This window comes from Fundulus heteroclitus, chromosome 18 (genome assembly GCF_011125445.2).
Source record: "Fundulus heteroclitus isolate FHET01 chromosome 18, MU-UCD_Fhet_4.1, whole genome shotgun sequence".
Lineage (NCBI taxonomy): Eukaryota > Metazoa > Chordata > Actinopteri > Cyprinodontiformes > Fundulidae > Fundulus > Fundulus heteroclitus.
The window spans coordinates 13,814,708-13,938,233 of NC_046378.1; the positions used below are offsets into that span (position 1 = coordinate 13,814,708).

The window sequence follows — 123,526 nt, forward strand, 5'->3', positions numbered from 1 at the left end:
TAGTCAGAGGAGACAGTTATATTTTGTCAGGTCTAAAGGTTTTCATAAATTATCCTCAAATGTTCAGAATAGTCACTGACCTCTAGTGAAATAGTTTCTCTATAGAATTGGATAAAATATGGAACTGTGTCTTGTAATGTGTGCGCCGCCTTGTCAAATGTTAGCAGGGCTAGAATCTCTGAATTCATTGGGCTCCATATCATTTACTCTCCTACTACATCCTAAAACCCTGAAAGTCTAAACTTTTAAAAAGGAACATTAGCCAGTCATTAAAAAAAAAGGGTAAAATGAGATTAAAGCGAGGCAGATGACACCATGATAACCAAAGCTCGGGGTTTCGTGGAGCAATGAGCCATCTTCAGTTTTTGAACGTGTTCCTGTGGCTTATTATCCAAGCGGTTTCAGGGCTCTCCGTCCGACCCACTGGGTCGAGTTAGACAATGTCCTCATCATCATTTTTGACCCACATGATCATTAAATCTCCTTTTCGATCTGCTTATTCTGTATGTCTGTCAAGACAGCTTCCTCCATTGAGATTCCAACTACCTTTACTCAATGGTTTCTGCTTCTGTTCAGCTGCAGTCGATTAGTTTCGCCATTCAGCTAACAACATTCACACAGCAACTACAAAATACTGTTTTTTGTGTGTTTGTTATAGTATAAGAGCACATCTTCATAAATTACCATATCACCAAAATGTCCATTTATTGTAGTACTGCGGTGATTCAGTTCAGAAAGTAAAACACACATTCAATAGATACATTGTACAATGAGATATATTGCAAACATTTATTTCTGCTTATTTTAATGATCATGGAAACACCAAATAGCTTCTAAAAAAAAAAAACTGGTTTATAAAAACAGGATTTTCAATACAGAAATATCGTCTTTCTGCGTCAACGCGTGAAATCCTGCATCACTGCAGAGCAGCATGGAGCTGATAAGGTGCTCAGGAAGCAGAGCTCGCCTTAATAAGGGGCTTCAGATGGTTTGCTTTGAATGTTTGACAATCAAGTATGGCATTTGCTGGGCAACCAAGCACAGTGATCATTTCACCATTAACCATTAAGGTTCTTTTAACGGGGCAGGAAAGTGGTAAACCCTGATGGAAAATAAAACCAGCGTCTCCATAGAGCTCATCTGTCTATGTCAAGAGAGGGAAGCAGGTAGGGCTCCCGGATGAGGAGAGGACGTTAGACCGGACTAGCAGTCCTTTTTTCCTCCTTCACCAGAGTACGACACGCCCATCTCTGGTTCTGGAGAGGCTTAATACTTGAACGGGCTTTCCTTTTGTCCTTTTATCCCTGCTGCTGGATAACCTTTAATTTTACCACATCTCGTCCTTCCTCTCAATTTTCCATTTATATGCCTGGGTACAGAAACCTGTGAACAGCCACAGTTTACATTGGCAAGAGGTGGGTGTCTGTATCAGCCCGCTGGAAATGAAGTCAGCCATCTTCCCTATGATTGAGTCGGCCATAAAAATAAGATTTCTGTATTTGAAATATAGTCATTTTACACACAGTGTGTAAAATGACTATGGATGAATGTCAAAGTTTGAGCCTAATTAGTGAAACAAATAAACTTTTGAATGCTATCCCAGTTGATTGAGATGATTTTTCTTAGTAATCCAGTTTATTCTTGGTGCCTGAATAGCATCAAAACAAGTGTTTTATTGTTTGAATTACATTTCATGAATCCTACATCTGCCTCAATACCACAATTTATTGTTTTGTCACTTTGCCTTTTTTTTTTACTAAGAGCTGAATTTTTTTTTTTTTTCATCACGGCGAACCACTCAACTTTGCATCTATTGCAATAAAATTTGTGGCGTTTCAGTCAAACCACGGGCAGAAAGAATGTATAGGCCGCGGTTCACTTCACACATGTTTACAGTACTCCACCACACTTTTACTCCGAGGGGCCCCGCTGAGCGAAGGAGGCCGAGACAGAAACTCAAAAGCAGTCTGATCAGAAGCCATATTGGCACCGCTTGTTTCCCAAACTGACCTCGAGTGTGTAGGCCCTTGGCAGGGGGATAGACAGGCAACTGTGAGACTCAGGAAAGGAAGAGCGGCCAACTGGAGTGCTAACAGAGCAGCATTGTGAACTGCGGCTGGCTCGGGCCTCAGCGGAGGCAGAGGCAACCGGCCGGGGGTGGCCTCTTTCCTGGGCCCCAGCAGGACCCCTCGGCACAGCAGCGTCACTGGAAGTGGGTCAGCGATAAACACGAGGCCACAGTGAAGCTTGTGTACAGTTAGCAGAAAGGACGACAAGCCCTAGAAACAGGAAAAGGCGTCTTCAAAATACGAATGCTAAAAAGCTTCAAAAGCGGCGGCAGTAATTTGTGCTTCCCAGAGGGGGGCAGTGTTCTCTTTCAAGGCCCATTAGCATCCTCCTCAGCCTTCTCAGCATCCATTTTGCATCTAATTCCTCGCAAGCACTTAGGCTGCAAAATGATTTCCTGCGACACGCAAGCCCGAGAGGAACCAGCTATCTTGTTACTGATGTGGGCGCTTTTATAGACAAAACAGGGGAAGACTACAACAGAGCAGTAAAAAAGAAGCCGTTTTAAAAAAAAAAGAATGCGAGGAATGGTGGCAGTAAAACTGGAAACACTGGAGATGCCACCATGTTTGGGAGATTGTTCTTGGCAGTGGGAACGAGCAAAGTAAAAAAGAAAAAAAGACAATTGATGTAGCAGAAGTGGGAGATACTGGAACTTGGTCATAGTTTTGCATATTTTGGGACTGGTGGCTTAGAGCTGAGGGACACGTCTCACTGACTGCAGCAAAGAATACCCCCACGAACAAAAAAAAATTTGATTTTACGTGGACAGCGAGGTTATGCTTTACATCTGTGCTGGCACCTTGTCAGAACATCATGTGTCTGAGCCGTTCTGTTTGCTCTGAAACCGAGCACGCCTGCTGTTTATCCTCCCACACGCTGCCGCAGCAGGGAATCCAGTCCGTTTAAAACCCAGCAGAGTTTACAGAATAATAAAAGAGGAACCTCTTTGAGCCCAGATCTGGTTTACTTTGGGGAATAAATGCAGGGAGAGGACTGATGTGGAGACAAAACAGACCACACCATCTTGGGATCTTGGTAAATGCTTTATATGCAACTGTGTTTTTGATCTTTGCACAAACACCATATAGAAAACAGTTATGGTAACATTGCCCCCCCCCCCCCCGCCCTCCCTCCTTAACATTTAACACGCATCTGAGCTGTAAGGCAGACATGGCACAGTAAACTACAGCTTTACAAACATTCCCCTCACATCCCACCTCTCCTTACACAACACTTCCCTCCACATTAGCTTCAAGCACACACACACACACACACACACACACACACACACACACACACACACACACACTTCCATCCGTCGCAATCAGCCTCTCCACTTCTTCACAGTTCAGCTTAATTACACTATTTCAGCATTTAAAAGGTTCTCAATAATTTTTTTTTATTTAAAATAGCTATCACCATTTATGTTGCAATATTTGGAAAGTGATACATTTGTATTTACATAAGCTTACTGAGCAAATACATTTTGTGTACATATCGTATGTATTGTTGTATCTAGGCTTGTCTATGGGTACAATCGCATAACCTTTGCCTGCAAGCTGAATCCTCGTGGTGTCTGCGCGTTCACAAACGCACCAGAGTCCATCTCGTACCGCTCCGGCTTCAACCGTTTGTGACAGAACCAAAAGCGGTTCGGGCCAATCACGTTGCAGTATTGAGGTTTAGGGCGGGACATAGCGCTGAGACGAAAGCAAGAGCGGTCGGACCAAAATAAACACGGCAGCGCAGGAGGACGCGCGTAACAGCAAGAAGTGCCTGGACTAGCTTACCTTGTTGTGGTCTTGCATGACGTCTGCGGCTTATATTTTAATTTGATACCGTGATTGGCTAAAACCAACCTGTGGTAGGCGGGCACTAGGTGTTGCTTTGTCCAATCAGCTTCCCCAAACGGATTCAGACCCAGAGTGATAATGTGCAGAACGGAGAGTGCTACACATTATCAGTCTGGCTGGCCAGGTTAACAGTAACTTCCCAAAGTATTAATACGCCTTCAATTTGTTTTTGTTTCTTCACATTTTTGTGAATCACACTTTTCAACACATTTCCTTGGGGCTATTTTGAGCATATTAGTGAAGAGGAAGAAAAATGACATGGTTTTAAGAATGTTTTGCATAAAAATAAAAGCGCAGCATCCATTGGCTTCGTTAGCTCCCTTTACTTCCGACACCCCTATCTGAAATCCACTGCAAGCGATTGTCCCCTAATTCGTGAACAGAATCCATCTGTGTGTAATTTAATCCATGTATCAATCCAGCTGTTTCTGTGAAGGCCTCGGAGGTTTTTAGCAAACAAAAAGCAATATGAAGACCAAGGAACGAAGCAGGCAGGCCAGAGAAAAAGCTACGGCACAACCACCTGATGCAACAGGCTAGACAAGCAGCCAGGGTGGCCATAGTAACTCTGGAGGAGCTACAGAAAGCCACAGCTCAGGCAGGAGAACCTATGACTATTAGTGGTTCCCACCCATCATGGACAAGGGGAAAGGAGAAAGCCATTGTTGAACGAATTGTTTTGCAGGAAATCTTTTAACAGCACTAGTAGTTGCTCATGCAACATATCTGGCCTTCAAGTAACAAGGGCAAGGCTGCTCAATGCTTGATAGACAGGCATAGGAAGCCTCATTTGAGGTTCGCCACAAGCAACGCATTGCAAGCGTTGTGGAAGAAGGCGCTCTCCTAAGACACGACCAAAATGTAGCTTTGTTGCCTGCATTCAAAACGGTATATGGTTGCACGTAGTGCTGAATCAGGGAATAAAAAAATGCACCTTTTTGAAAACCATGTTTCCTTTTTCTTCAACTTTACCAACATGCACTTCCTTATAAAGGTGTACCTTTTAAAAAAATCCCCCAAAATACACTAAAATTTATGTTTAAGTGACTGTAGAAGAAAGATTAGGAGGGGTTGTAATACTTTTACAAGGCCTTGCATGTGCTGATTAAAGCCATGTGACTCGAATGGCACTCGTTCTGTTCAGTGAAGTCCTGCCGGACAAGAAAGCGCCGCGGTCCTGGAGTGGAGATGCAGAGCAGCGGAGATATCTGTGCCACTCGCTGTCACTCCCTTCAAGGTGTCGCGATAACTCGAGGCGATCTGCGGAGCCTGAAGTGACCGGGCGCGATGTGACGCGATCGCAGGGAGACAGACTCATACATTCTGCAGCGGCCGGGAGGCGTGGAGCCGTTCACATGAATGGCTGCGGTTTAGCGTACCGACCACGTCAGCGTTTGGGCCCGCTCCGACTCATGCGGTTACTTGAATATTGTGTCATTTATTGATTAAAAAAAGAAAAGCTGGCAAATGGTCACAGTACCATGCCTGATTTAAAAAAAAAAAAAAAAAACGTTTTCAGACATAAAACCAAAAAAAAAAATGGCCGCCACCATTTGATACGCTTATTCCTCATGTCTTCCTACTCTCTCACATCCAGGCGCTTGCATCTTCATGCATGTGCATACAGAAAAGAGACGTAAGCGTTTACACCTACACGCACAAAGAAAAGCATATAAGCACTGTGAGATGACGGGGAAAGTGAGGCACATGATCTGACAGGCAAAACGCAGCCTGGATTTTGGTATACATAAAACAAACGTCGGACGTAAGACGATTAAGGTGTCTGAGAGATGCTCCGGCTTCCAGCCCAGTGAGAACGTCTAAAGTGTAACCCGCTCCCCATCATCTCTTACTGCTTCATCTCTCACTACCAATGAAATGGAGACATAAGTTGTAGTTCTCTCTTAGTCATGCTTTGTCATCACTGTCTGGGGATCTCCTAAGGAAGCCTTAGTGAAAGCCAACCCCCCCCCATCCCCACTTGCTGTGATGAAGCAGAGATTTAACAGATAAAGAATCATCAGCAGTCCTAAACTCTGGGCTTGAACCTGGGACAGGCCACCTGCGATCTTGTGTTTGGTCCCTACATGGCAAGAAGAACAAAAGGTCAGTATGGCATTGGCTAAAGATGGCATTTGTTTCGTTTTGTGGATTAAAAAAAAAAAGCACCACAGGCAGTCTTTGAGAGGTGCAGAATATCAGGAGCTGAAAGGGAGACCATGAATACCATTTTTGTGGATTATTACATGTGGGGCTTCGAACCCTCCAGAGGGTCGAGTACTTTAATGTCTATAAGCTCTTTATCAAATCTGTTTCATCTACCTTTCCTTCAGTCAATTTTTAGGCTACTTCATCGTCCTGGCCGTGTTGGTTCATATAGTGGATATATTTTTTTTTCTTTACCAAATTCAAAATAGAAAGAGACGGCAGGGGAAAGTGAATAAGAGAAGTTACTCTGTCCATCCAAGTCACCCCTCAATTTGTTAGAACAGAGATCAGGAACGCGAGCGTCTTCGACTTCAACCGTCGTCCGGGGTCGAGTCGTCAGGCGTGGACGAGTCCTCGGCAAAGTCGTCTGTTGAGCCGCTCTTGTGAATGCGCCCCTCGCTACTCATGCTTTGGAAAGTCTTGCGGAAAGCCTCCATCATGGAGTGCGCCAGCTTCTTGGCCTCCAGCTTGCTCTCACACTCCACGGCGTGGCAGTCCATCTGGAAGGACAGGTCGTCGTTGATCTCCCGGTAGATCCAGGCGAACACGTTGGGCCTCACGCTGTGGTCCGCCGTGCAGTAGGCGATGCGCGCCACCTGGTAGGCGTCCACGGTTAACGAGACCTCGCCGCGCTCATCCAGGTGGTGCAGTCGCACCTGGAAGGGACGGATTTCCAGCAGGGAGTTGCTCGGGGGGGCGGAGCCCTGCTGCTGGGCCACGGCGCGGCGCTCCACCAGACTCACTACCGCCGACTCCGTACAGCCCGACAAGAACTGAGTCCCAGAAATGGTCATCTTGCCCAGGTAGGTCACCTGCAACAAATCAGACACACAGATACGCTCTGGTTATTTAGCACTCTACAACATTTAACAAAAATAAATCTACAATAGGCTTTTAATGAATTGTGTCATTTGACTCAGGTATAAAATGCAAGTTTTAAAAAAAAAAAAAAAAAAAGGTGGGCAAAGACTGAGCATTTTAGGACCACCACAAAGGTGGTATATAAAACTATATTTTTTTAGTAAACAGGGGTTTCCCAGAAAAAGGATTTACCTGGTGCTTTACCAAATGCTACACGTTCATAGGGATGTTTCATGGGTAGTTTAGGTCAGAAGTCCTCATTTAGCCAAAAGCCAGAATAAATAAATAAAAAAGAAGCACAGCTGCATGTCCTTTGCTCTATTGGCTTGTAGCAGCAAGGCACTGGTGCCTGGAGGTTCTCCAAGTGCGTCCACGGGTTCTCTCCTGGTTCCCACTTCCACCAACAAGCGTGTGAGGTTACCAGGTCTCTGTAATTTCCACTTAGACATGAGTGCATGCAGGGATAATCGTTTGTCTGGGTGTTGCCCTGTGATGGACTGGTGACCGGTCAATGCTGTTTGTCTTGTCGCCCCCCCATGCAAGGACGAAGCAGGTATAGAAATTAGACTGATGGTTTTCAACAGTCACCTCAGTGCACCCTCATTACACCTACAAACGCTGTTCCTGTAAATGTTTGCTTCTGCCTCCTCTGTCATCTGAATTTCTGCAGATTGCAGCGCAGTCAGGCAATCCACGTAAACATCATATCTCTGCAAACAGATGTCTTAACAATTAAAACTCAATGTTAATGAATGCTCTTCCAATGTCAATTAGCCTGTCTGACCACTAATTGGTATTTCTAAGCAGTGCTCCAAATGGGAGAAAAACAAAACACTTCTAGCAAGACTTAGAAAACACCAGGGAGACATACTGAAAAGACCCAATGTTTAGAAATCAACCTGGATGCCACTGCCACATGTCAAAAAATATCAGTATAACAAGCTACGTGAAGAAGAACAAATCTGTTATTCATGTGTTCAACTACTTCATTGTTTCATGTTTTTTTCAGAAATTAAGCAGGTTAAAAGCAAACCTATTTTGGGGTGTTAAATATGGCGCTCACGTTTTAACTGGCTGTTGTTTCTATGAGCTTATGACGAAGCTTCATGCCGGGCCAGCAGTAAAAAATAGGTGCATGGCTTTTGGTGGCACAAGTCAAAGTTTTGGCAGTAAAAGTTGAAAGATGCACCAGACTTTGACTTTGAATTCGAAAGTTACTGATGTAAGCAAAACTTTTTTTTTTATCAATAAATTGTTAGAAGAGATAAAAACAGTTAGTGATAAATTGAACAGAAAATGATCTGTAGATAAAGATGTTTATAAACAAGGACTATTTAAAACAAGAAATGTAACAGTTTTTATTAATCAGAATATTCCTATTCAAAAGAATAGATTTTAATTGAGTTGAACATCAATCCTTGTTGAACATAAAGTGCAACCAACATACAAGTGTATGTATTAAACAGTTTCACCGGTACTTAAATGCTATGGGGAGATTCCTGAAAGTTTCTGGTAAAAAAGTATTGATTATATAAACTCTAAAACAAGTAATAAAATTACATTATCTAACTACTGCAACTCTCTTCCATGTGGAGGCAAACCCACTCTAAACATTTTACCGACACCTAAAAGACAGGTCTTATCCATTAATTGTTACATAGCCAAACATTGCGTTTATTATAATTGCGGTCATACGCGGTTAATTGTCCGGCTCTTCTTTGATGGATTATTAACAGTGTTTAAATACATCAGCCATCGACAGACAAGGTGACTTGCGCCCGTATGTTGTTGGTCAGAAGCTGAACATTTGGAGAATGGTGTCATCAGGGTAAAAGATACTCACAAATAAGAGGAAATTAAATGTCCAAAGAGAGCAATGACAGAGACAAAATCACCTTTGGATCAACTAACCATAAAACAAAGGTCATTACATTTTCCTGTACGTGCTGTAGAAGGGATGGAAGTCAGCCTTTTCTAATAGTGATTGCGTACATTAAAAGAGAAAAAGACAAACTATGCCATGTTACACAGAATACCTTAGTAATAACCCTGCACAACAGGAGCGTGACAGACTTAGACGGATAAGAAGAAAGAGTTAGAGAAAAAAAGTGTAGCTGGAGTTTTCTTTGGGAGCGAGGCCAATTTGAAAGCTGCAAAGGAATAATGGCTGACTTATGCACTTCTCTGCGTTCTGTTCTTTATGGTTTAAAAAAAAAAAAAAAACATACACAGAGGAGGAGCCTTTAAACAGTTTTTACCCCCGTCTGTGTTTATTCTGGGCCAGGGAGACACTTCTGAACTCTCTTTGAGTTCATTACAGTTGGCTTCCAGCCCACGTTTGACACATGGCTGCAGACAACATGAGTACAATGGTAAAAGTGAACTACTAAGATATGCATCGTTTTTATAAACATTTACAGAGCATTTGGCCTGCATGCATGGCTTAACGCACAGCGGCAAAAGGCAGCGAGTCTGATCTTGATGAAATCTCTGAAGAACTTTGTGTGAACCAGCAAAAAGTCTTTAATATGCTTATATTGTCTAACTCAGATAATCAATAAAATGCTACCAAGACAGGACAGTTTCAGCCCAATATGGAAAAGCAGCTTTAGTTTGGTGTCATCCATCACTTCACACACAGTCTCTGCTCAGTCTACATCCCCTCGTGCTCCACTAGGTTTTTCTGACTGAATGAAACCTTTCAAGTTGCCGTCAACTAGCCAGTCGTGCCGTCTCTTGGTAAGGTTTGCAGTTCTGAGTAGCAGTTAGGTGCAATATTTACCATCAGGCTTCAAAGATGTAAAAGCACCCGAGTTAAGATAAATGTAGTCACATAAAAGTTTCCTAGTGTGTGTCTTGCAGAAGTATTTGCGCTCCGTGAACTTTTTCTAATGGTGCAACCACGAAGTTCAACATGTTAGACCCGTAGTAGCGAATCCGCGGCTCGCAGGCCCCAAGCGGCGCTTCTGTTCGTTCTGCGCGCCTCACCACGACTTGGGTATCAGTCACATAAAATACAAATAAAATCCAACAAAGTGTGTAGTTGTCATGTGACAAAATGTAAAAAAAAAAAGTTTTTACTACAAACGAGTAATGACTGATTGATGTAATAAGTTTAAAAATTAAACAATGAGGTATAATTAGAACAAAAGTATTAACTTGGCTCTACCCAAGAAACATCTCTCCTCTTTATACATTCTTCTTACTCTGATCATTCTCAGTAATTTCCTCTTTGAATGTTATCAAAGCAGATGTGCAATGAAGAAGTTTTACCACATGCTGTAACAAGTGGATCCATTTGTGGGCCAACCACGTGGCAGTTTCATTTCAGTATTTGGCAGATCTATATTATTTAGGATATCTTCACCCTTTTTAAGTAACAGGGGGAAAAAAAATAAAGAATCTTTCCTAAATGTAATTTTTAATTCTCTCAACCAAATATTACAAAAACAGACTAATAATCCTTTTAACAGATGAGTCTCCTAGATCACTAGATTGCAGCACCAAGTTTCTATTTCACGCAACAGAAGCTGAAGACCCAGACAGTAGAGCAGCTGTCTCCTCATGCCTCATTTTCATTGGAGGTGAACAACTATACAGTCATTACGCAGAGTACAAACTGTCAACAGCAGGAATGTCAGTGTAAAAAGAAATTACAACCCGTTTAAATCCCAGGGTTTTACATGTTTTGTACAATCTGTTAATCATTTGTTTAAAAAAAGTTTTGTTCTTTTTTTGTTTTTTGAGAACGTTCTCCCCCCTTTCAACCAGGAAAATACTAATTTGTGTTGAACTGTGATGACATTATTTATTTGCATGTTTCTTTGTTTTTCTTGAAAAGCCCAGATGGAGCACATCATGCTCAGATAGACTCAACTTTGCATCTTGCAAACATTTTTTGAATGGATCTCTTTAAATCAGAGGAGCAAAAACGCACATGTCGCTGCTTCTTGCAAAAGCTTTGTTAGCGCCGTATCATTGGAGTATTAATGATTCCAGATGCATTTCAAAACCACCGAGTGAAAACAGAAGTTGCTAAAATTTTGTTTTCCTTATTTGTTCCACAACTTTTGAATATGATTCAAGATATCCTATTTAGACACGTCTCTGTTCATATTTCCAATGGTCCTCCTAACCCTGCTCCAACAGAAATGTGCAATTCTTTTCTTTGGTTGCTTATTGGCAATGTATTGTGTTGGATTATATTTGGTACAACTGTAACTGTATTAAGTTTGCCTAATTTATTTGTCTCGGCATTGCTCTTTTAACTTTTCTGACAATGCTTTAATTGTAGATATCTGTTTTGTTTTTTTGGAAGTACATTCAGTTTTTCACTAACTTTTCAGCTGAGGCCATTTAAGGCAAATGGGTTTAATGCCAGTATTCCCAGTGACAACTTCTATCTGACCACCCAACAAGTGTGAAGAAGGAAGAACTTGATAAAGGGGAAGGGAAAGTAGAGGAGTCATCATGAAAGGGGAAAGAAGGAAGAGAGATTAGGGAACAACGCAGTCTGAGGTGGAAAGCAGATATTGTAGTGCTATGATCCATATTTAATGAGAAGCACTCACAAGTGAAAATAAACCAATGGATGAGCCAGTCTTACTCTGGTGTGTATAAGCAAATAAGGGGAGCAGAGGGGGGTTAGTTACCAAACAAACAAACAAAACTTGGTCAAATCCTAAGATGGAAAAAAAACAACTTCCATTGCTCAGTCAGAACAATAAAGGCTGAGAGAAACTCATTTACACTTATCAACTTGTTTTTTTTTCCCCAAAGTTAGATGTTACATTCACTTTTCTAAAGAAAACTGACAATAAATGTGAAACTGGTTGCAGATGACAACAGGTTTGGCTGTGAAGTGTCTGTGAAATTACCCAAATGATGTAAACAGGATTATTTTTTTACATAACATAATAAACTGAAATCCCACTGCAGCAAATTGAGCAATATTTAGCATTACTAGAAAACTGGTCTGTATGAAAAGCCCCCTCACCCCACTAAAAGGAAACGATTCTCTGATACACCTAGAGACAAACCCAAGTCTTTTTTTTTTAAACAAGGAATCATCTTAAAAATAACCTCTCTGAAAAGTAGCGCAAGCAGAAATTCATTCCGCTTTCGTTTGTGAACCTTAAGAAAAACTCTCAGTTCGAGGAGGAACGTGGAAGACCGATTTTAAATTAAAAGCACACATTTTTATCCAACATGTGACCCAAGCTGCAGCGCTGGTGAAAACCCTAACAGAGGCACGCAGCGGGTCTGTGCACAATCTGTCTGGAGGCGAACTGAAGATGTGAATCTGAGGCCAATTAAGAGTTTTTCTTTAACTCCTACAGCGAGTCTGAGGTTGTGTGGGAGAATCGTGTCGGTTTTCTAAGAATCACCTCTTACATTCACTATAAAGAGGTGAGTCTGCACAATGACAGAAATGAACAAATAACTAGTGTTTTCAGATTTTTTGGCAGCGAGCGACGACCTCAGGTACAGAGGACAACTGATCTTATTTAATGACCTCGGAGCCAAAACGGCAGATGCTCAGCAGAGGATAATTCATGAAGCAAAGCAGTCCAGCTCTGGCAGGAAGCTCATCAGCGTCTGGACAAAAAAATCTATACATCAATCCATCCATCAGCAGCCGGGACACATCTGCAGCCCTTGACTCTGTCAAGTCTGTTCACCAGTTGTCTCTGTGCTGTCAGGCAGGCAGCTTAAATCAATGCACCGAGCCACAGAACCCCCCCCCCCCCCCCTTTGTTTTAAACTTTCCATCTGTTTCTGCTCCACTCCAGCCTTTCCCTCCTTTACCCCCCATCCTCTTTCTTTTGCACCCCCTACTGTAGCGCACTTTCATCGACACCCTACCTTCTAAAGCTACTCCATCAGAACCAAGGTGCTGATTTGAAGTGAAACGCTGCGGACAAAGAAATAAAGATCAGTTACAGAAGCGGAGCCCTTGGGACCATCAAAAAGAAAGAACGCCAAAAAAAAAAAAAAAAACACTGACAGAAAGAGGGGGGGGCAGAAAAAAAAATTGCAAAAACAAAGACAACGTTCCAGTAAATTTTTACAAAGCACACGATGGAATGCCGGTCTAGACGAGACACGAAACGGCTCTGCAAACCCGCTTTGTTGACGAGACACGAAAAGAGAGAAAAGCAGCGCAAAATGTTTGTGAGAGTAACAAAGGAGGAGGAGGAGGAGGAGGAGGATGGTTAAGCATTAGCATGTGTGGTGAAACATGTGGCCACTATTACAGTCTCTGGTTTTCCTTTTCTGTTCTCGCAACAGAGGGAAGAGCTGGGAAGGCACCTGCAAGACGCAACGCAGGGGATCAACGTCAGCATTCACACGAACGTTTGTTGTGGAGAGTTTAGCTCATAATTATTCGTACTTAAAGCGATTTTTGAATTACACCAACACGTTTCTTCTGTCTGGAAATATTATTAATGTTTTGGAGTGAGCCGGCCAGAGAACAGACTCGACTCTGACGGGGGGAATCTGTGAAGGGAGCTAAATGTTAGCGGGATGAGAGGAGGTCTTCCAACCTTAAAACTTTAAACTCATCAATGATTAATCCTCAAAATACCAGTGGAAAAATAACAAAATTAGTTTGACTGCTGCCAATCCAGTTTTCCACTGATTTTTGAGAAGAGCATACATTTTCCAAAATATAATTTCCTTACCAAAATGTAAATAAAGACGATTTTTCTTTTCTTAATCTAATTTCTATTCCTTTTATATTGTCTTATTATCTTTTGAGCAATCACCATCCAATGTGCTCTCAGAAAACTTCTTGGCTTAATACATCAGAGCTCTGATTACCCCATATATTTCTAACAGAGCACTTCGCTCTCAGACTGCAGGTCTGCTGGTGGTTCCTAGAGTCTCTAAAAGTAGAATGGGAGGCAGATCCTTCAGCTATCATGCTCCTCTCCTGTGGAACCAACTCCCAGTATTGGTCAGTGAGGCAGACACCCTGTCTACTTTTAAGAATAATCTTAAAACTTTCCTTTTTGACAAAGCTTATAACTAGAGTGGCTCATGTTAGAGTGACCCTGAGCTACCTCTATAGTTATGCTGCTATAGGCTTAGGCTGCTGGAGGACATCAGGGCCTATTTCCCTCACTCTGCTAGGTTCTTCTACTGTTCTTCAATTTGCATTGTTTAGTTTTATTACAAATTTTAACTTTTTGCTCTGTCATTTTTCTCTTCATAGTAGGTACACCCGGTCTGACGTTCTGTTAGTTGTGACACCATCCAGGGGAGACAGATCATCCGCTACTACCATATAACGTAGAGAGTACTCAATGCGTGCTGCTGAGCTTTTTGTGTGTCTTTTTCAAAAAATGTCTTTTTTAGAATTTTTGCTTTATCTTCTGTTTTCATAGCTTATACAAACTGATGTAAGTAATTGCATGTTATGACAACCTCCAAACAGTATATCATAGGGGAGGGGGACAGAACATATTTGACATACTGTCAAACGTGCAAACATGTAAGGCAGCAATTTAACAGTTTCAGACCTTATTGCAATGATGAAGCAGTCATAACTTGGCCTTTTGGTAAGTCTGTATTGAATGTAGTTTGCTGCATCTGACAGACTCTTTGACTTTCTCATTCCAGTTGCCGTAAGTGGTGAGAAACTTATTTAAGCCACCTAATAATGATGCATTTAACACCAAATCAGGATTAATTTTTGCCACCTTTTCAGGTGACCTAAAGAAGTGCACAACAACCTTCCACTAGAGCTCTCTCCATGTCTTTGAATTGGACTCCATATGTAGTGCTCATTGTCGTCCCATTCCGGATCAGATATCAGAATATTTGTTTCAGATTCCCATTTTATGGGGATTTATGTATTATTTACACTCCTAGTTGAGAACGCTTGATAAAAGTGACTTATAGGTTTCAAAATTATCTTACCTAGTTGTACATTTATCAAGGGTTCTTCAACTGGCGAGGGGTGCAGTACTTTGCTCCATTCTTTATGCTTTGTCAAAAAGCTCATAAGTCTTAGATATCTGGGGAAAAAAATTCTGCAACTGGAATTCATTCCTTAGCTGTTCAAATGATTTGAAACATCCATCTATGATTATATGATGTAGTATTTTGCTGAATACTAAAACCCCTGTTGGCTACAGATGGAGCAACTCCTTGCAATAAAACAACACTTGAATTTCTCTTTGCAATCTGCAAGTTTGTTCATTTGTTACCAAATTTAAATCAAAGCCCTGTTCCACACAGTCATGCTTAGGGGACATACAGGGGACGTTTGAAAAAGGCAGGGAGCCCAGGGACTTTTTTCAGAACTAAGCCATTGTGCATCAAAAAAAAAAAGTCAGGATCCAGGAACTGAGGACCTTAAGTCTGCCTTGAGCTTTCAGCAAAAGTAAAGTTTGAAGCTTGATTCTTGGGTGCTCTCCTAGCCAAATAAATTTGAAAAAAAGCTTATGTAATTGGTCAAACATAGAACCAGGCACATTCACGGGTAGTAGCTGGAAAAGTCACGGTATAAAAGCCACTGTGTGGAACCAAGGGAGCATTCTGGGGCTAAGGGTCTCTGCTCAGGGGCTGTGAGGATTTGAACCTGGGAACCATGCTCTGATCTCTAGGTCACCACCCCCCACATGAATTAACTATGGCTGCTACAATCAAATCCACGCCACACTTTTCAGTTTTTTTTTTATTTGTAAAAAATGTTTTAAATCATGTAAAATTTTATTTGTAATTCACAATTATAAACCACCTTGTGCTGGTCTGTCACATACGATTGCAGTGAAATATATTTATGTTTGTTTGTAATGTGAAAAATGTAGAAAGGTTCAAGGGGTATGAATACTTTTGCAAGCCACTGTAGCTGTTTTTGTGCCAGGGGTCAAAGCAGACTTTGATATAAAGGAGGAGCTGCTGTCTTTGCAATTTATGCATAGAACAACCAAAAGTGAAGAATCTGGCCTGCCGTTTAAGAAGCTGAGTGGGCTTGCCACAGATGGAGCACCAGCGATGGACGGTGCCCAAAAGGGATCGACGCCATTAATGATGAATGAAATCAGCCGCCTTCGCCTGGTGATTTAGTTATTTGTCACTGCCTCGTGCATCAACAGTCTATGTGCTCATTCCCTGAAGATGACCAGTGTAATGAAAACTGTTCTCTATTGTAAACTTCATTAAAAGCAGAGGGCTAAACAGCCGTCAATTCAGGGAGCTGCTCTTAGAACTGGAGTCAGAACATGGAGACCTGCTGTATTATTGTGAAGTACGATGGCTGCTGAGTCGTGCAAACATGCTTGAACTATTCCATTGTCTGAGGGAAGAAGTTGAACAGTTCATGGAGATGAAGGTGAAACCTGCGGTGGTGCTCTGTGATCTGCCCTTCATGGTGGACATGACATGGCAGATGTCACAGCTGAACATCAACCTGCAAAGTCCCAACCAGCTTCTAATAAGTTCTCTGCTCTCACATGTTAAGACATTTGAAAGAAAGTCAGGACTATGGGGGGAAAAAACCACCTGGAAAGACACTACACTTTTCAGGGTTTCCCCCAGCGTACTATAATCCTGGCGAGCCGCCAAGCTTCACTCTATTTTAAATGTGTTGATGTTTAAGAGCGACATAAAACGGCGAGTAAAGTTTCTGTCGGAGAGAAAACTTCACGATGGACATACCAAACACGCCAACTGTTATTAGTTCGACGCACACCAAGTTGTGACCCTCCTTTGTACAAACGGTAGGTCGGTGTTGAGGATTTTCCAAACCCGAGGAGACGTGCTCTCAAGTTTGTATCTCTGTTTGGGACAACATATCGCTGTGAGCAGTTCTTCTCTGAACAGACTCTGGCAAAAAGTTCCCCCGCTCAAGACTTAATGACCCCATTCTGGAAAATCAGCTGCGAGTGGCATTAACATGTCTCCCAGCAGACATCGGACGCCTAGCGAAGGAGAAGCAGTTTCAGCCATCACATTTTTTAATGTTTTAATGTAGCAACTGTCAAACAGGACACCATGATGCTTCTTTTATGGCTTTCAAAACACTATCTGTTTATATCAGAAAAAATATTTTTTTGTTGATCTAAAACTGAAAAAACAAAACAAAATCATTTGTAATTTGTACAAATGATTTGTAATCAACTGTACATGCCTCAATTTATTTTGGGTGGTATTTTATAACACTGTTTTCTATTACATTTGTGTTCTTTGAAAACTTTAACAAACAAAAAAGAAATGTCTACAAAAATAAATATACAGCAACTAAAAATATTGGTTTATGAATGTGTAATTGTTGCATTATTAGGCTTTACTGTGTGAGTGGGGCCCTCAGATGACTTTTTGAAAATTGAAACAGCCCCTGAGAGAGGAAAGGCTCCCCACTCCTGTGACTGTGCAAAGATATGCCTTTGCACAGTCACAGAGAGTCAAGGGGAATATTACAGGAGTAGCATTAGAAATCTTGATATGTTTTTAATCCACCTTTTATGAAATCAGAAAATGAAGTACTGTTTATAGGTGACGCATTTAATCTTCATTTTCAAATTATGGGTCTCTGTCCTAAATCCCATGGTAATACAAGAGGTGTGTGATCAGAAATTGTAACTTGTAAAATGTCAATATCATCTATTCTGTGCTCATCTACTTTAGGAGTAAAGAAAAAATTTATTCCATAATAGGATTAATGTCTAGGTGAAGAAAATGTGAGTGGTGTGTGTGTGGGGGGGGGGGGGGGGGGCACTCTGCTCTGCGATTTGTGATATTAGCCAGCTTTTTACACAATGTTTTCTAATTTTTTGTGAAACATTTATTAAGATGACCTGAGCTGTTTTCATACCAGATTGAAGAGTGATGGCAGAACAGATGACCAAGGTGACAGAGAGAGATAACACAAAGAAAGGCAGAGAACCAGTAACAGACCAAGAAACTTATGGCTGGACTTGTTGGATCACTTGCTGTATTTTTCCCAGCCAAATCATAGTGCACAAAACTTACCTTGTAAATAAATACACCTGGAAAACTTATAATTTTTTTTATATTATAAAACATATTGAATTAGAAAAAAATGACATGAGTGAGCTTTGTATTAAATGTCGAAGTGACGTGGAACAGAAAAGGTTCAGAGTAGCTAAATACAAAGTAAACAGGAAAGTTACGCAAATCACAGTAAAAGGATTGCAATCTATTTCTATCATAGGAACAATTATTCTGAATCATTTTTCGAAAAAAGGAAATGATTCAATAAATTGGCAGAGAGCTTAACCACCCTAATGATAGACCCAAAGTTTTCCTGGGCCCTGGCAAAGCTGTCATCTGGCCTGTTCTCAATTATGCTGCTGCCCAAATAACATCCTAAGCTTCAATGAACGTAGCAAACATGTAGCTTGCTAAATATTCATTGGCTAATTCCTGTTTTTGATATGAGGGACAGTGCTTGGTCCCTCAATAGAATGTGTTGATTGTGGTATAGAAGTACCTCCGTGATGCTCGGGGCCATGTAGTACGATACTTTAGCACCTTGGTAGGGTCTCCCATGCCAAGTTAGCCTTGGGAGTAAAGTAATTTGGTCTGTTCTCTTTGTAGTAAACTGGATTATCCTAGTTTCCAAGTGGAAAAACAACACTCAACAGGAAGAATAGGAAGCCTCCTCCAAATGGTCACCATCATCTTTGGGTGGAGAACTCCAGGTCTAGTGCATTGTGAACAAGCTGGGAGGCATCATAATGCGGCTTAAGGGACACCTATGCACTAAACGGCTGTTTTTTTGTCTCTAGACGATGTCCTGGAAGGGGTGTTATTTAGGGATACTGTTGTTTGTCTTGGGTACTTCAATGCCTATATGACGAATAAAGGAGCAACCTAGACAATAATGACTGAGAGAAGAGTCTTCATGTTATGCATCAGTCAAAAAGTTGCCAGGGTGGACCTTCTAAAAGAATAATTGAAAAAAATAAGATGGAAATAAGAGGTAAACAGCTAGCTCTCTTTATAAACACTTTGACCCAGCGAGCATTCATTCTTTAAATGAGCAACTGCTGTGAATTAACTTCCATTTAGGGGGTTGTTTAACTTCCCAAGCAACTGACTTGCATAGTAACGCGTGGGAAAGCAGTACTAATGTTGCAATAAAAAAGCAGCCAAAATAGCTATTTGCTTGAAACTCAGACTGCTGGCCAAGCAGAAAACATTTTAGTCCGGGGCAACCCTCGTGTTCACCATTAATTCAGTCGACTCTGCGACAAACAATCACATTTGCGGCTGCACTCAGCCATAGGCAGAATCTTAAAAAGTTGGCTCTCTTTTCAAAGGCCGGTTAAAATATACCAAAAAACAATAAACCTAAAAAGTTTCAGCATGTAAAGGGTGTGACCTCATAAAGCCAAATTACACATTCTATAAATGTGTAGCAGAGCTGCGTATTCAAAGGATTCAGTAATGAAAGTAGAGGTTTCAGGCATTTTTCTCTGCGTAGTTCAGGGTTATGTTGGAGACAATGAAAACCAAAGCCCACCAGCAGCGGTCTACATGGACAACTATGGACTTTCTCTGCCTTTTAAGTGGCAAATAAAGTGTTGTTTTTTTAGGTTAAAATACTGACATGTTATCAGCAAAGTCAGTTTGCTGAAACCTCAGTAAATCAGTAAACATCAGTAAACTCCACTCTTAAACTAGTCGCAATTCATGTTCGTAACACACACCCTATTCACAGTAGTGACAAGCAAACAAAGCCCCATTTCCATTGATCCCAGGCGAAAAAAAGCGGACGATCCACTGCTCTAAACTCCTCACGCTTTGGTCACACAGAAGAAAAATGCTCTGGTAAATGGAACAAATAAATCTGGAATTTGACTCTTTTTATGAGTCACTGGACTAATATGCAACAATGAATGGAAACATCTACTCTCCAAACAGCTTGGAACAAACTGAGAGGTAGTAAGGGAAGCTTTTTCTTTGGAGACAGATGGGGAGAAACAAAGTGATACACACACGCACACACAGGGAGACAGGAAAAACATCCGAGCCTCGGCCAGGGAGCCGGTGGGAAGAGACGGGAACATCCTGGCCCACTCAGACGCTGTGTGTCCGTCTAGGTCTAGGCTAGGGTAGGGGTGTATTTGTCTGCACAAAAGGCATGCCTGCATGTGCATGAGAGGTGTAGCGGTGCGGCAGCTGCTGCCGTTGGAGCAACAGCTGGTTCAGCTATTAATGCAGAAAGGAAACAAACAGATGAGAGGAAAGCCGGCGGTGGAGGAGCAAGCACAAAAGAGGGCTCAGTGAAGAGATACCTGTCCCCACAGAGGAGCCGTGGGGACCTGAACACAGATGCAGTAGATAAGATGAGGAAAATAAGGAAGAAGCCGTTGAGGAAAGACGTCAGCCACGTCAGGTCTGGTCTGAGAACAGGCCTTTTTGTCGTGATACAAAGTGCAGGAGCTCAGGAACATGTTGTGGCTTCAGATAGTTCAGTTCAAGGGCAAACAGACGGCGCAGACAAAACACAAAGTCCGTACCGGCTCCCACAACCTTCTATACCATTTGGATTTAATACAAACTCAGTGGAACATTTTTTAGAGAACAAAAGAATGAAGCACCTCAATTGACAAAAGATCAGAATAAGTAATTATTTCAGTCAGCGAGCACACATATATTTTAATGTCCAACTAAGGATATGTACAGGTGAATCTCACTAAAATAGAATTCAGTTAGTATAGTTAGTTTACTTCAGTAATTCAATTCAAGTAGTGGAACCCTGGAAATCCAACACACAGATATGTTTCAAGCGTTTTGTTTCTGTCAATGTTGATTATGGCTTACAGCTTATGAAAACTTTACATTTTGTTTCTCTGAAAGTTTGAACATTAATTCCCACTAAAAAGGGCTCTTAAACACAGAAATGTCAATGTACTTACAGCCTTTTGCTCTGCTGAAATGGTCTGGAAGCCCAGGTTGCTTTGATAAGCAGCATTCGTCTGTGTTGTTGTGTGTATTGTCTCTCCTCTCCTTCTTAATGCTTCATGATTCTCTGTAAAATTTACATCTGCAAGTTTGCAGAACAATCAAGCACTGAGATACTATGATCTCAAGTATGAATATTTCTGGCAGAGTGGGCTGTTGCCAAGACCTGTTGGAAAATGACATCAGCGCCTCCATAAAGTTTCTGAGCAGAAGGACGCATGAGGGGCTCTAAAACTTCCTGGTAGCTAGCTGCAGCGCCTTTGGACTAGGGTTTCTGTGCGTTTCCACTCTTCCTGTAGCCTCCTGGACATTTATTTCCAAATGGAATGCAAACTTTCAAAAAAAAAAAAAAGAGGACTTTGGACCATTGAGCAGAGCAACAGTGCAGTGTTTTGGTTTGGTTTTTTCAACCCAGGAAAGATGGTTTTGATATAACTGGTTCCGGAGTGGATAATCCCAACGGATGCAAGTCTTGTATATGCTCCTTAAGCTCCGACCCCAGCCACAATCTACATCTTGTGAATTTCCCCCAAAGGCCTGAATATGCTTTCCTTCACAAACATCTAAAGGTTTTTCTTGTTTTGTTTTTTCTTGCATTTAATTTTCTATTATTATGTCGGGATACAGCCCTCTGAACAGCTAGCTTCTTTAAGCAATGGTATTTTGTGGCTTACCCTCCTAACGGGTGTCAATGATAGTCTGCCGGACATCTGTCAAGTCACTGGTGTTTCCCGTGATTGTGTTGGACGCATCGTATTTCTGTATTAAAAATCCTTTTTTCATGGGTGTCGAGTAAAAATTTTTATTTTAAGCCATCATCAATATTAACAGAAATGAATCCTTGAAATATATCATTGTGTGTAAAGCTTCTATGGATGCTGAATTTATTGAAAATGTATTCAATTTATTCAAATCCAGCTGTAAATATTATGCTTACAGTATATTTAGTGAGACTGTAAACCTCAAAAACCTTTTGCTCTTTAAATGTTTGAGCTAAAATACTTCATATTTAGACATTAAAATGTAATCCAAGCACCATTTAACTGGGCTCAGACATACTGCATCACGCATGCTGTCAGAACTGAAGGTTAACTAAGCCACTTTTCCTGAATTGGCCCCCTGTGCCTGGATTCCCTCAATAGGAATCCAATGTTTGGGAAAGCAACATTCCTCAGGATCTTGCTAACATTCCTTTTAAAACGTACTGAACCAGCAACCCCGCATCTGGCTTTGCTTGTCATGGCATTTAGAGATGGATGAGGTCCTTATTTTTTATTTTAAATAGAGCCGTTTGCATTAGCTGGTTTACCTTGGAACACGAAGGTGCTCTGTGCGCCGCCGCAGACAGAGTTTGAGTGTTTCTGTATCCAAACAGGCTCCTGTTTGGTGTACATGAAAGATGCTTTTACAGTCAAACCACCTTCCTAAAAGACCCTTAAAGCTGCATAGTGCACGTTTTGAAGTTAAAAATCTATTTTCGTTTCCATTCATACCCTTACAATTGCCTAATGTGTAAAAGGAGTTATGCTCTATTTACCGCAGTTGCCTCAACGGGCTGGATTGGTCCGTTCGTGAGACAGTGAGTCGGGCCAAATCACTGGTCGTTCTCATGACGTTCTGCCTGCTCTCGTTCACCTGGCTACTTCGTTGAATCTGCGCTGTAATCTATGTGTTCGCGAGAGAACACGGGTTAACTTCAATATTTATAGATATCACGCCTCTAAACAAAAGTTGCAGCACAGATGCTTTTCCTCTTCTCCCATGCATGTGCACAACACGGGTGTCTTTTCAACTTATCGCCAGAGGGGGCAGACGTCCACAAAAATGCTGGAATTTACACTATGCTCCTTTAAGCATCCCGAAGATGGGGAAATTTATTTAAGCACTCTATCTTGTAATAAATAGCTACACAGTATTTGATTTGCTATGTAGATTTCACAGCACAGAGGCAAATTTGTTGTTACCCTTCCACAATAAACACAACTACGTCTCCAAATCTTAACCACAAATGACACAATGCTTTTAATATTTATGTCCACTCAATGGTTAACAAAATGTAGGAACTTCCTGCAGCAACTCAACAAATGCCAACCTTCCATTCCATTATTACGTCTGTCCTGTCCTCATCCATCACTGTGTGGTTTGAGTCATCCACAAAAATAGGACGGTTCTGAAATGCAATGAACAATTAAGCCTGCAGTGAAGATCATAAGGGCGGGACTTCCCTCCATACAGGTCTTCTATCAGAAAAAGAGCAGCTAACTGTAGGCCCCACACATCCTGGACACAAACTATTACGTTTTTTATGTTCAGGTCAGCACTGCAGAGCACTATTTGCTAAAGCCAGCTGCCACAGAGACAGTTTCTTCCCCCAGGCTGTATCTCAAAAGAACGTTCCCAGATCCCAACCATGTTTATTTGCACCAATCCAACCAAGTTCAATTCATATTTACCTTTTTGCATACAACATTGTGCTTAAATGCCTTCATTGACTACAAAGTGGAATCAAAATAAAATCCCTTGTATGAAACAACTCAGTGATCAAACCTGATTCTGATTAACACAGGTCACAGGAATATGAAGCACTACACCTGGAACTACACCTGGAATTTCCAGATTTAGCGCCCATGAAGGCCACTGGAAACACTACACTGTTGCAAAATTAAACAGTCTCCCTCTATGTTTTGGAATCTGATAGCCGACTGAGAAGTCATGGAGTTACTTGTAAAGACAAGACCACATTCACCCCTGTAGATTAAATCCTACATCAGAGAATCAAAAATATGTCTGATCAGGTAAGTGTCATACCTGTTTTGTTTTGTTGCCATTGTAACCTAGAATGGGTCATGTGACCCATTCAGCAACAGATCCGACTCTCTTCAGTTTCATAGTCGAGTTTTTGAGAAGGGCAGTCCGCACAGAGCATCTATATGCACGCAAGTGCTGTATATTGACATGAAAAATAATTTTATATATCTCAAATGAATCTTAATACTTGGGTCAAACAGTGCTGCTTTAAAGATAGCTTTGTAGCCTTTACCTCTGACAAGGATTTCTATCATGTTTCTAAGTTTCTCAGACAGCTCTTTCCTTTGCTCTACATCATCCGTGATTCCAAAATTACCCAGAAGCATGTTGCAGTTAAATAGGCAAAATGACAGCCATGGTTCTAAATAAGGTTAAACGGTTTGAATGCAATGACTGATAGATTACCGGATTTGTTGGTACTTTCAAATTTGCCTCACACTAACCCGGGCTTACTGTGGACAATCTATTGGAATTAACTCACCTATCAGATGACAGGAATTATTGTTCAACACGTTTGTCCATGTCAACATGCTTCAAAACAGTTCCTCACTCAAACCCCATCACAGCAAAGTTTACAATAAGACAACAATGATTCTGTAGGATAATGCAAGCACCCTTTTGGTCTGTTAAGAAGATCAAACCTTCATCTCACCAAGATTTGGATCCAATATATTTTGAACAGGTTTTTTTTCCCAGACCTGATGAAAATATAGCCATGTGCACCAACTTTGCTCATATTTAAAGAACTGATTGCATTTGGACAGTGGTAGAAAAAAAAAAAAAAAAAAAAAAAAAAAAAAAAAAAAAAAAAAAAAAAAGCTTGGAAATCACCCACAGGTTAAGGTTGCAAGTTTGATTTTCCATAAAATACTTGTTAGAAACAATCTGTTACAGGTTAACATAAGGAAGCTGCCTTTTTTGTAAGTAAAACAAGTCAATAGCAGAACAAAAATATCTATTCCACTTTAAAAAGCATCAGGATTCGTTTTTGCCATCATTACTAGTCTAAACTAATAATGGCTTGCAGGATCAGAACTGACTCATTCAAGGTTTGTATGTAAAATCTATCTGTAGATGCCAGAATCGGATGCTAAATGATCCAAAGTAACTCAGCAGCCACTAGTGTGTTGAGGCCAACTCGGAAAGATAAAATCTCATGCAGTTGGAATTTCCTGAATTTTACAAGAATATAGCTGCCTTAAAAGCTCCCGATTTGGTGTCACTCGCTCAAGAATACTGAGGTTGAATCACACATTGAGTATTTGAGAGTTTTGTAAAGTCCTGAAATCCATCTCAGTCTTGGCTCTACTGCTGACAAGTTGCAGTACCGACAAGAAAAACAGGGTACTTAACATGAGCCAGAGTCAGGACTCTTTCCTAATCCCTAAACGCTCCAGTTTCCTTACAAACAAGCTTTGTTGATTCTTTCTGCAATACTTACCTTCTCTGTAGCCATGATCAGCTACTTCTAACTCAGCTTGAAGGTGTGTAAAAAAAAAAAAAAAAAAAAACATCTGCCTTCTTATCCACTGACAAAATAATCCAGAGATGTCTGCACAGTATTAAGGTTGTGAATATCAGCTAGACCCTAACTTATCAATTATTTATCCCTTTTTTTATCTCCATCTGCATCCAATAAAAAAAAAAAAAAGACCATACTCTAGGGGAATGGAAACCCTTGGTCATCTCAACCTACGTGGTTTACTAATCATCTAAAAGTTGTTGCTTTTTACTCCGTTCCTCCTCACTGAACGAAGTGGTACGTCCAGCAACTGCAACAGACTTGAGAATAAAAAGCCCAGAGAGACTGAAAGCCTCAAAGATTAGAAAGCGTGGCAGGGCCAGTCTGTGCAGTACGGGCTACAGGAGTGAATGAATCACAGTCAGTGATGTGGTATCACTGGAAATGAGCTGCATCAAGACCACCAATGGTGTTAAGGCACAACTGAATTTCGTTTTTTAATAGTGGTAGCTGTAGGACAGCGTGTCTACGGATAATGAAATAAGAATCTTAGAGACAGTTATACTTTCTTTCCAGTGGCCATATAGAGTAACTGAATAAGGCTTGAGCCCATATTTTCATTTATAATCTTATATTTTTACATTTTATATTGCACACTTAATGTGTCAATTCAAAGCCTAGTGAAGTGCAAGAGAGAAAATAAGGGGTCCAAAATAAGAAGGGACCTTTTATCCGTTCTGGAAGTTAGCCATGGTGGGTAGATCCGCTGTGAGCACAAAAGGAGGGAGTGGAGAAACTGGGAAGTGAAAGAAAGAGGACGTGAAAACACTCGATTATGATAAAAGCTATCCTATTATGCTGCAGCACATAAAAGGCGATAAGAGGAGGGCAGCAAGTATTCCGGAAGGGAACGGTGCCCTCTTGCTTTGTTTGCTCTCCTGCCACAAAGGACAGCCACGTCTCTTTTGAGTCGTAACGGTGGAAGCAGAGGAGCAGGTGGGCAGATAATCAAACAGACAGGTAGGATCTCAGACGGGCACTTACAAGACAACAGACCCAGACAACGAGGCACGCAGGCCTGCTTGCATGGTAGTTACACGCATGTAGGAGAAGCGTGTGTGTGTGTGTTGTTGTTGTTGTGTGTACCCGCGCATGTGTGGCCGGTATTCCACTGAAAAGACGTAGTGGTATCCAAGGCAACGTGGCTCTGGCTTTTTCAATGCTGTTGGAAGGGGGGCGCGAGTAGGAAGAGGAGCAGCTAGCGAGTGAATGCTGGGATTCACACTGTACAGAGAGAGACACCGAGTCTACAAGGGGAATATTCACATGGGTGATAGACATTTTCTTCAGACAGATATATTAATATTTGTCTTCCATTATAGCCGTGACTGATTTAGTCTGTGCATCATCACACAGGCGTTCAGGAAACTTACTCCCATGTTTCAAGTGTATCTTATGGAATGTACTGTACAAATATCTTGTGGGGGAGAAAAAAAGTATAATTTCATTTTAAAACACCGGGAATAAAATCTAATGATAGAAAATACCTATTTATCATAAAACAGGAAGGTAATGAGACTGTAGACAGTAACTCTGTAAAACTATATTACACAAATACATATATTGCCTCAACTTGTATATGAACTTAAGTGGTACCCCGTTCAATATGACGCTGGTCCACCCTTTGCAGCTTTAACTCTTCTCTGGAGGCGACCTACAAGGTGTTGGAGTGGGTTTATGGGAATGTTTAACCATTCTTTCTGAAGTGCATTTGTGACATCATGGAGTGATGTTGGAATATGAATGCCTGGCTCTCAGTCTCCACTCAAAATTACCCCAAATTATTCTGTATTGGTTAATGTCAGGACTTTGTGCAAGCTAGTCAAGGTCATCCACACCACCTCTCTCTCATTCATGTTTTTATGGACCTTGCTGGACCATGTTGGAAGAAAAAGGGGCCGTCTCCAAACTGTTCCCACAAAGTTGGGAACATGGAGATGTCTAAAATCTCTCGGTTGCACTTGGTGATGAATGGCTTGGATGCAGCTGCTTTACCATGGACACTTTTTTCATGAAGCTCTCTGTTCGTGAGCTAATCTCTCGAAACCTCTGCAGAAACCTCTGTGCACTATGTACCTCAGCATCAACCGCCCGGCTCCATCACTTTACGTGGCCTACCACTTAGTGGCTGAGATGTTGTCGTTGCCAGGTGCTTTCACTTTGTCATACCATTTAGTTAACTGTGGAATATTTAGGAGTAGGGCTGGACGATATGGAAAAAAAGCATATCGATAAAATAAAAATCGAATTGATCGATATCGATAATTATCAACAAGTTCAAAACATATATTTTAAGTGCAGTCCTGGCCTTATTATATTGTTGTTTAGCGACTTATTTTTAGATACATAACACACAAACACTGAAGTCAAACTCAACCCCTTTTTCAACCAACTTTTTACCAAAACTAAAGTTTAAAAAAAAAAGAAAACAACATGTGCTCTGTGAAGTCTTTGAAGGGGGCGGAGCTTGGTCATGGAGCATTTCTGGGTCTGCGTTTGTGATTGGTTGGGAGGATGTAATGACTGTAACATTAACCTACATGGCTAGAATGCAAAAGGAAGACTGAACTATCTACTAATCTATTATCTCGATCAGCACTTGTAATATGAAAGAGATTCTAGAGTTCAGGCCACGGTTATACTCCAAAATCAGATTTCTTTTTGAAAAATCTGATTTCACTTTTAGCTTCCTAGTATATCAGATGTACTAGACCGTCTATGGACACACTGCCTTAAAAAAGTTTTTTCAGAGTTTGACAAATTACAACTATAAACTCTAGTGTATTTATAGAGATTTTATCTGACAGACCAACACAAAGTAATACAAATAAAGATCTGATAAGTGTGAGGCACGATTGTATTAAGCCCCCAATGAGTCAGTACTTTGTAGAACCATATTGCAATTACAGCTGCACATAATTTTGGGTATTTCTCAACCAGCTTTGCACAGCTAAAGGCTGGTTCGCACAGCAAGATTTTAAATAAAATAGTCGGCCAATTTTCCAAGTCTGAGAGACGCCAATGTAAGATATATAGACTGATTGCTTGTACCGGATTTTGTCTAGCGGTATCAGAGGAAAGGGGGTGTAAAATATTGTATCCTGTTCCACAATTATTTACTACTTTGTTTTATTCGCATAAAACACACCAAGGTTCATGCTTGTAGCGTAACAAAAAGTGAAAAAGTTGAAGTGGTATGAATACTTTTGAAATATACTGTGTGCTTAGCCACAATGTATCTGGCCTGACGATTTCACACGCAGGAAGTGCAACAGAAAAAGTGAAAGAAAAGGGGCCACAAGGAAATTCTGGCGACCAGTGCTTGATTTTTCAGCAGATAACAATCCTGAAGACTAACCAATGCCGGGTGTCTCATGTCTCCCTCTGAGCCAGACTACACTTCTTTGCTCTTCTAACAGAAAGGTCAAACTAGGAGTTGCATTAAAACGTCAGGATGTTTCTGTAAAGAGCCAAAGAGGGGCTTCTGGCCCCCATCTTTTCTTTTTTGTTTCATAGCCACCCGTGCGTGCTCAACTCTTTATCCTGTACAGTGATCCATCAAACACAAACATCAACAAGCATAGGGACTGTGTGTTCCACATTTATGTTTCCTGGCAATAATACCAGCAGGGGTTTTATTTTGGTAAAGCCTCCAAATACAAAAAGGTTTATTTTAGTTATGGGAGAAGTTGGGAAAAGCCTCCCTTTTCAACACCCTTACTAATGACACAGCACATTTGGATCACAAAGACAAGGAAAACAAAATTCCCTCGCTGTTGCAGCCACCCCAAAGGCAGGCAAAGACACAAAGACGTTTGGTAATGTGTTAAGAAGTTTTATTTCAATCTGTACCTGTTTGCTTCCTGTTTTGAAACCATGGGGGGAAAAAAAGGAGAGGGCTTTAAATGAAACGGCTTATTGGATCTAACTCTGCAGGGAGACTAAACACAAGCACGTAAGGCTTACCCGGACTTCTAATACACAGAGTCAGACAAACGAGTGCTGTGGAATCAACAATAGGGAAATTATTTAACTTCTGTGAGAAAAAGAAAAACATTTGGATTAAGGCGCTGCATTAATGCTATGAAGTATTCCGGATCAGGGATGGATTTGAGGATTACCAGGCTCATGTGATCCTACCTTGTATCCAGCGTGGCTCCTGCTCTTTGCATGCGGCGTGGCAGAGCAGAGCTCGATGGCCTCGGGCTCATGAAAGATCACTGTAGGCAGCGGCTCCTTCCTCAGCGTCAGCACGTTTAGCTTCGTCTTCAGCATTGTCTGAAAGTGCTGATGGGGAGAGGAAGATGAAAGCGGTGAGCTTTGCGCAGACGTTTAGTGAAACAGCTTCAAGCAGAATTCACTTTACAAACAGAGATTCAGGATAAACGCCGCCGCAGGCAGCCAAGTTTTACTCGGTCAACGCATGGCCAAGATCAACTCCAATAACATCCAAGACTTATAAACATTAGGATCCTTTGTTCAAATACCCAGTCTGAAATCTACTCCTTACATGCTAATAAGTGAAAACTAAAGATGAAGCCCTGAACTGAGCTGGTGTGAGAAGTTTAATATGTTCCGCATGAAACGTGAGGAACGGATGAAGGGATAGCTGGCCCCTCACCCTCCCACTCGACATCAAAATAACTGAGGCTGTTGAATCGAATACTGCACTTGATTGCCAATGTTTTCTGAAGCCGAGCAGAACCGAACGCGGCATGTGGTTCTGTGAACTGCAACACCATGGAGCTCTGAGGCTTTCTCGGACGAGTCAAAAGCAAACCGAGTATTTCCTGAAGCAACCCAAGCTGTGACTCCTGGCAGCAGCCACAGCTTGTCCGTAGCCGTGAAACATGCCTGCCACGGGCGATTCCTGCAGCTCCTGCAATCAACGGCGCAGGAGTTGTAGAAGCAGTTTATTAAAAACCCGCAGTTACTGCAAATCAGCTCGCAACAACTCAAATCAACTCTAATGAGATGTGTTCAGATGTTCCAATCAATGCCTGCAACGGGTTTGGGGAAGAGTTATTGTTATTCAGTGCTCTGGAAAAACTACTTGAGTTCTTATTTTGATATCAAACAAAGTTAACCAAAGTCAAATGGTGGGTTTTTTAACAGAAAATCCCAAACCAACATGCCTCTGTGAAAAAAAGCATGCAATGCTGAATATATATTTAGGAAAAATATGTTGCCAAAATATCGTAAAGAGGAGACTTTGCACAGAATGCAGTTCAAAGCCTCCAGCTGATCCAAAATGCTGCAGCAAGAGTTCTGATGAAAATCAACAAGAGGGATCATATTTCTCCTATTTTAGCTTCCCTTTATTGGCCTCCTGGTAAATCAAGAATATAACTTCTCAAATTCTCCTTCTAACGTATAAAGTCCTTAATAATCAAGCTCCATCATATATCAGAGCTCTGATTACCCTGTATGTTCCTAACAGAGCACTTCGCTCTCAGACTGCAGGTCTGCTGGTGGTTCCTAGAGTCTCTAAAAGTAGAATGGGAGGCAGATCCTTTAGCTATCAGGCTCCTCTCCTGTAGAACCAACTCCCAGTTTTGGTCCGTGAGGCAGACACCGTGTCTACTTTTAAGACTAGGCTCAAAAGTTTCCTTTTTGACTAAGCTTATAGTTAGCTCAGCATAAGCTAAGCCATTCTATCTCTATAGTTGTGCTGCTATAGGCTTAGGCTGCTGGAGGACATCAAGATCTATTTCTCTCACTCTCCTGAGTTCTCCTACTGTTCTCCAATTGCATTATTTGTTCTTTCAAATTTTAAGTTTATGTTCTCTGTCTTTTTTTCAATTCATAGTAGGCACACCTATCTTGGCGTTCTATTAGCTGTGACACCATACAGGAGAGGCAGATCATTCGCTATTCCCATAAAACATATAAAGGATTCCGGGATCAATGTGTGCTTCTGTTTTGTTGTTTGTGTCTCTGCTCTGTCTTCTCTAACCCCCTGTTGGTCGAAGCAGATGGCCATTCACTCTGAGCCTGGTCCTGCTTGAGGCTTCTTCCAGTTAAAGGGGAGTTTTCCTCTCCACCATTACTTCATACATGCTCAGTATGAGGGATTGCTGCAAAGCCATCAACAATGCAGACGACTCTCCCTGTGGCTCTACGCATTTTCAGGAGGAGTGAATGCTGCTTGTCAAGATTCAACGCAAACTGCTTGGTTTATCAGCAGGATTTATGGGAAACCATTTGAGCAATCTGTCTGTATGATTTGATTGACTTTGTAAGGTGCCTTGAAATAGCATGTTGTGCATTGGTGCTATATAAATAAAATTGAATTGAATTAAGTTTTTTTTCTGAGTTTTCTAACAGTATGTTTTTAAGATTTTCCCCTCCCTTTTTATCCATCCCAGCATGTGATGGCAAGATAAATGTAGGTCCATCTCCAGCCATGTTTCTTTCTTACTGTTCCAGTTGTTTCAGATTCTTTGATGATTACCCTGACGGTAGGTGTAGGTGAGCAGTTTCTAGCTATTCACTTATGAAGATTAACACATCTGCTTTATTTGAATGGAATTATCTCTTGTCTTTTAAAAGGTAAATCTTTTCTGAAAACTGAGATTAAGAGACTGCAATAAGAGATTAATTCAATCAGAAGCTTTTGGACATAATGTACCAAAGGTACTTATTATTGTAGAGGGCGCTACAATTAATTATATAATCCATGTCCTGAAAAAGTTATGAAACCACTGACAACAGTTTAACAAATTAAAGAAATTGGCAATGAATGAATCATATTTCAACTCAAAGTGTTAAAAAAAATTTTTTTACATGATATTAAGAGTATTCTTTAAATTTTGACAAGAATTAGTGTTTCTAGTCTAAGCAGAAGCGTCTTTCTCCTTCCCCGTCTATTCAGATATGCTGATTGAGGCATTTCAGGTGACTCACACAAATCAAAACTGATCCGCTCTGCTTCACACACAGCCTCCGAAGAATAGAAATTCCAAAGTATAGATGATTAAGTCAAGCTACTTGCTTTAAGGCCACTGTGGGTTGGAACTTGCTAATGCTTACTGAGATACAACTAATTGAAAGCTCATCATTAATTCTGCATCACTGAGACATCCACACCCCACTGGCCTCTAGGATCTGATGGCACATTAACTGAACGCTGATATTTGATAAAGGCAAATACCAGGCCAATTTATTCACACCGCCATTGTACCAGCATAGATTTTAACAGTCAACATGGTAAAGCTCATGCGGACAGAAAAAAGTGAGGGAAATGTGGGTAAACTGCAACGAGTATCATAGCAACATTTTTGTCTCGTTATTTCATAGTCTAATCTTTTCTGGGCCCAGTAGTGCGTTCGACACGTGTTCGGAGGCCTTAGTCTTTAAGGGATCGAGTCCTGGTCTGTGGATCTTTGCCGCTTCCCACCACTCTCTCAACACCATTTCTTGTCAGCTGACAGTCAAATAAAGGCCTCTAGTGCCAAAACAAAATAAAAACTGTATGTTTTCTTAATATATTGCAGCCCTAATATACCCTTTTTTTTGGAAACATGAGATTATGCAACAAATCTTTGAAAACTCTACCACTGTGTCCCCTGTCGGTTTCAATCTATGTGTTGCTGTGTCTTCACAACCTACATACCCACAATCAAACCATTTCACACCCATGTCCCTAATTATTGCTCATCAGTTGGTCTGGATGAGATAAATTACCCATGATCAAACCAAAAGTACTTTATATGATTATTGGAGTCATGTAGCAACATTGTTTTACAGTCAACCATAGCAAACTGTGTCAAAACATCAGCTTACCAAGCAGGTATCAAACATTCCCCAAGGAGGTTCAAATTGACTAAATGTCCGGTGACATAACACTCATTTTCGTAAACTACAAAATACAACAAAAAGACCAAAACTGCTAAAATAAAGAATGCTGCAGAAGTGAAATGACTACCACCCCTCTTTTCTCCTCGTTACTGGTCTCTTCCAAGCCAATATTTGTCCGTGGCATTGAATACTGCTCTAAGTAAACCAAATGGAAGGGACAATAGAGTGAAATACAATATTATACTGTATACTTGTAAATTATTTGAGAGTTTAAAGTTGTAAATCTAGCCTTTTTACCCTCTCAAATTGTCCAGAGCTATATAATTGATCTCTCTGTGTTGTGCTGGATCTTTAAACACATAGCTGACAAAGTTATAGAGTGTCTCTCGCCACCTGAAAAGGAGAGGATGAAAAAGCAAGACAGACTTGTGAAAGTAAAAGCCACATGCGTGTTAGGGCTCAACGAACTCCGAGTCAGCACTTTACTCCTGCAGTCGGGCCTGGTAGGAAGTCATGGAGGGGGGCTTTCAAGGGCTGCTTGGAGGGGGTTGTAGACAAGTGGCAAAAGCTTGGTGAGGTTTCGCTCGAGTAGTTTTACTGGAATTCTAGTCAAAATATTTTTATTCCATTCAAATGTTTTTTTACTTATTTTACTTTAGTCCCCAAAGTCTCCTCATCAGGTTACTTTCCAGTTAATCATATTTCTGACTTTTAGTTGGCAAGGGTTCTCATCTCCCCTGTCAGACCGGTGTGGGTTAGGTGGGGCTGGTTTGAACTGCTGCAAGACGAGAGGCTTTTGACACATAAAATCTTCTGCTGTTATAAGACCACAACAAATTTCCAAACAAAAGCGCTCTTTCAGGAATATGAAAAACAGCCTTGTGAAAATACTGACACCCGAGCAATCGCTAAGGAAGCCAGCCTCAGCACATACCATTTGAATGTTGGGTTTCAGTGAAATCCTCTGCATAATGAAAAACCTTTTCTTTTTTTTTCCCCCTTTAAATCAGAGCAAATGAGAGCTCATCGCACCTTGGTGCAGCTGTGTTTTAGTTCTTTGCTGAAAGGGTCATAAATTACTGAAGGATATAAGATGAAAAAAAAACTAAATTACTAAAACTAAATCAAAACAGATCAGAGATATATAATGAGTGTTCTTTTATTGGTAGCAAAGAAAATGATCACTGTGCACTGGAGAGATGTAAAACCACCAACTATAGGTCAATGGGCCCAGAGACTGAAACATGTTTACATAATGGAGCGAATGACTGCAAGCCTGCAGCTAACTAATGACACTTTTATACAAAGGTGAACTTGTATTTTAGAATATCTGGATGTCTGATGGAGAGGATGATCGGATGAGATATTACTGAAAGGAGAGGTCTAATGGAATTCCTCTATGGGAAGAGATCCTGCTTGGCCACAGATTACAGATTGTGGATGTTGTCTGCTCTGCCTGCTGTCATAATTCTGAAGACGTTTGGTATTCTGTGTTTGTCATGATGTCTACTATTTGAGTTTCTGTCTGGAGATGTTATGTAAAATGACTAAAACGGTTAAATAAAAAGTCAAAAAAATAAATTAAATAAAAGCTAAAAAACTAATTCAACACTGAACAGCATAGACATGGTTTGATAAGTCACACCTAGCTTCAACACCTAGTATCTTTGTGAGGTTCAAGGTTAACAAGATGAAATCCCTAAATAAAAACTTTAGGGATAAAAATGCTCCGGGTCCTATAGTAGAAACATAGCTAAAGCTTTTATAAGTTATGGTTTCAAAACCTACGGTTCATAGTCCTTTCAATAAAATGGCAAAAAAACAAAACAAAAAAAAAAAAAAACATCTGTGTGATTAGAGTCCCCCCTCCCCAACCTGTTGCTGTGCACTTGTGGAGAGGCTTCTACACTTCGTCTTCAGTTACAAGAAAAGGAAGTTCAAAGAAGTGTCAATGATTACTCGTTATGAACATACAGTTTTATAGCTACAGTTTGAAAGCTTCTACTCTTAGTATTTCTTTAGAGCTAATTTTAGATTAGTTTGTTCTTTTTTTCTTCTTTCATTGCTAATAATTAGGTGTAACTGTCTGTGTGTTTGCCACTGCCACGCCCGAATTTCCCCACAGCAGGACAATAAAGGCATTCTTACTTACTTACTTCCTTTGTGCCTAAACGGCAGATGCTACCGGAGTGGAATGTCCAACAAATTTATTAGGTTATTAACATTTGAATTGATAGTTTTTCTCTTTTAAATTAAGTTAATTAGATCATCATATTTATATATTCCATTTCAAGGTTTTGTTTAAATATTGAGATATTGAGCTTGAAACCTTGGTGTTCTCGCTGTAGGTTATCATACAACAAGAACTTCATGACCAATTCAAAAGTATGTGGATGTAATAATGCAAGGCGTCTGAGTAAGGTTTTGATAAATCAGAAGTATGACGGTGAGTTGCGGAGAAGTTTCTGTAAAAAGAAAGATGGAATACAGCCTGAGAGGGGCAGAGCAAGTGATCCGTCAGAGTGGCTTTAGTTATTTTATGACTTTAAGTGCTCACTTAATGAGCATTTACCTTTTGGCGATCTTCCAGTTACACATTTGCAAAAAAAGATGACGGTTAAAATACCGCTTGGTCAGTATTAAATCTGACATCCCTGATTGATTTTTTTACCCTGGTATGCATCTTAATATTGCTGAAAAGCACAAGCATCAGACGTAAAAGTGCATTAACGTCCCAAGGTCTGTAAAGTAAAACCAACTGTAAATCTGACAACGAAAAAAGGCTAATCTGACAAAGCAAGCTAACAACGGCATCCGTGAGAAATCAAAGCCTCCGAGTATTTTTGTGAAGTTTGCCTCCTGTAGTGATGAGCTTAACAGGTCACAGATGGTAAATTAAACTCCAGGCCCCCTGAGGCTGCGTTCAAGCAGGAAAGAGGTTCTCAGGTCAATACCATGGGATGGTACTCAATAAGAGGGCGAAAAACAGGTATACCATGATACCTTAGGGTTATAGAGATGGGATTGTGACAAAAGTGTAGGACACAGCTGGAAATGATGTTAAGAAGTCAACGAGACAAATGTCTGTGCCTAAAAGCATGACATTGAAAAAATAACCCCTCCAAAAAGAAAAAACACAAACAGCTACTGGTTCTTCCCAAAACCTCAAAGACCAATAAGTCATGTTCCACAGACTTAAAGACCGAGAATGTTAATAATCAATATCAGGCTGTGTCACATGCTTTAGCACTAAGCCCAAACACATGTGAAAAGGGTTAGAAAGCAGAGAGAGAGAAGCGTGGCAGCCGTTGCATCTGTGTGGCTTGTTCGAAATCATCAAGACAACGCAACATTGTTGACTTTTGAGAAGCCATACGGTGTGCACATTTTTTCTAATTCAGTCAAGATTTAGGAAGGTGTGACATTAAACTCATGTTGATGTCCCTGAACAAAGAAATGCACATGGTGCTGAATTCTCTGGATGCTGCTCAAGTGCTTTGATAAAAACAGCCAGTAATTGGATACTAGGTGAAATAGAGGAGTTATGTTTTGTCACAAAACAAGACGTGGCTATACACTAGAGGATTAACTAAACGTTTGAAACCAGCCATGGGTCGCAAAGAGATTCTCAAAGCGAAGTACCACGGTTACACTGCATTTACACTAGGTCTGGTTTAAATGATTAATTCAAATGTACAATTTTTTAAGATTTGATTTGTGGAGGGAAAAAATTAAATCTGGATTTTTTTTTTGCAAATGCACTCATTGGGCATCCATGAAGACAAAATAGCATGCTATGATGAAAACATGTAAATATATAGGAATATGTTGTAAAGAGGAAACTTTTTTTTCCATAATGCAAGGCACTTTATTAATTTACTTATTTTTCAAGTTAGTTACACATTGTGTAAAACCACTAGCAGCAAACATTTTGTCATGTTTTCCTTTTTTACAATGGCAGGGCCGCCATCTTTTTACAAGCATGTTTCACAGCTTGTATTTAAGCTGCACTTTGAATCCAGGTCAACTCCCAGACAAAATGCTTGACAAACAAGCCAGTTTTTTAAATAATTTCTTTAATTTATTTTGTGAAATGAAAAGGAGAAAAAAAATATTTGGTATAATAAAATCTGAGATTTTGTTTTAAAGCCATATCGCCCAGCCCTAATTTACACCAAGATTTAAATCAAAAATGTTATTTTGATCAAGACACATACGGAAGCAAAAATCTAGGATAAAAACCCATTAAATTTTGAATTCTTATTGCACAGAACACCATTCTGTTCTCATTTTGCTCTTTACAGACTTGGTAACAATGAGAGCATGAAAAACTTATATTACCAACTTAGTCAGGCTATCTGCTCCGGTAGCCAAGCTTCACTCAGTCGCTTCTCCTTTAGTTTCCACTCTAAGACTGTCTCTTTTTCATAACCAAAATATTTCTAAACAGCTAAATTTGCTCATTTTGGAAGAGAAAGAAACACGTAGAAGCCTTCTTTCAGCCACCTACCAGGCAGTGTGCAGCAACAAGTAGAGGGAAAACTGTGTTAACTTAACAACTAGAGAAAATTCTGGTTGCTCTGGTCATTTCTCTGCCATCTCAACAAGATGACTTCAAACTGTAGGAACGGCACGATGGAAAATGTGAGTAACCGTTCAAAATCTCGGCATACCTTGACACCGTCTGGATCCACTGCTGCCTCTTGAAGTTTCTCAATGTTCGGCTGTTTTGCTGGTGCATTGCAACACGCCTATTTACAAAACCACCAGTTGTTGATCGGGGGGGGAATAACATAAACCCCATGGCAGGAATGTAACCCGTCAGCCATGTTATGCAACGTAGATTAAAACCTTCCCCAAATGTGCCACAAGGAGCCAAACATCCCACACTGTTCGCAAAATCGGTTTAAGGAATGAGGATGAAATATATTTGTGTCACAAAGTGGCTTTGCGAGTTGGGTAAACAGGATGGGAGCTAAAAGTAATACTTGAAATGGGTCATTCATGAAGCTGCTCCTCCACATGGGGTCAACCACCACACCTCGTATTTCTAAACAATGACTTGACTTTACTTTGAGACTTGAACCTTACATTACTGTGGGCCGGTGTTTACAACCTTCCCCTCTGTTCCTCTGACAGTTTATGAGGAGAAATGCAACTGATTAAGCTCAGCTCTGTGTGGTACTGTGTGGGGGGGGTTCTTACGCACAACTACAAAGCAAAGCAGGGAGACGCTCAGTGATTGGACGCTGCGCTCGCTGGGGAAGCTCTGTGAGAAGTAGCAGGTATTAAAGCAGCGCGACCGCAGACCCTGAGGGTGAGCTACAAACTTCAGTAGCTCTTTGACTTAAACAATAAAGCCAAACTGCCTGAATAAATTCAAAGCCTCCTATGGCATAAACCAGGTCCCACAGATAAGCTTAAATGCTCTGCTCAATCATCTACTCCCAGAGAGAAAACTGGTCAGGTCTCTTCAAGTCGGCTCGTCCAGCCGCATCAGATGTCCGAACTTTGTAGACTTGATAAATAAATTTAAACTACACATATTTTAGAGGGAAAAAAATGTATGTACAACATTACCTTTACTGCATTTGTTATATAAAATGAAGACATTTATAATTTTTTTTTGTTTTAATAATAAAAATATATATTTTTAGTTTGGGTAATAATAATTCTGCAGCAAACTATATAAATTGCTTTGGATAAAGACTAACGACAAACATGTTTAAGATACACAATATAAGGTTTTCAAGAAGTTTAAGATTTTTACTAAATCTTTACAGAAACTAAGAATCCGTTAACTTAAAAGAAAAATTAAATGTTTTGCCAATTAAAACTGAGTTTTAAGGAATCGAAAGTCAAGATAGAATAATTCAGGCCACATGTTCTCAAGCATTACGTGTTTTAAGCAGGACCACATATATAAAAGGTATTAACTAATGCCAAAATAGCACTGAAAAGAATGATCCTGGTATTTGTGTATGTGTGTGTATTTATAAATAAGGGTTAAGGTTCACTATTCAGCAGAAATATATAGATAAAGTTTGATCAGTCCAAGTATGTTAAATCTTGGACAAGAGTTGACAAAATGATATTTCATGTTAAATTTTTCCTTTCGTTTTGTTTTGCCAACAAATCTTTCCAATTATTTCAGGAATTCAGCAATTCTTTGGGAGTGTCAAAAAATTAAATGTAACAGTAAACTAAATGAACTCCTCTGGAACGTTATTGTAAAGATATCACAAGACATCAAATACTTTTTAGGTTGATGCACCGTCTATTTACGTGGTTTTAGCAGCAATTTTTTTTTTATTAGAAACTTTATTTGGTTTTCACAAAATGAGTTAGGCTATAAGAAATAACTTTTTTAAAAGAATCAGCCATCAGTGTAGAATAATTTAGAAGTTCTGACTCCAAGTAATGCTGTTTTAAGTAGACCCATACCTAAAGTGGCCCAAAAGTAGCATTACCAACTCCCATTTTTAATTTTCACAGATTGAGTAAAGGTTTCAACATCACAAACTCTGTCTTCTAATGAATCTCTCTCTTATATAGAATCATCCAGTAACAAGTATTTTAGATTGTGAGCATAAGATAATCAAATTACTTACAAATTACCAAAGAGTTAGCCCTTCACTAAAGCCCTGAGTCCCATGCTAACTTGTTTACAGCCCAAGAAAAACTTTACATTTCTATTTTATAGTGGTTTCACAAACACAATGGCTGTTTAGCAAAACGAAAATTATGCTTTAAATTATCTGTCGTAAGTGGAAAAGGAAAAAAGGTTGAGACGTTACCAAATAACGGATCATTTTGAGCTCTTTTAATGTTTCTTATAGGAAGGTTGCATCTGGAGCACAGACCGTTTTGTTTCCCCGACATAGTTTCTAGCCGCTTAAAGCGGAAATACATGACGCTGATGTGGGGCGCACGTGCACACTCATGTCAGCTTTTCACATTCAGAATAACTTGATCCTGACAAGCCTTTACAAGCATGATGATCGGATTGTTAATCGGCATAAACCACCTCTCTCATTGAGCCCACCCCATCATCTGATCACAATATTAAGATTGGCATCTTTACATGACACGTTTTCATTCCGATCGCCCCTTTATTTCGATTACTTAGGTCAGCGTAAATGTAGCTATCGTTTGTTGAGACATACTTCCTTTTGATGAGAAATAGTGTAAGACACTTTAATATCACCGTATATTTTACCATTAGATCTTGTCAAGCCCCTGCTTGGGACTTTTCCAGAGTTTGGGCTCGTGTTTCAACTTATATGAACTACCATTTACAGGGTGACAAATGAAAAGCATCCTTCAGACATCCTTTATCACTTTTAATGGCTCTACTTCTGAGTCCTTGCCTACTGTTGTTGACCTTTGCAATTAGGTAAATCTGTGTAGTCATGTTTGTGTACGATGCGTGCACTTCCAGTAAAACTACCACACCGGCTGTGCTAGCCTGACGGTCTCTCTCTAGCAACATTTGTTGTGTAGCAGCAGAACTGCAAACCCTGAGACTTGAAGCTTGTGTGTATAAATGTAAACTCTGTAACAATTTGATAACAGTTAAACGTTGTGAAAATGTAGATATCCCTGATCCCTCATTTGTCTGAGGCATATTCTGCACCTTTATATGAAAACGATATGCCAAGAATCAACGATAAATGTAGTTTTTAAACTTGCGATACCAGAATATTTTAATGCTGAAAATCAACAATGTTCTGTTAAAATTCAAATCTTCCCTGAAAGCAAATCAGTGAGTTTGTTCAAGGTTTCGTTGTTGCAGTTTTAATACATATATGTCATTCAAAATTAATATGTTATGATAACTAGACATAGCAATGGGTGCACATTTAAAGTAAAAAAAAAATACATAATTAAACAAGGAGCAAGAACAAAAAGAAATGTCATTCTGATTCAGATGCATTTTTAAAATAAGATGAATGACATCCAGAATCAGGAAGTCAAGCTTCCTGATTCTGGATGTCATTGGACAGAAAGAGCCAAAAAGACACCTGGTAAAAATAAATAAAGAAGAAGAGGATGTGTGCTGACTGAAAAGAAAGGAGCTGAGGGAAATGTCCCAGTCTGATTGTGAATTTCTTTTCTCATCAAGACCATCACCAGCATAGCTGTGCCTTCAAAGAAACCTCACACAGACGCGGGAACAAAGGCAAACAAAGATGGCCACTCACAGGAGCCGCTTTTGACCGTGTTTGACCTCAACCGGCCATTTCTGCACCGTCAGGTCAAACCTCTTCCTCTGCCCTGTCCTGTTTGTCACATTTAGGTGTCAAAAGTTCAGGCCGTGGCTGGGGAAGAGTTGCTGAAATCGGAAAAGGAGCACATCTGGCACCCCAATAAGGAAGCGTGCCGGCACGTCTGCATGAACACGTAGCTTCTAACTAAGATACCGGCACACAAGTGCCTCTTTCCCAGACCGCTGATGCTTGTTGAGCAATTTGTTGGTGATCTGGAATGGACTCTGTGTGGGGAGGAAGCATCCCCCCCCCCCCCCCGAAACTGACTGAGGGATGTGGTCAGAAGAGGAAGCGCGCGCAGACAGGCGCAGAGAAAAACTGGGAGGCATGATGCAGCACAAGCACAAAGACACAATAATTCTCTGCACTCCATAACCTGCATCTCCTCACCCCCACATCTCCATCTAGCTCTTTTTACCCTCTTTTTTTTTTTTTTCTTTTCACCCACCAGAGTGTGAGACAAAAATGCAGTGAGACATCAGGTGTTGCTATGGCAACAGAGGACAGCGCGAAAGAGAATAACATGGATTGTGTAATATACACACAAAGACAGATACAGACTGAGCAATTCTGCTGTGATTCAGAGACTACCTTTTGGGAGGGGGGCGGGGGGGGGGGGGGGGGGAATTTATTGACCAAAACTATTCTGTTCTATTCAGTTTTATTTATATAGCGCCAATTCACAACACATGTCCTCTCAAGGCACTTTACAAGCAGAGCTAACCTGGTGGTAACACTTTAATAAATTGTCTTCTTCGTTTAAAACATTCTCCAAAACCTACTGATCGGCTGAAACGCTTCATATTAATGCTTGAGACTAGTGACAGGAAGAAGAGAAATGTAGGCAGCCCTTTGGAGGCTTTCAGCCACAGCTGGCCTTCAGGAAGCAGAGCTGGTGAGAGCCAAAGACCGCTTATCACATTTTTTTAAGACATCGTATCTCTTTTCTTAAGGTTTCCCAGTCACAATTACAGCTCGGATGGTAAACAAGGTGCTACTATCACTCCAGCATGGTGTGGCTTCATGAAGCAGAGGCTCTGCTAGAGACCGTACAGATTCCTCATGGTAGGGCTGTACCAGTTTGCCAAAACTAGAAATTTGCGATATATTTCAACCATAATTGCGATTGCGATTTAATTTTGCATTAACCACAGAGTATTATTATTGAAGAGAACAGCTTGTTGAACATAAAGTGCAACCAACAAACAAGTCTATGTATTAAACGGTTTGACCAGTCCTTAATGCTATGGGGAGATTGCTGAAAGTTTCTGATTAAAAAGGTATGGATTATATAAACTCTAGAATAAAATGACATTATCTCACTGCTGCAATTCTCTTCTTTTCCATGTGGCGGCAAACCCACTTTAAACATTTTGCCGACACCAAAATAACCTGTCTTATCCACTAATTGTTACATAACCAAAAATTATGGACCTCAGCGATTTGGAAGTTGCGATTATGTTGCAAATGCGATGATTTGTTCTGCCCTACCTGATGGCCTCTTCAAGGTTACTTCTCCCCCTTCAAAAGAGCTCTCCGCATCGACTCTTCGGCCTTTCTCACTAGTCAGGGAGCGGGCCTGGAGAACTAGCTCAACTTTACCTTTATAAGTTACTTTTGTTGCCGTTTAGTTATACAGAGCCATTGCAAAATATGTACACAACCTACATATGCTTATCCTTATGAACTTTTGCAGATGCCAGTGTCTCTGGTTTCTCTCTAAAGTTGCAAGCATGCTCCTTTCAAATGATTAAGCAGAGTAACAAAATGCCATGCCTTTCAAAGCTTAATACAATATGCTTTGTGTGGTTTTGCTTTTGTCTATGTTTTGTTTTTGTATCAATAGACATCGTCAAGCATGTTTAGGCTTAAATAATTCCCTGCAATTTCTGTTTAGTGGTTATGGGCGAACTTCCTGAAAATAAACACAAAGTGCTCTAACAATGCAACTTCTGTAATTGGTATAACACAAGTTACCTTAGGTAAAATAATTGTACCACCTAACAATAAACAGGACCACCTACGGGTGGGCAATACGGATATATTGTGGTATTATTGTGATAACGACAAAAGTGATGCTCAAAGACTATTTACAGCTTCTTGCTGTCTTTTTTTTTAAGTCACTGTGACTGCACGGCACATTGATTAAAGCTCCTTATACACAAATACTGTGCTTAAAAACATATTTAATAATATAACATATTGAAACAAAATTCAAAACACGCTTCATCAGAACACCAGCTACATAATGTGATTAGTTTTATCACTAAACCCTACACAATAATAAATTAATTCAATTTTTGAATTTATTGATATTTCTTACTGCTTTCAAGGAACTAAGAGTCCAAAAAAAAAAAATAAAGATTACAATACTGACGATTTTGGGGTTTTCAGACACCACAAATTGGAATTTTATTGTCATAAAAACGCCAATTTCTTATCATGATAAGAAATTATTCAGCAAAAGTAACAATCTAGTCAATACTTCCAGTTTCCAACCACAATACATCAAATTCCTTTCTCAGTCGTTTTCCCCCACAATACCAATAAATGGTACAATTACTGCCAATCCCTCCTGATCAATCGTGAACCAGTTATCAAGAGAAACTAAAGTTTTTAATGTTTTTTAAGCCAACATATGTCATCATACTGTACCTGTGAGTTTAAATATTTTTAATGAGACGCAAAGAAAGTGCTACCCCGTCTTTCTACAGCACTGCAGGACCATTTACAAACAAAGATACAGCAAAGAAATATAATAAAATAAAATAAGCTACAAACAACGCGTCTATTAAAGCATCCACACAGACCTTTCTAGAATAATCTGTCAGGTTTGCCTGGGATCCAGTTGGTCACATTTAGAAGAAACTAGTCAGACACTTTTTTTTTTTCGGGTAAGTGCGCTACCAATAATTTAATCAAGAAAAACAAATCCATCTTCCCAAACAAACGGTTCTGAGTTGTTTTCTGCCGCCTTCCTCTCTCTCTATTGGTCTGCTTTAAATTAAATTGCTCTTATAGGAGTTGACTTGTATTCTGTGCAGCTGCTGTAAGACCCAGATGTGAGGACACCGCATAGATTGCTATTAAAATTAGGCCTTTTTATTGTATTTTATGCCACCTTCCTCTCTATTTTTATAACATTACTCATTCTAACATCTTAAAAATGTACAATAATCCTCAAAAAGCACTTGCTGACAAGTTCAAGGCCACGTCTAAAAAAAAAATTAAAAATTATGGGTCGTTTTCTTTCTACCAACCTGTTTGTCTTGCGATTATGAGTTACTCAATACTCAGATGCTTGAAATAGGTCTGTCGTGTAACACAATGTGGGAAAAAGTGGAAAAAAAAGGGGGGCGAGTTGTTTTTCTGCTGTACCTACTGCGGCCATGTTTTATTGTAATGAAGGCCTGGTTAAATACAGGATGGTTTATTTGCTCTCATAAAGCAACAAGGTGACACGGCTAGAAAACTAATCTGAGAGTGGGGGAGTTAGTTAATTAAACGCCCTCCATAAAAAAAAATAATAATAATAAAAAATAAAAAAATAAAAGCTCCATAACCGTTCTAGATGATGGAGTTCTTTCAGCCACGTTCTGGAACGCGGTTGCTAGGCGACGTGTTAGCCTATCCTAGCAGTTCCAACCGGAACGTTTTTCGGGGTTGTTGTTTTTTTTTTTTTACCGTGAAGGAAGCGCGGATTGCCGTCTAACGGGGACCAGTTTGCCTCTGCTGTTAAACCCGCAGCCGAGGGCAAAAGGGGAAACGAGCAGGAAACCCTTTGGCTGCTGGTCGGTCCATCCTCCTGACGCCTGGGCAAAGGAGGCGGAATTGTGCAAGTTCACTTGGCGAGGAAGGCACTCCGCAGGCCGACATCTGGAGAGCATTACGTCTGCAGCGGAGACGCGAAGCCGAGGGGTCGGTGCACGGATTTTTTTTTTACCCCTGAGTGATAAACTACGTGTCATCGCTGGACCCCTTCTCCCTCTCGCGCTTTCGGCGATTTGACTCTTGAGACAGAAAGGCAAAACTCGAGTTTTAAGCATCCTGGCGCGGGCAAACGCGAAGAGAAGGCCTTAAGTTCCAGCTACAAAAAAAAAAAAAAAAAAAAACAGCCAAGGAGAACAAAGAAAGGCGGCTGAAAGATAACTTTAGAATGCAAGCGTTTGCCTTTATGAGCTTAAATAGCCTCCAGCTGTGGATTAGCAGAGGAATGCAGCGCAGGAGGCAAGATAGTTTGATGCACTCCTGCTTACGTAACGTGGACGGGTCCGTTCAGACGCGCAGATGTGGAGATATTCAGAGGTTTGGTTTAAACGCGGACTTTAGGACAAGAATCTAAATAGGAAACTTGCGCTCTCCCGACCATCTGTAGCTGCGGGGGAAAAATGCAGCTCCACGCTGGAGCCTCGCGGCGCGGCGCTGAGTAGCTGTTACCGCGGCTCTATTTACTCCTGCCCCGCCGATGAGAGCCAGGCGGCCCCCGAAAATGCCCGCTCCTACCTGCAGCCGCTCCGACGCAGGTTGCCACATATTAGCAGGGTCGCTGGTTCTCCGTCTTTACTCTGTGGGTGTTCTCCTTCTGCAGTCCAGTTCACATCAGTCGGCTTTGGCAGCTCCCCTCTCTGTCCCCCCTCGCTGTGGTCTGCTCGGTAATGAAGGATGTCTTGCTCCGCCTGGATGCAGTTGACACACTCGCCAGCAGGTGGCGGTGCCCGCTGGTCCTTGTCGGTTTGGTGCTGCCTTCAGGTACCGTGGAAAATCGAGCTCCCGACAGCGTGTTTCTTACGATGATTTTACATAGTTTATACAGATATGGCTGATTCACAATAAAGTCTTTCTAAACAAAAACAAAAAAAAAAAAACAGCATTCACGTCCAGTTAGATGGAATCCAGTTGAGTCTAAAGTCAGTCTAGCTCAGTTTAGTTTATTTCAGCGCAGTCAAATTCAGATTTTCTCAGGTTCAAGTTAAATCCACTTTAAAGTCAGACAAACTTTTGAGTGAAGCTTAAAACTAAACTGTGGTGCTTGCATGTCCTTATCCTTCCACTGCCCAATTACACACTATTTGTAAATCAAATGACACAATGTGAGTCAACTTGCAAATGCAAGGGACTGAATTCTCAAGTGCAAGGATATAGCAGAAAGAACGCCAAACTAAAAACCAAAAGTAATTTAGAAAGCTCCAAGAACTATTGATAAACACCGCTGTGGTGGAAAAAAAATAATAATAATTCACTCAGAATTAGTACATGGACATAGAAGATGGACATTATGCACATCCTTTCATGTGTTAAGTTTAAACAGGTGAACAAGAACTGTCTCTGTTTCAGGGAAATTTCCACCGCACACGTGTCACACAATTTTGTGTGAAGGTGCCTGTAGGATTATCACATTTATTAAACAAGCCTGCAGATAAGCCAGAGTCATATTCTCACAAAAACTGATTTAAAAATAGTGATAGAGGGGACAAAAAATGTTTTTATTGGTTCTCTGTGTGCTTAAGCTTGTTTTATTATATTTTCTGGACATCTGTTCATTTATTCTTCATTTGATTCAACTACCAGACCCTCAAGGAACTTCTGTGGCTATATTTCCATAAAATTTTTACTTTTGAGATTTTTTTCCCAATCCATGATTAAAATCCAGTGGAGGAATTCTGAAAATTCAGTGCAATAAAAAAAAAAGTATTTGATGACATTAATTCAAATTGAAAAACGAAGGTTATGTTCATAGATTCTGATCTATGATCTTAAAAATCATGTTTATCTGAGTGTGGATACTGTCATTCTAAAGCCATTGTATGAAATAATATTTCTATAAAAGGCAATTCTGTCACTGAAAAGACTTTCAAGCCAAATATGATTTGGGAGCGACGCCGCATGTTGTTTCTGATGAAGAATGTGCTGTAAAGAAACATCTACAGCCGACCGCGCTTGAAGCCAAACGGCCTAACGCTCCGTAGCATTCAGAGGGCAAAGGTCAAGCGCATTTCTCTGAAACCAGACCAAAAGCAAAAGGTGAGAGCGAGGAACATCTGTTCCTCCTGGAATGTGTGTGTGTACATGTTTCCATACAAAATATACCAAGGTGTGCTCAGAGACGCGACAGTCACAGTCTGTATTTAGCAGTGTTTACATGTGGGAACATCTGGACAAGGCCTGAGGTCAGCCGGGGTGTTTGCATCACTAGCACCCCGTAAAAGGCCTTTCCCACGGCTCACGCTCCAGTTTGGCGACTACAGCTCTGGATTAGGAAAATAAATGTTAGGAGAGTAGGATTTATGTTCGCAAAAAACAGAGATCAATGCGGGCTGTGGCATGCTACTCTTCAAGGTACAGCTAAACATATACAGTGTTGTTTATTATGAATTAAAGCTTCCCTCCCAAAATATGCTGACTCAATATCAAGTGTTGCATTTATTTTTACTTTGCGGTTGTTATTGAGCTGCCTCACATTGTTTATTCTTTTCTCCAAAAAAAATCTATTAAAAACCCTTTTAAATGCTGATTTACACAAACATTAAAACCAAGTATGGTTAAAAAGAATTAAAAATTAATTAAAAAATAGAATAAAAAAAAAGTCCCATTGGCAGGTTCCAGTTCTACAATGACAATAAATTCACACAGGACACAATGACATAAGATTATGAGCACTTTATTGTATACATAATTCAACATAGATAATTGGTAATCAGGTCAAAACTGTGTTTGAAGTGAGAAAAATAAATAGTAGGATTCGCGGCACTCATTGGTACACTGTCCGACCTTGAGGGGAACGACATAGCTGCACAGACAGAAAGCTTTCCACCGGCAGAAACACACAAGCACAAAAAGTATGTTCTGGAATAGATACCATCGTTGTCAGTCTCCTCCTCCTCCTCCTCCTCCTCCTCCTCGCTCTCCTCCACAGTGGTGTCAGAGAGCCCAATCTCACAAAGAAACGTGCATCAAGAAGCTTTTCAGCGCTGTCGGTACCAGAGGTGAGTTTGTTAGCAGGTACATTTAGTGAAACCAGCTATCTTTTTTGTGCAGTGAGAAATATATCCACCTATTATCCTATACATCACTGAAATACACAGAGTAGGTTTGTAGGGTAGTTCTAGTAGACCCATTTACTTTACTATTCATACACCACTGAGAAACTTGTATTGAACAGGACGAATAGAAAAAGAAAAAACTTGTGACTAGTATTTTATACATGATCGGATTTCGTCTACTAACCACAGCATACCTAAAGAAAACATTTGGCACAGTCTCGACAGAGAATAATACGTCTGCCTCTACAGAGCCGTCCACAGCTATTGCCACTCCTCTCGAAGACATTGACAAGGCCTTGACACATATTCACCTTTTCTTTTAGTAGCATAATCTCACGCTGATGATTTTTTGAAAAATCCAACCTTTAATTATAGTACATCTATTCAATGGGGTTTGGTGGGATCCAAGTCTTAGCCGATTTTGAAAATGGGAACGACGGGAAAACATACCATTCAGGATAAGCAGTTATGAGCTGATCTCTAAAGGTAGGAAATGGCTAACATATTTGGTACCTGGCACTCTAAGCAGCAGGATAAGGGAGGTGAAAAACTCTTCAAAGCTCACAGATAGAGAACTGTAGGAAAGAGTTGCATCTTGTGATCCCCGGATTTCCATTCGGCATTATCCAAATACTAATTGGTTGTTTCAGAGGAATTACAGGGTAAAAAAAGAACTTTTCCGTGTTACGTACACAGACAGAAATGTGGGAAATGAGATGAACACCACTAAGACTTGAAGTAGAATAGATTGATCAGATGAGACTAAGGTTGAGCTTTAACACAACAAATACTCTAGCTGGCTCTAGCGTAAAAAAATATATAAATGTGTGGGAAAAGTCTCCCATCCTCACTGTTTAGTATGGGGGAGGTTCTCTTCCAATGGCCTCCTTAAGGTACATGGCATTTGTCAAATATGAGGAGACGTAGATAAAAAAAATAAAATAAAACTTCTACAAAAATGAAACCAGATCATTGGGTCTTTTAACAGCATAATGATCCAAAACACAAGGTCAGATCGACCTAGAAATGGTTCGGCAGACACAATAACAACCTTCTTCCACAGTTCCCAGGCATAAAACCCAAAGTCCAGGGTGATGGGAAGAAAAGAGCGCATAAAAGAAGACCCAGGACTCTAGTCTACACAATCATGGAGAGATTTCGCAGCGATTAGTGTACAAGGTTCTCTCTCTCTCTCTCTCTCTCTCTCTCTCTCTGTGCCTCAACCCTGTGAAATGTTTAAGGAGAAGATTTGGTGCTGTTCTCTCTGCAAACGGGTGATTTGCAAAGTTTCGACACCACAACGGATTTTGCTGTAACAATTATCTAATTAAAGTACTGAAATTGAAGGTTGGACTTTTCAAAGCTTGTCAGTGTTATTTGGTCATATTCAATAAATTAAAACACATGTCATGAAGAGGCTGGTTTGTCAGATTAAAAGTACCTTCTGAAGATAAAACGCTTAAAGCAAGTCTTAAGCATACTTTTCAAGTGCACATTTCTGTCTCTTATTGGTCTGACGTACTATTCTAATTTTAAAAGTCACGTTTTCATTAACTACAAGTGGAAACTCATCCTAGTAAACAGAATTAAAGGCTTTTAAACATCCATCTGTGTGTAATTTAATAAATGAATTAATTTAATGTCATTCACTTTTAGTGATTTGAGTTACTCAAATAAATACATTTTTTAAAAACATTCTAATTTATTGAATAGAGCTGTGTTATGGTACTGCAAAATGCATTCATTCAAAACAAAAACAAAAAAAAAATAATTCATTTAAAAGGTGCTAAATCAATCTTTCACGCTGGTGCCAATAACTGTGGGAGGCAGCGTAGAGATCAGAGCAACAACCAGTTACAAAGGGTTTAAAAATGTTGCAAGGAGAACATCAAATTTTATCATGCACAAAGTAAGGCAACCTACTGCAAGTGTTTTCAATTTTTTAACTGAAAGAAAACATGAAGTGTGGCTAATTCTAAAACACTTTGAAGAACTGCGGTCGATGCCGTCTACTGCATTTATGAGTTGGGCCTCGCCTACAGATTGATCGAACGTCTGGTTCAGACTACGTAAAACCAACTATTTATTGTGCAGCAGAGGTTACTGCAAATGCTGCGTATTGTCTGCAACTTAAAAGTATTGCAAAGTATGCTACTACAAAGCCTTATCCTCAGGAAAATAGATATGGTATCAAACTCCAGATTTGTTACTTTTTAGCTACACCATGTTTCTTTTACTTCTTTACATTCAAATATGAGTTGCTGTTACATTTGTATTAAGAAACGTTTTCATTCTAATGGACGTGTAACGTTTTGTAATCTGTGTATGCAAATTAGCGTGTGATGGTTTTGACATGGCAGAGTTTTACAAATCCTTTGTCTTAATGAGGGTAACCAAAGGTTTGTCGTCTGGGCTGTAGTCCTCGTAGGCGATGGGGGTGGCGTCGTACATGGCAGGCCGAGACTTCTTCCCAAATCTAACAAGAAAGCATACAATGGTTAATGTTTAGAGGATGAAAAAAAAAAAGGTTTACCTGGAAAAGAAAAAAAAATCCTTCTGTGATTCCCTGATTAAGGTTTGGAGAGTAAAACAAGTGATGAAAAAAGAGAGAATGTAGCATATTTAGAATAGTTGAAAGAGTTGTAATATAAAACTGCATGGCTTTCCAATTAAAACCTAACTACCGTTTTTCATTATGCATGCACACACACAAACACGTATCGACACATGGACTGTAATGGCACCCAATTAAAGATTTAATGTGAAATTGGCCCATTCTTAGCCGCTAAAGCAGCTTGGCAGGGCTGTCCACAAGCTGTTTAGGGGAATACTTGACCAATCTTCATGACTATTTATGAGGTCAGACACTGATGTTGGACCAGAGGGCAAGGCCTGCAGTCACCGAAATAAATCTTCCCAAAGGAGATCTGTCAGTTTGAGGTCAGAGTTCTGCGCAGACAGTCAAGTTTCTCAACACAGAACCCACTCATCCACGTCCCAACAGACTGTGCTTTGTGCACTAGTGTCCAGTCGCGTTGGAGCAGGAAGGGAACGCTCCCCAAACTGTTCCAACAGAGTCAGGAGCATGAAACTGTCCTAAATGTATTTAAATCCTGCAGCATCAAGAGTCCCGTTCACTGTTCTGACTTTGCTTTGACCACAAACAAATGTATAATGTTCCGGTCATATAGCTAAGCAACCCTTCCTGAAGAGATGTTTACATTCCCACTATCATTTGCACAGCTATTCCATACTCTTGGTAATAGTATTTTGCTGTTTTTATGCACAAACTGTTATTTAATATAAATTCAACAAAAAAGTGGGACAAACTGTGTCTTTGAAGCAGAATGCTAGTAATAAACATTTAATTTGAAGCTGATAGCAGTTTACTGTTAGGTGCAGACACAACACTATTTTAGTATATGAGGAGTCTTTTCTTACCGAAATGATTCACAGGTTAGAGGTGAGAGGATTAGTGCAAAAAACTTTCTTCTAAAAATTAATCAGGTGCTGAAATTAATTTACCAAAAGCAGAAAACTAAAATTATCAAAAAAAAATATTTGTCAAAACCACCTAGATAGATTGCAAAAACAAAAAAAAAACAACATGAAACCTGAAAGGGGATGTGATTTATCACTTCTAAGTGTTCGTTCAGAGTCATTATATACGGCAGCTTCCTCGTACCTGGCGTGGCGGATGGAGGCGATGGCGTTGCTGAACTCGCTGTCGATGCTACGGCAGTTGTAGAACTCCTGGTAGGCGTGGCGCGACGATCCCTGGTACTCGATGCGGCTGATGCGGCAGATGCCCACGATGAGGATGATGAGCATGAGGACAAACGCCACGCACAGAGCCCCGATGATGATGTAGAGCGAGTGGCGGGGCATGTTGGTCAGGGTCTCCTCGGTGTGTGCTGGTTTCCACTGCAGGTCTGAAACGCACAGAGGAAGGTATGGGAGTCTCCGCGTGGCGCTTTGATTGATAGCCTAAAAGACTCCTTCTGACAGGCCGACTTACGGATCTCACAGCTGGGGCCGACCCACCCAAGCGGGCAGTGGCAGGTGTATCCGTTTGATTGGTCGATGCAGGTGCCGCCGTGGTGACAAGGGTTGCTCTCGCACTCATTGATGTCGACCTCGCACTCTTCCCCTGAGCAGACAGGTAAGGTTACAGTCACTAGTGAGTAAAACAGCAAAGCCAAGGAGGGTGCAGGGAAGTCTGCTGCCCTGCCTACCAATACTGTGGCTGTCAGACATCTTGTCCGTTCCAAGTTTTGAAAGGATTCATTGTTATATTCAGACTCGCAGTTAAAGATTTAATGCGATCTGGGATTCTTCTACTGAGTGTTGTGAGCAGCTAGTCTGGTGATTTACAGGATGATCATTCTTGGAGAGAAAAAAAAAAAGCCTCTCCCCTGATGCTCTAGATGCCCACAACAAAAGTGTGTGCCCTGTCATTTTAAATATCAGTTTCATGATCACCGTTATTCATTATTATTATTATAACGAGGAGATTACGTCGTTCAGAGTTCAGATTTCTTATATTTTGACCCGGTAGAAAAACGTGAAACCGGCCCGGTAGAAAACTAAAACAACTACGTCTCCCTACCAGACCAGGTTTAGTGTGGGGGAAGAACTGCGTCTCCCTGCAGTACTCCAGCACATTTAAGAGGGCCCTGCAGAGGACAGCAAGAGGAGCCAAAAAGATCAATGGGGATCCCTACCGTCTGTCTAGGAGCAGCTTCAGAGCTGTATAAAAAACATTGCTGTAAATATTGCTAGGGATTTCTCCCACTCTTCATGTGCACGGTCTGAGTTGCTGTAATCAGGCAAACTGGGCCACACCATCAAAGCAGAACTAACAGGCTGCTACACAGCTTTGGAAAATCCTGAACCGCTCTAAGGACTGTGCCCTTTACATTATTATCGCAGTTTTATCTGTTTTTTTTTTTTTTTTGTTTGTTTGTTTGATTATGTTTCACAATGATATAAATCCTAGAGAAATGTAAACAAGAAAGAAGCAGTGAAAAGTTTTTCTATTTTTGTCAACTATCCACCCAGATTATCATAATCTTTTATTTCTGTCATGTGGATATTAAATCCATTTGGTGGTCATTGCTGGTTTATCCACTTTTACTTTGATCATTTGCGGTCTAACTTTGAATGTCGTGGCTCTCTTGGAGGTCATTGTGTAATCTGGTTTAATTATTTTGGGTTTATTTTAAATCTACTGTAAATTACAATAGGTATTCTTGCACAAATGCCCTTGCACAATGAATTCTGCACATACAGATGGTTTTAAAAAAATACTCACCTGTACACTGTGACTTCTCCTGCATTGTCCACATTTAAATTGTTTACTTTTGAAACACTGCTGCACCTTATACTGTAATTTAATTTTTACTGCAATCTACAAGCTGTATGCAACGAAATTTCGTTCTGTACGCACTCTGTGCATACAAAATGACAAATAAAGTTGTCTAAGTCTGTTTCCTTTAAGGTTGTTTTGTTTCGATTTTGTCATTTTATCTTTCCTTCCATCATTTTGTTTCAAGATAGATCTCAAGGTTTTTAGAGCTGAATTGCAATTTCTGTAGCCTGTCCGTTCCCTTAGATTATTTTGTTTCTTTTACCGTCAGCTTCGGTTGTTTTATGTCTATTTGTGTCCTTTCTGTTCCTCTGCGGTCTCTTTCTTTCTCCTTCTGTTCTGCATTTCATTTCGATTCTGTATCCCTGTTTCATGTACACTCTGTATCCTTCTGCCTCATCAGACCCTTCAGCGTGGGCCTCATAAGCCGATCTGTAATCCACCCAGAACACCAGCGCTTACCTACGTATCCGGGGGGACACGCACAAGAAGCATTAAGTACGCTGCTCTCACAGCGGCCTCCGTTCTGGCAGCGTATGTTCACACAGGGGTCCTTGTAGATCTCGCAGTGCCTGCCTGCAAAGACACGGGGCAAAAGCAAAAATTCATTAGGCCGTATTTGAAAGTGTTGACGTTGACGTACGGCGTGTACATACCTTCAAACTGTGGCGTGCAGACACACTCGTAGGCATTAATGAGATCCCTACAGGTGGCGTAGTTCTGGCAGGGCGCAGATAGACACTCATTGTACTCCTCCTCACAGTACAAGCCATGGTAGCCTAAAAAAAAAAGACATCAAGTTCTGTTATTGGAGTCTTGAAAAGCGTGCAATCATGCCATGTTGATGTTGTCTTCCAGAGGAGAGCGAGGGAAGGAGGGCAAAGCTGTGAAGTGCAAATTCAGTTTTTTTTTTTTAATTTTCACTTCATTCAAGGTGTTCATAAATGAATCTCGTTAGCAGCTCAAATGTGTAAAAGCAGCATGTCTCCTGTCATTTACGATTCACACCAGGAGCTTCCCAGCGCTGTCATAACACTCATTTGCTGGAGAAAACAGCTCACGGCATCACATTAACAGCCTTCATCCATGTTTCTTTTGCCTAGCAACAATTCTTTTATTCTGACCGCCATCACACCACTGATAGCTTTATAGGACCCTTACAGTATGAAAAATGTTGTTAACAGTATTCAAGCAAAGCTGTTCCACCACACTGTTGGAACAAGATTGGGATATGTATTGCTGTTTTACATGCAGTGCACTGTGTCATCCATAGGATGGCAGCTGTGTGCTGAGCCTGCAACAACTATAAAAACAGCACCCAAAATAATCATAGGCAACCACATTTTTATTTTTAATATTAAAAAGTGGGACATGAACTTTGCATACTGTCCTCATGTTTAGCCCGATTGTGTTTTTCTGTTTATGTGAAAGAAATTAAAGCTGGGAGAGAAGTGAAGTATGGGAAAAAGAGAAATAAAAAGCTAAGATACATACAGTGCTTTGCAAAATTATTTATACCTTCTAGTCTTTTTGACATTTTGTCAGAAATGTGTATTTTCAGGAGTGAATGCTGCTTGTCGGGACTTTGATGCAATCAACTGGGTTCCCTTATATAGGAAATTTTTGACCAATCTGTATAATCTGATTGAATTGGACTTTGTAAAGTGCCTTGAGATGACATGTTTCATGAATTGGTGCTATATAAATAAAATTGAATTGAACTGAATTGAATTTTTTTGGGATTTAATGGAGACCAACACAAAGCAGCACCTTATTTTGAAGTAGATTGGAAAAGCTAAACAGTTTTCAAAACTTAATTCACAAGTGATAGTTTGAAAACTGTTGCGTGAAAAAGTATTCTTCCCAACTCTTTGCTGATATTTCTAAATAAAATTCAGTGAAACCGATTGCTTTTCAAAAGTCCACGCTATTAATAAATCTGGTCTACCTGATATAGTTTAACCTCAGTGTAAATCCAGCTGTTCTGTGAAGGCCTCAGAGATTTCTTAGAGAACATTTGTGATGAAAACAGTATCATAAAAACTACGGAACACACCAAAGAGGTCGGAGATAAGGCTGTAAAGCAGGGTTAGGTTATAAAACACTGTCACAATATCTCATAGAGTAATGGTCAACCCATCAGCTGTGATTAGTGTTACACAACTGTAAACCTACTAAGACATGGCTGTCCAGCTAAGATGACAGGGCAGCCAAGGAGATCATTAGCCAGAGGTCCAAGGTGACTCTGGAGGAGCTGCAAAGATCTACACCTCAAGTTAGAGAACCTGTTGACGTCCTGCTGTCTGAAAACCTTTTCTCAGTGGAGACAGTTGTGGAAGGGGAGAAAACGGGAGCTAAACGCAGAGCAGTCCTGGAAGAAACCCTTTTGGTGGAGTTTTACCAGCTCTAAACTTACAGCTGGAGCCACAATACAACAGCTTTGATTAGACACTATTCACTTGTTGGAATGGCCTAGTCAAAGTTCAGATCTAAATCCAATTGTGAATCTGCAAAGTTGTCACAGTCCTACCCCAAAAGACCCAAAAGCTGAAAATAAATTCATACTGCAAGTCTTAGATTTTTATTCGTAAAAACATAAATGGATCCATTTATGTTTTTCCTCCTACAGCTTTACATCGGTTCATGTTGGTCTGTTACATAAAAAAAAATCCCCCAAAAGGTGTTAAGGATTTTTTTTTTTTTTTTGGTTGTAAAACGGCGAAATGAAAAATTTCAAGGTTTCCAAATTCTTTCGCACGGTACAGTAACAACCAATTTTCATGGCGTCCCCTTTCTCAGCTGCGTCCCGCTGGCCGGCTGAAGGTTCAGCACAGCCTCCTTGGGCCTCGGCTACCGTGTGTTTGAGGGATGGAGGAGACGCGGACTTAATGAGAAGCACAGACAGAGCCTCTTGAGCCTCCTCTGTGAAATGCCAGTGAAATGTCAAGTGCCTTTCCAGGACTCGGTCTGTTGTCTGCGCGCAGGCTGGCGGTTGCGGCAGCCTCCCGTGTCAGCTGGATTACACGAGCTGGAAGAACATTATCAGCGCCCCGGCAGCTCTCTCTCTCTCTCTCTCTCTCTCTGAAAACAGCCGGCGAGCATTAGCAGACCTCCACACACACGAAGACCCACAAGGCGCACTTGCATTCTCACATACCAGCTGATGTCCCCGTGAGCTGGAGAGACGACTTTACCTCATGTTGTGTGTGTTCATCGGAGACGACCGGGACGATAATTACAAACCATCAATTTCAGCAGTCTCATTAAAGACGGCCTTGATTGAACGGCAGCATCTTCCCGCTCAGCGAAGCCACGTACGCACGCACGGACACGCACACGCACACACACACATAAAGTCAGGCACCTCACCATGGCAACCAGACAAAAAGAGGATGAGAGGGAAATGAGGTGAGGTAAACAGAGGGAAGATGAAGGAGAGAAAGGACAAAGGGACAAGTGGAACAGAAAAATTAAGGAATGGGGGGAAAAACTAAATAGAAAAATGGGGGGTGAGATATCAGAGCAGTTGTAGAGAAGCAGATGCTTGCTCTGCTTATGGACTCAGAAGGATCCCACTGTGCTGAATTTAAAAGACATCATTAAAGGTTAGTGAAAGCGTAACAATTCGCCAGTTTCCTTGAAAAGCCTTTCTTCAGGAGACTGCTGAATTATGAAAGAATTACAAAAAAATAAATAAATGAATGAATGAATGAAACTCAAGGGACACCTTTAACTCTGGTGTATCATACACAACCGGTTTGTTCGGCTTTCCAGCCACAGGAACAACAAAAGGAAGCATCTGTATTTACGGCGAGAGTAAATACGAGCCAGAGAATGAAATCCTGACTGCTGTATACTCTCCACTGACAGCTTGTATAAACTGAGAACACTCAGGGCAAAAGTGTCAAATTATGTTTATAGGCCACTGAGAAAGCCATCCATCTCACCATCCCCCGGCAAGGTAATTGCAAGATGGTTGATAATGATAAGTCATCATTCCGCCCAATTTATTTGATCACACAGGCATCGGTGGCACAAATTATGCCAGCTAAAAATACCTCATCTCCGAGCCAGGCAGTAATTTCTCCTGCCGAGGCTGAGCCGCTGCTACCAACCAGCATCTCTTAATACGCCGAAGGCCTTTATCAGCTGCTTTTTAAACTATATATAGCACGACGATGGAGACCAGTTCAAGGGTTTGGAAGTTACTATGAATAAAACAGCGGATTTAAGGGAGACGGTGTAAAGCTAATTACTACTAATGTATGTGATGCCAGGTCTCAGAAAAAGGAGCTAGTAGAAATACTACATTAAAAATATCCTATACATGAAAACGAATGAGGGTGATCTAATCCTAATAGTGCTGTGTAAAACTAATTACCTCCTTATATATTTTTGCTGCTTTTGCTTTTTTTTTATCCAACTTAAATATTTCATTATTAAATGTTTTAATAATCAGACAAAGACAAGCTGAATAAATGCCAATTGGGGCATTTATGGAGATGTAAACTACATCCTGGACCTGTTTGGTCCCATGTTAAAAAGTCTTATTCTTAAATCACGTATTTACGGTGAGTAACTAGATGAAAACCGGATTCAGTTTTGCAAGCTTCACCTGATTGCTGTCGGACCTGTAGAATCAAGACATGACCTAAATAGAGAACGTGAAGTCAGCTAAAAGACATCAAACAGCAAAACATCACGAGACGCGAAGTCACGGACATCTACAAGCCCAGGAAAGAGAGAGAGAGGCTTTCTTGGGGTTTGAGCCTCCAGTGAAGCCCACTGAGAGACATTATCCACAAATGGAGAAAACATGGGAGAGTGGTGAAGCTCCCCATGAGAGCTTTACACCAAGAGTACATCAAGACTCACCCAGGAGGTCACACAAAACAGAAAATAACATTTTGAAGCTGCGCAGGCCTCAATCCACTCAGTTCAGGTTAATGATTTAACAATAAGAAAGAGACGGGGCACAAACTGCATCTATGCTAGGGTACCAAGACCAAAACCACCATTGACTGAAGATAACAGAATTGCTCTTCTGACATTTGCCAAAGAAAAAAAAACAACCTTTGGATGATCTTGAACACTTTTCAGAGAAGACTTTCCAGAAGGTCAAGTGAGCTTGTGATATGGAGCTGGGCAATGATCCAGCCGACACCAGCAAACCAAGTTCTGAATGAATTACAGAAAACAAAACGTCGGTTTCTGAGGAGCCCAGCCAGTCTTGGAAAGAAAAGTCGTATTTAATATAGCTTTAACCCTCTAATGTGGATAAATGAAAATGAAAAGAATGTTGCTGAAATTCCTCCACAGCGACTTTAAAGATTATCGATTATCAGAACAGCTTGATTACAGTTGTTGCTGACTGTGACACAGACCATTCTCACACATTGACAGGTTGGTTTCTAAAACTTTTTTCCCCATAACAAATCAAATAATTATTTGTATTCAATCTGACAAAAATTGTTTGATGAGGCTAAATATTCTGCAAGGTTTAGATACTTTTTATGAAACTCGGACAGGAGAAACAGAAAACACAAGAACCGCTAAGAGGCTTTTTTCAGCTGAGTCACAACCAGGCCTGATCGCCCTGTTTGCTGGCGGCGGACACTACGTGTTTGTCTGATTCTGGGAGAAATTCCTGCACCAACTTTCTTTTGCTTTTCTTCGTTTATTGTTGGAATCCAAATTGGGAATGGCTCAGCTTACATTTCCCTATAAGCTGAGCGGTGAAACAAGTTTCTGATGAAAGGTAGTTCAGAAACTGAATTCCTGATCCTCCATTTCACTTTCCCCTCTTAAATTGATGTCAGGTATTAGAACATAAAATAAAGCTTCAAGGCTCTTTTTTAAGCTCCAGAGAGACTGATGAACTTTTGATCAAAGTTAATCAGCTTAGATAAGATTTGAATCACTCGTTTCTTCCCTTTTTCCCTGCCACAGGACAGGATGACTTGTCTGTCGTGTTTGTTTTACCTCGTTTTAGGAGACCTTGGTTTAATTAGAAAAAAAGTCTTGATTGAAGGGTGATGAGTTTAATCGTGCTAAATAAACAGATTTAGCTTAAAATCTGCAAAGATTATTCACGGAGGAGAAAAGGTTCAGCTCTCAGGCAGTTTTAGAAAGATCATAAAGATTAGGAGAACGATTTGCGTAGATTAAAGTAGTGTGGGTACTTGGGGACAACGATTTTAGGGTTTCTGCACAGTATCCCAGGACAGCTTTAAAATGCTTATTCTGTTAGTTTCTGAATATTTTTAGTTTCTGAGATTTTTAGAGCAGATCTGAGTAGAATGACTGACAGCCTTTCATTAAATCCTTCATCCCAGGTTCAAACTTGGTGGTAAAAATCCTGCTGCTCTGATTGCCTTTATTTGTATTTTACAGTTGCCGGCTTACGGAAGAACTGATTGAATATTTTGGAGGAAGGTTTTTATTGAAAAGTGAAAACACATGTGGTTTAGCTGGAGATGAAACAACAGTTTGCCTCCAAACTGCGGTTACATAGAATCACATATAGAGCTGCGGTCTCATACTGTCTCCAACCGTTGTTCACACTGCAGCTTAAGAATAAAACTTATATTTGGTTGTTCAAAAATGTCTCATATTTCAGAGTCAATAGAGAACAGATTAGTTGGGCAAAGTGTTGTTGTGATCCTTAACAGAATTTAGTTTCAACTCAAAAGAATTAAAACATTTTTCATGCACTGGTATCACAAACCAAGCACCCTATCAGATGTTAGGGTTTTTCACAGATAAGATTAAATCTGCTCATTTTAGTTGTTTCAGTCAGGATCTTTATTAATCAGCCCAAACAGTGTCCCCTCTAACGATCCTTACAGGGCAATAATATCACCTTTAGCACCAGAGGGCATCAGGAAGCTGAAACCCATCATCTCTGCAGCTTACCTGGAACACACAGACACCTGTAGCTGTTGCCCACACTGCGGCAGACTCCGTGGGCGCAGGGGTTCAGGGTGCAGAAGTCCACCAGCTGGGCACACGTGGGGCCGGTGAAGCCCGCTGTGCAGCTGCAGCCAAATCCCAGGGGTCCGGGGCCCTGGGCGTAGCACGTCCCGTTATTATGACAGGGGCTGGAGGCACACGGGTCCACCTTCTGCTCACATGTAGCGCCTTGGTAGCCTATGAGACGTTAGACGGGGTGAAAGGAAGTCAAAAGTGGTTCCTTGGTGTGCACAGCTCAGAGATTGCGGAAATCCCGTCCGAAATGAAGGAGTGATGTGAATATGTGCCAGGGCAGACTAGAAAACCGAGCTGCGCATGCAGAACGATTGTTTTGTCTGTTCAGTATGAGGAGTTTCTGTAGACACGGTACTGTGCAAATGTTCCTCTATTTGGATATGGGCTGCTATTCATGTCTCTTCATTATTTATGCTCGTGCCCTGTCAGGTAATTGCACCTGACAGGGCACGCTTAGAGACGCATCATCATTTAGTTGATGACAAGTCTCCAGATGGGAGCTCTTTGGGAATCATCTTGTGGGCGCTAAAATACTTGTTTATGCCTGTCAAACTGGGCCTTCATTGGTAGTTTACAATTGACTGTGGATTATTATATTCTTATTGTAATAAAATAAAAAAAAAGATCCCATTTAAATTCGACTGTGTTGTATGGCATTAAACTGCTGTCATAATACTTTTCTACACATAACACAAGGGACTGAGCTATAAAAAAGTGAACAGTTAGGATGAAAGCTCCATCTTTGTCAAAATTTGCAAAGCTCATTATTTCTGCTTTGCATTGTTTTACGTTTGGTTTTAGACATTTTGTTACACTCCTCTTTAGAAATTAACTTCAGTTATGTCGCTGCTAAACGTGGAATCTCAACAACAAATGCTTTCATTCATTTGCGATCCTCTACACCTAATCAACAACTCAAATTTTCTTTTATTGTCCGTAGTCTTTGCTGCCCGTTAGAAAGAGTTTTGGGGGCGTGCGTCTGTTAGAAAGTGTCTCTCCTCTCAAGACCCTTTCTCTCATTTCCTAAAAAAATCTGGATTCCTCTTCTCTATCATCTGAGTCTCTGCTTCTAAAATTAACCTCTCCCCCTCATCTGTTTTCACCTCTCTTTCAGGAGCTGCCATTGTCGTGCGGAGAGGATAGTGCATATGCGGTGTGATGTATTGTGTGTGTGGGTCCTCTGATTTACAGAAACGCAGCAGTAAATCCCCTGCGCTGACTGCGGAGAGCGTGCTCCATTGAACTAATGAAGAGATCTCTCACAAGCATCCATTGATCCGCAGCACAATATTTCACTTTGTGTAGAGAACGTTTATCATTTAGCAGCAGGACATGATGAATGTGCAGCAGCTCTTCTTTTTTTTTTTTTTTTACTCTCACGATCGCTGGCAAGATTTTATAGCTTAAATTATCCCCCTGTGTTTGTTAATGTGCTGCTAAATTAATGAATTGCTAGTTTTTCCATCAGGGTTTCTGTTCCCTAGGTTTGCTTTTAACATCTCTGCCTTGTCACTGAACTTCAGCTAATTTGGCAAAGACGGAAAATTGCCTTTTCGTTCTTCTCAGCTCGACGCGCGCGCACACACACACACACACACACACACACACACACACAGACTCCCAGTAAACAGAAGGAAGCCTATTTATTGTTGCTTCTGGCTGTAAAACCTGCCACAGAGTTAGGTTTTAAATTTAGCCATGCAGTTTGCTCTGTTTCTAAACTAGAGCCAAATGAAAGACACAATATTCACAGTTTCATACTAAAAATGGCTTATAAAGATGTTGTAGCGAGTACTTGCTTTTAAATGGGTGCATTTAAATGACAATTTAAATGGTTTGACTCAATATTTAACTCGGGGTCTGGGTATAAGGGCTGAAAAATAGACAAAGGGCTGTATTAATAAAACGGTTTGCTGTTCTTTCTGCAGACGTTGTCAGTTCAGGAGAAACATCTAAACATCCCAAGCTGTGTTTGAAAATCTACATTCATTCGTTAAATCTACCGCATCCTCCCAGAGCAGCATTTCTGGCTTTGTGTCAGAGACATAAAAGAGGAAAGAGTGCATTACTGTAACATGTCCAAACTGTCCCACATTATTTGTTTAACTAGAGTTTGTAAAAGTAGAAGAAAACGTGACCCGCATCATGAATAATCCAAATACACAGCCCGAAAGTACGGTGCTGTCCATGGTACTTAAGCTGGAGCCAATTTGTGTCTCGTGCTGAAGTTACATTTTTCACTTTATTCTTCAGTTGATAACCTATAACTCTAGACGTCGTTTGTAGAGACTTAAGACCCCAACTACTGCTTGTTGAAGTACGCAAACCAGGCTAGCAAGCCAGTTAAAGCATAGGGGGTGGGAGGGGGTGGGGGGGGGGGGGGCTCAATTCCCTTTACCCTAACGCTGTCTGACTACCACTTTACAGCTTATAACAATTCAAGCATCCTTCTTTTTCTGGCTTTTCCCTTTCAGGGGTCGCCAAAGTGAGTCACTGCTCTAGTCAGATGAGACCAACACTAACATTACATGTACAAACATGACAAGGCAAATCTGAAGGAAAATCTGTTAAAGGCAACAAAAGTTACAGGGGTAAAGGTTTGCCAACCAGAACTGCAATTGATTGGTTCAGATCAGTGGTCTCAAAGTCAAATCCTGGAGGGCAAGTGTTAAGCAACTTTTAAATGTGTCCTTTGGCCTACACACCTGAATACAATGAGAGGATATTGGTGTTGAGTGTGTTGAAACAGAGACGTGTCTAAAAGTCGCAGGACAACGTCCCTCGAGAACTGGAGTTTGAGACGGCTGCTTTAGATCAAAGTATATCATGAGTTAGAATTGCCCTGTCAAAGTCCAGACCTAAGTCCAATTAATAGTCTGTGGCAAAAGTTGAAAATTGTTGTAAATGTCAAAACATTTTGTCATTTCCTTCCTCTTTTAAACTGGATTGTACTTTGTGTTTGTCCATCATTTAAGATTCCAATAAAATACATTGGAGTCTGTGTTTGTAACTAGCTTTGTTTTTTGTTAGATACTTAGATGTATAGATACTTTTGCAAAACTTTGTTTCTCCCCTTGAGATTTTAAGCTTTTTTTGCATTTAAATGATCCAGGTCAGAGTTACTAATGTAAATCACAAGAAAGTCTAAAAAAAAAAATGGTTAAGTAGTGGATTAAAAAACAGAAAGTGTCTCTTTGGATATAGAACAACGTAGAAATGTATTAGTAACAATAATATTTAACCTTTGTCGAAAAAACAGGGCAACATATTAAAATGAGGCCTCAATAATTTTTTTATCATAGTTTGCGAAAAACAGATATTTTCTGAACAAGTGTGCTAAACCTTTTCTTAGCCATGACAGTAGTAATTTTGGTTGGTGTCTTCTCAGTGTTTACTTGACAGGGGTTATGAAAATTTCTTGTTTGCTTATTGTAAAAAAGACACAGCCAAAAAAAAAAAAAGAAGAAGAAAATAAAAATGAAAATACGATCGCCGCAGGGCGATTCCACTGCGGGAGATAAAAATGCAGCTCCTGCTGGCATCACTGCCAAAGTGATCACAGAGCTGATGCATCTCTGATGACAGCTATTATGGAGTTGTCATGGCTTTATTGCTCGTGTGTGTGTGTGTGTGTGTGTGTGTGTGTGTGTGTGTGTGTGTGTGTGTGTGTGTGTGTGTGTGTGTGTGTGTGTGTGTGTGTGTGTGTGTGTGTGTGTGTGTGTGTGTGCAGAAACACTGAAGCATAATTTGGAGGTGATTCACATTCATGGAGGCAGAACACTCAGCTTGGCACCGATGGAAAACATTTCAACATTCATTTGTCGGGTCGAATGTGCATGTATTTATTCACCAGTAGAGGACAAAACTATTAAATTCTCTTGGACTGCATCATCTTTTTTTTTTTTTACTAATCTACCAATCTAATCTTCTAAAGCTCACACTACACATGATCTATAACTTGCAGAGACTACAGTGCAGTACAGTGAAAAAGTATTCACCCCCTTGGCATTCTTCATGTTCTGTTGCTTCGCTAAAACTGATTGAGAGTTTGCACCATTTCATTGACAAAACATGCCTCCAAATTCGAAGATGTGTTGTTGTTGTTTTTTAATATAACAAAAAAAAAACACTTCAGTGAAACTTCTCTATGAGCTCGCCACATCTTGCCACTGGGGTTTGTGCAAAAACTGCTCCTGCTCCAACATGTTAGATGGTTTTCACATGTGAACATTATTTGTTTAACTATTATTTGAGCTTCAAGTCTAACCACAGATTCTCAATTGTATTGAGGTCTGGACTTTGACCAGGCCATCCCAACAGATTTAAAGGTTTCCTCTTAAACTAGTCAAGTGTTGCTCTATCAGTATGCTTTTGATCATTGTCCTGCTGGAAGTTGAACCTCCGTCCCAGTCTCAGATTACAGGCAGACAGACGGGTTTTGCTTAATATTTTCCTTGTATTTAACACCATCCATTTTTCCCTCAACCTGGACTAGGTTCCCAGTCTCTGCTGCTGAAAAAAACACCACCATGTTTCACTGTGGGGATGGTGTTGTTGGAGTGATGGGATGTGCTGTGTTTGCGCCAGACATAGGGTTTTCCTTGGAGGCCAAAAAGTTACATTTTAGTCTCATCTGACCAGAGCGCTTCTTCCATATATTTAGAGAGTCACCCTCATGCCTTTGGCAGATTAAAATCATGCCTTTTTATTTTTAACACTGTTTTTTTTTTTCTGGCCCCTCATCCATAAAGCCAAACTCTATCGAGTGCACAGATGATTGTGGTCCCATGGAAAATTACTCCAGTCTCTGCTGTGGAGCTCTGCACCTCCTCTAGGGTAACCTTTGGTCTCTGTGCTGCCTCTCTGATTAATGCCCTCCCTGCCCAGTCTGTGAGTTCTGGTGGGTGGTCCTCTCTTGGCAGGTTTGTCGTGGTACCACGAGCTTTCCATTTGAAGATGGTGGGTCTGATGAAGCTCCGGGGAATCATCAAAGATTTGGGTATTTCTTTATAGCCCTGACTTCTTAAAACTTCCCTGACTTGTTTGGAGAGCTCCTCGGTATCTACATGGTGTGATGCCTTCTGCTTAGCAGTGCCTTAGCCTCTAGTGCCTTTCAGGAAAAGTGTGTTGATACCGACACATCATGTAACATCATTGTAGATTGCACACAGGTGGACTTTATTTAACCGATTTTGTGACTTTTTAAAGTAATTGGTTGCACCAGAACTTTTTAGGGGCTAAAAAGTTCTGGTGAACTAAAAAGTTCACATTTGCACATGACAATTTTTCAAGGTTTTTTATTCTTCTTTCTTCCTCAACTTAAACTACTTTGTGCAGCTCCATCGTGTAAAATTAGGTTAAGAACATAGAAAACACAGCTTGGAATGAAACAAAATAAGTAAAAAGCCAAAGGGAGGTGAATACTTCTGCAAGGCACTGTAGCTGATAAAGACTAAATTCACAAACAGTGGATCATAGATTCCCTTCATCATTGGGGACATTGGTATTTGGCCGCTTTAGTCTAATAATACCTCCAGGTGTTCCAATTAAACTGGCCAATACTGAACTGACTGGTGTTTTTTTTTTAAGTGGGACAACTAAAAGAACTTGCCCAACTCTGGTAGTTTTCCACTCCTGCTGTTGCTTATTTATGTGCCCACTTTCATTGTTGTCTGCTGCATTTTAATGCGAACACAGTCACGTGCACATGACTTAAATTAACTGCAAACCCATGTGCTCCAGTTGGGAGGGGGGAAAAATGCAAAAGTTTTGCGGTCACACATTTCCCCAGAGTGGCTGATGCAGGTCGCTCAGCCTATGAAGACTAATTAGAGAGGAGGAGGAAAGTTTAAATTAAGCATCAGAATGGCACAGATACTTTTAAACATGCAGCAGACACTCAACGTGGCAAAAATACAGCTGCTATTTTAAAATGCACAAACGTATCTAAAGGTCTTTGCTTCCACTTCTTCGCACAGCTGTTAAAAAAAAAGGTTCATATCTAGGCACACAAACCGCATATTCCTGGCAGAGAATCCCATGCTTCCTGGTTTATTTACAACAGACCCACACCAAACATCGGCTGCAGAATAATTGGCTTGTTACCTTCGGGACAGTAGCACCTGGGTCCTGCCAAGCTGCTGAAGCAGGTGGCTCCATTCTTACAAGGCTGGGAGAGACAGTGGTCAACCAGCATCTGGCAGCGCTCGCCTTCATAACCTGGTAAACACATGGCGTCTCTTAAGACTGTTTGGTGTCTTTAAACAATAAAACAAAAAAAGAGAACTGACATGAGCCTATTTTGGTTGGTTGTGGGGATGCAAAGGTTGCTCAGAGGGTCCAGTGTTTGTCTGGAGTGATTTGATGATTTGGCACACAAAAAAGTCCAGTTTCTGCTGCTATAGGCTGCTTATTATTATTATTATTATTATTATTATTATTATTATTATTATTATTATTATTATTATTATTATCTGTTTGTTGGTTGTTTTTTGTTGTTTTTAGGTCTGTGAGCATACCTTTGTAAAGGCGCTAACCCACATAATTTGGGCAGAATTTGCCTCGACTTGTGACTGGCTGGTCAGAAACTCAAAATTCATTGTGTGTCATCTCAGTCAAAACAGCATACACCGTATCTAGGTAGTTATGCTAACACCCGCCAGTGTGAAAGTTAGTTACTCTGTGGCAAGAAGACTAAAGGTTGGCTATTTTCATTATTAGTAAAGTGTTTAAAATCCAGCCAGGTGAAGCTCAAAGGTTGTCTGAAAGAAGCATTTCCCCCCCCCCCACAGGGAAACATGTCAGCTGAACCTTCATGACCACCATGGCTATCACCTACTTTTCACTAAACTTCAAAGGGTGCTGATCATTATGCTCTTTTGCACTTTGCAGTTCTGCTTATTTCATACCAGCTTTAAGCGGGTACAAAAAGGAGTCGTATTGGGCGTGAACTCATTTCCGTTTTGGGGATGTTTCCTTGAATTACTGAAGGAAGGATTTGACCCAGAGTTGACCTCAGCAGATTGCAAGAAAGCTGGACGTGTTGCACCAAAGTTGCTCTCAATTAGTCTTCTGAGCTTTTGAAATCTGTCTGTTGGGGAACCTGCTGCATTTTGGAAATGTTGGCAGAGTCAGAGTTAAGGCCTGATTTCTCTAGGAATAACCATAGAAGGTGCTGTTTAAAGTTATCAGTGCTAATCGCTGCTAAAATTATTTGCTAAAACCAAGTAAAAATGTCACTTCCCTTTGTTCTACGTTCTTGTTTTACTCAAGCTGCTCTCTCAAACAAATGCTGCAACATCACCTCTGCTTGTAAAATAACCCTTCACACTAAAAGGCTAAAAACATATTTGAATACTACAATGTATGGGTCTTAAAGAGAAATGGGCATCAGCTGAACCCAGTCATAGCACGACAAAGCTTTATATAAACCAGATTTATGATATCCATCACAAAACGCTGATTGGCGTGTCTTGAGCCTCTGTTATAGAAGTCGTTGTTTTCCTTGGGAAGTGAGATAGATGACTGCTAAATGCGGTGAACCAAGTATAAATAATCACAAGAGGTTAAAAAGAAGATAAAATGAGATTTTTTTCTTTTTTGTTCCCATAAATGTCTGCAGTTAATTTTTTCTATTAAGTAACCAACGCGTGAGATTTGCCTTCAGTCACACCAGTTATTGCTGAAATGGCTGAAAGAATGAACTCTAGCTTACTTCATGACACTTTGCAATAATTTGCAGGCAGGAATATAAATAGATATTTAAAAGTCCTCTTTTGGCTCATTGCAGCAACCACCCTTACCTATGAAGATATTCTTAATTATTCAGTTCATACAACTATTTGCTTACAGCCTTGATTGTTCATCCACTGTCCAAACCTTATCCTTGTTATAGCTTAAGCTCAATAGTATTTTATTCTCCAGTTTATTTTCCCTAATCTTGGTCTGGGAACTAGAAAATCTAGGGTTGAATTGAAAATGCAAAGAAAAAGAAAAAAGAAAAAAAAGTTTGAACATTTGAAAGGTTAGGAAACTAAAATAAAGTTAGGAAACTTTATTTTACACTGGAAGACAAAAACGAGTGATTTAGCAATTTAACATTGCTGATTGGTTTTCAGAATTGTCCTGAAAATGAAATTGGACTCCGGTGCTAGCTATTGAAAAAGCTTGTAGAAATAGACATTGTCGAGGCTTCTTTCCAATGTAAACAATCTTAATTTGTTCAGCCCAGCATCCTGTTCTTTTTTATCTTATGTAACACATTGAGAGAGAATTATATTTTACCTGCTGTTGCATTGAAGAACATTATAAATCTTTGTCTGAATGTTTTCTAATGAGCCACAATTAAACGTAAATACATCTTTGTGCTGTCAGTAAAGTATCTTGCACCTCTGAAATCAGCAGATCCCGCTGCACACACCCTGAATCACCCTAGAACATTTTTATTGATGCATCTTGAGATTACCAAACGCTCTGGGCATATTTCGTCAATTTTTCAAACTTGTTAGCACATTGTGCGATCACCAATGATTCTGTTTTGAAGTCCACCCAAATTCCCCCACGAAAATATCTATCAGGACGAAAAGTTCACCACCTTCTCTGATTTCTGAAGCCAAATTCAGAGACCGAGAAACCACAGTCTCAGACCTGAGGGAAAAAAAAAACTGCTAAACTCATGTGAAATGCATGAAGGTGTTCAAACAAACCTGGCTGGCAGGTACACGTGAAGTTTTGTCCCTCGCCACCTTGTCTAACGTCAGCGCAGGTGCCGTTGTTCCGGCAAGGCCGGTGGTGGCAGGCGTCGAGCTCTTCACAGAAAATCCCCGTGTAGCCGTCTTCACACTCGCAGAAGAAGGTGCTCTGCAGGCGGCAGCCACGCGGCGTTTTAATGAGTTAAAGTGCAGCAACGACAGAGAAGAAAAGAACACAGCAAAGTGAATTCATGAGTTTGAAGACTGTAAAATGATTCAGTGACAAAAAAAAAAAAAACACTTCAGAAGCTGGAAAGCAGTCTGACTTTCTCAACTGAGGTGGGTGTTACAGTGAAAAAGCAGATAAAAAAAAAAAAGAGTGAATCTGTTACGAGATGACAGCACCGGTGCAGCAGCAATGTAAGCTTCAGGGGGGTTCTTGCTTCTTTAAGGGAGGTAAACTTATCAGTAAACTTTCCAGAGCACTTAAATTAATTCACATTTTGTCGTATTATAACCCGCAGCCCCGCCTGCGTTTTATTGGTGTTTGATGTGGCTAACCGACGCAAGATGGCTCACAACTGTGAAGTGAAAAGAAAAGGGCACGTATATATTTTTGAAATGTCTCTTTAGAAATTACTTTAAAAAAGTTTTTGCATACAATTTCTATTTGGTATTTATGCCTAAATAAGGTTGTCATGATACTAAGAAAAATACTTGAGACTCAATATCCATTTTTGATACTGAGACAGCATTTATTTATTTTTTGAAGGACTTTTTAGGCATCGACTACATCGAGATATTGATTATTTTTGCCATCCCTCGGTCTAAGCTCCCTGCAACCACAAGTATTTTGAAGTATGTCTGTATCAGCTCTGATTTTTTTTCAAAATCAGATAAGAGAGCAGACATTTTCAAATAATATCATTGCCAATGGGATTCAGATCTGGACTTTGATTTGTCCAGGGTCTCCAACTCCACTTCTCGAGAACTCATGTCTTACGTCATCCTGTTACGCAGAAGCCTGGAAAATAACCATTCATGTTCTTCAAGTGAGTTGAAACAGGGATGTGTCTAAACCTTGCAGGACAGTTGTTCTCGAGGACTGGCCACGGTTTTTCTGGCACACGAACATGCTTTGATGGAAGCCTTTCCATTGTGGTTGTATAGAAAGAGCCCGTGTCCTGCTGTCTCAGTCTTAACTTCCAGCCACTTACAGGTTTTCTTCAGTGACCGTCCTGCATTTAGATCCATTCACCTCCCTATCAACTCTGACCATCTTCCTTGTCCCTGCTGAAGAAAAGTATCCCCACAGCATTACGCTGCCACCATCATGTTTCAAGGAGAGGATGCTGGAGTCAGGGTGATGTGGAGGGGTAGATTTCAGCTACACATAGCAGGTAGGCTAAAAAAAGTTTTGATCTGACTAAAAGCACCTTCTTCCACCTCCTTGTTGTCTCTACTTGGCTTGAGGCAAATTGTAATCTTGACTTTTGGCAGTCTCCCTCGACAGCCAGATGCATGGAGCGCATAACATCAAACTAATACAGCTAATGGATTAAAAGCTTGAGATGATGATTTATAACCTAATATTGGTTTAAACTTCTCTCTGACATGTATGCTGTGTTCCCTGGTCTTCATGGTGCTGTTTATTCTCTAATGTTCTCTACCAAAATCCCTGAGACCTTCACAGAACAAATGGATTCACACTCAGATTAAGTACCACAAAGTTGGACTCCATGTACGTTTTAGGTGACTTCTAAAAATAACTGGTTGCACTCGATTGGCACAGGATGTATCAGTACTTTCGCAAGGGCCTGTATTCTTACTGCTATGTGTGTAAATTATAAATGATTGCCATCCTTTTGAATAAAAAATGTTTCCACCAGCACTCCTGGGATTGGTTCAGTCAGTATTCACCATCGGTCCAAAAGATGAAAATGCAACAGGACTGAGCAAAATAAAACATTTTGTTCTGTTTCATCTTGAGTAAAAACTAAAAGATGTTGGCAAATACTAATATCATTTTACAGCTTTGGATGTGGTAGTCAGCTGTAGAGTTAAACTATTCTTAAAAAATCTTGGCACATACTGTATCAAAAATATTTAATATATTTTTCAGACATGCTTTTTTTTAATCACTGCATATCTTTACAAGCGCTTGGGTCCTACAGCACTTATTATTCAAGCCAAGTTGGTGATTAAGCAGAATTCCTTTCCTCTAGCTTGCATTTTTTACAATGCAACATGGAAATACGGGCATCCTCATATAAACTTGCTTTGCTTACTAAGGGAGATCAATGACAAACACTTGGCAAATTCCCTAAATGCTGAGTAAACTTGTTTCAGTGTTTACTTCATGGTCAGTCCATTGACTACTACAATCGCTTGAGCCATCCACAGCGGAGGGCTTCCCAGGTATTTCGTTAAAATACTACGAACAGTGAGAACGTGGTGTGCTTCAACTCATCCACCAAGAGCAGGGAGAACAGGCTGCTGAGAGAACAGAGTGATTCTCTTCATGAGACGTAACAAAATTATCAGCCCAGGGAATGAGCACTTCGACCGGACCGGCGACCGTTGCGATTTCTGGGAATTCTCACCTCAGAGGGCTGCGTGACGCATTTTCCTTTCCCCGAACACTGAGGGTCACTGAAGCTGCTGCCGGGCTCCACGCAGCTGCTGGCCTTCACCGTTAGGTTGAGACGCAGGGTGACCTCCGGAGCCGTGGGAGCTCCAACCCGGATCACACCTGGACCACACAGGGGGGGGAAAATGGGCTTTATTCGCATGCTGTCACGTTACAGTCGTAAACTGTGATGTTTTTTGTCAGGATTTTGAATGACAGAAAAGTTGTGTATAGTGGTAAAGTGGAAGGAAAATGCTAGATTCTTTTTACCCTTCCTTAACAATATTACTCTGATACCCTAACATAAAATCTAGAATGGTCTTTGACTAGGCCAATCTAAAGAGCATGCATTTTTTTTTTAATCTAGAGTTGTTCATCGCAATCTCAGTTTATGCAACACTGGAATAGCAAAGGGGTGCAAAATTATAATGTATTCCTAATGTGCCGTATTCATTCGCTGCCTAGCCATAAAACATATATTCGGCCAGCTGGATGGATCTGAGCTTCTACTAATGCCCACACATGATGATTATTTGTACTGGCTGAGAAACTAAAGCTAGAGGAGAGTGGTGGGAACACAGTGTAATGGTAAAATAAAATAAAATAAAACTCAGACAAATGAGGGTTAGTTCTAATGTAAATCGTCATTGCAATTTTCAGCCATGGTAAAAAAAAATTAAATATGTCCTATAATTCAGCTAGCCTTATCTAAGCTATTTGATTGTAGCTCTGTGTGACTAAGATTGTTGTTGTGCAGGAAGGTGAGCCACTGCACGACTGTCCGGTGGTCAAGCTTCACTCTTCTCCCCATAAACTCATACCAGCTTCACAGTAATCTTATTTATGACAAGCATTCCTACAGCATAATGAACACAATGAGTATCCCTGACCTCTATCTACTCATTAGGTGACTTCTGAAGTTTACTTGTTGAGCTTGATTTTATTTATGGGGCAACAGAGCATTAGTAGCTGCATACAAATGAAACACTTTTCTGATCTTCATTTGCATAAAATTGTGCAACTCATGTATCCTTTCTTTTCCACTGCACTGTGACCGTCTGAAATTTTTTTATATTTTTTTTGCTTTCTAGCCATAGGGGCGTATTTTATCCCACTTGGCTGTCCTTTTAGCACATTAGGAACATAACCTATCATGACAAAGATCGTGTTCCCTTTACACTTTTACAGACGGGCTACAGTTGCCATCAAAAGATGAGCGGATGCAGACAGATCTTTGCAATGTTCTTCTGCGATGCATCTTTCTCTCTTTCTCTCTCTGTCTCTCTCTCTCTCTCTTGATCTATAAACTTCAAACATCTCTTTGATTGTGTGCTCAATCAAAGCTGACAGCTTCACCGCTGCTGGGATAAAAATAGCTCCATAGTAAATATCAGGTGCTGCTTTATAGAATCAGACCTGAGCCAATGAACTGGAAGTCCACCGCTGATGGAAGCAGTGACGTCAGCTCGCCTGACCAATGGGAACGCTGACAGCTCTGTGCTCTGTGCCCGCTCCTCTGTCATCCGCTGACTTAATGATCATTAACCGTAATGACAATGAAAGTTGGACCTGCAGAGTCATTGCAGCTTTATGCTGTGAAAGCACGGGCTCAGAATAATCGTACTTTCGTCCAAGGCACAGACTTTGACGTATCCTCGCGTGCAAAGCCCCGTCCAGACCCCCATTAAGGCAGCAGAAATGGGTGCAAATGATTATTTTGAGAGCATTAGTCATACGCGATTAAGCCTGGCGTCTGCAAAAACAAAAATCACATAAGCCAATTGTGTCTCACAATTTGACCTTTCGTCTCTCCTCCTGCTCCTTTGTCTCCCTGTCCTTCCCTATAATCCCTTTCTGGCTTGTCGTCTCTTCTTTGCTCCCCTTCCTTATCTGAATCCCTCTCTGTAGCCCTCCGTTGCTCTCCCCCCCCCGATTTAACTCCACAATTTGGCTTCCTCAGTGAAGCAGAAGAGACGACTGCCACAGAGGTAGCAGACGTGAAGGTCAGCTCCCAGACAGGAAGTATGTGGAAAAGCGTCATGTATGTAGAGCTCTTAAATTACCCCCCCTCACAACTCTCACTACAGCTCTACAGCAACCTAAGCATCCAAATACAGTCTGAAACGATAAAGACAGCTGAAATGTAAACATAAAGGTTATCTTAGTCTGATATGATGACTCATCGATGCAAAGATTTGTTTTTCTCCTCCCTGGCATCTAGAGAACCAACACTGCTAGTGCGGTTTGTGTAAAATTTATTTTAAAAAGTGAGAGTAATTAAAGAAAATGTTTTTTTGTTTTTTTCTTTGGAGCGACGGGGGGCTGCACCTGGTTAGATCAATTTTGGCCGAATGTTTTGGATGATTGTCCTCCTTAATGACTCAGTTGGATCCATAAACTTTTGTAATGGCGTGAACTCTATCAAAGTTCCCAGAGTATTCATAGAAACAAACCTGCAGCATCACAGATCTTCCACTTAACACGCTGAATTAATTGGCTTTGCCACAAATGCATCCTTCGTTTCAAGTCAAAAGATTAACATATTTTCAGACTGCAAACATTTCCATAAACAAGGAACCTCTACATTTCTGTCTGCTTAATAATAATGATCAGACACATCGACCAACAGGTGTGATTGTTTCTGCCACTCTACCACATGGTGGTCGTTGTCATTTCAAGGGAAGAGAGACTCACTAAGGAAGTAGTTCTGTCCCAGGGGCAGCAAACGGTCTGGCACCACCAGGCCATCGGCGGCCTGCAGAAACCATATGGTGGTACCGTTCAGAATAGAGGAGCGGAGAAAGCCCTCTTCACTCACACGCCACAGCACTGGAGCTCCACTGGCATTCACCAGCACCCTGGTGAGAGAAAACAAAGGAAGGAGGGAAACAAAGCATGAAGGACATTAACAGGAAACCAGAGAGTTCAATGAGTATGGTCTCTGGCACCTGCTAGGCCCAAAACACAAGGTTGTGTTCATATATTTATTTCAACTTGTGACTTTTCGGCTGTGTTCTGTAGTACACTCAAAATAGTTATTAAACCCCTCTTTTAGTCAAAATAATGATAATTTTCTAAATGTTCTGATGGACTTTACATTCTCTTTTAATTGTGTGGAGAAATCGACTAAGAACTGCAAGCAGAATACCTACAGAACCTTTTTGTTTGTGGACAGGTGTAATGCCAGTTCGCAGCAGGCGAGGCGCTCCGCCTCTCACGTCAGACGCAAACTGTATGAAAACTGCTAGTTGTGTTTTCATTGTGCTTTTCTATGCTTTTTACAAACTTCTCTAGTTACTATGGTACCACTCTTGGGACCCATAACAAATTGTGGGGGCTCGTCTGGGATCTGCCTCCAACAAAACTATAGAGGAGTGCCGATCCAGTGTTACCACAACGAGAGGTGCCGTGACGACAGCAGATGGAGGTCAAAAAGGGGAATCAGAGGAGAAGAAAATCATATTGCTTTTGAAACAGACTCTTTCATCACGTCAACAGCACACAAACAGCTGGTGTGGTGCATCAAAAACGCTCAGAAAGTGAAGTCGTGTTAGCTAAAGAGATTACAGGCAACAGTCGAGCAGCAGGAAGTTTGGAGGATATAGTTAATGCATATAGATGCATTATACTATGTCCTTAATCACATGCATTCAAGTTGATAAAAATTAGAATAGGCCCTTATCATCCACAGGGGAACCCAGCTGTAGGGTTCAACCAAACACTGTTGCAAATGTTCAGAACCCTCAGAGAGAAAGAGAAAGTCCTCCTGCCCCATGTCATTCATGCATACAATTGCACCAAACATGAGTCAACCGGGTTCTCTCCATACTACCTGCTACATGGTCATCACCCACATCTTCTTTTTAATCTATTCTTCGGTTTGTTGAGGCGAAGAGTCAGAGACAGTGAAGGAATTGCAGCAAAATGGGCAGAGAGGATGACTGAAGCATACAAGGTGGCTAGTGCCAACAGCCACCAGTCAAGGGGAAGCACTGTTATGGCCAAAAAAGCAGAGATGTGAATTTACAGCCAGGGAAGCAGATCATAGTTCAAAACCTTCCTGAAAGAGGAGGACCAGGTAAAGTGAAACCTTACTGGAAGAAAACCATCTACATAGTAAGAGAACAGATTGGAGACAACCCTGTCTATAAGACGAGCAAAGAAGCCACCCTGTGCACACTCTTTGTCTGAATCTGTTAATCCAGGTAAATGACTTACCTGTGGAAACAGCAGCAGGCCACCCTACTTTCAAGTTGAAAACGGGAAAGGAAAATCCAGCTAGATCAGTTAACCCTGTGAATTAGACCCATAGTGGTGAAATAAGTGGCTCAGATGAAGAAGGGGTCTCACATCATTGGTTTTGGATGCCACAAGGATCCCGGAGGGAAAGAAGTGCAACTCATCACTCAGCGACATCCCATGTGCCTCAGAATCAACCAGAGCAAACTAGAGGAACCACTTCAAAAACTGAATGTAGTGGAGGAAGAACGGGGACGACAAGGTGAAAATATGTTACATATGTGGGAATCAGAGGTGCCCCATGACCAACACTAGCAAATATGCGGGGTGGCACAGTTAAGACTGATTAACACCCAACCTAAGAAAGCCCACCAGAGAGAAGCAACCTTGGCAGATGATGACTTATGCTTCCCATGGGCAGCCGACGTGTCAGCCACGATTTGTTAATGCAATAACCTTTTAGTCTTAACATTACCAATATTTTACTGCATTTCTACTGTTCATGTACATCACAACATTATGGATTTTCTCTGAAAACGGCACGATCCAAAACAGGTTTCAGAGTGCAACGTTTTGAAACCATCCGGCTTCCTTTGCCATGTACACAAGAAAAACAGAATCGGCCTGTTTGGGGAAGCCCTGGCACGTGTAGCATGACTTAGTGGAGACAGCTTTTTAGGCAGGAAGTGCTTGTAAGTTGCTGACCTTCAAAGAACATACCGCCAACTAGTGGCTTGGCAAGGAAATTACACGGTTAACACTTGTAGTAGAAACGCTGTGTGCAGAGATCGTGATGACATTTCTGTCACATAGATTTGTTAACAGAAACAAAAAAACAATCCTGTTGATATGGATCGTTTGTCATGTTATTAGGGGCTTAATTATAGCATTTAGTTTTCATTGGGATGAGTCTGTCAGCATCCTTCATCTATTTCCAAAGTATTTTGATCAAAATTAGCTGCTACTTACAACTGCTCATGATTTAATCTGCCCTAGTTGTATCTTAAGAAAAATAACTTAACAACATGGTGCTGCCACTACCATATTTCACTGTAATGTAATAATGTATAATATAATTTATACTAATATAATGCACATTTTGGTGATAATGCTGTTTTGTGTTATAAACTTACCTTTTGGAATTGTGGCCCCAAGATAAAGTTTGGCTTCATCAGATCATTGCACAATCTCCCAGAAGGTTTTGTGAGAATTTAATAAGGCCTGGATGTTTTCTTTGCAAACATATGCAAACATATTCCTTGTTCCAGACAAATGAAGACCACAGTGGATGGCTATCACATGTGGTCACAAATGAAGTCACAAATTTCTGAATCTATACTTTCAGGCTGTTGGCAGCTGTTAGCAGTCCTGTTTTTACATTGGTTATAATCTAAACTTTATTTACAGTATTTAACTGATGTCGAAGACTAAATGCAAGAATGTAAGATTATAAGATTGGTTTGTAAGATATTAAAAGATTTGTTTATATTTCAGTTTAATAATACAGGATACAAACAGTATATCACAATAACAGTGGAAGCAGTCCTACTTTTGAATTGATGTATTATGATTGCTACATCATAAAAGCCTGGTATCCTAACAGGGGTGTGTAGACTTTTAATCTAAATGATGTTTTACAACTTAAAACCTCTAAAATAAAGATAATATTATACAGAGAACTTTGGGGGTTAGTATTCTGTTATCAGACCCTTGGACGTGAGGAGGAGGCCGCAGATAAAAACAAAACACTAAACTGAACCAGCTGCTTGCTGAAAAGGGAGGAAAGATGAGGGCAAAGCTGAACTAAGCTGGATCTCCTCACAGAAAGCCCTCATGAGAGACAGACAGGGGAGCAGAGCGTAATCTGTCAGCTGCAGTTGTAAGAAAGATGCTCCACAGCTCAAGTGAAGCCGCTCGGCGTTAGATGGCGTCGAGAAGCTCTCTAACCTCCCTCCTACACTGAATTAATCTTTCCCATATTAAGCAAAACAACTAAAACAATGTGCGATTATCCTCTTAGCCCTCCGTGTTGTGCAGTTGGTCTAATGAGTGTTTACAGCTGATAAGGGCTGTAATTATTATCACCTCGACAGTGATTTCCCTACAACGTGATGCAGCTGAAAGTGCTGTGCAGAGGAAATGGGGATTAGAAATAGGAGATATGCGATGCACTAAATGAAATCTGGCATCAGAAAGTGATGAAACGACGTTTAATAATTTGTCATTAAAGCAATTAGCCGAGTTAAAAAAGCAAGCCTGATAGATATAGTCCAGAATATATTACAACACACAGTTAACTTCAAAATTAAACTTCAAAATGAAAGTTAAGACCATATGTGGACTGATGCAATAGTTGGCCAAAAATGCTGCAGTGGAGGTGGAGCTGCCTGAAACTGAGGCAATGTGACTGAAATAATGAAATTGTGGTTTGGTCACTTAAAGCTGAAATGCTTTTTTCTCCGCTGGGATCCTGAGCTCAGTAGCAAGGACACCACATGGAGCTCAGATTATCTGGGGATCTATGGCTCCCTAAGGTTTAACAGGAGTCATCTTTTTTTTAGGAATGGCTCCGTAATAAAAAGTATAAGACTGTTAAATGAATAAAATCACTGCAAAAATTGAGGTATTTGAATAGACCGGCTCTCAGGTTTAACATATACTACAGTTCTTTATCATCTTAGGATAAATCACCACTTAATTTTTCCAACAGTTTAAACCACTTTCATTGATGCCTTAGTGAAACAGTACAAGACGTATCAATTTTTCTGATGTAAACCAACACTCTCCCAGACAAATGTCTTTCAAATGATGATGTCCTTTATTAAAGGAAAACGAGTTTGTCCAAACCTTGCCCCACTTGTTAGATCAGAATTAAACTGTAAACACATTTAATCATTTTCACTTCATAGCCAAACCCAGGTCTAATTAACCACTATTCACGCATTTATAAGCTCCAGAACTGACTATTGCAACGCACTCTATGTCCGTGTCTCCAAGTCATCAATCAGCTGTCTACAGCTGGTTCAAATTCGCTGCCTGCTTTTTAACCAACATTCCCTGATGACAGCACATCAACCAGTCCTTTTTTCTCTCCACTGACTCCCAGTTTCTTTGAGGATTGATTTTAAAATGTTGCTATTTGTTTTTAAAGCCCATGATGCTGTTGCCCCTCCATACCTGTCTGAACTCGTGTGCGTTCATAAGCCAACCAGGGCCTTAAGGTCAACAAACCAGCTTTTTGGAAGTATCTAGAGCTAGGTAAAAACACTTCTCAGTCACTGGACCCAGGTTCAGGCTCTTGCCCCCTGACATTCGTACCACTACTGACTTTGTAGTTTTTAAGGCCAGGATTGATACCCATTTATTCAGACTGGCTTTAAACATTCAGTAGCATCGTGCCATATTTTGTATTTTATTTTATACTTACTTTTTAAGTTTTAATTCTGATTCTGTAATGTAGATTTTATGCACTTTAGTCACCTAAACGGCTAAATAAAAAAAAATTGGTTGATTGATTGATTGATTGATTGATTGATTGATTGATTGATTGATTGATTGATTGATTGATTGATTGATTGATTGATTGATTGATTGATTGATTGATTGATTGATTGATTGATTGATGAGTTGGGAATTTCTTTAAGTAAGACAATCAGGCATGGTGGTGGTAGTGTGACGGTCTGGGGATGACTTGCTGCTTCATGATTCAGACGACTTGCTGTTACTGACGGAAACATGAACTCGTTTCTCAACCAGAAAACCCTGCATAAGGATGTCCGGCCATCATGTGACCTTTAGACCACTTGAGTCATTCAATGGGACAATGATTAAAAGCTTACCTGTAGGTTTACGAGTTGTTTTCATGTCCGGACCTAAATACAATTGACACGATATGACCTTAAATTGGCAGTTCAGACCCTCCAATGAGGCTTAATTGAAATAACGCTGCATAGAAAAGTGGGTCTGAACTCCTCCACAGTGATACGAAAGCTTTAGTTCCCTGAACATTAACATTTTATGGCAGCAGGGGTGGCAGAAACCAGTTATCTTTAGGGGTTAAGGGGGAAATTACTGTTTCACACAATGCCAGGTTGCTTTGGACAGCTTTTTTTTTACTGTAATAAGTAAAATCACCATTGGGAAACGTCATTTTGTGTTTATCTTTGCCTGAAAAAACATTTGTGTGGCGATTTCAATCATTTTAGTGGCACCAAGCAAAACAGAACAGTAACCACAGGACTGTAACAACCACTCTGTTTTTGCTCAGCCTAAGTGGATGATATTGGTTCGTTGGCGTCTCCTTCACGACCAGCGTCTTGGTATGCATTCAGGTGTTTTTTGTGCAAATAAAAAAGCACAAAAACAAAGCAGCAGAGGTTGATTGCCTCCCAGCTCGCAGCCTTTAGTCCAGGACCGTTAGCTGAGCTCTGCGCTGTGCCTCTCATGTATAATGAGAACATCAAGGGCATCCAGCAATCACCTTGACCATTCCTTCTGCATAATTCATTGACCACCTCCTTTTTACTGGGCAGTTGTTATTCTGCTTTTAGACAATTGCAGTATTTTATAAATTGAGCGCACCTGCGCAAACGTGATGCAGTTGGGTCACGGGGATTCAAATGAAAGGGTATTAGGGACACAATCTTCTTGGTGAAAAATGTTTCCTGCAGACGTTCCTGCATGGTAAGTATGCAGAAAAACACAATATGCACAACATGCTCTATTTTTATTTCTTCTGTGGGATAATTATGCACACTTTGTGTTTTTGAATCCAGAAAGCCAGGTACATTTTAATCGGAAGCACCTTTTTTGGGGGGGTTTTAGCAGAGCTAGTGGATTTATGGGTTACATAGCGACGGCCAAAGAATGTAGCTAATCTTTAAAAGCCGGAGCAATCGGTCCTTGAGAAACTATTTTTGGCTCCATAGCGACAGGTTGATGGGGCTTGTCGCCAGACGGCAATGTAACCTGGAGCTGATGTCAACCTTAAATTAAAAAGAAGGATGGATTTTCTTGGCTTATAGCGACTCTGTATTTTAGAGGGCAGCAGCCAGTCCTCAAAGCTTCATGACGTCGCTCTTACTTCACAGCGGTCTCTTCAGGCACCTCCAGAGACAGAGTCAGGGTTCCTGATGTCAGCTCACACAGCTCCGGGCTCACACAGTGCAGACCCTCAGTGACCTGAAGCACAAACCACCAACACACAAGTATAAGTTTGACTTTTTCAGAATGTTCAAGATGTAAAAAAGAGAACACCATGTTTAGGTGGTAGTGTGTTATGATAGAATCCTGAATACAGCTGTCTGCCAAAGAATCCTGACAAACAATATGTTGGTGAAGATTCTCAGTCATCCAGGTCATGGTCATTCCAAAAAAGAGTAAAAAACAAAGCAACTGGACTTGTTTTCCGTAGTTGAAGACGTTTCGCTTCCTCTTCAGGAGTAATGTGGAGTACCAAGCTTTATACTACTGTCCAAACCTCAATCCTCACCCTCATACGGGTGATCAAAACATCGCTCCTTTAACCAAGCCAGTAACAACCCTAACGACTCCTCGTTACAGAGGAGTGGACCAGTTTCGGTTCAATCTGCTGCCTTAATGTCTTAAACGACCGCCCATTACTAAGGGGGTGGACCTGTTTCTGTTGTATTTGCATGTTATCTAAGCCATTACAAGGCCTTTGTTTGGGCAGTAGTATAAAGCTTGGTACTCCACATTACTCCAGACTTTTTGAATTGAGAAAGCTTCCTGGAGAGGAAGCGAAACGTCTTCAACTACGGAAAACAAGTCCAGTTGCTTTATTTTTTACTTTTTTTGGAATCCTGACGGACAATGTGCAGCCATCAGTTTGTGAACTTGAGATAAAGTAAATGCACCCCTACATGGTTAAAAAGTACAATTGTCTAGTGTCCTAGTCAAAGTCTGCTTGATTAAAACGAATTGCGATGCTGTGGCATGATGACCCTAAACAGACCAAATTAAAAAGGATTCTGCAAAGAAGATTGGGACCAAGTGCCTCCACAGCGATGTGAAAGACCCATCGCCATTTTATCCACTTGATAGTTTAGGGTACAATACATTTTTCATGTAGGGCCAGGTTTATTTTTAGACAATTTTTTTTTAACTATTTCCCCCTCAGGCAAAGGAAAAAAAATGCTTTTTCATTGGACGTCTACTGGAGTCGAGGTTCAGTGGAGGCGTTCTTACCCTGTCAGCGTCCCATTGCACCACCAGCAGCCTCTGCCCGGGTTTGGGCCGCCACGGCTGCAGGGTGGGAGGCGCCGGCGTGGCGGTGACAGGGACCGTGGTCGGCTGCTGGTGCACAGTGGGGCCCGTCGTGGTGGAGGTCACCGGCGTGGCCAGCTCGGGAGCGGAGGGGGTGGCCGGGCCCCAGTCGGCTGCGGGCAGCAGGTCCAGCGAGATCTGATCGCACCTCTCTCCCTCGTAGCCTTCGGTGCACTCGCACGAGTAGGCCGGCTCGCCCTCCTCCCCGCCTTCGCTCCGGCTGCAGTTTCCATGGAGACAAGGGCTGCTGGCACAGGGGTCTGTGAAAAACTGAGATAATGGAGAGAATAAACAACAAAAACACATCACAGAGAACACAGCGGAGTCAAAGTCGGAGGAAGAAACAGGAGGAAAACATAATTATCTGGCTGGGCTCGTCACTGCTGTTCTCAGCTCGGCTTCGGCTCCTTGTTTGACAGATTTTTACTGCGAAGGCAGAAAATATCAAGAAACAGTCTGGTTTCACTTCAGATGTGTCAATAATAGTAACCGTGTCTTGTGTATGTGTAATTCTAATAGTATATGTGTTTACTGGCTTAATCGAGTCCATACTGTTGGTGTTTAGGTTGTTCTTTTCTCTCATTTGTAATTAATTACTTTTCAGGAGATATTGTTTCGAGCTGTAATCTGTTTCTGAACTGAAGTCGTTGTTCACTGCCATTGCTTTTGGATATTAACAGAAATATATTTCCTATAACTATGTAATTTGTTCCCCCTGTTCCAGTTTTTTCTTCTTTCCTGGATCACGTCCCGCAGTTACCCGTTGCTCTTGTCAAGCCTGGACTTTGTTTCTGTGCTAGTGGATGTATTTTGATTGGTTCTTAAAACTGCGTTATCTTTTGTTGAAGACTTTACCTTCAAATGTTTCTGCATGACTGATTTAGATCCTTCTACCAAAAAAGATTTTTTTTTGTTTTGTTCTTTATATAAAAAAGTTCCCACCAGGAGAGAGAAGACATTTACATTTTACATAGAATTTCATCTGCCTATCTCATTTATTATGCTAACTCTTGGTATTTTTTTGTGTTTTGTTGCCCCCGACCTGGACTTTAAATGGATAGATGAGAGATTGTACCATTTCAGACCATTACGACAACTTTGAAGATGTACTTTTCTTTTTTTTTTACTGTGGATCATGCGGCAACTAGGATAAAATAACAGAAAAGTTCAGCATGCAAAACTGTTCATCCCCACTAAAGTCAGTACTTTGTGTAGCCACCTTGTAACAGCAGTAAGTAGCTTTGGGTCAATCTCCATGTGCTTGCCACATCTGGCCTCTGGGATTTCTGCCCATTCCTCAAGGGTATACACTGCTAAAAGGGAACTAAAAGTAAGTAAAATTGTCTTAAAATTAGTGTATTAGTCCTTGATTTGAGTAGGTAAATAAGATGATCTGCCAGCGGAATAACATTTTTGCAATTAAAATAGGAACAACTCATCTTTATCATCTTATTTCAAATTTATTATAGCTAATTATCTTATTTTAGGGGTAAAATACTCATTCCATTGGCAGATAATCTTATTTACCTGGTCAAATCAAGGACTAATACACTCAAATACACTCACCAAAGATAGCATTTTCCACATTGGCCAAAAAGTTCCATTTTAGTCTCATCTGACTAGAGCACCTTACTCCATACATTAGGAGAGTCACCCAGGTACCCAGTTTGCCGTTTTGGCAAACTCAAAACGTGTTATTTTCACTGAAAGCATCATTTGGCCCAAGATTATGAAAAAGTAGAAATCTTGGAGTTAAGGAACAGAAACACCTTTATATGAGGAAATAGTTGTAAACACGGTTTACGCCGTATAACAGAGCTTATAAATCCCTCCATAGGGTTCCAGTTTGTCAAGTCTCCAAGCGGACAACATTTGTCCCGCCTTTGTCCTCCTGACTGGGTAAATCACCTTGCAGATCTTTGGTAGTGCTTCTCCAGTCTTGAATGGCTTGCTGTACCAGTGTTGATCCTTCAGGAGCAAAAGCACTAAAAGGCGTAACATTCAGCTCCACAAACACCTCTAAATTTAATAACTGTGTATTCTATATTTCTGCTTCTGTGATTGTATGACAATCAGAATGAGCAATGCGATGCCTTTGTCAAAACTATAAATATAATATTCCAGCTGGATATAAAACCCTTTTCTGTTTTAAATAAAACCTGAATAAATCATGTTCTGAACTTTTTATTTGCTGTGAAATTATTCCTCAATAAGTTATCCTACCATGACAATCTCAATACTTAATCTACACACTGTGCTTGTGTTTTCTTACTGTCACCATGTAGCAGTAAGAAGAACGCTCCCTGACAGCCTCCTTCATGCCGGTTTCCCCCATAAATAATGACTTACATTTAGAGGAAACCTTCTGGCACCTATGCTGAAAATGAGAGATGATTAAACTCTAGGTTTAAATCTATAGGTTTAAGCATATCTGTTATCCTGTTGCTTCCTCCTAATTGATCCGTACGTTTTCAGAGCAGCGGAGAAGCAAGCCCCAGAAATCTGAAACGCCAGCTGTCCAATTCCAATGAAACAATGTGAGTACGGACAGAAAAAAAAACACAAAAGCCTCGACTGCAGAGGGAGAACAAAGACTTTGTAATGACTCTCTTAGTGGATCCCCCTTTGCTGCGTGCAGATGTGCGCCTGTGAACGCGCCCTTGTGAGAGAAACAGTGAGTGGCAGAGCAACAGAGACTGATTAACAGTCTGTTCTCGCCACGGCCAAAGTCACAGCTCATTAGTGCTAATCTCTCTGTGACGCTTCCACTCTTTGCTCCTCTGACTTTTTTTTTTTGTTATGTTTTGGAAGTCCACTCTCACGCTCGCACAGTTTGATGCTCTTATCTCTGCTCGCAGTCTGAATTCATCAACCTTTAGGGGGAAACGACGACGCCTTTTCAGGGTTAGAGGGAGTTCTGGAGTCCGACACGTGACTTTTTTCTTGTGTCACTCCAGATTGGTCTCCAAGCCAAAGAGCCCATGTGCTCCAAGAACAAGACCTAAAGATCAATACCAGGAAAAATTAAATATTGTCTAAAACTTAGAATTCAGCATCTTTACAGCTTGAGTGAACTTCTAATATATCCAGACCCATTTTACTGGGGCATATACCCCAAAAGTACATGTCCTGTACCCACAAAAAATGACCAACAAACTAACGAAACTCATGAACAGCAACTTTCCTGAATGTCCACATTAAAAAATTACAAGAAAGTCAAGCACCTGAGAGGTAAAATACGAGGGAAAGACAAAAGAATGAAGTATTCTTAAATTTTTGTAGACAACACGACATCTTGAAGCCAGTTTGTTTTAAAAACGGACTCTAAAACCTCGGAAGATCCCAGCAAACTTGCTTAAGAAAGTCCAAGAGTAGAGGTTTTCATATTTCCATGACTACGTTGGTGTATAGCCGTGCGGGAGGGACTGGGAGTAAAAAAGCAGCCCTGCAGTTTCTCCAGAACAGGCCCACTAACAGCGCCTGTCTCCAGAAGTCAGAGGACGAGAGCCAAGGTACAACAACCTCCAAAGGTCACCAGTCCATCGCTGGACAAAACATAACCGAGAACGATGCAGGCGTACACTCAGACTTCACAATGGCCAATTAGCCTTCACCTACAGCGCCTTGTGCAAAAGTTGAACCTGTCACAAAGCAGCGGCAGAGAGCGGCTGTGTTTCACCCGGCGGCTTGATAAAACCAACTGTTCCCAGTTAATCAGGGGAATCAGGATGCTTTTAAAACACCACTGACCATTTGAAATAAGGTGAAACCTTGACATTTCCCACAGACTCCAACAACCTGCGACGGATGCAGTACGTGCTCATATTGACGGCGTGTTGTAAAATCAAATTTTGACACACATCCATATCCTTTAAAGTCAGAGGAAACGTGCCGGTAAACTATAAATGTCACTTTATACCTATTTCACCCAGGGGTATGAATAATCATGGGCTTAACTTAATATTTAGCAGCATGAGTGTACAACTATATGCCACACGCAATATACACTTCATTTTCTATAAATATTCATGCATTTAGGTTTGCTTCTCTGCGTCATTCCGGCGGTTTGTTGTTGTTGTTCTTGTTCATTATGCCCCAGGCTCTGGCAAAACATGTGAATCGATTCTTTCTAAGCAGCCGATGATAACCACTTCATCTATATCCCCACAAGCACCGACACACAGAACAAAGAGATCCTCCGAGGCCAAATTAATTGCTTCGCAAGGTGATGTGATCCTCTCTTTAATTTGAGACGGTCGCCCCCGAGGAGGAGGGATCAATACAGCCGGGCAGAGGAAAGCAGCAACACTACTTACCTTCTTTTAAAGAGGGGGGGGGGGGGGAGGCTCTTGCTCCTGCAGATTTACCAGACGCACACAGACATGTTCTGGCAGTGGGACATGCTGGCACTCGCGCACACTTGTCATAAATTTCTTCTTCACGGCATATTTACAGAGGCTAAATGCTGCTGCTGTGTTCCAGCTTCTGTTTAACAGAGATACTCACAAGTGGCTGGCTGAGTAACACTTCTGCTGGACTGTACAAGATTCTTTTCTTTCAAATTTTTGCTTTTTTTTTTATTGATCTATATTTAAAGCTGAACTGAACTGTGGGTTACAACGGTGCTGCTTTATCTGAGTGCAACATGTCCCACCTTGCACCCTCTAATAACCTGCAAAGATGTACATATGATAAAACGATGAACAAAATCTATTGCCGTTTTCAATCTGCCCGATTTTTGTCATATGGAGCCAGTTCACTCTATTCTTACATTTGTTTGGTAACATTTAGCATGACAGCGTCCAGCGATTCTGAGAAGTGCCTCAACACTGTCTCATCCCCAATGGTTTGGTCCAAATCACATAAAAGTTCTAAATAATAATAATAATATTAATAACTTCTCGCCCATTGACAGCTGGAGATAGGCACCAGCATCCCTTGCCACCCCACAGGGGATAGACGTGTTGGAAAATGGATGGATGGATGATAATAACTTGCAGTTCCTGTCTTGAAAGGTAACTTATAAAATTGTTACACAAAAGAGCAAAATCTGCACAGAGAACATAAAGCAGAAAACATCTGCAGCAGCAAAGATTAGAGGATTATGGCTTACCGGAGATCAGCGTCGACTGTTACGCTCTGTGCACCTACCAGGTTAATCATGTGGGTTTTTTTTAAATGTGGGTTTTTTTCATGGTCCGTGGAGGACTTTTCTCACATCAATCAATCAATCAATCAATCAATCAATTTTATTAGTCAACTGCAATTTGCATTACAATCGAAATTTCAGTTCCAGTACAACCGTCCATCACATACACTTAACAAACATTTTGGGGGAACGATTGACTGAGGCCTTGCGTTGCCAGGAACACACACAGTCGGCCGCTGCTACATGAGCGCTAGCCGTGAGGTGCGTTCCCCAAACTGCCCCAGACCCCGCTTTACACGGGGTCCCTAGGCGCTGCCTTGAGATCTGTTGAAAAAAGATTTACACTGGGCTAGTGGAGGAGAGAAAAAAGACAGGTGCTGCACAATTTGTGTTTCCACACAAAATGTGAAGCATCCGACAAAAAAACCTCATTTGCACAAAAAGCACAATCAATGACGAGACACATATATGCAGAAGGTAAACATTTGAGTTCTGGTCGGGTAAGTCATCTGTATTTGTGAGCATATGTGTGTCTGGGTGCATGTTGTGTGGAAATCTGTATGTCCATGAAGGCCGTCCTCCGGCAGGCAAGTGTCCTTGATGGAAAGTCTTATCACTCTGCCGCTCCGGCTTGACTCCTCCACAGATGTCCGCAGGAATGTGGGGTAGCAGGGAATTTGTGCGATGTCGCCATAACAACCAGGGAGAATTTGATAGCGGGGAGTCCGATTTGAAGAAAACAGAATTTGTTATGAGAACAAGCTGACACCAACTTTTCTGTCAGCCTTAGAGTCTTTTCGCCGCTGGCTCCAGGATCCAATATTCCAATAATCCAATCGATGGGCTAGTAACGTTCACACTTCCAGGTTTTATCCCATCTCACCTCTGTACCACAACCGCGGTCAGCTTATCAAGCCGTCCGTTTTGTTCATTCAACGACCTCGTGATCGCGTCGACTGCCACTGGCAGTCTCATCAGGGCCATATTTACCGCCAGCAGCTTTTGAAGGTGTTGATACATTAAATATCCTCCAAAGCCAAAAATGAGGAATCCAAGTATCATAAATCCGAATAAGTAGACATCTTCGACGTCCTCAACAGAAAGAATTGAGAGGCACACCGTGGACCATTTCTGCCACGGGTCCAAGATGTATCCCGCAAAAAAAGTTCCGTCGGGACAGGCACGCTCCCCGGTCCTTTGCTTTCCAGTTGAAAAAATTTGATCAATAGCGTTGAGAGACCAGCTGACGAGATCCATAATTGCCTTAGAGCTTTCGGTTGCTATGAAGAAATGGCACAAATGCCAACATGTCTGGTAAAGAGAGTCCACCTGAATGCAACCCAGTCTCAGAATAAATGCAGCTCCTCAGTGACGGCCAAACTTTTCGGCTATTGGGCCGAAATTGTTAAATCGAAAGCACACGGGGGCCAAAACATTAACACAAATAAATAACATAACCAAAAATACTGACACTGCCCAACAAAATATGATAATTTTAAGAAAAGATATTAAACTTCATATAGCCTCTTTTATCAAATTAATTCCAATCAGATTTTAATGCACCAAAGTCTGCATTTAAGTAAACGTCGCCCTTTTTACTATTAAATTTAAGTGAATGTAAAAAAGTGTGCTTGTGTTCTACCAAACATTCAATTAAACATTCAACTGTAAGATCTTCACTTGTCTATAATATATTTACTCTATCCATCCATCAATTTTCTGACCCGCTTTATCCCTCATGGGGTCACGGGGGTTGCTGGTGCCTATCTCCAGGCGTTCAATGGGCAAGAGGCGGGGTACACCCTGGACAGGTCGCCAGTCTGTAGCAGATATATTTACTCTAATTAAAAATAAAAAGTTTCCATATGCAAGAAGCCACTGATGCTGGTTGGGCAAATTTTTCTTGAAATTCAGTAGGAGGGCCACACAAAATCAGCGCAGGGGCCACAAATGGCCCCCGGGCCACACCTTGGACACCACTTCCGTAGCGGTTTGTCAGAGAACATTAAAGACCGTCGAAGACAGCAGACAGGTCAGGGATAATGTTGTGGAGAAGTTTGACGCAGGGTCAGGTTACGAAACAACATCCTGTTATGGTTTGTTGTTTAAATTGGGAAATTTTTTGCTAAAAGTTAAAGCTAGTCTAATTAGAAATAGGCTGTGTGGAGGTATTGCTGCAGCAGCTCTTCCTTTGGTACTAGATGTGTCTCTACACTTAGCCAGGTTAAGACACCCACAGAATAACATTTGCAAAAAAACAGAAAATGTCACCATGTCAAGACGTTCCTTCAGTTGATGTCACATGAGGAGACACCCCCCCCCCCCCATCAGGGGTAGTGTCTAAGTTAGAAAAGGAGGTGAGACCATGACTTGAGGCTCCTCCTCTTCAGGAGGCTGCCCGCGTTGTAAGAGCCTCAGCGCTGAAACCTGTAATCATTTCTCTGCCACATTTAGACTAAAGTGTTAAAGTCTAACTCTGAATTTTAATCATCTTTAGAGTGTGTTTTATTTTGGCGAACCTCTTAGAGGAAGTAACAGATCGGAGGGAGCTAAGATGTTTCAGCAGCGATTGGGTGTGGTACAGGGACAACTCCAAGCTTTGAGCATCTACCTGGGCTCTGTTCAAACCCATCGTCCAAGAATGAAAAACATTTGATACAACTGTAAACCTACCGAGACACAACCGTCCACCTAAACTGACAGCTTGGAACCGGAGAACATTATTCAGGGAAGCAACCAAGATGCTCATGGTAACTCTGGGGGGGCAGGAAGCAGGAAAATCTGTTGGCGCGACATCAATTAATCAGAAGCAAGCAAGGAAGCCTTCACAAACAAAACCATGAGAGTTTGCAGTGAAAGGTGGTTCTACAAAGTATTGACTTAGGGGAACTAGGAACAAATTCGTGCTACACTTTTTAGACTTTTATTTGCAAAAGAAAAAGTCATCATTAAAACCATAATTTTTCCCTTCATCTTCGCAGTTAAAAAGGTTCTTTGTGTTGGTGTATTCAGAGAAATGCCAACAGAATACTTTGACATTTGTAGTTGTAATGATGAGACAGATTTTGAAAATGTTCAAGGCATATAAACCCTTTTGCAAGCAAACGTAGGTGTAATACTCATCAGCATTTACCCCGGCTGTGCTCAGCTGTTTGAAGCACCAAGGACAGCCTGTCGACAGAAGCCGGACAACTAAAGAGTCACACACCTTTGATGAGGAGTTTATATTAAAAACGTGTCCTCCTGAACACATTTCCCAGTAAATCTGAAGCTCTCCTCAACCTTCTGACTGAATGAACCACAAGGAGCCATTTTCCACACAGATTACCTAATCGAACTAAATTTTAATGCTGCATCTCCAGCTTTGCCACCTTGTGTTCAGTATTTGAGCTGAGTTTGTTCAGCAGCCTCCTTCTGTTGGACTAAATCTGCCAAATATTAAAACATGTATTTGTTGTTCAAATATGAATTTAGGTGTATTTTTTCCCAAGTTAAAAACTTAAAAGAAACTTTTTGCCAGGAGACAGTGGGTATAAAAATGTAGACTTTCCAATTTAACATGTGCTGCACTTACAAGAATGGACTCTAGCCTCAGTTCAGCTACAACTCCCTCCAATGTCAGCATTTTGTCAGATAAATCATACAAATTCCCATCAATTTCCCATCAGTAATGAGAAATGGTGTGTACTTTTCTGCCATGGCCCAAAGCAGCCAATTTAATGTGTGAAAAGTATTCTAGAAACACTGATCGTTTGTTTACCTTCAAGTGCAGATGTTCTGAATAAAGTAATGAGACTACCGAATCCATCTTCTCTGCTATTAACTAGATGTTGCTTCTGTTTTCTTTGTGAGAAACCAAAGGAGTATCAACCCATGGCTATCTGATCCAGACACAGATGGATTTGGGTCTCAGGGTATGCCAACGTTTTATAAAGTTATGGGTGTAAAGTCTCTTCAGTGAGAAAGCACCGATATTGATCTTTCAATAGCGATGTAGCACTGCATGTCCCACACCTGTTGCTGTGCTCTGCCAGTCAGCTGGCTGAAAGAAAGGTCAAAAGTGCTTTTAGTTTGCTTACAAGACGCCCAACTTCAGCTGTATGGAGATACTTCTGGCCGTTAGAGACACGGAGAGCCGAGATGTGGAAATTCAGAGATGAAATCTAGAGTTGATCAGCTATGAGCCGCACGTCTCCCTGCCTGAATGCTAGCGACCTGAGCAGAATGTCTCAACTAATCCAGCAGCTAATATCTGGTTTTTTTTTTTTTATTTAGTCTATATGCCAAAATAAGGGTTAAACTTTAAAATAAATTTTAGATTAGACTAGTTCGTTATTTTTTTCTTCATTGCTAATAATTGTGTTTAACTGTCTGTGTCTTGCCACTGTCATACCCAAATTTCCCCATTATGGGACAATAAAGAAGTTTTATCTTATCTTAAACATAAAACAACTTAAAATCACAACCTGTTCCACAGTTATTCTACAATATTGGCCAGAATGCTAACACATTACGAGTAAACACCAAAAACTCGTCCCTGTGCTCGCATTTGAAGGCCCCTCTTATTACCGCCACCCTGTGGTGACAGCCGTGAATTACAATAAAATAGGGACAAAAACATAATCAAATATTTATTTTTTCCAATCTTTTCTGTCTATCCTTGATCAGAATCAAAAGAACAATAAGCAAATGTGCAGAACCTTTTTATAGCGGTAAAATAATACAAATGATATATGTTTTCATTTTAGCAACAGTAGGAATGAATGTTGCTATTCTGTAAAAAAAAAAAATACAAATACAAAAATAAAAATCCAGATAAAATGTATATGTTTGTTTTAAATGTTTTTGTTGATACAGGGATACAGTGCAATAACAATGTTTTTACTTAATGTTATCATACTGAAGGGGAATATACTCGTCCGTGTCTGATCCTAGCCAATCCATTTTAACATGACGATAATTAAATTAAATGTTGAATCTAATTACAGAAGAGGAATCTACATCAGCGAATAGACAATTTTATGGACCTCCCACTGCTGTAATGGTCTTCTTCAAATACTGCTTAAAAGAATTTGAAATGTGACATTTTCTCTTTTTAACAAATCTCAGCCTCAGAACCCCTGCGACCTTTGGGGATTATCAGGACTGCTCCGTTTCGCCGCTCCGGCAGCCGTTTTGCTGCTGAAAGCGTGACTCATTGGAGTTAGATAAGACAGCAGGGGGTCGCTCTAATGGCCATCTCGTTCAGCTAATTACATGAAGACTCAGCTGAAACACGCGCACAAAAACACACAAAGATGTGCGAGGTTGAGGGAGAAGACACGGAATCTAATCTTTTTTGCAGTTTTCTTTGGGGAGGTGGGGGCTGAAATTATAATCTTTGAAGGCTTTTATTAGTAGCTACCAATCGTTATCATCCACTGTGGCATAAAATAGTTCTACACCTCCTTTATCAACAATAAATATGAATTTACATCACAGGAGTGCTTGATGTTCCTGGTTAGAGGATCTGTTTTCAGTCCCATGAGGAACCTGAGCAGCAGCTTCATGTGACTAGTCTACACGAGTCTTGTCTTTCATGTTTTACTGATGAGCAGTGTTGTTAAATATTGATAGGCCTGATCTAGATACGTCTGCTTTTTCAGGCTGGACTAGTGCTTTTTTTTTCCTGTTTTTTTTTTTTTGTTTGTTTTCCAGGCAGTTGCTGCTTGCTGAATTCAGAAAGCAGAAACTGGAGCACCGCTGTGCATTGTGTGATCTCAGAGGAGCAGAGCAAATATCAGGAAACATGAAGCAGCGGAGAAAATACAACCGTGCAGCCAGCGCACAAGTTATGTACCCAACACACACAAAACAACGACTGACAGCCGGGGAATAACGCCGCATCGCCACATTCTGGGAATTACTACCTCCACCGTGCGAGCGCAACAACCACGGAACAAATACGGAGTAATTACATAATCAATCACACAGCAATTAGCTGAATGAACCAAATTAAACTTTCATATAGCCAACAGTGATTCTCATCTCCAACGTGCGGCGCATAATGAGCAGCAGCAATTCAGCTGAAACAAGATATTTAATTCATGATGGGTGACAAAATAACGCTTGGAAATCATTCTTCAAAAGAGTCATTGGTCCCTTTTTTTTTAATTTTCCCTCCTGTCACTGCTTATGAGGTTTGTTCCCTTGCTTGGATTGGACAAGATAATCTTCACTGTTAGAAGATCGCCTCAACAAAAGCACTGAACGCTGCAGCCAGCATGTCATTTTTTAATTTGAGTCGAATCTGAACCACGCGCCTAATGTTTGAGAAAGGAGTTTGTCCTGTAACCAGTGGGTTGCCGGTTTAAAACCTTGCTCCGTCATCCTAACCTGGCTATATACCTTTAACCTAAACTCAATTCACACCTCAGTCCTAAACCTAGCCGTTAGCAGAATACAAAGTGAGGACCAGCACAATGTCCTCACTTTGTGTTATAACTCTTCAACAGTATACATGGAATAAAATGTTAAATGCAGTGATTTGAGCCTCTGATTTAACACATGCATATGTTATAGATGTGCAAGGATTTCACACACCCATCAGTCAGAAAACAACTCAGCATGAAACCCCCTAACAAGTCCGCTTATCACTTCATGGAGACGTTTAACTACGCCTTCTCAAATAATCCCAGGAGGAAATTTGCACACTTTTTCACTTTCATGAAAACTAAACCGTTGTTTCTTAGTTAAACATGTCAAGCTTCATTGTTTTCCGCCATATTTCTTTTTAAGTATGTTATCGGCAGAAGAAAAACTGGAGCAAAGACAAACCTTCCTACTTTCCAAACAATACGATGTGGAAAACAGGCCAGCTCTCGGGGCGGTGATGCCCGTTTCCAATAAGATGCCCACAATGATGCTAATGGTGTTACCTATTAACAATCAGCGCACAACAAAGCCCTTTTGTGAGAATGTCACGGCTCTAAATAGAAGGAGATGGCTAAAGATAGAAGTTTCCTCTGATCAGAGAAAAAAACAACATCACCATTGTTTTGTTGAGCTTAAATGGACCAGAAAGCTTAAATGATGTCCTGGTTTGCTTTTTTTCAGCCTCAACCAGTCGTATTGCTGCTTAAACAGAACCTTTACAAAGTCAGATCCTCAGCTTTAACAACAGGAACCGTCAATGCAGCAACTTTGCAGCATTGATCTCCTCGTGTAAACCCGGTTTTCCTCTTCTTAGCAGAAGAAGATGTGCAGCAGTGCATATCTCCATTTATATGTGTTTAAACTCGCTGAGATTGCACGAGTCAGAAGCCCCAGCCAATCATTTCATCTTGTTAGGCATTTTGGATGTGATGTGAAACTCAGATTCAGAGTAAATGCTCCCAGCTCTGCTCCGTGAAATGATTAAAACCTTAAACACAGCGGGCAGCTAAAGAAAGGAGACGAATCTGAATCGTTTTTTTTTTTTTTTGTATCTCAAAATGGCTCCAGTGTTCCCTCCTGTCCATGAAACAGCTCCTTTGAATCTTTGCCTCCATGAGATCCCACTATTATCAAATTAGCTTTGCTATATATATATATATATATATATATATACATCAAGTGTATATTTACATTTTAGAGAATCACATAAAAACTAAAAATAATTTCAAAGGGCCTATTTTTTCATGCAGCAATGACAGGTTATTAGGTGCATTTCAGCTGGATAAACTGAAAACATGTACAATTAAAGTGTATTTGCTAAATAGTTCAAGGTAAAGTATATATGAATTTATACATAACAGAACATTTAACCTAACACAGCTAATATGTTATCTAAATACTTTCCAGTCGGTTCTTTTTCTACTGTGACTGCCTGAATGTGGCAACGGATCCCCTAGAGTCCTAAAAATAGAGCATTTGGAGGAATTCAGATAGAGACGCTCAAAGTGTTGTTGCACTGATAGGAATGCAGTAAATTAATTGGATGGATGGATGGATGGATGGATGGATGGATGGATGGATGGATGGATGGATGGATGGATGGATGGATGGATGGATGGATGGATGGATGGATGGATGGATGGATGGATGGATGGATGGATGGATGGATGGATGGATGGATGCTCAGCACTGGAAGCTTAAAGAAGAGTTGAATAAATTTCTTTCTTCATGGTTTGAAACCAAACTCCAAAGACAAAAGTCCAAATCAAAGGTCTTGGTCCTGAACAACTGCTACGACTAATTCAGATTTAATGTTCAAAACGATTTACTAAAACCTTTTGTGGTTTTATAGCGCCTCTTTATATGGAAGATGGTGCTTGGTTCCAGGACTGGTAACAAGGATTTGGAACAATTTTTGGAGAGGAATTTTAAGCAGGAGAGCAGCGCGTGTGAAATTTGGCCCCAGGCAGGATGAATGAACATAGTGTACTTAAGATGTTGAACCGGGGCCTCAATTAACCTGCCGACTCTTGTGATCTAAGGGGACATGTGTGTTTTTTTGGTAAAACTTGGCTGTGCTGTTCTGCGGTTATTCAAGTTGTCAAAAGTCAACTTTTTCCTATGTTAATATATTAATTATTTCATCATCAATTATCGTTTGCTTTAGCTGGAGATTGGGACAGTTTCTTAATCCTTTAAAGCCCGATACAGGTAATAGTGAGGAAACTTCACATTTTCTAAAAAAGAATATCTTTTTCGGTTGCTTCAAAAACTAAAAATAAAACGTCAGGCTTTCAACTTTTCTTTGTATCATAATCGATACATTTGACCAAAAAATACATTTCATCATGTTTTCTGCATTTTTATATAGTGTGTGTAAACTATATTCATTTTATGTTGTAAATTTTATGTTCCACCAAATACTGACCTTGTTGAAGAGGTAGACGTCTCAGATATATTTGTATCAAAAATGATACATTTGGAGTTACAGGGTTACATGTTTGCCAGAAGAGGAAATTAATCTGAGACCACATGAAAAAAAGGTGAGTAGGAGGAGCAGCAATAGATAAAATAAGAACCGTTTTGCACATCAAAGCATTAAAACATTTTTAGTACTAAAAAGCATTTTATTTTAGAGATAAAAAAAATAAAAAAAACTGCACAAAATTTGGAAGACATTCTCTCTAAAGTGGACTGCAAATTATACTCTGCAAAGCTGTAAGGAGGAGAATCAAGGTCCGGCACCTTTATAAAACATCTGGTCCCAAATCGTCATCAGGCCCCATGAAAACCGCAAGTTTAAAGAGTTTACATGACCTGCTGAAATGTGAAAAAGTTGTGGTCATATGGTGCGACATGACGACACCAATGAGATGATAAACTGGCATGACTGATCCTGGAGCCCTGAGCCTCCCGTGTGTCACAGAAACCCTCCAGGCGGCGAAGGAAAAGGCACCGATCTGTCACAGATAGGTGGAATGGTTGAATATTTATATATATATATATATATATATATATATATATATATATATATATATATATATATACATATATATATATATATATATATATATACATATATATATATATATACATATATATATATATATATATATATATATATATATATATATATATATCTCCAGATTGTGGGGCACAATCTCCAGATTGTGCCCCACCTCTCACACCAGCATCTCCTCCATTACGAACCAGTTTTTCATTATTACTGTTCTTTATACGTCATAGACCTATACGTCAAACCTGAAAAGCTCTTTGAATTGTGGAGCATAGAGCCAAAAACGAGCAACGAAGAGGGATGCAGCCGTTCATACTCGTAGTCGAATGTAATTCTGTCTACTCAGCAGATCTCCTGATGAAACTTAAAAAAGAATCAGGTTTAAAAACAATCACAAACACACTTCTAAAGGAAAGCTTTAATGCTCAAACAAGTTGACAAAGCCATTAACACTTTTTAAAAAGTTGTCAATTTATGGACGTCACACCAAGCCTCAGAGAAAGAGAACATCATGAACTTCTTTGCTAAGAAGCAACACATGGCTGGCACAAAGCCACGCTCCATCTCTTTACTGACAAGTGGCATAGCAGCATAACATCACCTACAGCTGTACAAAACTTGTGCTATTTAATGTGGCCGTTGTCTACATTATGTCACTCCTATTTACTGGAGCAACCCAGGGAAGTATCTAAAAATAATAATTCTTCAAAACCACAAGGCCTGCAGAGCCCTTCAGGAATATCTTCCCAGTCCTTTTTGGGGTGAAATCATTACAGGTAAACTACTGATTATTATAGTTGACGGAGATAAAGGTAAAGGTGGGTCAGGTGAAAGGTAATGAGAAACCGGGCGGAGTTAAGCAGGTGTGTGCTATAGGAAATCAAACCCAAAACAGAAAACTAAACAATGCACAAGCTAACAAGAATCGAGACAAAACAGAACCTGAGGCAGGAGACAAGGACCAATTGATCAAAACATAAAACCAAGACAGAACCCAGAATATTACAGAAGTAGTTGATTAAGCTGATAATTCTAGACTATAAATATGTATTATTAATATTATTATTATTACAACTGTAAAATAGTCTCTTTTTATTGTTTTATGGTTTTCATTAGCTGTATTGCATCATTATTTGTTCATTACATGCATACATACACACGTGCATGCACATACAAACAATCTCTAAAGAAAGTCCCGAAAAAGGAAAATTCTAAAATTTTGTCTTCTATAGTACATTTTTTAACCTGCTATCTTTAAATAACTACAAATTAAATGGACTATGCGAAGTTTTTACCCTAATCAGCTTGTCATATCGGCCCAAGCCGTTTCACCATCAATAACTACAGACGACGCCGAGGCCAGAGCTGTTTTCTTCCTCTCCCAGTCGGCCTTTAATGTTATCTATTTCTGAACTTCAAAGTGTCCGCCATCCCTCCCTGTCTCGCTAACTCCCCCGTGGTTCTTCTGGCCTCGTGGCTTCAAAGAGCAGCCCGCGCTTTTAAAAAACCTGGATCCGTGAGGTCCCCACGAACACGGTCAAGCACCTTGATCAATTTCAATCTGTCCTTGATGCATGAGGAGATGCAAATGCAGCGTCGGAGCGAAGATGGAAAGGGGGGGACGAGCTAACGAGGTAAAAACCGTCTCATGAATTTTAATCCAAAGAATATATTTTACATCACAACAAACTTTATTTTCTTCACCGCATAAGCGCCGTCGGTCGCTCTCCTCTGCACACCTGTCAGTCAGCAGGACGATGCTTACTGCTGGTCCTCTGTGGAAATTACATTCAATAAGCTGCCATGATAAACTGGCATCACCCCTGAAAATGTAATCGCTGCTCAACTTTGCCCTTCTGCCATAACAGAGCGATTGATGAGGATTAATGCAACAAAATGAGACCAATAGAGCTGTGAGGAGAAAGGGGAATGCTAAGTGGCAGCGGCGCTGCAAAGCTGTGGAGGGACTTCATGGCGTCTCAGGGGGACAGAGTTGTCTGCCTCCTTACTCAATAGGGCGAGAAATAAAATGGATCAAGAGGCTTTTTGTGAAATCATCTGAAGATCCTCTCGCAGCAGATGCTTTTTGTTTGAGGTTACATTTCCCACATGCGTGCAGCCCTTTTTCTGCATTATACACTTGATATGAAAGTCTGCGTGAAAGCTGCACCCTCCAGTGAAAAGGCTTCGCAGCTGTGACTTTAAAATCAGCTCAGTGTCAGTTTGAGACTACAACATTTTCTAGTGGAACAAAACTAGAACGATCTACAATCAGACACTAACGCAGAGTGAAATGCTTTTTTCTTCTTCTTCTTTCCTGGGCCGAGATTAGAGGCTCCTCAAACTTTTATGCGCCACCGAACCCAGGGAACTCCATCGAATCAGAGAAATTTAACACAAGTCTCTCCTAGCTGTCTATCCTTTCCCTCTTGTTGTGTGATGAGTTTGGCAACACCCATACCTACTGTCTGTCAGTGTGACCTGACACGCTCCATCCATCCATCCATCCATCCATCCATCCATCCATCCATCCATCCATCCAACCATCCATCCATTGTCTAAGCACACCTGCAAACTGCATGCGGAAAGAACTCAGGCTGATTATCTAAAAATAAGGAGTAAAATCAAAACAAAAATGAAGAGTTTGCATTCAGACATCATCAATAAATAACTCTTGGCAGTTGTTGAACTATTTTCTGAGAGATTGCTTGCTTGCAAAATTATAAAAAAGACATTTGTGTTGTCATATCGGAGCCTGAAAATAACAAAAACATGAGCCCGGAGTCATCCGAGGGGTTAATTTACCTACATGTGTACATTTCACAGGTACTTAACAGGAAGGCAACTGATCAAAGATGCTTGAAATCTGTTTTTAAAACCATCCATGGCCAAATACCATCTGTTGTGCAACACAATGCCTTAAAACTGTCTTATTTTTCAGCTCATGCTCCAAAAACTGCACCAGGCAAAGCCCCAGATGATTGAACTTTGATTCTTGACACCAACAGTCACATGAACGCTGCACAGGCGTAGCTGGTCATTTAGCGAGTTATTTAGCTAATGCGTTTTATTAGCCCAAGAGTGATGGTAAAATGGGTTATATGTAACTATTTGTGAATTGATTTTGCATCCCTGAAGGTGTTTGCTGTGATGCAAATGTGAGTTTTATTTTCATTGCATTCTTTCCTCGGGTGACGTTGTGGAAAAACACAACAGAGATCATAAAATCAACAAAAGGAGATGTGCCTTGAGTCGCTGTCTTCTTGTTTAGCTTGTTAGTACCAAACTAGAGCATGCAAACATCACCACTCTGCATCGAGATACAGGAAACTGCAGCTCAGAACAGAAAAACAAAGGATTTTAAAGCGAGCGCTTTAGCTGCAGTGAAGAATGCTTCACAACATCCCAGACTAAACTAGTGTGTGATTGTGCCACCAGTGCAGAGCTTATCACCTGCATGCAGGCAGCAATAAAGGTGTCTGTCCAAGAAAACACCAGCAACTGAAATTTAAGGATTAATAAATTGAATCTAAAGGTGCATGGTAATTTCTGAATGATGCGCTTTCTGATCGTTTGGGACGTATGGAAAACCTTTTGTTCAGGAGAATAAAAGGAGAAGCATCCTGTTTTAATTTAATGGGGAGGTGCCTCTCATCCAAGTGGGGTAAAATGGTCCTGCGAATGAAACGTCCTCCAACAATCTAGCTCTGTCTGGAGATGACCCGTCCATCTTCGACCACGGTGAAGTGACATTTCAAACTTTAGTAAGCCCCCCAGATATTGAGGTCATTACGAACCTGTGACATTAGGAGCAGACCCAAACAAAAATGCAGGATTTCCTCCAGAAGACGATATCCGGCACGTTAGTTACACTGCAAATACCGACTCGTCGCTTGAATCGTCTGTAAGCTTAAATTTGGTCATTTTAACGTTGCTTGCGTTTCATGTGACGACGTCTCCTGTTGTCATGTGATGTTTCTTTTTGGGCGGGTCTCTGATGTGTTGTTTTTCTCTGCTCCTTAAAGCTCATTTTGTCCATGAATAGTGCTACAAATCTGAACTCTGCCTTGCCTCGGCTTTTGGCTCAACTGCAGAAGGATTCCGTCATTTAAAGACACTTGCGAGATTTGGTGTCCCTGCGCATCCCCAGTCAGCCACGCGTTGACTGGGGATGCGCTTTAATATCAAACTGTGCGTTATCAGCTGCTTTCCCAGCCTTTTCTCGCTCTGCTACCTACTCCGAGCTCCCAAACCAGATTCCATCTCCTCCTTGCAGCACACACGACCTGAATGTGAACAGAAAACCCACCTCCTGCCTTTTAGGCAGCCTGTTTGTATGGCAGACTGTTTCATCATTAGCCATTTGTAAAAAAAATAGCTAATACTGACTGTGATTTGACCGAGGTTATGAGGCACTCTATACCACCAAATCAGCTTTTTTAGATCTGGACTTGAATAGAGCCCAGATTTTTAAGCGCACGATATAACCACACATAAACCTGCTCCTCTCTCTGGCCACAGCTGCTCCAGATGGATGTCATTTCATGCTGCGATGTACAAACTCACTGCTCACCCTGACCTACATACACAGCGCACTCGGTATTAAAAAAGTGACACCTACCACTGACATGATTAAACCGGTTCTGGCTTGAAAAGCCTTTCCTTTCTCTCTTTTTGTTTTTTTTCTGGAGCTGAATCAAGCAGAAAGAGGCTTCAGGCGCCTCTTGTTCTGATTTTCAGGTCACGTCTTTTTGTTTCAAGCAGGTATGCGGCGTGCGTTAAAATAACTAAAATCCCTTTTCTTTCCAGTCAGGGTAAAATTGGATCTGGAGCTCGAATCCTGGCGCCAAAAGGGAATGACTCACTTGGGAATCGGAGGAGGAAGGTTTTGATCTTGTAGTGACGATTTAAACCTGAATGTTCTCACGCTAATTGTTTTTTTGTTGTTGTTTTTTTTTAAAGCACAAACATGTTAGGTGGCGTTACGTCCCCTCCACCTGTTGATCTTTTCCCCGTGCTCTCCTGTAATCACTGCTCTGTTGCCGTAGAAACCCAAGATGAGCGAGTGAGGAAACGGCGCCGTAGAAACTGGGCCTCGCTGTGGGAGGCCACCCCGGACATGTATCATCACTGTGCTCCCACCAGCCCCGTCGTCTGAAGGGGAAAGAAATGTTTTGGAGCATCTGACAGGGAACTGAAAAGCACGCCTACAAGACGAGTTCGAATGATGACAGAGGAGGAGAGGAGAGTGGCAGGAAGGAAGCTCTGAGCTGACAGGACCTATAAAGGTTTATTTCCCTTTATATAGATGCAGCTTCTGGATCGGAGTGGACAGGAAACAGCTAATGGGCAGGATGGTGTCATCTGGGCTGAAATGAAAAGCCAGCCTGGTGTTATTTCTCAAACTGCATCTGCAATCACTGAGCTGATTAGTTGCTACATATTATTAAAATGTTAGAAAAATTAAAACTAAAGTTAAAAACAACAATAACAATAATAATAAACAAACTGCAGATGGATGGATCCGTCCCACCCCGCCTCAGCGCCACCGGTAGAAAAGCTGAACGCACAGCGGTTCTCACGGGATAATCAACGCAGAATGGGAGGCCAAACGGCAACCACTGAGGGACTTTCAAAGAAGTGTACAGCAAAATGTTCTTCCGCGTAACACTGTATTTAGTTTTATCAACATTAAGTTCAATGTTCACAAAGGCTGCATTACAGCAGCTGAACTGATTCCAACAGAATGAAACACAGGGCGAAACAAAACCAATGGTGATTGGTTAGTGCAGCAAATCACACATTTTTTAGCTTTTTACCCATAAATCTACAATGTGTGAATCTTCTGATCCCAACTTTTGGTAGAGTATAAGAAAAATTGTAATAAGCCCACTAAACGGGGCTGTCATGATGGCACAAGCCGCATCAAAAGCAAGTGCATGGTTTTCAGTGAGTTTGCAGGTAAGTTTGTTTATTAGCCCTTGCAACATTTTCACATACATATGCTTTTATAATCCTATTTTTTTTTTTTCTTATACAATTTGACGTCACTTGTGTTAGGTCAAGTGGAATAGAGCCAATTTGGTTGTAATACCTGCAAAGAGTCACATGAGCTTGCCAAAGGAGTTGTAATAAAAGGAGAAATAAGCTAAAATTGAAGAAAATTTTCTTTAAAGAAATATATGTGTTGTACATGTGACAGCTAACTTTGACAAATAATGAAAATTGCTGCCTCTGATTTGGAGAAATTAACTTAGTAGCTAACTAGTGATTAACTTAATTACTAGTAATTAACGTAGAAAAGGCAGCAAACCAGCCAATAATCTGAACGTAACCCGAGATGTTGCCCTTCTCCATGTTGTCTTTTCCTTGGAAAGTGATCATCCAGTGTAAAATCGTCCCAGAGTAGCATCCTGAAGAGCTTATTTCAGAGTGCGACACCCGTTTGGTGGACGCCCTTCATGCTGGGTGCGGGATTTCGTTGGATTAGTCTGGTATTTATCGTCTGCAGCTGAGACACGATGTTTACGATGCATTCAAGTGCATACAAACATCACAGCGTGCTGGCTTGCATCCCAGCTGGCCCCCATTAAACAGCATATTGTCAAATAAAGCCGTCTGACGCGTTACGAGTGTCTGGGAGGAGGACAAGTCAGCATCTGTTAGCGAGTCGGTGTCTTTTAGGAGGACGAGGACGGCCAAGCAGATGACAATTCACACTCAGCTTTCAGGGTCAACGGCAACACATCAGTATGAACCACAGCCTGAGCTGGGAGCGTTTAATTTTTACACATGTTGAACCAATTGTTTTAAAGTTGCATACTCACGGGTGTGCTGTAAAGAAAACCTACAGCGAGAAAGAAGTGGGTTGACACACCTCATCGTCAAATTGTTTATTCTCCTTGACACTGTCAGTCAGCTTCTCTGGAGGAATGATGCTATTTTCCGTCTGTTTCGCCTGAGCCAAGCCAGCACTGAGTGACATATCCGTCAAACTCCTCCCGTCCTCAGCTGACAGTTGCCAGGAGCTTTTTACTTATTGTTTTGTTTTTTTATATATATAATGGGTGCATCAGACAGCGGCACCCCGTTTGCTGTTGTCAGCCTTTCATGTTCGCTGAATGCCGAAACACGTACATTCAAACATGCATGTTATAGCAAACACACGCCCACACCTCCCACAGCCACCAGCCATCAAGCTGCGCTGCAGCAAGACTTTAAGCATCAGAAGAGACAAAGTACCAGAACTGATGGGGAACTAACACAGCCATCAGCTCACTTTTACAAAATAGCTAATAATAACCCAACTTGCTAATGTATCAAACGCGTAGTGAGAGCAGACAGCAGTGAAGGCACGGTAAATAAACCAGTGAGAGAAATGAAATGAGTTCTCACTAACTCCAGAAAAATGAAAGCGCGGCACAGAGGTGAGAGCTGTGTTTACCCTCAGAGACGGAAAAACATAGAGAATTGCAGATCTGTGAGCAGCAGCTGATTAGTGTTTTAAAAGCAGCAAACGAAACATGGTGGTTGCCTGGGGCTGATTTGTATTATATATGAACTTTTGAGCCAAAATAATAGTTCAGGTAAAGACGTTATATAAGGTGGCGGAGGTTTTTGGAGATTTATTAGGGCTGTTAAAGGTAAATAGCCACATTACATGCTTATAAAAAAATACTAAAAACCATTTGATCATGATAAAATAAGGTTATATACACTAAGAATACATCCTGATAGTGTTTTGATAGTCCTTTTTGAAGCTAAGTAGAACCCCAGCAACAGGCGCGATGAGTAGATATAAACAGACATGGCGCTACCTACAGGCAGTATCGCAGAACTATCAGAAAGCAAGATGGCAACCACTGAATCACTACTAAATAATGCTGGAGTCAGTCTGACCCCTCCACAATGCCTTGTGGTAAAGTGGCAGCTCGACATGATCGAAGACCGACCGTTAAATAAACCGATCTACAGCTACTCTAAGAGCCTCATATCAGAATATTAAGGAGAAAGAAAATTCCCGTTCATAAAGGTAAACATGGAACACAGCATCAAGGTAAAACCCGAATCAATCGATCTATTTATAATGATTGTACTTAAGACTGTAGACGCTAGGAGCAGCGTTGCTATTACTATTATCACTGTATCAATAAGAACGTTTACTCATGTCAATCAACTCAGCAGTCTCGGCAGCTTAAGCATCCGCTTTAGTGAACATCAGTGATCATACCGTATTCCCAGCGCTATTCCAGTTTTTTCCCTCTTGGAATGATATATTTTTTTGTGTTTTTTTTTTTACACTGGACCTGGGACCTTTCTTCATTGTTTCCACACTTCATTGGGAGATGCTAATAGCCGTTAGCTGCTTCCTTGTTCAGATCCTGCGCACATGCGCAGCGTCGTACCTCCATTGTTATTAGAAATGTACACAAAGGTCTTTATTTACTAACAAATTGAGCAAAAACAAAGCGTAAAACACCAAAATAACAACTAATACGCCAGCAGGACATGATAATCTTTCACAAAAACTTTGTATGTAACCAGAGTAAGCTACTGACGCATAAATTGAAAATATATAGTGTGCATATGTTTATAGTGGGCTTATAACATCATCCAGTGTTGGTCCTTGGGCAAGACCATTGAGGCTAACTGCCTACCTCATATGTATGATGAGAGCGCATGGACAGAGAACCATACCAGCTCAGATGTTGCCTGGTCAAAAAAAGGTCTGCATCAAGTGTTGAGGAACCAGAACACTTTGATAACAAATGGGCTACTTGAACACAATGGCAATGGACTCAAGAACACAATAAGGCATGATTGGAATGCTACTACTCTAGCAACCCTAGTCAACAGGGCTACATGAAAAGACTGTACATAGACCGGAAATATGGATGCTTCCATACCCACAGTGAAGACTAAGCGCGTAACACCTAGTAAATGAGTGTTCCAACATTCATAAATGAGAGATCCAATAGATAGTTTCACAACTGCAGCAAGGGGGAACTAAGACACACAGTCAGATATGGGGAGTTAACATCAACCCCTCAGAGATTGGGTACCAAGAACCAATGATGCAAGGATAATTGAATGGGAGAACGTCTGACCTAAGAGGTAAGATCATGGCTAAATCAAGAGCCTGTCAACTCTGACATCGACTTGTGAAGCTAAGTTAAGTGCCTCCACAGCATCTCCTAGATGATGTGAATACAGCACTAAGTACAATCCCTACTGTGACCATCACAGACACCAATGAGCTGATATACAGTACTACATTAGTGATCCTTGAGATGCTTGGCAAAGGTAATGTTAAGAGTGGCCATAATGTCCACCCTGAAAGAGAAGGTTGAAAGTCAAAATCAAGGCAACACGGAAAGAAGTCAGCCAGTTGTCAGAACGCCAGAAGGGTGCATCCTGAAAGGGAATCCCCCAGAGATACCAACAAATGCCCATACCTGAGGCCCTGGAAACTGCCAAATAAAGACTCCAAGCCTTGGCTACCAGACTGAAGAGATACACAAAGGAGATAGAAGCCAGAAGAATAAACAGGCTGTTCTCCACCGAACCAGCTAAAGTGTACTCCCAGTGGCAGGGTAATAACACACGAGCCAACCCACCAAGGTAAGAGACTGACCACCAGTACTGGAAAGGGATATGGGTGAAAGAAGCAACACATAACAATGATCCACAGTGGCTAATAGATCTAAGAGCAGACCACAATAATCTCACTGAAGGAAGTTCAGTGAACACCACAATGGCAGACATCCAACAAAGACTCTCAGGTATGAAAAACTGGACAGCACTAGGCCCGGATATGATCCCCGCCTTCTGGCTGAAGAAACTGACTTCTCTCTATGAATGCCTAGCAGCACAAATGTACCAGCTGCTGAGAAATAGGACCCACTCTGAATGGCTGAAAGAGGGCAGAACAGTCCTGGTAATGAAAGACCCCCAGAAGGGGACGGCCCTTACCAACTATCAGCCAATAACCTGTCTCTCAACAACTCTGCTGTTCTGCATAGGCCTGAACCCCCTCAGCCAAATAATCAGCAAGTCTGGCTATGAATAACAACTCAGAAATGGGGCCACTCTCAGCTTTATGTACATGGATGACACAAAGCTAAGAGTGAGGGAGACATTGACTCGCTGATCCACACCACCAGGATCTGGACATTGGAATGTCATTCAGGCTGGAGAAATGTGACCGAATGGTGACAAAGAGAGGGAAGGTAATCCACACAAAGGGATTGCACTCCTAGAAGGGAGAATAGAAGATGTTGAAGAGAGCTATAAGTACCTTGGAATGCCACAAGCAAATGGCAACCACGAAGAAGCCACAAGGAAAGCAGCAACAGTCAAATACCTGCAACAAGTAAAGCAAGTTCCGAGAAGTCAGCTCAATGGCAAGAATAAGGTCTGGGCAATCAACAGCTATGCCTGTTAAACAGATACCCTGCTGGGATAATACGTTGGCCAAAGGAGGAAATCCAGACCACTGATGTTAAAACATGAAAGCTACTCACCATGCATGGTGGATTCCACCCCAAATCCAGTATCCATAGGCTATACACTAAGTGCAAAGAAGGAGGCAGAGGCTTAGTGAGCATCAGAACCACCATTGAAGATAAAACATCCAAGCTCCAAGAATATATTAGGAAGATGGCCCCAAGGGATGAAGCGCTCGGTGAAAGTCTCAGACAATGGATGCTGGAAGAGAAGGAACTGAAGGAACCATCATGGGAGGAAAAACCCCAGTATGGGATATACCACCGTCAGATAGCTGAATTGGTTGATATGACCAAATCCTACCAATGGCTAGAGAGGGCTGGACTAAAGAACAGCACTGAAGCACTGATCATGGCAGCACAGGAGCAGGCCTTGAGCACCAGAGTAATAGAGGCCCAGATCTACCATACCAGGCAAGATCCCAGGTACAGGCTATGCAAAGATGCCCCAGAAACCATCCAGCAGTCTGTAAGATACTAGCAGGGAAGGAATTCATGGAACGCCATAACCAAGTGGCTGGTATAGTGTACAGAAACATCTGTTCAGAATACCAACTGGAGACCCCCAGGTCAACATGGGAGTCACCTCCCAAGGTGGTGGAGAATGAGAGAGCTAAGATCCTGTGGGACTTCCAGATACAGACAGACGAAATGGTAATGGTCAACCAACTGGACATTGTTGTTATTATTGATAAGCAGCAGAGGACAGCTGTTATATATGAGGGGGAAAATTGTCGTTTTTTTTTCCTGGAAAATCCTTATTGCTGTTTCTCTGTTGATCCTGCCCAGATTCAAGTTGGTTTTCTTCTTTTGTTCTGTTTTTTCTTTCCCTGTTAGTCTTTAGAGCTATTGTTCTTGCTTCACTTCGTTTTTGTTTTTTTTTCCTTTTTCTGTGTTAGCATATATACTTATTGCAGTTATTTTCCCTGTGCTGCATTTATTAGCTTTCACCCATTGCCACTTGCTGCCATTTCTTCCTGACCTGGTTCTATTTTGGATCAGTTTGTGTTGACAATATAGACAATGAGAACAATCTGTTTCTGCTCATTAGCTACCCCCAGAAAACAGTTTCCAGGAACATTTGCCTCTTCTTTGAAGTTTTTTTTATATATAAATAATGGTCTATTTTGGGATTAAATATGTGGCAAGCAGGATATCCATCAAGGCAAGCAATGCAGCCCTGGGATGTTACTGGTTTTCTACACACAGGGACTTACTCAGGGTACTATAAGTAAAGTTAAGATGTGCAAAAAAGACATGAATCAAATTCATTCAAAGATATTTTGCTCTCAATCTAAATCATGGAACAATCGAGGCTAAACAGGAACAGACAGATTTTGCTGCATGTTTCTACTAAACATCCTAAAGGTAGGTGTCAAGATGAGCAGCTGCTGCCTTTTAAACCAGCTTCAGCTCTTTCTAACCCGTCTCACCAGCCTATCCTCTCCCATTCACGCTCCTCTGATCAAAGGCCCAGGTGATGTGTGAAATGGAAATGACCGACCGGCGAGTTCGGCCAAAACCTCTCCGGTTCAAAGACAGCAACACCGAGAGACATTACCATGACCGGCCGTGATAACAGCTCAAAGCAGGCTGAGGAGGGAGCTGCTGAATTAAAGCCACCGGCAGGGGTGTATAAACAGCGCCGTGGTGTGCCTGCATTTATCAAACCATCTGTTCCACATGAAGGAGAACGTTTTCCTTTGTGATGTGTGCAGCTTTCACTGCTGTTTACCAGTTGTTGTTTTTTTTAACAGATGGATTTTAGGAGGATGATCTACATATTCCACGCATTTTCTAAAAAATGTTCCCTCATTATCTTCAATAATTCACCTCAGTGTGTGGGGTATCCTAAGAACCTGGATTGTGTAGCACCAGCAGCAACAGATGTTCAGAGCATCTTGTTTCTCCAATTGTTTTGCAATGTTGCCACCCACTGTACTTTTTTTCTTTTTACATTTTGTTGCATTACAGCATGGATATTGTTGGGATTTTGTGTGATATACCAACATAAAGTAGAACGAAATAGTTCCCGAAAAGGAAAACGATACATGATTTTCAATTTTTGCTTGTTTGTTTGTTTGTTTGTTTTAGAAATAAAAAATCTGACAAGTGTGATGTGTACTGGTATTCAAAAGCCCTCATTTAATACTTTGTAGACCCACCTTTCCCAGCTATTGCACCGACAAGTCTTTTGTCGTAGCTCTATACCAGCTTCTAGAGAAGGACCTTTTTGCCTTTAACTTTTCACGAAATAGCTGAATCTCAATAAGATTGAAAAAAAGTGTCTAAGAACATAATTTTTTTTCAAGTATTTTTGAATTTGAACTTAGTCTGGACTTTGATTGGGCCGTTTTAACACAAAAATGTGCCTTGATGTCAGTCCTCAGCATTGTAGCCATACATTTAATCCAGTAGCAGCATTTTTTTTTTTTGAGTTAATCATAGCCTCTAAGACATTTTAGTTAGTCTATAAAATCCTGCCAGAACAGGGGGCGCACAAGAACAATGAAAAAAGTTAAGTATTTTTATATTTGCTCAAGTAATATACTGTGAAATAGATAAATCAGGCTCTGTTGGCTGTCAATCACACTGCACTCGTGTTGTGAGAGGCACAAGTTATTCTGTGCCTGTCCTTAGCTGCACCCAACCAGGAAATCTGAAAAGGTTATGCTTTCAGAAACTTTGCTGTTGCAGGGGTTTGGTGGAGCTGGAGCAGAAGGAGAGGCTCACCCCGGGGTGCCATTCTTGCAAAAGGGCAACTGCTTGCCACCACACATAGTGAGAGGGCTTCTAGGTGACATTAAAAAAAAAAAAAGAATCTGAAGATCTCATCCTGCAACAATATATCAGTTTGAGGTTATGCTGCCGCAAAAGGTGAATTCATTAGAAAGTTATTCACACACAGAAAATCCTGTTGGTGTATTAATACTTCCAAACTCGGACATGTTTCTAGATAAAGTTACATTCCTGCTCCCACTACTTTATTCTTTGAAATCAAACCAAACATGAATCAAAGCTGTGAGTTTCACTGGAGACCTGTCTGGCTCCATAAACTTTTCAATAAACTCATAACAGTTCAACAGAAATAAGAATATTTAAAAGAAAGAATAAACAAGTGCATTCATATGCACATATGTCTGTGTGGATTTGAATAAAAGCACAGTCCTCGGGGCTTCTGACTAACAGCCTTTGTATATCAAAGAAGGCAAAGGCTTGGATGAGCTCTGGTTAATTGGATGTAGCTCTGGCTGCTTCTGCTGCGGAGGAGAAGATGGTCGTGTGAGGAAAAAAAAAGCTGACCACTACACACACACACACACTTTCTGACAATTACAATGAGCTTCAGGACATGGCTTTGTTTATTCTCAGAGTCGTGTCAGCAGAGGGTCTTTCTTTAATGGGATGTGTGTACTGGAGCCTCATTACGCCCGGACTCTTTGGGGAAAGAAAATCTTCATGTCATTGCAGTCTAATTGACACTTCTTTTTCAAAACAGCACCAGAGTGTAAGTCAAATAATCTTTGGCGAAAACTTTCACACTGCATTTATGGTTGCATTTGGTGGTGGTGGTGGTGGTGGTGGAGGGGGGAGGGGGGTCAAATCTGGACTCAAGAATTTGCTCAAAAAGCTAATTTGAGAGAAAAAGCCCGGCTTTTAGTTTTAAATAGAGACAGATCCCAGGTGTCATACCGGTACCTGGGAATATCTAAGGATGGATGGGAGATTCAAAGAAATGTAATGATCTGCTGCACTGCAGAGAGAGATGGCATCTCGAGATTTTCATCATTTCCATGAGATTGTTTTGAGATTTTACTTTCAGTCAGAGGCTTCTTCTGAGCTGCTGTAAGAGGGACCGCTACAACCACCCCCTCTACAGCAACTCTTTGAAGAAACTTTTATAAGTTGAGTTACAGCAGCTCATTTTCCTTTTAAGGTTGACAACAACAATTGTTATCATAATAAAATATTTTTATATTGTCTGAACTGAACGTTACTTGCATGGATACCACTTTACAATAAGGCTCAGAATCAGAATCAGAAATACTTTAATAATCCCCTTATGGATGATGAATAAATAGTTTAGAAATATGTTATTAATTAATCTGTAAGCACTTTCTTTATAACTCATTCATAAGTGTTTATTATGCATTAGTTAAAAGCGAGCAAGAGACCAAACTGACTGGTCTCCTGACAAATATAGAGCCTGATCTGTTCCACTATATAATTCATCTAGAGTTGCTTATATTAAATATTTCAGACTAAGCCACTACCCTGTACGGTAAGCACAAACTGGTCAGTTTTGTCTGTTGCTCGCCATTAATTAATGCATAATAAACACTTGTGAATGAGTTCGTCAAATGCTTACAGATTAATTAATAACATATTTGTAAACTATTTATCAGCCAGCTGTTATGGGAGCCTTACTGTAAAGTGGTACCCTTGTATGATTTTAGCGCATTGGAAATAAAGTAACTTGTTCAACTACAAATACAGACACAGCCAAATTTATTGGGTTTCTTAGTATAGCTTGTTGAAAAAAATACTTCCATTGTGGTCACGTAATTTCTGAGCTTTTCTGGTTTGTGTTAAACTCCAGTCTTAGTTAAAAAGTAGTCACAACCGAAAGCAATGAAATGGGTTTTGATTGAGTCACATCACCCCATACAAGGTTTGTGTGAACTTGGTGCGGGGCTTAAACATCATGCATTTGCTGCATGTCGATAGAAAAGTGCTGAAAAGTTCACGTTGGCGCTCGTGTTAGAAGATTAACGATCTGTCTGTGGGGAAGCACTGGGGCCTCATGGTGGGATCGCTGCTGCTCAAGTCTGTTCTTACACAAGCACTAATGGATTTAGCAGCATGTCATTGTGTGTTAATTGACTGAACGTGGAGATTAAGACAGCGACATTATGTGGCAGAAAACTAAAGTGACACTTTAGCATTATAAAACGTGCTAATGACGGTTAGCTGTAATGCTTTTCAAAGCAAGAGACTCCACGATCACTGAGCCTTGGTAGAGTCACACCGTGTTACCTTGGGAAAGGGCCAAGCAAAGCAGGTTACGTTGGTTTCTGTTTTTCCTTCTCTAATTCAAAGCTTCTCCAACCATCTGCAGCCTGCAGATGGTTGGAGAGAGAGACAGAGAGAGAGAGAGAGAGAAGATCTCGACATGTGTCAAAGTGCTCCACATCCAACAATCACAGCACAACGCCTCAAGACTCATCAAAGATGTAATCAAGACTTTAAGATCCGTCTTTAAATACTGCCGGCTGCCTTATGATCAACATGCATCTGTCAGCCTCTCCTTGTTAAAGTTTATCGTAATAGTGATCAAATCAGCCTCCCTAAACAAGCTTCTCGTCACACACACCTCTGATGACGTCAGACAAAGCATCGGGCAACTGGTCGGAGTTCCTTTGATTATCTGCATTCACAGGCCTCACGTTTTCCCCTCTCTTTATTTGCATCTTTTTAATTAAACTCCCACTTTAAGTGTGTTCACCTGAATTATGTGCAGCTGGAGCAAAACATTGAGAAAAGAAGTAAGGTTCAACTCGCGCTTTCAGCTCAAATGTAACTCGAAGGCTATAGAGTCCCTGTCAAAATCCTGCGAAGGTCGCTCATCCGCCGTCTTCTTTTAACACCAGCTTATCGGCTTCATTCTTTGCCTCCTCTGGTCATGTCTTCTTTCTCAAACGCACACCAAGCAGAATCAGCAGTTTTTGTTTTTTTTCCCCTTGGGTGAGCTTTTATAAAACTGGCATTTTGTGAAATCCTACTGTGGAAATCCACACTTCATTACCCAGCTATGTTCTCATTGTCGGCGTACCAAAAATAACTCTGGTAAGTAACGTCAAATAATGCTTACATAATGCTGACGTAGTGAAACAGCGTAATGGAAATGAGAAATCTCATTGAAGAGCAAAAAAAAGATCCTCAGAAAGATCCCAAAACGTCCAACTCATCACAGCGCTGACGAGTTCGGGAAGGATCAGCAACCAAGCTACTCGCTTTTTAAAAAAGAAAATAATAATAATAATGTTCAGTGCTTTCCGTCAAAACTGAAAATATGTGCTTCTGAACATGGACTCTGTGTTTCAATTCAGCCACGATCGGCTGCTTACATAAATCTGACCGGCTAAACCCAGTTATAGCCTTTTGCTGCAGAACAAATTACTGTTTTGTGCAGCCACGGCGTCGCTGCGCAGCACAACAAAACAACCGAATCCATCAGGGGAGCACAACAGGCCCTTCAATAATGAATAACTGAGAGGCTGAGGAGCTAATAATGCGCAGAAAGGCCAGTGGCGGTGGATTCCGACTGGACGGCTCGGGGGATGCCGTCCAGAAAACGGTGCCGGCGGTTATTAAAAAGCAGCGGCGACTCTAACAAGGAGAGAGCGGGTTTGTTTTCCCTCATGGTGCTCGCCGCCGTGGTCTGCATGCGGCTGCTTTGATGATTTCTGCAGCGTGAAGCACGGCCAGGGAGGGAAGTCACAAAGCTGGGACTGCAGCCAGCGGAGTTTAATAACGCTGCAAAGTTCCCTGATATCTACAGACCTTTTCCATCATTTGTTTTCTGTCATTTGTTTAGGACCAAATCTTACTGTTTGACATAAAGCAGCAGATAAACCCCCCAAACTAAGACTGCAACTTCTCCTTTGCTTTTGTGGAGCCTACGCCTTGTGTTGTAATCTCCGGCAGAGAGCAGAGAGAGGCAAAGCCAGGTTGGTTCCTAAACCTCGACTGACTGCCGCTCCAGTTTCCATGGTGAAGAAATGGACCGAAAAGTGGAGCAAAAACAAAAATCGATGATTCCCCTCGGTCCCAACTCAGTGCTTGTGCCAGACCTGAGCTTCAGTGGTGCATGGGGGGGGGGGGGGGGGGCACAAAGCTAGAGTGTTCTTTATGCAGCAGGAGAGAGATGCTGATGGTTTCTCTCCTTAAAGTCTTCCTGCGGAGCACATGATGTTCAACATGAGCTCAGGTCAGGGGACCACAGTCTCCGTCCTCCGTAGTTTTATTATAGCGGAGTAAAAGAGGTAACAGCGCTATTCTAGGAGATGGAGAGACAAATAGACACTCCCCCAAACAGTTTCAGTTCATGTTAAACATGAACAGCGTCATTTCTACATACCCTCATTTTAGACATAGATTAACTCAACACAGCTTTCATTCATTCATTCTTTGAAATAGTCTGTTTTTATTTCTATGCGTGTGTTGTGCATTTGTTAATTACCCTAGTCAGTTGCACATTTATTCTGAGTATGCTATTTTTAAGAACTGTAAAGTATTTTACGTACTGTAAAAACAGCGTGACAGGACTCAAACACAAGGAGGACGTGAGAAGGGATGACTGAGACAGAGAAGCTCATAAGTCCTGAGGAGGAAGATCAGTGCCGTAAATGACAGATGAGTCCAATTCACTGTTAGCCATGTGCAGAAATAGACTCGAGGCAATTAGGGGGAATGGCTTGTGCCACTGAGAACATAGGTGAGTGAATAAAACTACATCTAAACAAAATTAGAGATAAAGAAACAGGCAGCTAATAACAGAACACAGAGATAAGTGAAATTTCAGAGAAAACTGCCTCAAAGTGTATCGGAACATGTCAGGTGAAGAAACCAGCAGCTTCTTTTGGCCATTCGTGAGTCCTGGCATAGTTCTGCTTTTTTTAGACCAATCTTCCTGGCAGAATTGTTAGATTTCATATAAATTGGTTGTTTTTTGTTATGGACCTGCCTTTTAAACATAGGAAATAAACTTTAAATGAGGGTAAGCTTTAGGGCTATTCAAGAAGCTTAGGCTGAGAGGGATGCTGATCAGAAAGAATCCACTGCTCCAACATTGACTCTGTCAAGTTTGAGTGAAATTTGGACAAGCCCAATGTCTTCTGAAGAGATGTTTCCTGATCAGACGGGCCAAAGATTGAGCTTCCTGGGCACGATGATAACCATTATGCTTGGAGGTGCAGAGACTTTCAAACCTAAGAACATTGTATCAGCTGTCAAGCATTGAGATAGTGGCATCATGCTGAGGGTTTGCTTTGTTTGTGAAGAAAAGAAAGATCAATACCTCTTAATTATTCAAGTTCATCTCAGACCATCAGCAAGATGGTAGATCTTCCAACAGGTAAGTTAACCCAAACACCTCATTGATCCCAAACACCCATCAGTAATCCAAAAACGTATTGGTAACCCCAAACACACATCAAGGATCCCAAATACTCTGGTTTTGGAGTGGATGAAGAAGGCTGACGTTAAACCTCTGGAATGGCTATTACTTCACTTGTTGGAAGAAATTTAAGGAACCTGAAAACCAGTGCCTGTATTCACAAAGACTTAAAGTCCTCACAGAGAGCTCTAACCAGGCCAGCCAGACTGATCATGGGTAGTTCTCTACGTTCTGCACATCATCAGTCTGGGTCTGCTCCCATCAAATCCCTTTGGGGAAAGGAAGGACATTCAGCAAGACTCTCTGAGCTGATTGAGCGAAGCGACACCTAGTGCCCGCCTACCAAAGGTTGGTTTGAGCCAATCACGGTACCAAATGAAAATGTGGTAAGCAGAAGTTGCGCTGGTCAAGGCGCGTTTATTTGGATGGTGACACTCCTGCACTGCCATGTTTATGTTGGCTCGGCACCTTTTCTCACAGCTGTCGTGTCCCGCCTCAAACCATAATGGGCTCGACACCCGTGGAGCGACAAATGACAGCAACTAATGGCTTTCATCGCCACTGCGGTGAAGACCCAACATATGGGCGGCGTTTCAAATCTCGCTGTTGGATCACTTGTTTTCACAGACATTTTATTGGTAATGAAACTGGAGGGCTTTTGATCTATTCACAGCGATTCCTGACCGACAAGGAGGACGAGTCAGAAGATATTTCTGGAGTTGACAGAAATCTTGCTTTTATGTCTACAAAAGAAAAATACAACCGGTTCATCCTATATTACAGACAAGGAAACAGCATGGGGGATATCGTTATTTTAAGGGCGCACCCCACAGCTGATCCAGACAGCGGCAAAAGATGAACATTGTTCAACTTTATTGTGTTGCGCCACAAGCCCTCCTGTACACGTTCACGTGTACACGCTAGTAATTTCACACGCACAAATTTCGCCGGTCGTTTGACTGGATGAGGGCTGGCGACTGTCGCCTCATCGCACAAGTTCCATAGGAAACGAGTGGAGAGGGAGCGACGTCGCTTGTGTCGAGCCCATCACACCGCAATGGATTGGTCCAGCCCGAGCGGTTGAGACGGGAGCAGGACAAGATATATTCTCCTGTGTTTATGAACGCACAAATACCTCGAGAATTCAACTTGTAGGCAAGGTTAAGAGAGCTCCCATCTTAGCCTAAACATTCCTACCCAGGAGTGTTAGCTTAAGAGCGATTCAGTTGCTGTGATATTTCATTGTTTGCGGAGAGTCAGGCGAAGAAGGCAACCACAATTGGTAAATTTACTTGACAGAGTCGGCTTTTGGGAAGTGGATAAGACAAACAAACATCTGGATTTACAGACGCAGGAAACAACGACACTTGGGGACACTTAGCTTCATCACACTGCTAAGCAGAATCATCACTGGAAATCGTGTGACACAGTAAGGAAGCTAGTATTATTATGAATGTCTGAAATTTCATGATTACGGAGGCTTATCAACTGTTGCTTTCATCAGTTGTTCACGTTTTATTATATATTTTTTGGTTTTATTAAAGTCTCCCTTATTTTTGTTGTGCTTACAGAACTGTTTAGTCAGCTGACTGTAAGGAGATGACGCGGTCTGCTCATGCGCTCTTTGTAATCAGAGAACCGAGCCACTGATGAACCGTGCCGAAGCCCTACTATCGAACTAGCACTAGATTTAGCGCGGTTCGGTTGTGTCTGGCTCGGTTCAGTTCAGTTGCGTCCCGTTTACACTCGATAGTTATCTCAGTTACCGAGCTCTGACAGTTCTCGGCACGGTTTCAAAGGGGTAGTATAAATGGGGCTTTAGTAATGACAGAAGAGAAATTAACCAATAGCATTGAGAAATGTGTCTCGTGATGACGAAACTTACATTCTTACATTCTCGTCATTATTTTGATTTGCTTGTTATGTTTACTCACCCTAGTGGTCCTTTAATGTCTTTATGTATTTGATATTAATGTGTTCTCATCTGTCAGGATTTTATTGTGACCGTCTGCTTGTATCAAGTGATCTTATTTGGTAAAACGACCGGCATACAGTGGAGAAAGGGTACAGAGAAATCGAGAGGAGTGGCGCCTCTGTCCACACAAGTCTGGGAGGAAAACAAAAATGAATTGTTCTCTGGATAACGGCGCAGAGACACGGACACTGAAGCACATCCCCACAGATCGATGCGTCGTTTTCTCTGCGCGTCTTAGTGCTTTTAAACACCAGCCTGGAAAGTGAGAAGCGCTCCGTGCATCGATGAAAAGCCAGAGAGGAGACGGCATCGCACCAGCAAACTTCCTATGACCATTTAGGCTACCATCATCATGTTCAACACAGAAAATACTTTCTCACCTCTTTTATAGTGTCTAGAGTGTATACTTATGTATATATTTTACCTTTTTTACATTTCTTATAAAATGTTTATTATTGAGAGCATTTGTTTTAAAAATGTTTAAATTCATCTGTACCATTTCTTTATACATGTCTCCAGTTTTTATTCATGATTATTCAATATTTTCCCTATTATTTATTTATCCTCAATAAGATTACATTAATATAGACGCCTACAACCTGTCGGGCCTGAAACAAATTAATTTCCCTCTATCGGGTAAACAAAGTTTATGTTATCAACATATTAATAATTGTTTAACTGTTCAAGAAGTTTATGTTCTCATTTCCTCCACTGTGTAGGCGGTGGATCCGCCAATCAGCTCTCTCTGTTTCCACTATATTCCCTGTTTAAGACGCTCTGAGGCTCGCTAAAAGTCATCACTACTCCTAACATATTTCACTTTAGGAGCTCTCTGAAGGCCTACGATGCTTTGTGAATAACTTTCATCTTACCGAGGTGAAATTCTAAGAAAAATCGGGAGATTCTAAGATTTTTCCCAAAATGACGTCACTAAAAGCTACTTTTCTTTGTGAATACGGACACAAAGCCGGACAATATAAAGGAAACTGGTTTAAATGTTTTGCTTGAATTACACAATAAGCATTTTGACTACTCTAAAAAGCATGAGACCAAGATGGAAATTGTTAAGACACCTTTAATCAAATATATGTAGGAGTGTCATATATATTTGAGCCTACCTAAAGTTCTGATCCTATTTTGACAAAGGGGGGAAAAAAGTCTCAATAAAATCCAGATCTTCATCTCCGCTGTGTGCAAACATTATAGAGAGGGCGAGAAAAGGGGGCTCATCTGCCACCTGTTGGAGGATGCTGCTAAAATCCAGTCACCTTGCTGTCTCCCTCTCCTCTGCTGCAGCAGCCTCATTCATCCCCCTCCTCGCTGCTGGGGGATGCTCTCGCTCACCCCGGCCCAGCATGACTCAGTAGCCCAGTGCTGTGGTGACGCTCAGCCAAACTCTTTAAAAGCCTCAAATAAAGCTCCCGCTGTCAGGAAGCAATGGTGCAGCTTTATGAGAACATCGACGAGGCGCTAAATCAGAATAAAAGAGGTCTGCATCAGAGCTTTCAGCATCCTTGAACATAGGAGATGAGCAAAGGAAAATAGAACAGCTCGATAACTGAGACAGGATTTAAGGCATTATCCTGCAGCAGAGTGATATTTTAAATTAAATACAAACTGAAGCATATTTCAGTTCATATGTGTTTTGATGAAAATGCAAAGTCCATGAATAAATTACATTAATTACATCTGTATTGTATAGCTATTATAAATGCATAACACAATGGAGATGAGATCTGTTTGATATCCTTGGAGTTCAAGCCCATGGTAATTGATAGATGCACTTCAGAGAGGACCCTTTGGCCTCATCGTCTGCTCCTCCTTTAGCTAATATATTCGTGCATGAATGAGATTGCGTCTGCATGAATCTGATGTAACTTTGTGCGTCTATAAGCGCAAAGCTGGGAAAGGAAGACTCGTTCACGCGTAGGTTCCAGCTTGCCAAACATTTTGTGAACATCCTATTATTTTTTTTCCCTCCTTGAAACACACAGTTTTCCTCCTGCATCTTTCTGCTGCCGCTCTTCCTCCCTGTTTCCACAGCAACGCGGCATTTGACTCCGGTGTCTCAATGACCACACATGATCCTCCTGGGGGGGAAAAAATCCACTCACAAAACACCGGAACGCGTATTACCATCTACTGCGTGGCACGCATCCCAACCAAAACGCAGGTTTGGTGTTTAGCGGGCTCTTACCTCACAGTTGCGTCCAGTGAAGCCCTGGCTGCAGGTGCATGTGTATTCCCAGCTGTTCTCCAGCCTGAGAGGAGGCGGCAGGGCAAGGCAGAGTCCACCGTTGAGACAGGGCCGGCCTTCGCAGGGGTCCGGGCGAGGCGTGGGTTGGGTCGGGGTGGGCTCGGCCGGGGCAGGGGTGTCAGGAGCCAGCTGGAAAGGAGAGGGGACACCCTGGACGTCTCTGCCCGGGAGCAGCAGGAGAAGCAGAGGGAAAGTGAGCTTCCAAGCAGCCTGGACGTGACGGCGGGAGGCGACTGCCGGCACGCTGGAAGCACTCATCCGCATCCTGGTGCTCTTATGGTTTTTCTTTTGTGTGTGTGTGTGTTTTCTTTAGAGCCTCTGTTAGTGCTGGCTGAGCTCAGATGCAACTGAGAGGTGTGTGTGAGAGAGCGAGAGGAGAGTGAGGAGTGAGGAGGAGGAGGAGGCTGCTGTTGATCCTTGGCTGCGTGCAGGAAGAATGACTTGCTGGTGGTGCCAGGACTGAGGAAGAAAAAAGTAGGGACGCAGGAGGCGAAGGAAAAATAGGCTATTGGCTCTTGTCTCTGCATGAGTCACAGTGACGGTGATCACTGACGACACTCAAGCACCCTCCTACCCCCTCCCCACTATCACCTTCACACGGACTCCTCCCTCTCTTGTCTTTCACACACTCTTTGTGCCCGGTGCATCCTCCTCATTTGGAGTCTGATCATTCATGACTTCTGCCAGGCTGGATTTGAACAGAAAGATGGAGAAATCCTGGAAAACAGAGGTTCTACTGCAGCTGCAACCACAGCTGCAACACTGGTTTAGCTTTTTCCCCCCCAGTGATTATAAGGTTATAATTAAGAATTGAAACAAACATTTTGTAATTAACCATTTTTTGCTTCAGTTTAAGTAGCTACACTCACCTGCCAGAGCTATTGAAGCACTTAAACAGAACCTGGCAACACTCCGATCTGAGGAAATTCAAGAATGGAGGAGAAATAATATAACTGGCATCGACCAGCCAAAAAAAAAGAGTTATGAAGTAATTTCTAAGGTTTTGGGAGTATGGCAAACTACAGTGGAAGCCATTAGTAACAAAGAGAGAAACTCATTCAGGTCACAAAAGTGCCCGGAGTCATCTAAAGGCTTAGGTCACTGTTTATGATTCAAAAATAAAGAGAGACGAGGCAAAAAGGCCATCCATAAGAGAGTTTCCCAGTGAAAGCCACTGCTGACAAAAAGGACCAGCTTCCAAAGAAACAACTTGAAGGAGAAAAAAAAGAAAAAAGAAGAAGAAAAAGAACAAAAAGAAAAAAAATAAGAAAAAAAGGACAAAATAGAGAGAGAAAAAAGAAAGGAAAAAAGGGAGAAAAAAGATAAAAAAGGGAAAAAATAGAAAAAAAGAAAAAAAGAGAAAAAGAAAAAAAAAGGGAAAAAAAGGGGGAAAAAAAGGGGGAAAAAAGGGAAAAAAAGGAGAAAAAAAAAAGAAACAACTTGAGGATCCGCATGGCTATCCGGGAAAGACTCTGTCATCTGGTTTCACAACATGGGAACCTTCCGGAGGGTCGTTGCACCCGCATAAGACCAAATCCCAAAAACATGGCACACAACAGCACCTCATTTGTTAAAAGAATCTGATTTTGTTTGAAATGCCATATCAGATTCATAGAAAGCGTTCCCTACCTGCACAGCTAAAACTAAACATGCATTTTTTTGTTAAATTGAATAAATGAAGGAGTCTAATGTTTGTGTTTGGGAATCATTGTCGGTATGAAACATAAAAGGCGTGCCTTCTAAATGTTCTTGATGTATTATTTTCTTGGCCTCAAAACATCTATTCTCAGGAAAAAGAGCAGCATTTGCATCGCTCGTTGTTTAAAAGAATTGCTATAGCTAACAAAGTTTAATAAATTGCCGCTTTTGAGTAAATATTGCTGCATATTTGTGGAATTTAAAATGAAAGCTAAAAGTTGTATCAAACATCTTCCATTTTAAGACGATTTTTGTCAGTAAAAACCTTCCTCTAACCCTGTTTTTTTAACGTCTCCAAACGCATCAACCGCTTGACGACCAAATGTACACCCCTCTTCAATTGCATTCAGGAGGTGCATGAAGTCATTCCAAGGACCACAAAGGGCCCTCAGGCTTCATCTTGGACACCCCTGCTCTGGAAAGATATTCCCCTGATGCTCGGTATTTCTGATTTGCTGCCCAGTCATGGAGGATTTTTGGTGTGAATTTTCTCTGGCTGCCCTGTAGGTGGCAGTGCATAGAGCAACACGAAAAAAGCCAATAAAATGGCCTTTATACAAAAAAAATGTATACGGTCCCCAAAATGTACACACCCAAAGACAGAAGCGTTTAAAATGCTGTCCAGCGTAGTTCCCACCACACATGAAGGTTTTAAAAGACTGCGCAGCTTGGGATGTATGAGCCTGTTTTTCTATTCCATCATCCATGTTCAAAGATTCAGGCTCCGTCAGAGTGGACGGAGAGAGTCAGAGCGAAGCTATTATTAGCTCCCTCCTGAGATGCTTCACAGTGTTCAGGTCCAAACTCCAAATGGGACAGAGTTATACTGTTACTGCTGCCGTCATGTGGATCACTCCGACAGCATCCTTTTTCTTGAAAGATTTTGTTGCTTTCTTTAGAAATACATATTCAGGGAGCCTCAACAGCGTCCATAACGGGGTTGAAGTATTACAGAGACCACATCTTGAAATATTGACCAATAATAATGGAAAAGTAATGCCTTAGGTGGAAAAATCTGTTTTTCTGATGGGTAATATTGTCCTTAATGCTGAGGATTATATATACAAATAGTATATTTTGATAAAAAATGGCAAAATATCACTCCAGTTCGAACCATTGTCCTGGAATGACTAAAATCCCTGTGGACTAACATCAACATCAGGTGGGAACATCTCCATGAATAAAAGGCCAGAGTGTGAGGAGGACACAGTGAGCCAGGTGTAGGTGTGAAGGATTGTGGGAGAGGACCCCTGATTTTTCTCTCCTTTTTTTATCAAAACATTCTCTGTAAGGGCTTCTACGTCAAAAACTACTTTGGGCTTTTTCTTTTCTTTTTGACAAACTTGAATATTTCTTCTAATGAGGTTATGCTGGACTTCTCTGAGTTAAAGTCAAGAAGATGACCTTTATCCGCTGGTCAGCTAAGGCGCAGAACTTTGCAACAAAGCTGATGTCTTCTAGTGCAGCGGATTACTGAAACAATCTTTCACTTGGTGGTACATCCACCAAATCTGGTACACATGTGGTCCTAGACTTATTCTCTCCCAGAAAAGTACGTTACCCACGCTGAAAAACAACACAACGGCAATTTTTCAAGATGGCCGCCATTTGAAGTGGTTTTTTAAACGGTTTGAACTAGATTGTGATGGAATAATGCCATCTTGATGTTGCAGATGTCAAAATATCTGTTTTTGAGTATGAAAAATCCAATTCTGCATTTACAAAAACATAGCTATAGAAAACTAATATATGACATGAC

General features: G+C 41.1%; 2 protein-coding genes across 3 annotated transcripts; both read right to left on the bottom strand.

The window, feature by feature from the left end:
* Positions 1 to 3,094: 3,094 nt before the first annotated feature.
* On the bottom strand, positions 3,095 to 46,024 carry pid1 (phosphotyrosine interaction domain containing 1). The gene is made up of 3 exons (XM_012859417.3): positions 45,840 to 46,024; positions 29,407 to 29,553; positions 3,095 to 6,943 (listed from the first exon to the last, which is right to left on the bottom strand). Exons 1-3 carry the CDS (start codon positions 45,867 to 45,869, stop codon positions 6,443 to 6,445), a joined length of 678 nt encoding a protein of 225 aa, XP_012714871.2. The 5' UTR covers positions 45,870 to 46,024; the 3' UTR covers positions 3,095 to 6,442.
* A 1,954-nt stretch (positions 46,025 to 47,978) lies between these two features.
* dner (delta/notch-like EGF repeat containing) lies at positions 47,979 to 120,557 on the bottom strand. 2 transcript variants are annotated; one of them, XM_021314776.2, is made up of 13 exons: positions 120,010 to 120,555; positions 82,497 to 82,844; positions 81,373 to 81,470; positions 74,745 to 74,908; positions 72,025 to 72,173; positions 69,437 to 69,590; positions 66,837 to 66,950; positions 60,660 to 60,893; positions 54,401 to 54,523; positions 54,207 to 54,320; positions 52,395 to 52,526; positions 52,062 to 52,308; positions 47,979 to 50,852 (listed from the first exon to the last, which is right to left on the bottom strand). In XM_021314776.2, exons 1-13 carry the CDS (start codon positions 120,331 to 120,333, stop codon positions 50,741 to 50,743), a joined length of 2,313 nt encoding a protein of 770 aa, XP_021170451.2. In that variant the 5' UTR covers positions 120,334 to 120,555; the 3' UTR covers positions 47,979 to 50,740. The 2 variants fall into 2 exon arrangements, with proteins under 2 accessions (XP_021170451.2, XP_021170452.2); XM_021314777.2 differs by lacking the exon at positions 66,837 to 66,950 and having other exon boundaries at positions 120,010 to 120,557.
* Between the last annotated feature and the right edge of the window lie 2,969 nt (positions 120,558 to 123,526).

Coding starts and splice junctions, on each gene's coding strand:
- dner (XM_021314776.2), bottom strand. CDS start 120,333: ATGCGGATGAGTGCTTCCAGCGTGCCGGCAGTCGCCTCCCGCCGTCAC. Junction 54,321..54,400: donor CTGCACGCCACAGTTTGAAG/GTATGTACACGC, acceptor GTGTCTTTGCAG/GCAGGCACTGCGAGATCTAC. Junction 50,853..52,061: donor GCCTCCATCCGCCACGCCAG/GTACGAGGAAGC, acceptor CTTTCTTGTTAG/ATTTGGGAAGAAGTCTCGGC.
- pid1 (XM_012859417.3), bottom strand. CDS start 45,869: ATGTGGCAACCTGCGTCGGAGCGGCTGCAG. Junction 29,554..45,839: donor CTGCGTCGGAGCGGCTGCAG/GTAGGAGCGGGC, acceptor TCTCCCCATCAG/CACTTTCAGACAATGCTGAA. Junction 6,944..29,406: donor GGAGCCACGCTGGATACAAG/GTAGGATCACAT, acceptor GATTTGTTGCAG/GTGACCTACCTGGGCAAGAT.